Consider the following 144179-nt stretch of genomic DNA (forward strand, 5'->3'; position numbering starts at 1 on the left):
ATTTATACTGACTTTTTGATAACCCGGTATATCTACTTAATGCAACTGATGTCAAGATATACGCAATTAGGGAATAAATTGTGTAATTTCTTTTTCCTGTTGGGTTAGATAATACTACAACTTCAGTTATCTATTATTAATTATAAATTGGACGTGGTGTTTGAAGTTAAGTCCGTATTTTTCGGTTATAGTTGTAACTGGCTCAGAGAAGTGTCTAAATATGGACTGTATTACGTTATATGAACTGGGAAGTTCGAAAGTGGACTCTAGATATTTAAAATCCCTTATTTGTTCGGTACTGTCGGGCCTTCTTGGCCTGTTCGGCCGGAGTTTAGTTTTTTACATAAGAGTTTTGCTTTGTATATGTTCCAATCCTTCAAGTGCCCTAAATGAAATTTTTCTTCAGGGTTCTCCTATTATAAGCTGATCACTAGGACATGAAAGGGAAGCAGTGGTTGGGAAGGGGTGAGACAGGGTTGTAGCCTCTCACCGATGCTATTCAATCTGTATATTGAGCAAGCAGTAAAGGAAACAAAAGAAAAGTTTGGAGTAGGAATTAAAATCCATGGAGAAGAAATATAAACTTTGAGGTTCGCCGATGACGTTGTAATCCTGTTAGAGACAGCAAAGGACTTGGAAGAGTAGTTGAACGGAATGGACAGTGTTTTGAAAGGAGGGTATAAGATGAACATCAACAAAAGCAAAACGAGGATAATCGAGTGTAGTCGAATTAAGTCGGGTGATGCTGAAGGAATTAGATTAGGAAATGAGACACTTAAAGTAGTAAAGGAGTTTTGCTATTTGGAGAGCACAATAACTGATGATGGTCGAAGAAGAGAGCATATAAAATGTAGACTGGCAATGGCAAGGAAAGCGTTTCTGAAGAAGATAAATTTGTTATCATCGAGTATAGATTTAAGTGTCAGGAAGTCGTTTCTGAAAGTATTTGTATGGAGTGAAGCCATGTATGGAAGTGAAACATGGACGATAACTAGTATGGACAAGAAGAGAATAGAAGCTTTCGAAATGTGGTGCTACAGAAGAATGCTGAAGATAAGGTGGGTAGATCACGTAACTAATGAGGAGGTATTGAATAGGATTGGGGAGAAGAGGAGTTGGTGGCACAACTTGACTAGAAGAAGGGATCGGTTGGTAGGACATGTTTTGATGCATCAAGTGATCACCAATTTAATACTGGAGGGCAGCGTGGAGGGTAAAAATCGTGGAGGGAGACCAAGAGATGCATACACTAAGGAGACTTAGAAGGATGTAGGCTGCAGTAAGTACTGGGAGATGAAGAAGCTTGCACAGGATGGAGTAGCATGGGGAGCTGCATCAAACCACTCTCAGCACTGAAGACCACAACAACAACAACACCAGGGAATTGCAGGGTCTTGAAATCAACGTATCACTTCTCACTGCATTTCATGAGCCATTCGTCAACGATTTCGTCAAAATAAATGTTGAAAAGGGTTGCAACGACGGCATGCTTTGCCTAGGAGCTGAGATGCCACGCCGGCGCAGACCAGCCGGCGGGGGCGGAGGCCGCGGCGCGGACGCCGGCGCGGGGGCGGCGGGGGCGGCTGCGGCGGCGGCGGCGCTGGCGGACGACGAGTCCGGCTGCTGCGCGCGGCCCGAGCAGCGGCACGCGGCTAACGCGCGCGAGCGTGCGCGCATGCGCGTGCTGGCGCGCGCCTTCTGCCGGCTGAAGACGACGCTGCCGTGGGTGCCGGCCGACACGAAGCTCAGCAAGCTGGACACGCTGCGGCTGGCCGCCTCCTACATCGCGCACCTGCGCGCCATCCTCACCGACGAACCGGCGCCGCCCTCCGCCCAGCACCCGCTCAACCTCGTGAGTACTCACTGCTCGCTCCCCACACACGCGGCCCGCTGCGTCTCACGGAACGCGGCGTGCGCCTCTTCGCGGTTCTTGATCCCACCATTTGCAGCGGCAGTTGTCGGCTGCACCTGCCGCAGTAATCGCACAGTTTGTTAACGAAAACACGGGTGATCAAAAAGTCAGTATAAATTTGAAAACTGAATAGATCACGGGATAATGTAAATAGAGAGGTACAAATTGACACACATGCTTGGAGTGAGGTGGGGTTTTATTAGGGCCAAAAAAATACAAAAGTTCAAAAAATGTCCGACAGATGCCGCTTCATCTGAATAGCAATAATTAGCATAACAAACTGAGACAAAGCAAAGATGATGTTCTTTACAGGAAGTGCTCAATATGTCCACCATCGTTCCTCAACAATAGCTGTAGTCGAGGAATAATGTTGTGAACAACACTGTAAAGCACGTCCGGAGTTATGGTGAGGCATTGGTGTCGGATGTTGTCTTTCAGCATCCCTAGAGATGTCGGTCGATCACGATACACTTGTGACTTCAGGTAACCCCAAAGCCAATAATCGCACGGACTGAGGTCTGGGGACCTGGGAGGACAAGCATGACGAAAGTGGCGGCTGAGCACACGATCACCACCAAACGACGCGCGCAAGAGATCTTTCATGCGTCTAGCAATATGGGGTGGAGCGCCATCCTGCATAAACATCGTACGTTCCAGCAGGTGTTTATCAGCCAGGCTGCGGATGATGCGATTCTGTAACATATCGGCGTACCTCCCACCCGTCACGGTAGCAGTTACAAAACCAGAATCACCCATTTCCTCGAAGAAAAAAGGCCCGATAACGGTAGATGTGGTAAATCCAACCCATACCGTGACTTTCTCGTCGTGCAGTGGAGTTTCCACGACAGTTCTAGGATTTTCGGTACCCCAAATTCTGCAGTTGTGGGCGTTGACAGACCCTCGGAGCGTGAAATAAGCTTCGTCGGTCCACAACACGTTACTCAACCAATCGTTATCTTCCGCCTTCTTTTGAAACGCGCACACCGCAAAAACCCTCCGCTTCTCTAAATTGCGAGGTAACAGTTCATGATGCCGATGGATTTTGTACGGATAGCATCGGAGGGTACGCCTAAGTGCCAACCAAACAGTAGTGTATGGAATGCCGGTGCGACGTGCGACTGCACGAGCGCTGACTTTCCCGTGCATAGACCAACCCGCTACAGTCTCCATTTCATCCTGAACTGTCTCAGCACCATTACGCCTTGTGCTCGGTCGGCCACTACGGGGTCTATCGTCTGAACAACCCGTGGCTTCGAACTTCGAAATCATTCTCGCCACAGCTGCATTTGTCAACGGACCTTTACCCGTTCGAATCCCCTTCCTATGGCGATAGGAACTAGCACATTCCCCATTATGATAATAAAGCTTCACTAAAAGCGCCTTTTCAGGTAACGTCATCATGCTGCGACTGCTGGCGCATCTGATTCTCTCTCTCATTACAGCTCTATTTACACACGATTGTCATGCGTTGTCACTGACGTTTTGCTGCCCAGCGCCATCTGTCGGACATTTTGTAAAGTTTCCTTTTTTTGTTTTAATAAAACTCCATGTCATTCCAAGCATGTGTGTCAATTTTTACCTCTCTATCTACATTATTCCGTGGTTTATTAAGTTTGAAAATTTATACTTTTTGATCACCTGGTAGTCGCATTAACACTGTCAGCGATCGTCCAAGATAGATGTATGAAATCGCCGAGCAGATTCTTAATTCGTCGATGAATTTACCAGGGATTTGCTGGTAGAAGAACACTACGTATGGTGCACAACAATGTTAGAGATGTACTATAGCCCGCGCCACGTGGGACGTCGCTTCCGCTTATACAGGCGGAGCGATAGGGAAGCGTGGAGGGGATGAGGTCAGCCCATGCGTGGCGGCAGAATGTGGGCAAACAGAAGTCCGTGTTGCCGAACTGTGTTGCTACGGACAACAGTCAGATTCGTTTGCTGCCAGTACATCGTATTCTGCTTTCAAATCTACGAGTGAATAATATTTAAAACAGATTTCTACCAGTCGTCTACATGAGAGAAACCTCGCTTCGCGTGTTGACGTCGTCTCCAGTGCTCCGCAGCGACTATCCTTTCTTTCTACATCGGAATGCGAGAACAGCTGAAGCGGCTTTGTGAAGACGTCTAGTAAAAATTTTCTCAAAATGACTATTGACTAACGACATGGTAATCGAAAATTGTTGCAATTATTGCCACTTATTGCGATTTGGACAATGTACACTACTGGCCATTAAAATTGCTACACCACAAAGATGACGTGCTACACGCCAAATTTAACCGACAGGAAGAAGATGCTGTGATATGCGAAAGATTAGCTTTTCAGAGCATGCACACAAGGCTGGCGGAAGTGCCGACACCTACAACGTTCTGACATGAGGAAAGTTTCCAACCGATTTCTCATACACAAACAGCAGTTGACCGGCGTTGCCTGGTGAAACGTTGTTGTGGTGCCTCGTGTAAGGAGGAGAAATGGATACCATCACGTTTCCGACTTTGATAAAGGTCGGATTGTAGCCTATCGCGATTGCGGTTTATCGTATCGCGGCACTGCTGCTCGCGTTGGTCGAGATCCAATGACTGTTACCAGAATATGGAATCAGTGGGTTCAGGAGGGTAATACGGAACGCCGTGCTGAATCCCAACGGGCTCGTATCACTAGCAGTCGAGATGACAGGCATCTTATGTGCATGGCTGTAACGGATCGTGCAGCCATGTCTCGATCCCTGAGTCAACAGATGGGGACGCTTGCAGGACAACAACCATCTGCACGAACAGTTCGACGACGTTTGCAGCAGCATGGACTATCAGCTCGGAGACCATGGTTGCGGTTACCCTTGACGCTGCATCACAGACAGGAGCGCCTGCGATGGTGTACTCAACGACGAACCTGGGTGCACGACTGGCAAAACGTCATTTTCTCGGATGAATCCAGGTTATGTTTACAGCATCATGATGGTCGCATCCGTGTTTGGCGACATCGCGGTGAACGCACATTGGAAGCGTGTATTCGTCATCGCCATACTGGCGTATCACCCGTCGTGATGGTACGAGGTGCCATTGGTTACACGTCTCGGTCACCTCTTGTTCGCATTGACGGCACTTTGAACAGTGGACGTTAAATTTCAGATGTGTTACGACCCGTGGCTCTATCCTTCATTCGATCCCTGCGAAACCCTACATTTCAGCAGGATAATGCACGACCGCACGTTGCAGGTCCTGTACGGGCTTTTCTGGATACAGAAAATGTTCGATTGCTGCCCTGGCCAGCACATTCTCCAGATCTCTCACCAAATGAAAACGTCTGGTCAATGGTGGCCGAGCAACTGGTTCGTCACAATACGCCAGTCACTACTCTTGATCAACTGCGGTATCGTGTTGAAGCTGCATGGGCAGCTGTACCTGTACGCTCCATCCAAGCTCTGATTGACTCAATGCCCAGGCGTATCAAGGCCGTTATTACGGCCAGAGGTGGTTCTTCTGGGTACTGATTTGTCACGATCTATGTACCCAAATTGCGTGAAAATGTAATCACATGTCAGTTCTAGTAAAATATATTTGTCCAACGAATACCCGTTTATCACCTGCATTTCTTCTTGGTGTAGCAATTTTAATGGCCAGTAGTGTAAGTAAAAATGTAATACACAACAAAATAAACTTAAAACTAAAACCGAAATTATATTTGTATGACAACTGTTTCCACTCCATACAATTTTTTAAAATGTGTATAATACGCTTATGAGCGGGTGTTTCACTGTAGTTCAATGTAAATTAGTACGCGTAAAAAAGAATTACTGGGAAGAAAGACTAACTGAAAATACTATCGTAAAAATTGTCAGTGTGTCATATTTTTCGGGGTCAACAGGCATTATGAGTTTAAACTAATTCGTGCGACATTAAAGTGGGAAAACCCATTTATGATCCAATAAACAAGCAAGCCATTATGCATCACCTGTGAATAACTCGGCGGAATGCTGACTGATAATGTCGAAAACCACCGATATCTTGACAGGTAACCCTCCCTTTTATTTTACGGCATTTTCCAATTCGTGCCTTGAAAACGACAAGGGTTTACTTGTCGAAATATTGGAGTTTTTGACGAATTTATCCGGCCGTATTCTCGCGAGTAATTACAGCATAAAACACTCTGGAAAAAGCTTAACTTCTCCTTGGGCGAAGTGTTGAATATCATTGTCTGAATACTTCATAGGCATTATATTCCTAATCAATAAAAGCTACGAAGTATGTTGGCAAAAGCATTTTTGAACCGTGCGTCTTTAAAACCAACAAAGATTATTACTTTCTTTCAACGTCTACACCGTAATAACATCTGCTATCTGAGTCCATATCTGAACCATCTCATTGTAAATTTAGGACGATGGGTTCACTTCCCTGTCAGAGTCTTGTTTCTGAAACTTCTCAGCGAGCCCACGCTGAAGGAGGATGCTGCCTATTGTTCCGTGCACAACCGTTTAAGTGCCTGTTTTTTTAATTCCATCGCAAAACTGTGTGATCACATTCACATGCAAGAAAGTCAAGTTTTATACATTCTGTCGCCTGACCTATAAATTAACGAGCTATAGGAGTTCAGCATGAGTCTGGCACACATTGTCCGGGATATTTTTATTTTTGAGCCAAAGCACAATATCCCCTTTCCTGGTCTCGTACTTGGTCTTTTCTCTGTAACAGCTGAATGGTAAGCGACGCGGTAATTACAATGGCCGACTTTGAAGCAAGGTATGGCAAGAATTGTTCAGTGAACCACTTCATGAAAGTGACAACTTCCATTTCCGAATGATAGGCACTACCGTTTACCTCACACCTAAACACAACTTTACTCTCATGAAACAACTCAGAAGAAGAGACAGCATGCAGAATAAGCATTCGAGAACCTTTTCCTATGGGAACTTTATCGTTGTCAAAACCATCTATTTGTGATACAATTTTCTTTCGATTTTGGTACTTTTCAGGCGACACGAAAACAAATTTTCTGGAAGTTTCTACAGCTCCGACACTTTTGTTTACTATTCTCTGTAGAGTTCTCTTGCCGATACGTGCTTCTGCAGTTCGTTCTTGAGTCTTCAAAACGTCAAAAATAGAAGTCTCGCTTTCAGATTCTCCTTTGAAAAGCTATAAATGCGGGACATAAACCGCCTCGACTACTTGTGAAGCATCTACATCTACGTGATTACTCTGAAATGCACAATTAGGTGGCTGGCGGAGGGTGCATCGAACCACCTTCAAGCTTTTTCTCTACTATTCCACTCTCGAACAGCGCGCGGGAAACGCGAACACTTCAATCTTTCCGCGCGAACTCAGATTTCCCTTATTTTATTATGATGATCACTCTTCCCTATGTAGGCTGGCGCCAACAAAGTATTTTCACACTCTGACGGGATAATTGGCGACTGAAAGTTCATGAGAAGATCCTGCCACAATGAAAAACTCCTTCGTTGTGATGATTACCACAACAAATCGCGTATCATATACGTGGCAGTCTCTCCCCTATTTCACGATAATAAAAAAACGGACTGCCCTTCTTTGAACTTTTTAAATGAATCCTATATGCTGTGGATCCCATACTGGACAGCAATACTCCGGAAGAGGGCGGGAAATGTGATGTAGTATCTTTAGTAGATCTGTTGCACTTTCTAAGTGTTATCCACGTGAGTGTCGCAATTTAAGTTATTCGTAATTGTTATTCATAAGTATTTAGTCGAATGTACAGCTTTAGATTTGTGTGTTTTGTCTTGTAAACCGAAATTTAGCAGATTTCTTTTCGTTATCATGTGGTAGACGTCAGACTTTTCATTATTTAGAGTCAATTGACACTTTCCTCACGACACAGATAGCTTGTGTAAATCGTTTTGTTATTTGTGTTAACCATCTGATGTCTTTGTAAGACGGTGAACGACAACATCATCTGCGAACAATCTAAGAGGGCTGCTGAGACTGTCTCCCAAATCGTTTATTAGGTCAGGAACGGCAGAAGGCCTACAACACGTCCTTGCAAGCGCCAGACATCAGTTCTGCTTTACTCGATGATTTTTCCTTGATTACTGTGACCTTTCTGACAGAAATCACGAATCCAGTCACACAACTAAAACTTTACTCTACAGATACGCAATTTAATTAAAGTGGCTTGTGAGGAAATTCACGTTTCTTGCTGTCACCTGACATTCATTTGGAAATCAGACCAAAACGTTTACAGAAAAACGTTCACAGCTCAACTGCTACAAGAAACTAACATCGACATCTAAATGAATAATTCGGTCGCTCTGTGAATGAAACTGCGTTGTCCCGAAATTGGCAACTCGCAGTCTAGTTTGTAATTCACCACTAGGCGCAAGGAGAGAGTGAATATTTTTGACTACTAGTAGTTAATGGTGGGGGATGCACAGAACGCCTTCCTACATGACGCGAAGTTCAATAGAGGTTATTCGTCAACTAAGCTGAATGTCCATCACATTTTTGGTTTTAAATTGAATAAAGTTAAAATATCCCCCCATCAACCATGGACCTTGCCGTTGGTGGGGAGGCTTGCGTGCCTCAACGATATCGATAGGCGTACCGTAGGTGCAACCACAACGGAGGGGTATCTGTTGAGAGGCCAGACAAACGTGTGGTTCTTGAAGAGGGGCAGCAGCCTTTTTAGTAGTTGCAGGGCAACAGTCTTGTAACACTAACCAAAACGGCCTTGCTGTGCTGGTACTGCGAACGGCTGAAAGCAAGGGGAAACTACAGCCGTAATTTTTCCCGTGGGCATGCAGCTTTACTGTATGATTAAATGATGATGGCGTCCTCTTCGGTAAAATTTCCGGAGGTAAAATAGTCCCCCATTCGGATCTCCGGGCGGGGACTACTCAAGAGGACGTCGTTATCAGGAGAAAGAAAACTGGCGTTCTACGGATCGGAGAGTGGAATGTCAGATCCCTTAATCGGGCAGGTAGGTTAGAAAATTTAAAAAGGTAATAGATAGGTTAAAGTTAGATACAGTGGGAATTAGTGAAGTTCGGTGGCAGGAGGAACATGACTTTTGGCCAGGTGAATGCAGGGTTATAAATACAAAATCAAATAGGGGTTATGCAGGAGTGGGTTTAATCATGAATAAACAAATAGGAGTGCGGGTAAGCTACTACAAACAGCATAGTGAACGCATTATTGTGGCCAAGATAGACACGAAACTACAGTAGTACAAGTTTATATGCCAACTAGCTCTGCAGATGATGAAGAAATTGATGAAATGTATGATGAGATAAAAGAAATTATTCAGGTAGTGAAGGGAGACGAAAATTTAATAGTCACGGGTGACTGGAACTCGAGAGTAGGAAAAGGAAGAGAAGGAAACGTAGTAGGGGAATATGGATTAGGGCTAAGAAATGAAAGAGGAAGCAGCCTGGGACAATTTTGCACAGAGCATAGCTAACACTTGGTTCAAGAATCACGAAAGAAGGTTGTATACATGGAAGAACCCTGGAGATACTAGAAGGTTTCAGATAGATTATGTAATGGTAAGACAGAGATTTAGGAACCAGGTTTTAAATTGTAAGATATCTCCAGGGGCAGATGTGGACTCCGACCACAATCTATTGGTTATGAAATGTAGATTAAAACTAAAGACACTGCAAAAAGATGGGAATTGCGGGAGATGGAACCTGGATAAACTGAAAGAACCAGAGGTTGTACAGAGTTTCAGGGAGAGCATAAGGGAACAATTGACAGCTATGGGGGAAAGATATACAGTAGAAGAAGAATGGGTAGCTTTGAGGGATGAAATAGTGAAGGCAGCATAGGATCAAGTAGGTAAAAAGACGAGGGCTAGTAGAAATTCTTGGGTAACAGAAGAGATATTGAATTTAATTGATGAAAGGAGAAAATACAAAAATGCAGTAAATGAAGCAGGCAAAAAGGAATACAAACGTCTCAAAAATGAGATCAACAGGAAGTGCAAAATGGCTAAGCAGGGATGGCTAGAGGACAAATGTAAGGATGTAGAGGCTTGTCTCACTAGGGGTAAGATAGATACTGCCTACAGGAAAATTAAAGAGACCTTTGGAGAAAAGAGAGCCACTTGTATGAATATCAAGAGCTCAGATGGAAACCCAGTTCTAAGCAAAGAAGGAAAAGCAGAAGGGTGGAAGGAGTATATAGAGGGTCTATACAAGGGCGATGTACTTGAAGACAATATTATGGAAATGGAAGAGGATGTAGATGAAGATGAAATGGGAGATACAATACTGCGTGAAGAGTTTGACAGAGCAGTGAAAGACCTGAGTCGAAACAAGGCCCCGGGAGTAGACAACATTCCATTAGAACTACTGACGGCCTTGGGAGAGCCAGTCCTGACAAAACTCTACCATCTGGTGAGCAAGATGTATGAAACAGGCGAAATACCCTCAGACTTCAAGAAGAATATAATAATTCCAATCGCAAAGAAAGCAGGCGTTGACAGATGTGAGAATTACCGAACAATCAGTTTAATAAGCCACAGCTGCAAAATACTAACACGAATTCTTTACAGACGAATGGAAAAACTAGTAGAAGCCGACCTTGGGGAAGATCAGTTTGGATTCCGTAGAAATACTGGAACACGTGAGGCAATACTGACCCTATGACTTATCTTAGAAGAAAGATTAAGGAAAGGCAAACCTACGTTTCTAGCATTTGTAGACTTAGAGAAAGCTTTTGACAATGTTGACTGGAATACTCTCTTTCAAATTCTAAAGGTGGCAGGGGTAAAATACAGGGAGCGAAAGGCTATTTACAATTTGTACAGAAACCAGATGGCAGTTATAAGAGTCGAGGGACATGAAAGGGAAGCAGTGGTTGGGAAGGGAGTAAGACAGGGTTGTAGCCTCTCCCCGATGTTATTCAATCTGTATATTGAGCAAGCAGTAAAGGAAACAAAAGAAAAATTCGGAGTAGGTATTAAAATCCATAGTGAAGAAATAAAAACATTGAGGTTCGCTGATGACATTGTAATTCTGTCAGAGACAGCAAAGGACTTGGAAGAGCAGTTGAACGGAATGGACAGTGTCTTGAAGGGAGGATATAAGATGCACATCAACAAAAGCAAAACGAGGATAATGGAATGTAGTCGAATTAAGTCGGGTGATGTTGAGGGTATTGGATTAGGAAATGAGACACTTAAAGTAGTAAAGGAGTTTTGCTATTTGGGGAGCAAAATAACTGATGATGGTCGAAGTAGGGAGGATATAAAATGTAGACTGGCAATGGCAAGGAAAGCGTTTCTGAAGAAGAGAAATTTTTTAACATCGAGTATAGATTTAAGTGTCAGGAAGTCGTTTCTGAAAGTATTTGTATGGAGTGTAGCCATGTATGGATGTGAAACGTGGACGATAAATAGTCTGGACAAGAAGAGAATAGAAGCTTTCGAAATGTGATGCTACAGAAGAATGCTGAAAATTAGATGGGTAGATCACATAACTAATGAGGAGGTACTGAACAGAATTGGGGAGAAGAGGAGTTTGTGGCACAACTTGACTAGAAGAAGGGATCGGTTGGTAGGACATGTTCTGAGGCATCAAGGATCACCAATTTAGTATTGGAGGGCAGCGTGGAGGGTAAAAATCGTAGAGGGAGACCAAGAGATGAATTCACTAAACAGATTCAGAAGGATGTAGGCTGCAGTAGATACTAGGAGATGAAGAAGCTTGCACAGGATAGAGTAGCATGGAAAGCCGCATCAAACCAGTCTCAGGACTGAAGACCACAACAACAACAACAACAACAACAACAACAACAGTTAAAATATAGTGTCTGACGTCAGTTTATGCGTGCATAATACGCCTCTTTTCGATGGTATATTAACTACCATCAGTCTTTACTTTTTTCCATTTATTGGATTCCGGGAAGTGCCAAACAGTCATCTCGACAGTGTAATGTCATTTCTGAGGATACGAACGTAGCAACAGGACAACAGCAGCCGTCAGAGAAGAAAATCTCCGACCTGGCCAGGGATCGAACACGGACCCCTTTGGTTTGCAACGTGCCACGGCGATCCTGCAGCTACCGAGGCGGACGGACTGACGCACTTTATCACGTAAATTTCGAGATCGAGACCCGTTTCGTAATTCCGTACGAATGGAGCGGGAGGTTTGTTCTAAGCTACTTACCATCACGGAAAAAGGTATTAACCGGCAGATGCAAACATGACGCAGTCCGTCAAACTGAGAGATAGGTATATATTTTGCACACAAAGGTTCATAATATCAAAAACTTCCAGTGTGTAATTTGTGTTTACTTCCTGACAGACTGGCAGTAACGCTAAAATTTCTGGTCACTGAAGCAACGTTTCAGTTGTTGGCCTATGCTACAAGAATTGCAGCGGACGCATTATAAGTAACATCGAGTGTTCTATTAAATTAATAATTAAATTCCAGAATCTAATAAAAAGGTAGGTTGAAAAAATGCAGCCGCGAGGTCTGAGGCACCTTGCCACAGTTCTCGCAGCTCCCCCTGTCGGAGGTTAGAGTCCTACCTCGGGCATGTATGTGTGTGTGTGTGTGTGTGTGTGTGTGTGTGTGTGTTGTCCTTAGCGTAAGTTAGTTTAAGTAATTTGTAAGTCTAGGGACCGATGACCTCAGCAGTTTGGTCCCATAGGAACTTACGACAAATATTTGTGAAAAAATGTAAGTAGTCAGGGGCGAACCTGCTACTTTCTCTTTCAGAGCTGTCTCGACGCTGTCGAGAATGCTATGGTTTTAATATGACGCAACTATATTACATGCTATACAGTTTGTAATAATGTCTAAGGGCTGTAACTACAGATGACATTATTTGATATTTAACCACAACTGTGCAAAAAAGAGATGCGCTTTTGATTGATCGTTACTGAAATGATAAACTTCTACACCACACAAGTTATGGCACTAAGAGCATCACATATGAAGAGTCTTTAACTACCGACAGGTAGTTTCGCGTTATTTTATTACAACTAATCGTCTTCGAGACATCCTCGATGTGCCGATGCTTTGAAACAGCGTATATTTGTATATTTTGCCAAGCAAGATCGTCAGAGATGGAAAAGAGCCACCGTTGTACAACAACCGAGTTAGAAAACTGCTGCGGAAGCAAAGGGAACTTCACAGCAAACATAAATATAGCCAAAGCCTTGCAGACAAACAAAAATTACGCGTAGCGAAATGTAGTGTGAGGAGGGCTATTCGAGACGCGTTCAATGAATTCGAAAGTAAAGTTCTATGTACTGACTTGGCATAAAATCCTAAGAAATTTTGGTCTTATGTCAAAGCGGTAGGTGGATCAAAACAAAATGTCCAGACACACTGTGACCAAAATGGTACTGAAACAGTGGATGGTAGACTAAAGGCCGAAATACTAAATGTCTTTTTCCAAAGCTGTCTCACAGAGAAAGGCTGCATTGTAGTTCCTTCTATAGATTGTTGCACAGATGACGAAATGGTAAATATCGAAATAGACGACGGAGGGATAGAGAAACAATTAAAATCGCTCAAAAGAGGAAAGGCCGCTGGACCTGATGGGATACCAGTTCGATTTTACACAGAGTACACGAAGGAACTTGCCCCCCTTCTTGCAGCGGTGTGCCGTAGGTCTCTAGAAGAACGTAGCGTTCCAAAGGATTGGAAAAGGGCACAGGTCATCCCAGTTTTCAAGAAGGGACGTCGAACAGATGTGCGGACCTACAGACCTATATCTCTAACGTCGATCAGTTGTAGAATTTTGGAACACGTATTATGTTCGAGTATAATGACTTTCCTGGAGACTAGAAATCTACTCTGTAGGAATCAGCATGGGTTTCGAAAAAGACGGTCGTGTGAAACCCAGCTCGCGCTATTCGTCCACGAGACTCAGAGGGCCATAGACACGGGTTCCCAAGTAGATGCCGTGTTTCTTGACTTCCGCAAGGCGTTCGATACAGTTCCCCACAGTCGTTTAATGAACAAAGTAAGAGCATATGGACTATCAGACCAAATGTGTGATTGGATTGAAGAGTTCCTAGATAACAGAACGCAGCATGTCATTCTGAGTGGAGAGAAGTCTTCCTAAGTAAGAGTGATTTCAGGTGTGCCGCAGGGGAGTGTCGTAGGACAGTTGCTATTCACAATATACATAAATGACCTTGTAGATAACAACGGAGGTTCACTGAGGCTTTTTGCGGATGATGCTGTGGTATGTCGAGAGGTTGTAACAATGGAAAATTATACTCAAATTCAGGAGAATCTGCAGCGAATTGACGCATGGTGCAGTGAATGGCAGTTGAATCTCAATGTAGACAAGTGTAATGTACTGTGAATACATAGAAAGAAAGATCCCCTATCATTTAGCTACAATATAGCAGGTCAGCAACTGGAAGCAGTTAATTCCATAAATTATCTGGGAGTACGCGTTAGGAGCGATTTAAAATGGAATGATCATATAAAGTTGGTCGTCGGTAAAGCAGATGCCAGACTGAGATTCATTGGAAGAATCCTAAGGAAATGCAATCCGAAAACAAAGGAAGTAGGTTACAGTACGCTTGGTCGCCCGCTGCTTGAATACTGCTCAGCAGTGTGGGATCCGTGCCAGATAGGGTTGATAGAGGGGATAGAGAGGATCCAACGGAGATCAGCGCGCTTCGTTACGGGATCATTTAGTAATCGCGAAAGCGTTACGGAGATGATAGATAAACTCCAGTGGAAGACTCTACAGGAGAGACGCTCAGTAGCTCGGTACGGGCTTTTGTTGAAGTTTCGAGAACATACCTTCACCGAAGAGTCAAGCTGTATATTGCTCCCTCCTACGTATATCTCGCGAAGATACCATGAGGATAAAATCAGAGAGATTAGAGCCCACCCAGGAGCATACCGACAATCCTTCTTTCCACGAACAATACGAGACTGGAATAGAAGGGAGAACCGATAGAGGTACCCAAGGTACCCTCCGCCGCACACCGTCAGGTGGCTTGGGGAGTATGGATGTAGATGTACTCCGTAAAAAAAAAAAAAAAAAAAAAAAAAAAAACACACAAAATACCGAGTTTAACACGTACAGTACGGTGTGTACGTAAACCTGACACCACGTCTCAGTGACCACTTCCGTCTCTACGAGGCATACGTGTGCCACGTCAGTCTCTCCCTTTAACACTTCGCACTGTGGTGAGCTACGGAATTTCGCGCTGTGACGTCACTGGCTCCTCGTTCACGAACGTTTTCGCGTCCGCCGAGAGGACGCCTTGACGCCGCACTGTCAGGAGCACAAGAACGAGCGTCGAGCTGCATCCGTCCACCCCTACACAGCCGAGAAGGGCACTTCTTCTGAGCAGCTAGTACTACCGCCGTGCCGTGAAAAATCACAGCAGCTTGTACGCAGGCTTGCAGCCGTCGATGATACAGCCTCAGTTGCCAATATTGCCCAACTTACGACACCAGAGGTGGGTTTACGGACGGGTAACTTTCCGTGCGCCACTTGGTGGATGTTGCTGCTGCTCGAAGAGGTAGGAGGGAGCACGCGAGCTACCTGTCCGTGTATCTGAGACTCGTGCAACAGTCGTGCCGTGTCCGCGGTTCTGTTCGTTTTGAGCGTCTCATTTTTTCGCATGCACTCGAACTTACCTTTGCTTTAGCACTTTGGACGAGTGGTCTGCAGGGCTCGTTACACGAGATGATGAGAAGTAGTTAACTCAATTAACTGTCTGCTGTGATACCAGTTCTGAATTAGCTGCTAAAAGCATTCTTATCTGGTGATCTTCTCTCCGTTGACTGTCGAGGAGTCGGAATTCTAACTTACGACAGGTATTTCTGTTATTAAATAATTTATGTAATTAGGGATAGCGGGAAGGCTAGAAACAAGTCACAGACAAGCAGCAAATTAATGGAATAAATATGTATTGACCACTGAGAAATAAGATTAAGTGCAAGATAGCACTGACACAGGACGGGGTCATATCAGTCGACAATGCACGGATCGCGATCCACCTCCGTCCCCTATTTTTCACGAAGAATGCTATAAAGTTTCTGTATTCAGCCATTCCGAGACGACTGGAAGATGTTACGAATGCCAACGGTTTTCCTACAGTGGATAGGCAAAATAATGTGAACACCTGCACCTACTTGGGAATGGTTTATTAATAGCGGGTTGGACCCACTCTTTGATCAGGACGTCCTCTAACTCCTGTAGTGACGACGGAGGCGGAAACGTGCTCCAGAGTCTGCCCTCCAATACCGCCCCCACAAGGGTTCGACAGTCTTCAAGTCCGGGGAATGTGCTGACCAGAGAAGACGCTGCAGTTCAGTTGCATGCTCCCCATACCACGATTGTACTGTACTGGCTGTGTGAATGGGTACATTGTCGTCCTGAAATATGGTATCGGTATTAGGGAACTATATTGGAATAATGGGGTGCACCTGATGACCTAAAATGTTCACATAATCATTGGCTGTAACACGGCCAGCGGGAGTAAACATGACACCAGCAGAATAGCACGATGTGGCTCTCCACACCATGAAACTTGCGCGCCCATGCTTAGCCATTGGAATCAAGCAGTCACTATTGTAGGCTTATTCTAGCACTCTCGAGACGTAAACCCGGCCCGATGTTGGAAATAAAGAAAATGTTGACTCGTCGGACCATATGACGTGTTTCCACTGATCTGCCGTCCAGGATTTATGCTTCTGACACCATGTTCTAATGGTTTCAGTGCAGTTGTTCGTGCACGAATATTCCCTTTGTGCAGTTGCTGGCCGACAGTGTGGATAGATACGGGGTCTCGAAGATGGCTATTGACCTCTGCAGTCACTTTAGCAGCCGTAGTTTTGTATTGTTTTGACACAATTCGTGTCAGCATACGACGATCTTTGTCATTTAGTTTTGATTTGCGCCCACTATTACGTTCACACGATGAGGTCTTCCCATGTTTTGTGTAGGTTGTCATAACTGTTGAAACACTTAATCTTGAAACATTCAATAAATTGGCTGTCTCGATTACTGATGCTCCAGCAAATCGGGCGCCCACAATGTGCCCTCTTTGGAAATCTGTTGGGTCTTTCATTGCACGTCTACCTCAGCCTGTGAATGCAAATACGAAGCGTGCGCTACTCGTAAACATTTGGACGGATGCCAAGACCGTACTCGAGACGCACAGTCCTGCGCCACACGTGCCTCACGTGCGTTGTTGACCGTCAAACACAACCATCCCATTACTACCACTGTTCGCATTATTTTGCGTGTGCCGTGTACGTCGTGGAGGGCACGGTAATTTGCTATGTTTGTGGTATTCTCATATTGTTGTCCACGTCCTGTGTCTGCATGACGGAAGTAGATGCGGTTCTGTATCCCGAGTCCATCTTAACCTAGTGCACTGTGTCTGCAGTGGCGAGTGCGGCAGTGCCGCTCATGTACAGTGTTCGGCCCGTCACGTGCTCTGGAGGGTCACTTGACGCGTGCGAGGTGCACACGTTGTCACTTTACAGCCAGAAGCGTCGTCAGCAGGGAAGTTTCGTGCAGATTTATCGCACACCACGTGACGACATTTGAGCATTCGAACGATACTGTGAGACGCGGAACGTCGAAGATGTGCGTCGCGGCGACGTGCCCTTAGCGCTAGGATTTCACCCGGAACAAGTCCCGCCCATTCACCCCCCCCCCCCCCCCTCCACGCCTCGCCATAGTGTAAGGCCCTCCCCTAAACAGCCGCCAGCTCCCAGTTCCGCAAACTGGAAGCTAAGCTACAACAAAGTTGTTATCGTCACAGTCCAACACATGTTACACTGTGATGAAATTCAGTAATGATAAGAAATTTAAGTTGTTCTGGATGGTAATATAACATGAATTTGCATTATTAAAGAAATAACAATATTTATAGAGAATTGATAGCATCGCCAGCAATAGAAAACAAAACAAATAACGTGATGTTATTTAAGGGCAATAAGGACAAATTTTCATTAACTAATTCACTTATTAATAATACGTTTATTTGAGGGTAACAGCAGAGCAAACATACAATGCGAAAACAATGGTCTTGAATCTGTTATGTAGCTAGTAAAGCCACGGATGCAGTCGACTAACTCTGTTGTCTAAAATCAACATTATATAGAAATAAGTGAAAGTCGTTTTGTTTATGTAGGCCCTCATAGTAACTCACGAAAATTAAAGAATATAAGAATGGCATAAAGTAGAAATCCCTAATGAAGGCAGTACGATATTTCCTTATATGACATATTTCGTTAGTATCTGCATGGGTAATGGGTGAATTTTAACTTGTAAATTCTTCCAATGCCATACCTACGCATTATAAACGAGGTTATAAAGAAGTGTGGCTGTTTCTGTGTGATTAATGTACTATATGCTGTTGCAAACGTCTCAGGGAAATAATCTGTCGTTATTCTTTGTCTTGTCTATTTTTAACCAAAAGATTCATTAATTTTGTAAATTTCATTCAAACCATTTTTAAAAAATAATAATGATGATGTGTATGTTTGTCACAGAACAGTTATGGAGGAAATAAATGCTGCAGTGTTTCACGGCTGTAAAACGTCCTTCATGCTGTGCTAGCTCTTCTTCCACCCCTAAAACGTTTCAGCAAAACTATTCAGTGAATAACACGCGAAAATAGCGTGCAGGAACAAAGTAATTTTGATGCCCTCTGGAATCATAGTGAACACTGATGCCTGTTTCGCGTATACTGTCTGAGTTCTGAAACTCAAGTGTCAAGTATACCGTGGTTCATATTTCTCCGAGCAAATTATTATTTGAGGGTAGGTTTATCCTGTTTTAGTTTTGGGTGCTTTTTCTCACACAGAAGTATGTTTCTTCATAGGCTATTCATCTAAATACTGAGTTCTCGTATTTAAAGAATTCAGTGCTAAATTGTTTTCTCTTATGTTTGCTGTGGAAGTACCTGGCAGAGCTGAGGCCAACTGTGCACGTTTTTTGTAACGTATTTTTTGAACTATCTGGCGAAATTTAAGACCTGGCAACATATTAATATAACATTCACTCCGAGCGAGTGCAGCCGAACGCGGTAAACCACGTGGGTCAACTGAAACGATGCCCAGGCGCCGAACAAAGACGGGGAAGACCGGCGGTGAGTGGGCGGGTGAAATCCTGGCGCTAACGATTCCTGTGGCGGCGGCCTCTCCGGCCGACGGCAGCAGCTGACTGACGATCGGCCGCGGGCGCGATCGGCGGAGCGCAGCCGCAGTGCAGCCGCAGTGCGCACCGCCGTCCCTCGGCCACCAAGTTACGCCACCGACCGCCTCCTCGCCGTCTGTTCGCTGTCTGGGCGTCCGTTCCGACAAACTGCCGGTACTGCGGTGCGCGGAGAACGTTGGGCGAGGGTACGCCTGGAATACAGGGCGTGAAACGTGGTACTTAGGGAAAGGCAGGATTTGGTGTCGATGGAGTTGCTCAGTTTTTTTTTTTTAAATCATGTATGCATCATTTGGAACCAATTGCATATAAGGTTTACGATAAGCAACAATTGTGAGATTTGACTGTTAAGACAATATCTAATTAAAAATTCCTTAGACAAATTGCATTCACAGCTGAAAGCCTTAGTTTTTTTTTTATTTCAACAACAATAATAATTATACAGCTGAACCCACTTCCTTTAAATATCAATTGCAGCTAATTGTAATTTAATTGATTGTGAGCTACAGCTATAACTAATTACAATGGGCAGCTAAATTCTTACAAGTATTAGTACTTAGTATTAGAGCACGTCAAAACGCTGCTCAGTCTCGCTCGCTTCTCGCTGAGTCCGCGGCTCATTACCGCTGGCACAGGCGCTGAGGTGGGGATGACTGACGTCACGCTACGAAACTGAGCTGAGACGAGGGTTGTCGAATGGGACACGTGCCGCCCCGAGACTGCGAGAGCGCGAGCTGGCCGAGAGACTCGCATTATCGTAACGTAGCGGTAGGCTATAAACTGTCACGGGACTAAACATCTCCTGCAGAATGGACATTCTCACCTTCACCTTTGAATCCCCAGAAGAAAAATCTTAGCAACCCCTGTTGTTGTTGTTGTTGTTGTTGTTGTTGTTGTCTTCAGTCCTGAGACTGGTTTGATGCAGCTCTCCATGCTACTCTATCCTGTGCAAGCTTCTTCCTCTCCCAGTACGTACTGCAGCCTACATCCTTCTGAATCTGCTTAGTGTGTTCATCTCTTGGTCTCCCTCTAAGATTTTTACCCTCCACGCTGCCCTCCAATGCTAAATTTGTGATCCCTTGATGCCTCAGAATATGTCCTACCAACCGATCCCTTCTTCTAGTCAAGTTGTGCCACAATTTCTCTTCTCCCCAATCCTATTCAATACCTCCTCATTAGTTACGTGATCTACCCACCTTATCTTCAGCATTCTTCTGTAGCACCACACTTCGAAAGCTTCTATTCTCTTCTTGTCCACACTAGTTATCGTCCATGTTTCACTTCCATACATGGCTACACTCCATACAAATACTTTCAGAAACGACTTCCTGACACTTAAATCTATACTCGATGTTAACAAATTTCTCTTCTTCAGAAATGATTTCCTTGCCATTGCCAGTCTACATTTTATATCCTCTCTACATCGACCATCATCAGTTACTTTACTCCCTAAATAGCAAAACTCCTTTACTACTTTAAGTGTCTCATTTCCTAATCTAATTCCCTCAGCGTCACCCGATTTAATTTGACTACATTCAATTATCCTCGTTTTGCTTTTGTTGATGTTCATCTTATATCCTCCTTTCAAGACACTGTCCATTCCGTTCAACTGCTCTTCCAAGTCTTTTGTTGTCTCTGACAGAATTACAATGTCATCGGCGAACCTCAAAGTTTTTACTTCTTCTCCATGAATTTTAATGCCTACTCCGAAATTTCTTTTGTTTCCTTTACTGCTTGCTCAATATACAGATTGAATAACATCGGGGAGAGGCTACAACCCTGTCTCACTCCTTTCCCAACCACTGCTTCCATTTCATGCCCCTCGACTCTTACAACTGCCATCTGGTTTCTGTACAAATTGTAAATAGCCTTTCGCTTCCTGTATTTTACCCCTGCCACCTTCAGAATTTGAAAGAGAGTATTCCAGTTAACATTGTCAAAAGCTTTCTCTAAGTCTACAAATGCTAGAAACGTAGGTTTGCCTTTTCCTAATCTTTCTTCTAAGATAAGTCGTAAGGTTAGTATTGCCTCACGTGTTCCAACATTTCTACGGAATCCAAACTGATCTTACCCGAGGTCCGCTTCTACCAGTTTTTCCATTCGTCTGTAAAGAATTCGCGTTAGTATTTTGCAACTGTGACTTATTAAACTGATAGTTCGGTAATTTTCACATCTGTCAACACCTGCTTTCTTTGGGATTGGAATTATTATATTCTTCTTGAAGTCTGAGGGTATTTCGCCTGTCTCATACATCTTGCTCACCAGATGGTAGAGTTTTGTCACGACGGGCTCTCCCAAGGCCATCAGTAGATCTAATGGAATGTTGTCTACTCCCGGGGCCTTGTTTCGACTCAGGTCTTTCAGTGCTCTGTCAAACTCTTCACGCAGTATCTTATCTCCCATTTCGTCTTCATCTACATCCTCTTCCATTTCCATAATATTGTCCTCAAGTACATCGCCCTTGTATAAACCCTCTATATACTCCTTCCACCTTTCTGCCTTCCCTTCTTTGCTTAGAACTGGGTTGCCATCTGAGCTCTTGATATTCATACAAGTGATTCTCTTCTCTCCAAAGGTCTCTTTAATTTTCCTGTAGGCAGTATCTATCTTACCCCTAGCGAGATAAGCCTCTACATCGTTACATTTGTCCTCTAGCCATCCCTGCTTAGCCATTTTGCACTTCCTGTCGATCTCATTTTTGAGACGTTTGTATTCCTTTTTGCCTGCTTCATTTACTGCATTTTTATATTTTCTCCTTTCATCAATTAAATTCAATATTTCTTCTGTTACCCAAGGATTTCTATTAGCCCTCGTCTTTTTACCTACTTGATCCTCTGCTGCCTTCACTACTTCATCCCTCAGAGCTACCCATTCTTCTTCTACTGTATTTCTTTCCCCCATTCCTGTCAATTGTTCCCTTATGCTCTCCCTGTAACTCTGTACAACCTCTGGTTTAGTTAGTTTATCCAGGTCCCATCTCCTTAAATTCCCATCTTTTTGCAGTTTCTTCAGTTTCAATCTGCAGTTCATAACCAATAGATTGTGGTCAGAATCCACATCTGCCCCTGGAAATGTCTTACAATTTAAAACCTGGTTCCCAAATCTCTGTCTTACCATTATATAATCTATCTGATACCTTTTAGTATCTCCAGGATTCTTCCAGGTATACAACCTTCTTTTATGATTCTTGAACCAAGTGTTAGCTATGATTAAGTTATGCTCTGTGCAAAATTCTACAAGGCGGCTTCCTCTTTCATTTCTTCCCCCCAATCCATATTCACATACTATGTTTCCTTCTCTCCCTTTTCCTACTGACGAATTCCAGTCACCCATGACTATTAAATTTTCGCCTCCCTTCACTACCTGAATAATTTCTTTTAACTCGTCATACATTTCATCAATTTCTTCATCATCTGCAGAGCTAGTTGGCATATAAACTTGTACTACTGTAGTAGGCATGGGCTTTGTGTCTATCTTGGCCACAATAATGCGTTCACTATGCTGTTTGTAGTAGCTAACCCGCACTCCTATTTTTTTTATTCATTATTAAACCTACTCCTGCATTACCCCTATTTGATTTTGTATTTATAAATCTGTAATCACCTGACCAAAAGTCTTGTTCCTCCTGCCACCGAACTTCACCAATTCCCACTATATCTAACTTTAACTATATCTAACTTTAACCCTATCCATCTCCCTTTTTAAATTTTCTAACCTACCTGCCCGATTAAGGGATCTGACATTCCACGCTCCGATCCGTAGAATGCCAGTTTTCTTTCTCCTGATAACGACGTCCTCTTGAGTAGTCGCCGCCCGGAGATTCGAATGGGGGACTATTTTACCTCCGGAATATTTTACCCAAGAGGACGCCATCATCATTTAATCATACAGTAAAGCTGCATGTCCTGGTGAACGTATCATTACGGAAATATATGAACAAATGGCAGAGTTGCAGATAACGTCTTCGGAACTAAGACAGGTTACTTTCGTTACAGATCAAGGAACTAACATCAAGAAAGCACTAGAAGTACACAAACGACTCCCATGTGTGATGCACTGTATTAATACGGCACTGAGGCACACATTCAATGAAGGTTTCTTAATGGATGAGATTCCTGCAGTGTATGACTCCATCCTGACTGTACGTAAACTAGTAGGCTTTATGAAGCGATCTGGCTTAGTCACGAGATTAGATAAAACCTTACACCATGATGTAGAAACCAGGTGGAACAGTGGGTACACGATGTTAGACTCATTTCATTCACAGAGAGACCAAATAGAGACGGTTTTGCGCGATTCAAACAAACACCAGATGATGACGTCGTATCAGAATGCGACTGTGGAAAGCGTTATTCAATTTCTGAAGGTTTTCAAAGAGGCCACGGACGATTTGGAAGGAGACAATGAGCCAGCACTACCATTTGTAGTGCCGTGGATTTTGGAACTGATAGGTCTCTGCGAAACTGGAACCGATGATGTGACAACGTGTAAGCTAAAGAAAAGGGCAGAACTGTTTATAAAACATAAAGTTCTAAATGAACTACATGACATTCATTACGTGGCAACGTTCTTGCATCCCTGTTTCCAGGAACTATTAGTTTTTCCCGAAGAAAGAAGAGAAAAAATTCATCAAGATGTGCAAAAAATGTTAAATAACGTTGTTGATACGAACGTAACCAAAGAAGTCATGCCTTCTCCCACAAAAAAATTTCAAAATTGGCGAACATTCACCTCAAAATCGAAAGATGAGATTGAGAAATATATGAACATGGAGAGTCCAAAAGATGAGTTCACAGACCTTCTTTCATGGTGGAAAACAAATTCGTGTACCCTGTCGAAACTCAGCAAAGAGGTTTTCTGTATACCTGCCAGTAGTGCCTCAAGTGAAAGAAATTTTAGTAAGGCAGGGTTGGTACTGACTCAGAAAAGAAGTTGTCTAGATTCCGATCGCGTTAATGATATTCTCATCATCCATAAGAATAAGAGAACCAAATAACCCAAATATGAATCACAGAAGCAAAGGCAACTGACAACTGGTCTTCTGAGATGTGTGCGTAATCAAATACACTCCTGGAAATTGAAATAAGAACACCGTGAATTCATTGTCCCAGGAAGGGGAAACTTTATTGACACATTCCTGGGGTCAGATACATCACATGATCACACTGACAGAATCACAGGCACATAGACACAGGCAACAGAGCATGCACAATGTCGGCACTAGTACAGTGTATATCCACCTTTCGCAGCAATGCAGGCTGCTGTTCTCCCATGGAGACGATCGTAGAGATGCTGGATGTAGTCCTGTGGAACGGCTTGCCATGCCATTTCCACCTGGCGCCTCAGTTGGACCAGCGTTCGTGCTGGACGTGCAGACCGCGTGAGACGACGCTTCATCCAGTCCCAAACATGCTCAATGGGGGACAGATCCGGAGATCTTGCTGGCCAGGGTAGTTGACTTACACCTTCTAGAGCACGTTGGGTGGCACGGGATACATGCGGACGTGCAGTGTCCTGTTGGAACAGCAAGTTCCCTTGCCGGTCTAGGAATGGTAGAACGATGGGTTCGATGACGGTTTGGATGTACCGTGCACTATTCAGTGTCCCCTCGACGATCACCAGTGGTGTACGGCCAGTGTAGGAGATCGCTCCCCACACCATGATGCCGGGTGTTGGCCCTGTGTGCCTCGGTCGTATGCAGTCCTGATTGTGGCGCTCACCTGCACGGCGCCAAACACGCATACGACCATCATTGGCACCAAGGCAGAAGCGACTCTCATCGCTGAAGACGACACGTCTCCATTCGTCCCTCCATTCACGCCTGTCGCGACACCACTGGAGGCGGGCTGCACGATGTTGGGGCGTGAGCGGAAGACGGCCTAACGGTGTGCGGGACCGTAGCCCAGCTTCATGGAGACGGTTGCGAATGGTCCTCGCCGATACCCCAGGAGCAACAGTGTCCCTAATTTGCTGGGAAGTGGCGGTGCGGTCCCCTACGGCACTGCGTAGGATCCTACGGTCTTGGCGTGCATCCGTGCGTCGCTGCGGTCCGGTCCCAGGTCGACGGGCACGTGCACCTTCCGCCGACCACTGGCGACAACATCGATGTACTGTGGAGACCTCACGCCCCACGTGTTGAGCAATTCGGCGGTACGTCCACCCGGCCTCCCGCATGCCCACTATACGCCCTCGCTCAAAGTCCGTCAACTGCACATACGGTTCACGTCCACGCTGTCGCGGCATGCTACCAGTGTTAAAGACTGCGATGGAGCTCCGTATGCCACGGCAAACTGGCTGACACTGACGGCGGCGGTGCACAAATGCTGCGCAGCTAGCGCCATTCGACGGCCAACACCGCGGTTCCTGGTGTGTCCGCTGTGCCGTGCGTGTGATCATTGCTTGTACAGCCCTCTCGCAGTGTCCGGAGCAAGTATGGTGGGTCTGACACACCGGTGTCAATGTGTTCTTTTTTCCATTTCCAGGAGTGTATAATACTGAGAAGTGATAAGTAATGACTGCACAATTACGCAGTGAATATTACATACTTCATACTAAGTAAAGTAAACTGTTGTATAACTAGGGGTACTAACAGGAGAACAGACTCAACTGCAGTGCAATATCTCCAGAAATGGGACAGCTGAATTAAGGTTTCAGATTAATTTGCGAAACTATATTCTACATTATTCGTTTTGAATATGTACACTTTCTTTTAATAAAATGAATTTATTATTGTGTACTACGGTCGTTTACATCGCTTGAGTAGAAGAAAATTGGTTGTGTATAAGACGCTACTTCCTCACTAAATAATAGATTTATTCCAACGTACTGTTTAGCAGGTGGATCGGTTCCTCAGCTGCTGCTTTAAATCGTTTTTATTTTGGGTGCTATTGTACGACTGCCGGTACAACAGTTTTTGGTTGGTCAGTTAGTTAAATTTTCGATAGATCATTTGAATGATTGTTTTATGGAAATGATGTGGAATGAGCGTCTTTTTTTCTCTGGCTACCACCTTTTCAATAGACATTCTTCAATGGAACAGAAGCAGTTGTCCAGGAGAAGTAATTTTTAAGTTCGATTTAAAACTCACTTTGCTACCTGCCAGACATTTTAATTTTTAACTTAGATTTGAACTTACTTTGCTACCTGCCAGACATTTTATGTTATTGGGCAAGTAATCAGAGATATTTGTTATTGGATATTGAACTCCTTTCTGAGCCACTGACAGCTTTAACAATGGGTAAGATCTTTTTTCCCTATGGACAACACTGTTCTTCTCAAACTGTGATGGGCTGTTTATAACGAATGTCAGTAGCAAATATATGTATCTTGACGGCGCAGTTAAAATTCCAACCTCCTTGAAGATTATTGTGCCTACATGATTTCCGTGAGTGAACATCGCATATTATTTTTACTGCTCTCTATTGTGCAATCAGTATTTTCTTTCTAAGTGATGAGTTACCTCAGAACATCATTCCGTAACGCATTTCTCTTTGTTGAGTTCAAGCATCGTAATCTTAAGGTTCTTTCAGCTTTAGTAACAGGTGGATCCGGCTTATTGTAGTTTTTCTTATGTCTGTTGCTGTGGTTTGTAATTTTTTCAGTCAGCTTTATTTTTGTAATTACGTGGACTGGATTTGTTCGAATGTCTCAGTTTTGATTCGTTCGACCGAAATGTGTCTTAAATCTCCCAAAATGCATTCATACACAACTGTGACATGTCACACGTGCATGTTCCTTACTAGTATACTTGTAACTCGGGTAGCCGCACACAGTACGATCCGCGTTCGGAACGGCCCCATGCGACGGGCGGCGCTGCGGGGTGGCCAGCCGAGAGTGTCGGGTCGCCTCGTTATCGAGACCGCGCTCTCGGAACACGATAATCTCGCAGGCAGCATTCTCGCTGCTCAGTCTCGCTTGCGAGAACGAGCGGGAATACGGCGACAGTTGACGGCCTCTACTTAGTATATAAGATCTTAACTAACTCTACTGCCTGCAGCGTCACAGTTGTGTCAGAGATCTAAATAAACCTACTTTATTGCCTTGCCCATCGAGCTAATCCCGATGGGCGTGCCCCTGACACTGGGCAGGCCAAGATGTTATTCGCTGCAGGTTCCTAATACTAATTTCCTAATCTAAGCCCTACTAACTAGTTCTAACCTACTTCAATTCCGGTGCTTTGTCTTGTCCGTGATATTGTTCCCCACTCCCCCTAGTCCCGCACGTGGCGGATTCCAGACTACTAGAAACTCGGCCTATCCACACGCAGGCAGTATAGGAGTAGTGCGCGTGCTTGGTATTTAGTATATCTCCAGTTTTACTTTAATTTATGTTAATTTATTTCCCTCAGGTATTCCTTTAACACTTTTCGTGATACCTCATCTGCTAGTTTATTAAGAGTTTCAAAAGTGTCATGTGTCATGGTCAGGTAATTGGTCACGTAGTGTGGAAGCAACATCATTGAAAAGGGGGCACTCATAGATCACATGATCTGGGGTACCCTCTGGTTCACCACATTCACACGCGGATGTGGCCCTTTGCCCGAACCGACATATGTATGTCGGGTATGGCCCATGTCCAGTGAGAAAATGGATTAGTCCTCTAGTGGGTTCAAAGTATGTCATTTTTAATTGTTCTCTAATGTTTGAAATCAGTTCATATGTCCTACGCCCTGTTTCATCCGCCTCCCATAGTTCTCTCCATAGTTGTTCACCCCTTTGCCGAATCTCACCCTTGTCCCTAGCCCCAGTGCCTAAAATCTCTTCTGCCTTCATAACATTTCCTTTCTTAACCCAGAACCAAGCAGCCTGCTCTCTAATTTTGATGCCCAAGGGGCAGAGCCCCGTTATGACTAATAGGGCTCCCCCTGGTGATGTTCTGTAGGGCCTTACAGATCTGAGTATCATGTTCCTTTGAACCCTTCTCACTGTCATGGCGGGAACAACCCTCGTCAGCCTGTGTGCCCAGACTCCCGAGCCGTAACCCGCTACTGATGTTAAGATACTATTATGGTATAGTTTTATGAGATGAGGGGGGAAATGAAATCTTTTGTGTACGATGAAAATGAGATTGTTTAGCGTTTGAAGGGCTTTCTGAGTTACGGTGTCAATGTGTTTCCCGAAGTTCCACTTTTCATCAATGATGATTCCCAGGCGTAGTGCGTCACGTCGCCGAAGAACCGGCGAGCGCTCGATACGTACAGTCGGGTTTCTGATCGATTGTCCCTTTAATAATAGGTAGGTAGACTTACTTGGTGATATTGTCATTTTAGTGTTTTGGCACCATAGTTGCAGTTTGTTTAGGGCACTTTCTATCTCGGGTTCTATGTCTTCGCGGCTACGGCCGCCGACCAACAGGAGGAGGTCATCTGCATAGGCAATCACCTCTAGCACCTCTTCACTTTGTTGTAAGGTGTCTAATAGTGGCTCCATGTGGATGTCCCAAAACAAGGGCCCTAACACGGAACCCTGGGGACAACCCTTAGTTATAGATTTACCAATTCTCCCGCTAGGGGATGATAGCCAGACCTCCCGCTCCTCACAATAGATCCTCTGACAGCCATATAGCGGCCCTGGACATTCCTTCTCCCAAGCAGGAGAAGAGCGAAGGCCACCACAGGCTGTCGAAGGCGCCACTGATGTCAACCATGATGCCCACCACGTACTTGTGCGGGATAGAGCCACAGACCTCGTCCGCCAGGGCGATTGCATCAGATGCCGATTGCCCAGGCCTGAAATCGAACTGCCCGTCGCTCAACCCACACAGCACTCGGTGTGCGGCCAGTCTGTCAACTAGTAGTTTTTCTAGTATTTTCCCGAGTATATTCAGCAAGCAAGACCTTATTGACAATCACCACAATCTGATCAAATCAAGAGAGAAGGGGGCGTCAGACAGTATCTAGATATCAATAATGCTACTGCTGCCACTCGCGGATAGATAAGGCTAGCAAATGTAGTGGCCCCAGTAACCACAAGAAGAAATCGAGACGCCACTATCCCTGTTACACGATGCCAACCTACCAACGGCTCAACCTCCGCCCCTTAAACACCGAACCGGGGGAGGGGAGGAACCCAACAAGTGACCTAACCAAACTTAATTTGACTAAGATGGACCCCGTATTGCTTAGCCGTGCGTTTGTCCGTAAGGGGGGGTAGGACGTCAAACGGGCCGACTTGGAGCAGGAGAGGCATCACAGGACATTTTGCTTTACACTGTCTATAATTTTACAAATACATCCATAAAACTTTGCCAGAATGACCAGGAATGATTCAGGATTCACACTCATAACAGTGGAAGTTCAAATACATAACAAAATAATTTTTTCACATGTGAAATTTCATCATTTTTTCACTTACTATTAGCTGCATTTATTGCTATAGGTACACTTTCCTTCATAAGTAAGAGAGATTCTTTGGTGAATTTTGCACAGCATACAAACCATACTTACAGATGTACGAAACTCTAGAATTTATCTAATTTATGAAAAAATGATTGACCTGTTACATTTTAACCTTCATGTTTAGAAAAAACTCAAATTTTATATTTAATTAACTCAGTTTTACCACAGTTTTTAATTGATTTGGAAAATTCTAAAGTTCCACACACCTGTAACTATGTTTTGTATGCTATGCAAAATTCATCGAAGAATCTCTGTTACTTACAAAGAAAAGTGTACATATAACAACAAATGCAGTCAGTAATAAGTGAAAAAATGATGTAATTTCACATTAAAAAAATATTTGTATGTTTTTGAACTTCCACTGCTTTGAATATGAATCCTGAATCCTTCTTGGTCGTGCTGACAAAGTATTATGAATTTATTTGTAAAAGTTTAGACAGTGGAAATTAAAATCTGTGGTGTCTCTTCTGCTCCAAGTCGGCCCGTTTCACGTTCTACCTCCCTTAAACAGAAGATTAACTGGGCCTAAAATACGCATAATAGTACAGGGACTCAGGAAACGGGGAGTGAACTTACCGAGGTTTCCAACACGGACCTCCCTCTCGGGTTTACCCCTAAAGACTCGTCGATTACGGTTGTAACGGTCAGCTTGTTTGTTGAGGGCCGTGAGAATATTGCGCCTGGCACGATTCCAGTTTTCTCTGGCGATCTGAGGGTTAATATCCGCAAGGATTAGATCTTGAATTCCCCATAAGTTCGAAAGGGGGGAATTAACAGCCTAAGCGAAGATCAAGGAAACCGGAGTAACCTTCAAAGCGGCACTGAAGGAAAAACTAAGCCAAGGGAGACTAGAATCCCACTTACTGGGCGTCTTCTGATGGAAGATAATCAGTGCGGATTTGTGATTACGATTGACCCTCTCCGCGAAACAGCCCTGCGGGTTATATGGTTGTCACCTGCTTGACACCGCTTCGAAAACAGGCCTTGAAGGGAGCCGAAAGGAAGGCCGGTGCATTATCACTAACGATTTGCTTATGGGGTCCAAAGACACTAAATACGTTAGTTAAATGCGCAATAGTAGTACCAGCAGTCACGTTACGTCTCAGAAGAAGCCAGGTAAACCCCGAAAACGCGTCAATAATAAGCAATACGTACCGATGGTCTCTTTTGGTGCGAGGTAAGGGGCCCACATAATCGATATAGAGTTTGTCCATGGGGCAGGATTCGCGCTCAGAACTCAAGAAGCCCTGTTGAAGAGCGTTATTCGGTTTGGCCACACGACTCAGCCGACACCGAGAAACCGCCTCTCTAACGTCTCAGTCCATAGACGGCCAAGTTAATTGCTCCTTAATTTTCTGCAAGGTCCTATAGGCTCCTAAATGCCCACCAATCACCGAGTTGTGAAAGTAATGGAAAACGGGGCGTACCAGGGTGGCTGGTAGACAGATCTTCAACTCCTTGGCACGTCCCACCCTTTTACACAAAACGCCTTTCCTGATTACATATCCATCCAAAGGTTCTCCCGCCGACAGCCGTTCCTTAACCGGTTACCAAGTGGGGTCCTGATCCTGATGGTCGTCAACGTCACTACACAAATGAGGAAAACCGCCTAACACGACACAACTGATTGCCTTCCTTCGTTTCTTGGGCGCGCTTGCTAGATGGATGTTCAGTGAACATACGGCTGACGACGTCCGCGAGCACATTCTCAGTCCTCTCAATGTGTTTAAATTCGAATTGAGACGCTTACTGCACACCTGGCGATACGGTCAATTTTACGCGGCCTGGCTAGCACCCAGCTTAATGCTTGATTGTCGGTTTCTAGCTGAACTACTCTATGCTCGAGATACAACCGATACTTTTCCAGCGCGAACAAGACGGCCAATGCCTCATATTCGTAAACGTAATATTTAAGTTCGGTACTGGTTAACCGACCAGACGCGTACGCTAATGGCTACCTTTGACCCTCGAACTCCTCTCGGAGGACGGCCGAAATTCCCGCATTAGATGCGTCGGTTTGTACAATAAATTTTTTATTATAATCAGGCACTCCGAGAACCGGAGGGTTGGCTGTACCTGCCTTAATGTGCTCAAACGCGGACTCTTGGGCAGGTCCCTATTCAAAACGCACCCCTTTTCGACGCAGTTCATTTAGAGAAGCCGCCAATTGAGCAAAATTAGGAACAAAACGCCTAAAATAATTCGCCATTCCTATGAACTTGGCAATCCCTCGCTTATCAGTGGGCGACGGAAGGGCTCTCGAGCCCTTGGTCCGCTTCTGATCGATGCGAATGCTCTTGCCTGATACTAGGTGGCCTAAGAAGGATACCTGCTGCCTGGCTAATGTCACCTTATTGGGTTTAGCAGTTAAACCGGCCCACTGCAACCTAACAAAAACTTGCTGGGTATGCTCCAAATGCTCTTGAAACGAACGACTGTAAATTACCAGATCGTCCAGGTAATTATAAACACAGACTAATATTATCCAGCAAACGAGTAAGGACGGCTGTGCCAGCAGCCAAAACGAAGGGGACCCTATTAAATTCAAACAGATTTTAATAGTACAAAATGCTGTAAGGTGTTTACATTCTTTGGCTAAGGGCATCTGATAATAGGCTTAATTCAGGTCGAGCACAGTAAACCAGAAAGCCGCGGAAAACCAAGTAAAGGAGTTATGAAGATCAGGTAAAGGAACTGATTGAAGGACAACCTTCTCATTTAGGCGACGGTAGTCAACAACAGGCCGAAAGTCCCGCCCCTGATCCTTATGAACGAGGAATATAGGGGAGGCATAAGCAGATGTAGGAGGCCTAATAACTCCCTGCTCAAGCATTTTTGAGATCTTTCCCCTTAGTATCTTCGTCTTAGGCGGTGAGAGGCGATATGGGGACTGCCTGGTGGGAATATGGTCAGACAGACGATTATGGTAGTCAAGAACATTAGTAGCCAGAGAAGCTCTGGAAGCCACTCCAACAAATCCTCTAGTTACCTGCTGGGAAGGAAGATGGGTGAGATCAAACTCACTAACCTTGGCATCAACAGCCAGCATCCCCGCATTTCGATGGACCTTCCGTTCAGTTCACTCACAGAACCCAAATTTCTGACCAGAAGAAGGTGTGCCGCGCGGGATTAGCCGAGCGGTCTCAGGCGCTGCAGTCACGGACTGTGCGGCTGATCCCGGCGGAGGTTCGAGTCATCCACCGGGCATGGGTGTGTATGTTTGTCCTTAGGATAATTTATGTTAAGTAGTGTGTAAGCTTAGGGACTGTTGACCTTAGCAGTTAGGTCCCATAAGATTTAAAAATAAAGAAAAGGTGTACCCTGAATATTCCAAGACAAGACTAGTTTTACTGATAAAATCACATCCCAGTATCAAATCAACCGGCAGCTTCTTAACCAAGGACAAACACGAGGGCCAGGAGAAATCACCAACCGAGGTACTCCCTCGGACCCAACCATGTAGAGGCAACACCTGCCCATTGGCAACCCGACATCTCTGCACCGTAGCAGGGACCGGCCTAAGTCTCGCAAGATGACCAAATTCAAGAAACCATTCCAAGCTCAGCAATGAGAAGGAGCTACCAGAATCCAAAATGGCACACACATGTTCGCCACCTACTCGAGAACAAATATAAGGCAGTAGGGGTGACGATGGAGCAGCGAGACGGGTACACCAGGGTTTAAAGGCTCGATCCTGGGGTCGTTGCCCGGCCGGCGGTGATTTCAAATGGTTCAAATGGCTCTGAGCACTATGGGACTTAACATCTGAGGTCATCAGTACCCTTGACTTAGAATTACTTAAACCTAACTAACCTAAGGACATCACACACATCCATGGCCGAGGCAGGATTCGAACCTGCGACCGTAGAGGTCGCGCGGTTCCAGACTGCAGCGCCTAGAACCGCTCGGCCACACTGGCCGGCGGCTGTGATTTATTAACTCTAGTTGGCCGAGGCTGAACGCAAGTACGAATTAAATGGCCAGTTCGACTGCAGCTAAAACAACGCCGCGATTCGTCTTTAGCAGACTCAGCTGACGTTGGTAATCCGGAGTTCCGCTCGGTGACCCCCACGGGCTGAACCTTAACCTCACGGTGTCCATTGTCCGAGAGCGGCAACGCGGACATCGCTACAACGGCGGCACGAAGTTCTTCCCAAGTGGAGGGACGACCACGAAAAACAAGGTGCGACTTACCCGCCGCTCGCATTCCCCTCAGGACAATAAAAACTAACTCCCGTTCTGGCAAGTCGACTAACAAAGCCAAGCAGGCCGTCTTAACACTTTCCACGTACTGATGTAACTCTTCCCTATCTTGCTGCAGCTGCCAAACATAGCGATACTCGAGCTGCTTACCAACTGCTGTGGTCAATCTTCCGCCGGTCACAAGCTCCCTCAACCGCTGCAGTGAATACCCTTCTGGCATAGCGCTGGATACCAGAGTCCTTAATTCGCCTCTGGTTAAAGGATACAATAGGGACAAAATTACCTGATGCGAAACACCAAACGCATCAGCATGTTGCTCAAAGCGAACCAACAACCATAACAACTGTTGTGAACTGTCAAGAGCAGCCAGTCCACAATAAGGTAGCCGATAGGGCACGCGTAACTCACGCCGTCTTGCGTTAAATCTGAAACAGGATATGTGGTAAAAGCTATAAAGAAAAGAACTGAGCTTCTCATATACTTAACTTTAATTTGTTCTTGTACATCGCTATGGTGAATACAATTGAGACTCTATCCAGATATGGATAACTGCGCCTTGCTAGGTCGTCCGTACAACTGGGGCTGAGTTCACGTCAGTCTCTCGAGACCTGCCATGTGGTGGCGCTCGGTCTGCGATAACAGTGGCGACACGCGGGTCCGACTTGTACTACAGGACCGCGGCCGATTTAAGCTACCACCTAGCAAGTGTGGTGTCTGGCTGTGACACCACAACAACCATTCAATTTGCTCAAGTCGGTCTACAGCTAATTTAGTGACATCTCGAAAGAGATTCACCAGGGGATTAGGCAGTTTAGGATACGCTGCGTCTAACTTCTCAGAAGACATAAGTACATCATTCCCGGGCTGGCTCGCGCGCCACCCCGAAGACAGCAAGCCCTGCTCCCCAGTGCTCTTCCCATCAAGCTCTAAACATGTAATGTTAATCTGCAACTCATTAATCAAGGATCCCAATTCATAGCTTGATTCCTTATAACGATGCTCTAACCTTAATGTCCTTAAATCCGCTATCCGGTTGGTTAAATGTATTAACTGTGCTCACACCGCGTCTAACTGACTGCCACTAGGTTGAGTGCCCTCCAACAAGCCGATGGTGTCCTGAAAACCTCTAACAGCCTTACACAAAAACTCAATTGCTGCTTCTGTCTCATCCACAACATCCGACGTCAGGTCAACCGGCTGAAGCACGGTAGCACGCAAACGGGTGGCTAAGTCCGGGACACTACCGTCAATAGGCTGGAACCTTATCGCCAGCTCATAAATGAGGTGGTCCTTCTTCAACAGGCCGATCCCGGGGCACTGCCTGACCGCCATTAGAACTGGTCACCTGAAACAACCAAATAGCAGAGGCAAATATCGTGTAACACTGACAGAATTACAATTTGAACCAATGGTAACTGTAATGGCAACATTAAAATCGCAACCATGCTCTGCTACCACTGAAACATGGTACTTAGGGAAAGGGCCTTACTCAGTTACCGTTGGCTGCTCAGTTTTTTTCTTTTTAAATCACGTACATTTTATTTGGAACCAATTACATATTAGGTCGACAATAAGGAAAATTATGAAATTTGACTGTTAAGACAATATCTAATTAAAAATTCTTTAGGCAAATTGCATTCATAGCTCAAGGCCTTATTGACCATAAGTTCAAATTATTTGTCGGCTGAAGGCCCCAATAGTAAAAACTCAAAAAACAATTTGACAGCTGAAGGCCTAGATAGCAAATTCTTACTAAAATATTATAAAAAAGGACAATCATATTAAGAGACATTATCTAATTAAAAGCCGGCCGGAGTGGCCGAGCGGTTCTAGACTCTACAGTCTGGAACCGCGCGACTTCTGCGGTCGCAGGGTCGAATCCTACCTCGGGCATGGATGTGTGTGATGTCCTTAGGTTAGGTTAGGTTAGGTTTAATTAGTTCTAAGTTCTAGGGGACTGATGACCTCAGAAGTGCCGTAGTGCTCAGAGCCATTTGAACCATCTAATTAAAAATTCTTAAGACAAAATGCACTCACGGCTGAAGTCCTTATTGACAATCATCAAATCAAGAGAGAAGCGGGCCTCTGACAGTGCTCGAAGGATCGACCTTGGAAAGTCGCTCAACTTTATAAAAGATGAGACAGGCAGCCAAGAGTTGTATTCACGTAACCGGATGGCAACTCAAACCAGCGACAGTTTAAACGCAGACCAACAATCTTGGAAAATCTACCTAACGTCAGGTAACGGTGGAATAACCCAGATTAGATTAGATTAGATTAGATTAATACTAGTTCCATGGATCTTGAATACGATATTTCGTAATGATGTGGAACGAGTCGAATTTTCCAATACATGACATAATTAGGTTAATTTAACAACATACTTAAGTTAATATAACAACTTTATTTTATTGTGTTTTTTTGTTTTTCTTTATTTTTTATTTTTATTTTTTTTATTTTTTATTTTTTAATTTTTTTATATTTTTTGTTTTTTTTTCTTAATTTATATCTAAAAATTCCTCTATGGAGTAGAAGGAGTTGTCATTCAGAAATTCTTTTAATTTCTTCTTAAATACTTGTTGGTTATCTGTCAGACTTTTGATACTATTTGGTAAGTGACCAAAGACTTTAGTGCCAGTATAATTCACCCCTTTCTGTGCCAAAGTTAGTTTTAATCTTGAATAGTGAAGATCATCCTTTCTCCTAGTATTGTAGTTATGCACACTGCTATTACTTTTGAATTGGGTTTGGTTGTTAATAACAAATTTCATAAGAGAGTATATATACTGAGAAGCTACTGTGAATATCCCTAGATCCTTAAATAAATGTCTGCAGGATGATCTTGGGTGGACTCCAGCTATTATTCTGATTACACGCTTTTGTGCAATAAATACTTTATTCCTCAGTGATGAATTACCCCAAAATATGATGCCATATGAAAGCAATGAGTGAAAATAGGCGTAGTAAGCTAATTTACTAAGATGTTTATCACCAAAATTTGCAATGACCCTTATTGCATAAGTAGCTGAACTCAAACGTTTCAGCAGATCATCAATGTGTTTCTTCCAATTTAATCTCTCATCAATGGACACACCTAAAAATTTGCAATATTCTACCTTAGCTATATGCTTCTGATTAAGGTCTATATTTATTAATGGCGTCATACCATTCACTGTATGGAACTGTATGTACTGTGTCTTATCAAAATTCAGTGAGAGTCCGTTTACAAGGAACCACTTAGTAATTTTCTGAAAGACAGTATTGACAATTTCATCAGTTAATTCTTGTTTGTCAGGTGTGATTACTATACTTGTATCATCAGCAAAGAGAACTAACTTTGCCTCTTCATGAATATAGAATGGCAAGTCATTAATATATAATAAGAACAACAAAGGACCCAAGACTGACCCTTGTGGAACCCCATTCTTGATAGTTCCCCAGTTTGAGGAATGTGCTGATCTTTGCATGTTACGAGAACTACTTATTTCTACTTTCTGCACTCTTCCAGTTAGGTACGAATTAAACCATTTGTGCACTGTCCCACTCATGCCACAATACTTGAGCTTGTCTAGCAGAATTTCATGATTTACACAATCAAAAGCCTTTGAGAGATCACAAAAAATCCCAATGGGTGGTGTTCGGTTATTCAGATCATTCAAAATTTGACTGGTGCAAGCATATATGGCATTTTCTGTTGAAAAACCTTTCTGGAAACGAAACTGACATTTTGTTAGTACTTCATTTTTACAGATATGTGAAGCTACTACTCTTGAATACATTACTTTCTCAAAAATTTTGGATAAAGCTGTTAGAAGGGAGATTGGACGGTAATTGTTGACATCAGATCTATCCTCCTTTTTATGCAAAGGTGTAACAATAGCATATTTCAGTCTATCAGGGAAAATGCCCTGTTCCAGAGAGCTATTGCACAGGTGGCTGAGAATCTTACTTATCTGTTGAGAACAAGCTTTTAGTATTTTGCTGGAAATGCCATCAATTCCATGTGAGTTTTTGCTTTTAAGCAAGTTTATTATTTTCCTAATTTCAGAGGGAGAAGTGGGTGAGATTTCAATTGTATCAAATTGCATAGGTATGGCCTCTTCCATTAACAGCCTAGCATCTTCTAATGAACACCTGGATCCTACTATATCCACAACATTTAGAAAATGATTATTAAAAATATTTTCAACTTCTGACTTTTTGTTCGTAAAGTTTTCATTCAATTTGATGGTAATACTGTCTTCCTCTGCTCTTGGTTGACCTGTTTCTCTTTTAATAATATTCCAAATTGTTTTAATTTTATTATCAGAGTTGCTGATTTCAGACATGATACACATACTCCTGGATTTTTTAATAACTTTTCTTAATATAACACAGTAGTTTTTATAATTTTTGATAGTTTCTGGGTCACTACTCTTTCTTGCTGTTAGATACATTTCCATTTTCCGGTTACAAGATATTTTTATACCCTTAGTAAGCCATGGTTTGTTACAAGGTTTCTTACGAGTATATTTAACTATTTTCTTGGGGAAGCAGTTTTCAAATGCATTTACAAAAATGTCATGAAATAAATTATATTTTAAATTGGCATCAGGTTCACGGTACACCTCATCCCAGTCTAACTGCTGTAGGCTTTCCCTGAAATTTGCAATTGTTAAATCGTTGACTGAACGTACTACTTTGGAGGACTGTTTAGTATTGCTGAATGGAGCTATGTCATATATTGTAACTAGCTGTGCACCATGATCAGAAAGACCATTCTCAACAGGCTGAGCATTTATCTGGTTAAACTTATCTTGGTCTATAAAGAAGTTATCTATCAGTGAGCTGCTATCCTTTACCACCCGAGTAGGAAACTCAATAACGGGTGTCAAATTGAAAGAACCGAGTAATACTTCAAGGTCATTTTTCCTATTACCCTCTTTCAGAGAATCTACATTGAAGTCCCCACAAATAATAATTTGCTTCCCCCTGTCTGACAGATAGCACAACAAGGAGTCCAAATTTTTCAGAAATAGGTGAAAATTTCCTGATGGGGACCTATATACAGTTAGAATTATAAATGTGCCAATATTTAATTTAAGCTCACAGGCACATGCTTCTATATGTTTCTCTACACAAAACTTTTTTGTTTCTATACTTTTTGCACAATGATAACTTTTGACATATATGGCAACTCCTCCTTTCTCCATATTTTCTCTCATTACCTGTGCAGAGAGCTTATATCCACTTACATTTACCTTATCCATATCAGTAACAATGTGATGCTCAGACAGGCATAGTATATCTATTTCATTCTCAGCTTCTAAATCTTCTAAACAAACCAGAAGATCATTTACTTTATTCTTTAAACTCCCAATATTTTGATGAAATATACTTACATTATTTTTAATTATACTTTTATGAGAACCTTTCCTTATTCTAACATTTGCAGTACTCTCCTGTCTGAGTTTCTCATTGTGCTTAGGCCTAGTTCCTATACCAGTGGTCACACGGCGTTCAGAGAGGCAGATTATGTCAACGGGGTTGGGTGACTTTAATTCATCAATGCAATTACCTAGGACTGAGATACAACTTGGTGGAGATAAAATTTCTGGTGATTGGTGAAAATTTATAATTGATAGCTGTGATTGGTGATCCAATGTGCTAGAATTGTGCTGTTTAATTTCTTTCCTAAACTGAAGATTTGTTTCAATCCTGACCTCTCGTAGAACTTGACATCTTTCTGTCTTACCTATCCTAAAAAAGGTGCTGCTCCAACACCTGTAACCACTGGTATTTTACCATTCATGGCAGTGCCTCCCCTCCCTTAAATTTCCTGCTATTACCCCAGCCAGTTTCCCCTTCCCTTTCCTGTTGAGATGTAGGCCGTGCCTGGTATAGTCCCACCTACTGAGATAATCAACAGGAACAACACCAATATGCCGGCCGAAGTGGCCGTGCGGTTAAAGGCGCTGCAGTCTGGAACCGCAAGACCACTACGGTCGCAGGTTCGAATCCTGCCTCGGGCATGGATGTTTGTGATGTCCTTAGGTTAGTTAGGTTTAACTAGTTCTACGTTCTAGGGGACTAATGACCTCAGCAGTTGAGTCCCATGGTACTCAGAGCCATTTGAACCATTTTTGAACACCAATATGAGCCCCCGCACCCGACCCAAGCAGCCGTTCCAACTCCAAATTAACTCTCCCAACAGAAGAGTTCAAATGAGGCCGGTCATGGCGTCTCAGGACAGATACAAATTCAACCTTGGTGTGTCTCGATGCCGACGCAATCTTTACCAGGTCACACTCTATACTGTACCCAGGATCTCTGTCGATGCTGTTCCCTGGCCCTCCCACAACAACCACGGTGTCTTCCCTGGTAAATCCTTTACAGAGTGAACCTAAATCCTCTGTCACCTGATCCAGACTAGCACTTGGTTTGAAAAAATTTGTGACCTGGTATTCTGGTCCTAATTCCTCCTGCAGAAGTTGGCCTACACCTCTGGCATGAGAACTGCCCAACAACAAAACTTTCTTCCTTTTCGATGACTTTCCTACATTCTTTTTCAATTTCCTATTGAAAGTTTGTTGTGTCCTGTCTACACCTACCTCTGCTTAAGGCTCATCAGTTTCTAACTGAAGCAACAGGTCAAACTTATTTTTGACATTCTCCACAAAACTGTCAGACTTAGTTCTAGGCCTGTTCCTTCTGCTACCTGTTGCCACTTCCCACCTCTCTTTGCCCTTCTCCCTCCTTAACCTGTCCAGATCTTCCCTAGCCTGATCTAGCTCAGCCTGAAGGGCAGCAATTTTCCCCTCCTGTTCCAATATCTTCCTATCTCTGCTGCAAAGCCAACATAACCACTGATGAGCCTGGTCCACTTTCCCAACACCCACGCCACTGCCATCCCCCCAGTGAAAAAAACTACTACATCCATCACACCAAACCCCGGAACTAACAATTCTACGGCAAGTCAGGCACTTCTCACTCATGGCAAAAATAATACTTTAGCTAGAATAAATCAATTAAATTACGGAAAATCAAAAAAGATGTTACAAGAATTAAGCCTATTCACAAATGTATATAAGCAAGTTTCTGATTTAAAATTCCGCTGTTTTTCTGAGATCTGTATTAAAACAATGAAGGTATACGCTATTTATTATATATTTCACTCGATTGAATGAAAAAAAGGACAATTAAACGAGGTACTTTAACTTTGATTCTCCAAAAACGTTACGAGAATTAGGCCTATAAACAAATGTATATAGGCAAGTTTCTGATATAACGTTACGCTGTTTTTCTGAAATCTGTATTAAAACAATGAAGTTACACGCTATTTACGGTAGTTTACTTATTTGTTACCGAGAAACTAGTTAAATTACCGTGAAACAATAAACAAACACGTTTACAAAATTTAAGCCTAAGCGCGACTTCGCGGTTACGATCTTTTCGTGTTTTCTGAAAAAATACGCAAAGAAAAGTCAAACCTTTAATGGCAAGACTAAACGAGACACTAATGCACGTATTTAATTTGTTGTCGGCGTTAAACTAAATTATATTCCTGTCTAAATCACTTAATTTTCTGGAAATGGTTTCTGGCGTCACTTACTCGGCGGCCATCTTGGTCCTGAAGCGGAACTGGCGGACAGCACTGCGTCTTCAGAATCCGGTGTTTAGAACATACAGAAGCAGAAGGAACCACTACGACCAAGGTAATCCAAAAGAACAATATATCTGAACCACAATCAAGGAGGCTGTCAAACTGCACGCCCTACTGGGCAGCAGCGGCAAGGCGGGGTAAAGTACAGTGCCGCGAAAGTACGCTAACCTCCAGGGCAGGTAACTGGGGCGTTGGTGGCCACTAAGCAGAAAAATACCGCTGGTTGAACTTTATCAGTAGACACAAGGAATTCAGTGGTTAATAATAAAAGGTGGAGGATAGCCTATTAACTTCGCCAACTCCAAGCCCTCCACTCGTTGCTCTTCGTCTGAGCGACCCTGCGAGCAGCAACGCACAAACAAACGGCGTGTTCTCAAAATAGTGGAGGTTTCACTACTAGGTAAATGTTCACTCAGCTCAGACGTCCTGGGTCCGGTAGACAACGATGTTGTGGCCCTCGCAACCACAACCCCTCAATCCGGCAGTGGCCGCATGCTGCAAGCTGCTCCGGCATGTCCTCACACTGCTGGACCTCACTGCTGCTCAGTCCCAACCGAATTACCGACACACCCAAACCGGACAACACTTTGCGTCCTTCCAAAGATAGTACCACGGTACTAGATATCGATAACGCTGCTGCTGCTGCCACTCACGGACAGACAACGCTAGCAAACACAGTGGCCCCAGTAAACGCAAGAAGAAAATGAGACGCCACTATCCCTATTACACGATGCCAACCTACCAACGGCACCAACGCGAGCCGCACGCGGTCAACACCGACTGAAAGGAAGGCCTCGGCGCTTGTTCGTGACGTCGCGTCAGCTAGGCACGGCGAACGCCAGGTCTGTTGCAGGCATACTCATAATGGTGGTGTATCCCTCTCTGACACAAGAAAATGTGAAACTATTGGCGGTAGTTGACCAACACACATTGTTCTGAGAGATTTCTGCAAACAATTAATTGTGCAGTTCATTACACTTCTTAACAAATAGTGCACTCCTGAACTTAAATTTCCACCTGTTTTAAGGATTGACATACAAAAACAACTTCGTGGTCTAGCAGCAACAGAATTCGTGCTTCTGTACCTTATTTGCAAATCTGAGGAAGTTATGTTTGTACTAGGTTGCTTTTATAAGAAACTGTGAAGATATTGGTGCTCTTCTTTAGGTATCTTGGTTGACTATGGGGTGAGGAGCACTGAATGTTAATGAAATATCTTGCGATTGTACACGTTGGGGGAGGGGTGGGGGACAGAAGAAGAGGCAAAAGAGAGATTCTTGTTTTATCAAATAACATTTTTTAACTTATAAAGTTTCTCCTTGCAGTTGCAAGAGGGGAATATTTATATTTTCTAATGTGCATGTTTAAAAAAGTTTAAGCTCAGCAGTATTTTCGATGTATGAAGCTATTTTGTTTCCTGTTTAGAATTCCTTTCGTTGAAAGCGACTGTATTCTAATGGCTGGCAACAGTTGGACATTTACACATGTCAATTTGTTCACATTTCCAGTGACGATGTCAAACGGAAATAAATAAATAAAAGAAACGAGTTAATTGTAGGGGGGTTGGGGTAAGTTTCGATAACAAAATGGATCAAGTAAATATAGTTACTTGAATGTAAAATTTCCGAAGCTTGCAATGGGGCAAAGCATCTTCTCATATTGATCTACGTTTGTTTCGACAGGATTCAGTAATACAGAACTATGATCTTCATTTGTAGCTTTACGATAGTAAGAAAATCTTTCATCTAAATAAAAGTGCAGAGTCCAAAACAATACCAAACATTTTGTCCAAAAACAAGAGATTTATAGTGATAAGCACGTCCAGGCGTTTCTGCCTGAAACAGACCTGGCGTTCGCCGTGCCTAGCTGGCGTGACGTCACCAACAAACGCCGAGGCCTTCCTTTGAGTCGGTGTTGACGCGGTTCAGGGCGTAGCAAAAAGGGGTGGCCAAACTCGCTGTAAACATTCGTCATAGATAATTGTAATGTGTTGTATGAAAATGGGTCCCCAAATGCTTCATTTTCAAGTTGGATCTCATTTTCTACTTCTCATAATCGCAGTAACAACGGAAGTAAACTGAACTCCGCCTGAACAGGCCACAAAGGCCCAACGGTAGCGACTAGCCGCCGGCCCACAGGCGTCAGTGGATGCGGTTATGGTGGGGCGCGCAGTCAGCACACCGCTCTCCCGACCGTGTGTCAGTTTACGAGACCGCAGTAACAACAGAAAACAGACAGAATCGGAATGTACCAACATTGCATAAGCGTTTTCTGATCTGAAATGTTCTGCACTCAACGTTCGACTCGCAGAGAAATGAAGGAAGGAAAGCAGAAAGCAAGACTAGTGTTTAACGTCCCATCGACTGCGATGCCATTACAGATGTAGTACAAGCTCGAATTTGAAAATGATGGGGAAAAGAATCGCCCATGCTGTTTTAAATGATGGTCAAGCTGTTTTCAAAGGAACCATCCCGGCATTCACCCAGAGCGATGCAGAGAAATCGCAGTAAACCTAAATTTGGATGGCAGAATGGGGATTTGACTTGTCGTCGTCGACACTCTCCGGATCCAAACCATTTTATCTTCTGGTGGGCATTTGAAACCTCTTGTCTCCTGAACCCCAGACGGTATGTACACGGTCTTCGTGCCCGTATTGTGGAAGGTTGTGAAAACGTGACAGTTGGTTGACGCAAGTAGCCTCGTTAACGGAGGGAATTTGGAACATTTCATTTAGGCCAGCCGGAGTGGCCGAACGGTTCTAGGCGCTACAGTCTGGAACCGCGAGACCGCTACGGTCGCAGGTTCAAATCCTGCCTCGGGCATGGATGTGTGTGATGTCCTTAGGTTAGTTAGGGGACTGATGACCTCAGAAGTTAAGTCCCATAGTGCTCAGAGCCATTTGAACCATTTCATTTAGGAAAGTGTTTCATACTGAGCTGTGTGTTTCCCACGATTAATCTGTTGTTGGAATATAGAAACTGAGCACTAACATGGAAGTAAAGCGGTCCTCGGGGCATGTCGGTAAAACGATCCATCAGCCCACGGATATCTGCACACGAAAAATATATCCGACTAAGACAACACACCAAGACAGCAGTGGCAGAACACCAGGATGAGCGCGGGAAACAGACTCATTTCGGTCAAGCTCGCGTACTGGCGAAACAATCTCCTACTTTCAGAAGGAAGATTAGAGAGGCAATAGAAATAGCCAAACGACCCGCCACCATGGACAGAGAAGACGGGCACCGACTTCCGACGTGTTGGCTGCCAGCAATAGCAGCGTTACGGCACGGCAGGTCACATGAAGCAAAACACGTGGTCGCGCGGAAGACCGCAGCGGCCGCAGGTACACAGAACACTGACGCCGTCGCTAGAAAGTAGGAAAACAACGCCACGTCACAACTGCCGCCTAGTGTTCCATTTGCCGATTGCCACCAGTCACAAACAGTAATGCAAACACCAATCAAAACGTCGGGTTACCACCAATGAAAATAAATAATAAAAACACCAATAAAGATTTCTAACATCCCTCCCCTTCATCCTTAACAACCTGTCAGAATTAGATAACAGCTAGGTCTGCAGGTAATAAGAAACAAAGGTTTCTCTTTCAGCAGTAAACAAAAACGCGCCGAAGAACGTCACTTGCAACAGGGATCGAAACGTCGGTAGTTTTAAATATTGACAGTACGGTCATAACCCCAGAGACATTATACTGAATGTGACATTGGTCGCGGAAGCCTACGTTTATACATTTTTTCTTCGTTTACGTGTGAGGAATGTCTCCTGAAAGAATGGCCGTAAGTTTTTGTTACAGCCTGTACAATATGGAACGACGACGTCGGGATCTCTTGACCGACTTGCCTGATGCTTCGTGATCGTCGTAGGAGACAGCGGGGCGGGGTCTGTTTGGTACGAACTCACACCTGAGGCCTGCTCGCCCACGGTTCAGCAGACAGGCTGCTCTGTTTGATCGTCGCCGTGCAGAGCAGCATGAGTGCTGTGGAGAACTGGGACGCGGTCGTTCTATTCTCTAGCCGCGCAATCGACAGGTCTGTTTTTCAAGGCGGTAGCACTTAGCACACCGTTCCCACCTCGTCACGGTCTTGTTTCTGCAGTCAGGAGCCAAACAAACGGAATGACCTGTCGCACTCTTCTTCGTGACGAGGCATTCTGGAGGTCCGTTGAAAGTCGCATTGCATCATCGTAGAAACCCATCCCACACACTGGGTGACGTCAGCAGAGTTGAGGGGACAGGGGCAATGGATCCAGTTTACATTACAGTACACACGATGGAGTAACGCGGTACTGAATTTTACGTAGCAGTACGTTTAGATTCCATTTGTTCGAAAGATGTGTACCTTTCAGAAGATTGACTATATTTTAATTATTAGTTTGCTTTCGTTTCACACTAAAGTATCCTCTTTTTTTAGATTTATAAGGCTTATTATGTCATCCGTGCTCGTCTTGAAACTAACCACGCACACGTTTTGCAAATAGGCAGGGGATGTAAACCAAATTTTGTGCAGTTTGGCTCTGAGCACTACGGGAGTTAACTTCTGAGGTCATCAGTCCCCTAGAACTTAGAACTACTTAAACCTAACTAACCTAAGGACATCACACACATCCACGCCCGAGGCAGGATTCGAACCTGCTACCGTAGCGGTGGCGCGGTTCCAGACTGTAGCGCCTAGAACCGCTCGACCACTCCGGCCGGCTTTGTGCAGTTTAGATGCTGTGCAATGTGTCATATAAAATTTTGTTTAATATTTCGATCAAAATAGAAATCTGTCAACAATGTGAGGTACTTTTATGTTGCTTCATTTTGTCGGTATTTGGCATATACAAAACATTTAATAGTGTGCTGATCTGACAACATAGCAGCGATTCCGCCTGCCACAGATTTAGCGAGTCCTGTGTCTGTGCACGGGTTATTCAGTTCCCGTGCCGGCCGGGGTGGCCGAGCGGTTCTAAGCGCTACAGTCTGGAACCGCGCGACCGCTACGGCCCCAGGTTCGAAACCTGCTTCGGGCATGGATGTGCGTCATGTGGTTAGTTAGGTTTAAGTAGTTCTAAGTTCTAGGGGACTGATGACCTCAGAAGTTAACTCCCGTAGTGCTCAGAGCCATTTATTCAGTTCTCGTAAATTACACGGTGGTCGTTTACGGGTGAAAAGGTGGAGCGTGATGGCACTCAGGCGTGATCCACTGGATTCAGGTCGGGAGAATTTGGTGGCACACACGTCGATGTGAGTTCACTAGGACGATCCTGAAATGACTGTAACACGGTTCTGGCATGGAGCACAAATAAATGGAGCGACAGTAATATTGACTTAGTCCACTGGTGTCATGACGGGTTTGATAACTATCACAGGTCGGACGCATGTCCGAGTGAATGTTCCTGTAGCGTAACAGGACGCTGCTGCTCCCACCAGCCAGCATTCAGAGCGCATGCTTCCAGCAGCCGTTCGCTTGTACGATGTCGTATGCTGACGCGGATGTCGACCTCAGCTCTCGAGAAACGTGATCCACCCAGCCGGGCGACACGTTTCGACTGATCAGCGATGCAGTCTCGACGATACAACGTCCACTGCAATCGTAATTTCCCATGTCGTTAGGTCTACATTGGAGCACGTACGGGTCGTCTACTGCAGAGAGCCCTGTGTTCACTGCTGCGCACTGAAACACTTTTGCCTGCATCGGTGTTGAACTCTGCCTTCAAATCTGCTACAGATCGCTGTTTATCGTGCTTCAGTGAACGGGCAAGCCTCTCATGTGCACGTTCCGTGACGAAACATGCATGTCGCACACATCGTTATCTTCTCACGCTTTCACCGTCCTTAAACCACTTCCTATAGTGGCTCAGTCCAGCAGTGGACCAGCTGCGCCGTTTCCGAAATACTGCTCCCCGGGTTCCAGCCTGTAGCACTCTGCCTATTGTCAGTCAGCGGACTTCCGCATTTGCAACCTGTATCGTCGACAGAATGATTCTCCATTCGACTCTGCTCCCCTTATATTCTCTCTCTACCGCGTCACATTCCTACAATGATACAAGTCGGCGCTGAGTCTTGCAGTGGGCAGTGGTCATAACGTTTTGCATCATTAGTGTTTGCGTATTACGATGCAATATCCAGGGATGCAATACGCGAACAAGACAAGTTAAAATATACTCCAGGAAGTGTAACAGAGTTTCGAATATTTCTCCGTTTCAATTCATCTTTCATCATTAGCTGTGTGGTGACATTACGATTAAGCTGCCTTACTACCGAGCTGTAGCCCTGATGAAGGAACTCTGCTCAAAAATGAACTTCGACGAGATAAAATAATAAAAAATGTCACCATTTCGAAGGCTATCGAGAAGAATTAGTGTGTGAAATATCCTTTCTTTGTGTTGTTTAACACCATAGAAACAGACCCAGCGCTTCTGGGAATGGGCACCAGAAACTTTCTCAAATTTTGCCGTTCGGTGTCTCTCGGCAGGAAATGCTTCTACAAAGCACGGGGTATCAAGAATTCAGAGCGGAGCATTTAGAAGGGAACAGGGATCTATTAAAAGCCGAGTTAGTGCTCCTCGGCTCGCTAGTCGCGCGCGCTCCGTAAACAAAGATGGCGGCGACTGGACAAGACGCACCTGGGCAAGATGGCGGCGGGCCAGCCGCCGCGCCGTGCAGCGGCCCCGAAAATAAACAGCGCCATTAAAAGTGGCGGCGGCGCGCGGATCGCGCGCAGCTGGCGCCCCCGGCCGCTGTTTACCCGCCCCGGCTATTGTGGAAGGCCACGCCGCGCATCCGGCCCGGGGCGTCCGGGGTCGCGTGCCGCTGCCCTGTGTCTCCACAAGGTGTCAGCCTCCACGAGATTTAGAACGCATTTTTCTACTGTCTTTAAATACGAAATATTAATAAATAGCCAACACGCAAACCAAACATCTTCACATCCGATAAAACCGAGTTTTCGATACTAAACGCCGAATTTGGCCAGTAACTTCATTGCAAGCCCCAAATAACAAACATGATTTCAAAATGGCGATCATGACATCAGCCGATCCCATGCCGCGAAAATGAAAAGTCATCAGGTACGGAAATGAACGAATTCTTAATAGTAAATATTGAAGCTAACAGCGAAACTGGGTGTTTTTCGCGGCGACAAACAAAAATCTCAAGCAAGAGCGAAAAAAATAAAAAATAAATACTAAAATACCGAAAAAGCAGAACGCGATACAATGGCCGATGTCAAAGATGTAAAGAAATACAAAATTTGTGAAAGAATCCCCCAAGACGTGCGACTAAGGCCTCCCGTCGGGTAGACCGTTTGCTGGGTGCAAGTATTTCGATTTGACGCCACTTCGGCGACAAGATAGTCGACGGGGATGAAATGATGGTGATTAGGACAACACAACCCAGTCCCTGAGCGGATAAAATCTCCGACCCAGCCGGGAATCCAACCCGGGCCATTAGGATTGAAATTCTCTCGCGCTGACCACTCAGCTACCGAGGGGGTACTGTGAAACAGTTATAAATGGTATTAAAAACAACACTTGACCAATATAGCTCAACTGAAAAGAAAGTCAAAAACCGATACTAATGCATTATGCCAAAAAAATGATAAATTACCATACAGTTACCATTTACCCAGAAGCACAGCGTGGCAACAGGAGGAAATAAAAGAATGAAACAAAGGAATAAAAATTTATTTGTAAGTAATTCCAAGTTGGAGTGAGCTGTAACCACTGTTTACGTTTGTTACTATGACAACCGAATGTAATGTTTGATTCTGACTTTATCTATTAGTATCAGAAGCGAACAATGACAAAGATTCAAATTGCTTTACATGATGGTACTTAATGAGAAAGCATATCAAATACTGTCTCTCGAGAGTTTTGCCAAATCGCCAGAGTTAGGTGTCACATCTCGAATGGCACTTGGTGTTCCTGACGAAGTAGGCTGTCGTCTGATTTTCGTCACACTCGTAGAGCCTAGATGGGCCATGGATGTTGCCACTTTGACGTATTCATTCTTGCTCCTCCGACACCAATACGAAGTCCGTTTAACGATTTTCCGGCAAACCAGTGTTCCTCTGATGGGAGCAGATGTTCGATTGCTATCATCCATCCAGCAAGGTGTGTTGTGTGGTGTCACCGCCAGACACCACACTTGCTAGGTGGTAGCCTTTAAATCGGCCGCGGTCCGTTAGTATGCGTCGGACCCGCGTGTCGCCACTGTCAGTGATTGCAGACCGAGCGCCGCCACACGGCAGGTCTAGTCTAGAGAGACTCCCTAGCACTCGCCCCAGTTGTACAGCCGACTGTGCTAGCGATGGTTCACTGTCTACAGACGCTCTCAATTGCAGAGACGACAGTTTAGCATAGCCTTCAGCTACGTCATTTGCTACGACCTAGCAAGGCGCCATATTCAGTTACTATGTCTTCTGAACAGATAATATTTTGACTCATGTACCGTCAAGAGCGACGTTCATCATTAAATGGATTAAAGTTAAGTATCAAACTAGCTACGTCCGATTTCTGAATTCTAATTCCTTGTCATGTTCCAGACCTCACGTCAGTATAGTTCTTCCCTCCTCACGCCAGCCTGCGTGAGCTAAAATGCGTGCATTTCGGCCTCCTCTAGTAACACGGTGTTGCCTCTTTGCCAACACTACATGTTGCATTTCTTCCATAGTCTTAACTTCGCAGTCTCAGAAGATTGGTTTAGATTTACGATTGTGAGCAGGAAACCCCTCCTAAGTCTCAGTCAATGGTGGACAGATTGATAGCCGTACAGTCAGTGCATGTGTGAAGCAAGTGTTTCAGGTCTCTCGTTCATGGACTCAACTTTTCTTGCAATATCCGATGGAGTGATTCCTGCCACACTTTGTTACGTTGTTTTCGTCTCACGCAACCAGTGATGAATATACATGTTTCATTCAGAACAATGTCAGCTTGTTAAGCATCAAGCGATGTCTACCAAACAGGGCAGGCACAATCTGCGACAGAGTAGCACCGAGTTAGGACAGTAATGCTGAACGTCTGTGGTTGCCTACCCCAATTGTTGCCAGTCAGTTTGCAAAGGATATTATTTGTAGCTGACACTTACTGTTTGGTGCTTTTTGTAAGTGGAGGTGCGATCCATTGTTACACCTGAATACTCGCGTGTTAAGCATTTGTCTAACCGAACGTCGTCCCAAGCTTGCAGTTTCCTCCAAATCCGCTTGTTCTTTAGATTGAAGGCACGAACCTGGATTTTTGACAGCCTTCAGTTGGTGTTCTCTGTAACAGTCGGTTATTTCCGATAGGACTTCTGATAACTTACCTTCTATAGCCTCAAACTCGATTGCCAGAAATGTTATAGCTCAATCGCCCGCGTACATGAAGCTCCTGATGCAATCTGAGGTTCTCGTTGTACGTATAAATATTGAAGAGAATTGGGGCAACAACACTGCCTTATGGTAAGCAGTTTTTTTTTTTCTCCATCGACTACCCTAACTTTGGATTTCGACAAGGGACTTGCGATTTTGAAGAAGATAGCTTAGGACTTGAGGAATCTTACAATGCTGTGTCTTGTTATATAGTTTATGTAACAATATCCTATGGTTAGCCGTGTCATATGCAACAGATAAATCGATAAAGTCTACTCTGTGAATTTATGATTTCCATATCCACCTTCAATGTACTGCCTCAGGTGTAGGGCCTATGAAGTTCAACTTTTTTCATTTCGAAAGCCAGTGCTGAGTATTAGGAGCTTAAGCTCGTATCTTCTATACGTTTGTCTCAGTGGCCATCTTCCGCAACAGCTGTTAACATGTGTTACTATAGGTTATCCGTCTTGAGCTGACTGCAATCGAATTAAAAATACTTCCCAAAAACAATAGGAAAAACTGATCTGTATCTGAAATAGGGAATATACTAATCGAAATGCAATAAATGTGAAGGAAGATTCATAGTTTAAACCAGGAGGACTTCGACACCAGATACAAAGAACACGGAAGAGCATGGAAGTATAGTACAAATCAATCAACTTTTGCAGAATACTTACACCAGCAGCAACATAAAATACAACCAGAGACAGTGATATGGAAATCATAATGATAAATAACAACAAGAAACACCTCCTCACCTTACAAAAAAAAACTACCACACCCAAAAAACCATAACAGAAAAGAAGCAACTCATAAATGATCAGACCACCTTGGCAAACCACACACTCTTTGAACTTAACATTAAATGTACACATATAATCACAGGCTCAATTTACCGCTACCATCTCCTCCCAGATTATGTCCTATAAACACTGTCCAGGCCCATCTCTGTCTTCCCCTCCCCCCTCCCCTGCAAAAAAAGCAAAACAAAAAAATAATTAAATAAAAATCGTTACACAGGTCGGCACCACTACGTTACCGAAAACAAACGAATATACATAAATACTGTGGCTGTGCAGAGTGAGAAATAGTTTAAGAAAATAAACTGTAAATAGTGCAGTGCGAGAAATACTGCAGAATACCAAAAACTGCCAAATGCATATGTGAAACTAAGCCTTTCGACGCCAACCGCTGCTAGCAAGGAGGAAGGGACCAGAATATGTAAAGAAACATCGTAAGTAACTTGCAGACCAACTTTATACAGAAAACGCTGTTTTTAACGTAAAACAATCAAAAATGTACAAACGATGTATCCGATTTACAGAATAACCACGGAAGATGCTTTGTAAATAAAAGCGAAAGCGTGTTGTGTAATTCTTTTTAATTCGATTGCAATTAGCTCAAGACGGATAACCTATAGTAATAGTCGTTATCTTCTGTTCAGGCAGTTTAACTGGTAAGTTCAATAACTCGGCCACACCATCACAATTCACAACGCCCTCTGCAAACCCAATACAAACACAGCAACAACTGAAACTACAAGCGCCCCCAACCAACAAGAACCACATGAATAATGTCACGCACCATAACACTACTACTACGTGAAAGTTCAAAGCCATCTGACGATATCGAAGGCTCAAGTTGCCCCTCTACATCCACATCCTGATCTACACGCGTATCCCGTAAGCCAAATTTTGGTGTGTGGCGGAGCGTACTCTATGCTCCACCATGACTCCCCCCTTCCCTATTCCAGCTGCGAATGGTGCGCGGAAGGAACGGCTCTTGGTAAGCCCCCCTAATTTTACCTTCATGGTGTTTCCTGAGAAATACGCCGGGGGGAGCAACACAATGGTCTGCTGTTCTAGGAATAACTCTCTCAGAATTTAATCTGTGATGGACGTTGCCTTTTTTGTAGCACCTGCTATTGGAGTTCTATGATCTTTTCTGTGTCGCTTAAGCGCTTACCAAAATAATCTACACTCCTGGAAATAGAAAAAAGAACACATTGACACCGGTGTGTCAGACCCACCATACTTGCTCCGGACACTGCGAGAGGGCTGTACAAGCAATGATCACACGCACGGCACAGCGGACACACCAGGAACCGCGGTGTTGGCCGTCGAATGGCGCTAGCTGCGTAGCATTTGTGCACCGCCGCCGTCAGTGTCAGCCAGTTTGCCGTGGCATACGGAGCTCCATCGCAGTCTTTAACACTGGTAGCATGCCGCGACAGCGTGGACGTGAACCGTATGTGCAGTTGACGGACTTTGAGCGAGGGCGTATAGTGGGCATGCGGGAGGCCGGGTGGACGTACCGCCGAATTGCTCAACACGTGGGGCGTGAGGTCTCCACAGTACATCGATGTTGTCGCCAGTGGTCGGCGGAAGGTGCACGTGCCCGTCGACCTGGGACCGGACCGCAGCGACGCACGGATGCACGCCAAGACCGTAGGATCCTACGCAGTGCCGTAGGGGACCGCACCGCCACTTCCCAGCAAATTAGGGACACTGTTGCTCCTGGGGTATCGGCGAGGACCATTCGCAACCGTCTCCATGAAGCTGGGCTACGGTCCCGCACACCGTTAGGCCGTCTTCCGCTCACGCCCCAACATCGTGCAGCCCGCCTCCAGTGGTGTCGCGACAGGCGTGAATGGAGGGACGAATGGAGACGTGTCGTCTTCAGCGATGAGAGTCGCTTCTGCCTTGGTGCCAATGATGGTCGTATGCGTGTTTGGCGCCGTGCAGGTGAGCGCCACAATCAGGCTGCATACGACCGAGGCACACAGGGCCAACACCCGGCATCATGGTGTGGGGAGCGATCTCCTACACTGGCCGTACACCACTGGTGATCGTCGAGGGGACACTGAATAGTGCACGGTACATCCAAACCGTCATCGAACCCATCGTTCTACCATTCCTAGACCGGCAAGGGAACTTGCTGTTCCAACAGGACAATGCACGTCCGCATGTATCCCGTGCCACCCAACGTGCTCTAGAAGGTGTAAGTCAACTACCCTGGCCAGCAAGATCTCCGGATCTGTCTCCCATTGAGCATGTTTGGGACTGGATGAAGCGTCGTCTCACGCGGTCTGCACGTCCAGCACGAACGCTGGTCCAACTGAGGCGCCAGGTGGAAATGGCATGGCAAGCCGTTCCACAGGACTACATCCAGCATCTCTACGATCGTCTCCATGGGAGAATAGCAGCCTGCATTGCTGCGAAAGGTGGATATACACTGTACTAGTGCCGACATTGTGCATGCTCTGTTGCCTGTGTCTATGTGCCTGTGGTTCTGTCAGTGTGATCATGTGATGTATCTGACCCCAGGAATGTGTCAATAAAGTTTCCCCTTCCTGGGACAATGAATTCACGGTGTTCTTATTTCAATTTCCAGGAGTGTATTATCACTGCTCTTGTTGTACGAACCCTATCTGCCAAGGGACCCAGACTGATGAACAACGCACAAGCATCTGTCGAATGAGGGTTTTCTAAGCCCCTCCCTGGGTGGGTCACAGTTCCTGAGAATTATTCCAATGAATCTTAGTCTGGGACCTGCCTTTTCGGCAATTATTTTCGTGTGGTCGTTCCGTCTTATATCAGTCTGCACGCAGATATTTGATGGATGTCACTGTTTCCAGTTACAGTTTCCGAATAGTGTAATCACGAAATAAAAAGCCTTTCCTCCTGCGGTCGGGGTGGCCAAGCGGTTCGAGGGGCTACAGTCTGGAACCGCGAGACCATTACGGTCGCAGGTTCTAATCCTGCCTCGGGCATGGGTGTGTGTGATGTCCTTAGGTTCTAAGTTCTAGGGGACTGATGACCTCAGAAGTTAAGTCCCATAGTGCTCAGAGCCATTTGAGCCATTTGAACCTTTCCTCCTGTTTATCCGCAATATTTTTGAAGGGTTCTCGATTGTCCAACTGGATTCGGTCGCCGATGCATTGCATCAGTAGCACCTGATGATGGCGGAACGGTTGTTCGCCGAAATATCGTGGGCATTCGACGATCGCATCCGGCTGGACACCCGAAAACCCGTAAATCAGTGCAAACGCGGGGAAAGCCTCAGATCACATATCCGCAATATGTTACATTCGTTTGCGTTTAAGTTTTGTGAAGAAACTGAAGAATTATAATTAACACTTGTTTTTGAACGTGTCATTTCCGATATCTTCGCCAGACGTTATTCAATCTGTACACTGAGCAAGCAGCAAAGGTAACCAAAGAGAATTGGAATTAAAGTTCCGGGAGAAGAAATAAAAACTTTGAATTTTGCCGATGACATTTTAAGTGTATGAGAGACGACAACAAAGGACTTGGGGTAGTTGAAAGGAATGAATAGTTTCTCGAAAACAGGTTATAAGGTGATCAGCAAGACTAAAAGCAGAGGTACTGGAGCGTAACAAAATTAAATCATGTGATGATGGAATTAGGTTAGGAAACGAGATATTAGAACTTGGTAGAAGAGGTTTGCTGTTTGGGACCTGCGACGGCGCTTCTCAAAAGAAAAAAAAATTCTTAACATCGATTACGAATTTGAATGTTAGGAAGTTAATTTCGGGCGATAAAAAGTTGACACAAAAGTGATAGAAGCTCTTGAAATGTGGTGCTACAGAAGAATGCTGAAGATTGGAAGGAGGAACTGAATTTAGTCGGCGAGTAAGGAAATTTGTGGACAATTTGACTAAAAGAAGTGATCGCTTAATTGGACACATCTTTAGTCATCAAGGAAGCGTCAGTAGAAGGTGAAGTTGTACAAGGATACCAATGCTGGACTATTGCTAGCAGGTTTAAGTGGTTGTAGCTTGTGATACTTATTCACAAATGAAGAGGCTTGCACAGGATACAGTAGGGTAGAAAGGTGCATGAAATCAAATCAGTTTTCGGACTTACACCTATTTTACTGAGAATTTTGAGCGTCTTGCACCATTTTACTTTATAGAAAACTTTGTAGAGGTCACCAAATCGTATGAATGTGTCTTTCTTAGTTATGAAGTGCGACTTCAGAACTGCCTCTCTGGTGCCTTTACCTTTCCTAAGCCAAAATCGTCTTTCCATTTGTATGTATCGTCCCTACACAGGGTGTGAATTTATCTCGGTCACTACAAATACCTTTCAGCCCAGAAGCAAAACAAAAAATGTATCGAGTAAGTGCTGTTTAGCTACCACGGGGCCATTAACCAGCAAGAACACCTTTCTTGTAACTTGGTTTAGTTACGAGGATACGAACGGCAGTATGGGCCTTTTAACTGGCATACTATATTTTTTTATTCGGTATTCGACTTCCTCTCCGCACGACCTATTCAGAAACTAATCGCGGTGAACAAACCACGTAAACCTGACGCAGTTAGCAACGTAACTGTCCTGTGCTAGCAGCAGAGTACTCACACAGTCGTTCACGCGACAGGTGCGCATTTCCTGTGTGTACCGTCAGTTCCAGCGAGTGGACTGGTTAAGTTACCCTGGGTGCGTGCACAGTGAACTCGTGCGGAAGAGTCAAAGTAAATTTTGTGTTAAGTTTTTAGCAACGTCATGTTTACGTGAGTGCTACGCTGTGATACGATTTTGAACAAGTCTTGAGGAGAGAAAAAAAAATATAGGGTGCTATTTAAAATAGACTTACTGCATTTCATATCTTCGTAGCCACCAAAGTTACAAGACAGAGAATGGTGTTGCTAAATGAACTTAGTTGGACAATTTTTTGTTTTGTTTCTGGACAAAAAAGTTATTTGGGGTGGTCAGGATACATGGCACGCAATGCATTTCACTCTTATCGAGGGTGTTTCACAGTTTCTATTAAAGGCTTGTAGTGGCTCTAGGGGGGACTTCGTAGGTAAAGTTTTAATAGGAAACCCATCTCCGGAAATGTACCGTTTGGATGTAAAATAAATCTGAGGATTGAATCACTTCCAAATCTCATGCCACGGCCAGTGTTTCGGGTGTTCGTCGTCGTTGCGAACGAGCCAGTTTCTCGCAGCCCTTGTTGCAGCTGGACGAAGGTGTTATGTGCAGGATTCTCGAACATATTCTCAGTTCGAATATAATGAATTTCCTTGAGACAGAGAAGTTGCTGTCCCTGCATCAGCACGGCTTTAGAAAGCATCGCTGCTGCGAAACGCAACTCGCCCTTTTTTCACATGATATCTTGCGAACCATGGATGAAGGGTATCAGACGGATGCCATATTCCTTGACTTCCGGAAAGCGTTTGACTCGGTGCCCCACTGCAGACTCCTAACTAAGGTACGAGCATATGGGATTGGTTCCCAAATATGTGAGTGGCTCGAAGACTTCATAAGTAATAGAACCCAGTACGTTGTCCTCGATGGTGAGTGTTGATCGGAGGTGAGCGTATCATCTGGAGTGCCCCAGGGAAGTGTGGTAGGTCCGCTGTTGTTTTCTATCTACATAAATGATCTTTTGGATAGGGTGGACAGCAATGCGCGGCTGTTTGCTGATGATGCTGTGGTGTACGGGAAGGTGTCATCGTTGAGTGACTGTAGGAGGATACAAGATGACTTGGATCGGATTTGTGGTTGGTGTAAAGAATGGCAGCTAACTGTAAATATAGACAAATGTAAATTAATGCGGATGAATAGGAAAAAGAATCCCGTAATTTTTGAATACTCCATTAGTAGTGTAGCGATTGACACAGTCACGTCGATTAAATATTTGGGCGTAACATTGCAGAGCGATATGAAGTGGGACAAGCATGTAATGGCAGTTGTGGGGAAGGCGGATAGTCGTCTTTGGTTCATCCGTAGAATTTTGGGAAGATGTGGTTCATCTGTAAAGGAGACCGCTTATAAAACACTAATACGACCTATTCTTGACTACAGCTCGAGCGTTTGGGATCCCTATCAGGTCGGATTGAGGGAGCACATAGAAGCAATTCAGAGCCGGGCTGCTAGATTTGTTAGTGGTAGGTTTGATCATCATGCGAATGTTACGGAAATGCTTCAGGAACTAGGGTGGGAGGCTCTGGAGGAAAGGAGGCGTTCTTTTCGTGAATCGCTACTGAGGAAATTTAGAGAACCAGCATTTGAGGCTGACTGCAGTACAATTTTACTGCCACCAACTTATATTTCGCGGAAAGACCACAAAGATAAGATAAGAGAGATTAGGGCTCGTACAGAGGCATATAGGCAGTAATTTTCCCCCGTTCTGTTTGGGAGTGGGACAGGGAGAGAAGATGCTAGTTGTGGTACGAGGTACCCTCCGCCACGCACCGTAAGGTGGATTGCGGAGTATGTATGTAGATGTAGGTGTAGATGACGTCATAACTACAACAGGGTCTGGCGACCTCACTCTCTTTTCAGCTGGCATGCGTTCCGGGAAGCTGGAAATTTGGAATTGACCCATGTTCAAACTTATTTTACGCTCAATTGGCACAAATCCGGAACGAGTTCCTTATTGAAACTTTATCTACCAAGTCTCCTCTAAAACACCTAGAAGCTCGAAATAGAAATTGTGAAACGAGCTGTATATCGCTGTCATAACGGTGTAAATAACTAAGGAATAAGTCAGGAAGTAAATACAAGTTTTCATTCCGTAGCGATATAAGCAAGTAAAGAAGAGAAATAACGCGACAGGGGAAGAAGTGGCAGACCGGCCTGTGGAGATGGTCTGTTGACCGCGGTGCAGTGCGCTGTGCTGCGGTCTGCTGCGGCGGGGAGGTGGGCGCGTTTTTTGGTGAGACGGCGGCGCAGCGGGCGAAGCGATCAACGTTCTCGGGTTTGTTTGTGGGCCGCGGCTGATACAGGCTCGCGGGTGGCCCCGCTCTCACCCCGACCAGCGATCCGCTGCACCGTCCCAGCCGGCCGCCCGCTGCCCGCCAACCCTTGCAGCACGGCTCCCCAATCTGCCTCAGCCCCATCCACTGTTGTTGTTGTTGTGGTCTTCAGTCCTGAGACTGGTTTGATGCAGCTCTCCATGCTACTCCATCCTGTGCAAGCTTCATCTCCCAGTACCTACTGCAGCCTACATCCTTATGAATCTGCTTAGTGTATTCATCTCTTGGTCTCCCTCTACGATTTTTACCCTCCACGCTACCCTCCAGTACTAAATTGGTGATCCCTTGATGCCTCAGAACATGTCCTACCAACCGGTCCCTTCTTCTGGTCAAGTTGTGCCACAAACTCCTCTTCTCCCCAATTCTATTCAATACCTCCTCATTAGTTATGTGATCTACCCATCTAATCTTCAGCATTCTTCTGTAGCACCACATTTCGAAAGCTTCTATTCTCTTCTTGTCTAAACTATTTATTGTCCATGTTTCACTTCCATACATGGCTATACACCACACAAATACTTTCAAAAACGACTTCCTGACACTTAAATCAATACTCTATGTTAACAAATTTCTCTTCTTCAGAAACGCTTTCCTGGCCATTGCCACTCTACATTTTGTATCCTCTCTACTTCGACCACCATCAGTTATTTTGCTCCCCAAATAGCAAAACTCCTTTACTACTTTAAGTGTCTCATTTCCCAATCTAATTCCCTCAGCATCACCCGACTTAATTCGACTACATTCCATTATCCTTGTTTTGCTTTTGTTGATGTTCATTTTATACCCTCCTTACAAGACACCGTCCATTCAGTTCAACTCCTCTTCCAAATCCTTTGCTGTCTCTGACAGAATTACAATGTCATCGGCAAACCTCAAAGTTTGTATTTCTTTTCCATGGATTTTAATTCCTATGCCGAATTTTTCTTTCGTTTGCTTCACTGCTTGCTCAATCTATGGCTCAAATGGCTCTGAGCACTATGGGACTCAACTGCGGAGGTCATAAGTCCCCTAGAAGTTAGAACTACTTAAACCTAACTAACCTAAGGACAACACACACATCCATGCCCGAGGCAGGATTCGAACCTGCGACCGTAGCGGTCGCGCGGTTCCAGACTGTAGCGCCAGAACCGCTCGGCCACCAGCGGCCGGCTGCTCAATATACAGATTGAATAACGTCGGGGATAGGCTACAACCCTGTCTCACTCTCTTCCCAACCACTGCTTCCCTTTCATGTCCCTCGACCCTTATAACTACCATCTGGTTTCTATACGAATTCTAAATTGCCTTTCGCTCCCTGTATTTTACTCCTGCCACCTTTAGAATTTGAAAGTGATTATTCCAGTCAACATTGTCAAAAGCTTTATCTAAGTCTACAAATGCTAGAAACGTAGATTTGCCTTTCGTTAATGTTCCTTCTAAGATAAGTCGTAGGGTCACTGACAAGTATTTTTCGACCTTCCATTGCCACGTTCTTTTTCTATCCTCGTCATCTTCTGAGGGTGCCAACGTACACCGGCGTGTCGCAGCATTACCACCACCGTGGCGCCGCCGTCGACCGACGAGGTAAGGAAAATACACGAACGGAGGAGAGACGAATGAGGAATCATTCCAATGAAAGTGCAGTCCCAAAATGGGAAGAATAAATATCGTCTTTGACAAAGGCCTGGTTGTTACGGTCTGGCGCTCGGTAACCGGTATCTAGAAAACGGCGAACCTTGTCGGCTGTTTACCTGCCAACCGGACTGCGGATCCGTGGAAACGTGTTGTCTGCTCAAATGAATCACTCTTTTGTCACACCACGTCGATGGTTGCGTACGGATACTGCGTCATCCAATCGAATAACCTCTCGAAACATTTCGTCCTCCACGAACGCATGCCGTCGGGGGCAGTAATATGGTATGCGGGGCGGGACGTTCACTCGGGCTTCCCTAGGTTCTGTTCCAGTAATCGAAACCATCGTGACAGCTGTGGACTACGTCAACATTACTGCCGGCCAACTACATCCATTCTACATCTACATCTACATAAATACTCCGCAATCCACCATACGGTGCGTGGCGGAGGGTCCCCTAGAACTTAGAACTACTTAAACCTAACTAACCTAAGGACATCACACACATCCATGCCCGAGGCAGGATTCTAACCCGCGACAGAAGCGGTCGCGCTGTTCCAGACTGTAGCGCCTAGAACCGCTCGGCCAATCCGGCCGGCTGTACTGCAGTCAGCCTCAAATGCTGGTTCTCTAAATTTCCTCAGTAGCGATTCACGAAAAGAACGCCTCCTTTCCTCCAGAGCCTCCCACCCTAGTTCCTGAAGCATTTCCGTAACATTCGCATGATGATCAAACCTACCACTAACAAGTCTAGCAGCCCGGCTCTGAATTGCTTCTATGTGCTCCCTCAATCCGACCTGATAGGGATCCCAAACGCTCGAGCAGTAGTCAAGAATAGGTCGTATTGGTGTTTTATAAGCGGTCTCCGTTACAGATGAACCACATTTTTCCAAAAGTTTACCAACGAACCGAAGACGACTATCCGCCTTCCCCACAACTGCCATTACATGCTTGTCCCACTTCATATCGCTCTGCAATGTTACGCCTAAATATTTAATCGACGTGACTGTGTCAAGCGCTACACTACTAATGGAGTATTCAAACATTACGGGATTCTTTTTCCTATTCATCCGCATTAATTTACATTTATCTATATTTAGAGTTAGCTGCCATTCTTTACGCCAATCACAAATCGTGTCCAAGTCATTTTGTATCCTCCTACAGTCACTCAACGACGACACCTTCCCGTACACCACAACATCATCAGCAAACAGCCGCACATTGCTATCCACCCTATCCAAAAGATCGTTTATGTAGATAGAAAAGAACAGCGGGCCTACCACACTTCCCTGGGGCACTCCAGATGATACCATCACCTCCGATGAACACTCACCATCGAGGACAACGTACTGGGTTCTATTACTTAAGAAGTCTTTGAGCCACTCACATATTTGGGAACCAATCCCATATGCTCGTACCTTAGTTAGGAGTCTGCAGTGGGGCATTCGTGCTCGGTGTCTTCCCTGACGTTGATGAGATCTTGCAGCAGGTCAACTATCGGTGTCACAAGGTCATAATAGTGTTACAACGGTATGAGGTGCGTAATAGCGAAGGTACGTCGATGTACTGGCCGCCGAATTCGCCTGAACCCGATGAAACACACCTGGGAAGTTAATGGGCGCCAGCTCTGTGCCCACAAACCACCGACTCGTAGTTTAGGGCAACTGCGTAACCTGCGCCGAGACACGTGGTGCCACGTACTTCGGGAAGCCCAACTACGACCTTCTGAGTCCATGCTACGAAAAGTCGCTGTGTCGTTGTTGTTGTGCTCTTCAGTCCAAAGACTGGTTCGATGCAGCTCTCCATGCTACTCTATCCTGTGCAAGCATCTCCATCTCCGAGTAACTACGGCAACCTACATCATCCTAAAACTGATTAGTGTATTCACCTCTTGGTCTCTTCTACGATTTTACCCTCCACATTTGAATCAAAACTAAGTTCGTGATCCTCCATGTCTCAGAACGTGTCCTACCAACCGATTCGTTCTTCTAATCTAGATGTGCCACAAATTCCTCTTCTCCCCAATTCTACTCACTATCTCCTCATTAGTTACGTTGAGAGGCTCCATACCCTCTTTTGCATGTCTCCTCTCATTTTCATCAATTTTATTAATGTTATATGTCGTTGCACGGTAGTAACAGACCGAATAAGGTTTTTGTAATGAGGGTATTTGTACTGAGAGCTCAAAAAATATTTTTCATTTGATTCCTATACATGTTGGGTCTACGCCCGAGGATTTGTTTCGACTTAGGTCTTGAAGTGCTGTCAAATTTTTCGCGCAGTACCATGTCTCCCTTATCATCTTCATCTACGTCCTCTTCCGTTTCCTTAGACCCTCTACATACTCGTTCCACCTTTCTGCTTCCCTTCTTTCCTTCGGACTGGTTTTCCATCTACGCTCATGACATTTCTACAATGGTACTCTTTTCTCGAAAGGTATCTTTAGCTTTCCTGTAGGCGGCATATATATTAACCCTAGTGATATATGCTTCTACATCCATACATGTCTCTTCTGTCCATTCCTGCTCAGCCATTTTGCACTTCCTGTCGATCTCTTTCTGAGCCGTAAGTATTCCTTTTCGACTGATTCATTTACTGTGTTTTTATATTTTCTCATTTCATCAATTCTTCTGTTACCCAAGGATTCCTACTTACTTGATCCTCTGCACGTTTCACTACTTCATCTCTCAAAGCTACCCATTCTTCTTCTACTATATACCCTTCTCCTGTTTTTGTAAATCATTCCTTCATGCTCCCTCTGGAACTCTCATTCAGTTTATACATGTCCCATCTCCTTAAATTTCTACCTTGTTGCACTTTCTTCAGTTTTAATCTACAGTTCATAACCATAACTGGTAAGAGTCCACATCTGCCCCTGGAAATGTCTTACAATTTAAAACCTGGCTCCTAAATCTCTGTTTTACCATTATATAATCAATTTGAAAACTTCTGGAGTGTCCAGGCCTCTTCGCGTACACAACCTTCTTTCACGTTTCTGAAATCAAGTGTTGGATATGATTAAGTTATGCTCTGTGAAAAATTCTACCCACAGTCCATATTCATCAACTACTTTTCCTTCTCTTCCTTTTCCTATCGAATTCCAGTCAATTAACTATCTGAACAATTTCTTTTATAGCATCATAAATTTCTTCTATCTGTTCATCATCTGCGGAGCTAGTTGTGATATAAAATTTTACTACTGTGATAGGCCTGGGCTTCGTGTCTAACTTGGTTACAATGATGCGTTCACTATACTGTGCGCCGTAGGTTATCCGCGTTCCGATTTTTTATTCGTTATTAGATCTACTCTTGCACTACCCCTATTTGATTTTGTATTTATAAACCTGTATTTATCTCACCAGAAGTCCTGTTCTATCTGTCACCGAACTTCACTAATTCCCACTATATCTAACTTTAACCTATCTGCCCGGTTAATGGATCTGACATTCCACGCTCCGATCCGTAGCGTTTCTCCTGATAACGATGACCTCCTAGTAATAACCTCCGCCCAGAAAGCCGAATGGGGGACTATTTTAGCTCCGGTATATTTTAACCAAGAAGACGCCATTATCATTTAACCATACACTAAAGCTGCATGCCACTGGGAATAATTACGGGTGTAGTTTCCCCTGGCTTTCAGCCGTTCGCAGTACCAGCGCAGCGTGCTACTTCGCTTGATGTTACCAGGCCAGTTGAATCAGTCATCCAGACTGTTGCCCCTGCAACAACTGAAAAGGCTGCTGTCCCTCTTCAGGAACCGCACGTTTGTCTGGCCTCTCAACAGATAACCCTCTATCGTGGTACAGCTACCTGCGTCGCTGAGGCACACAAGCCTACCAACCAACGGCAAGGTCCAAGGTTGGGGGAGGGGGGGGGGCAGAATCGCTGTATTGCCTTCAAAAGGCGGGCCAACACAGTACTGAGCAGGTGGTCATAGTGTTTTGGCTCATCGGTGCATTTTGGCAACCAACTGATTTCGCCCCTGAGACTTCTTACGTCTATTAGCTCTCAACAGCTATTTTGAATAGCACGCATTCATGAAGCAATATGACCAGTTTACTTGTACGTCTTCCTCTTCTCTTATCGAGTGAGGTGTCACAGTGGTTAGGCCGCCTGTGGTTTCCATTCAGTCCACTGGATGCATGATTCCGCTGAGAATGGACACAGGCATGCTCCTTCCCACTCTTGTACGGTGGAGGCAGTACAGTTTCGCTATCGACCACATCATCGATGAAACATTAAACCTTACTCTCACTTCCGCTGCCATCAGCAGGCTAAGCGATTAGGAGGGAGTTCTGGTAGCAAGATCGTGTTTTCGAATAGCACTCTGAAGTTAACTGTTTGCAAATGAGATCAGGATATCGGACACTGTGGTGCTGAAAATATGCCTCCAGGAGGACGAGTGTAGTTGCCTAGTAGGACGGAATTATGTCCTGTTGTGCTCGCATAAGGGCGCTCGTAAACATTAACGGTGTAGTGCAACATACATGTAAGATTACAATTCCACTAAAGAAGTATCATCCCAACTTGGAGTGCCCAGTGAGGGGAAGGGGAAGGCGTGTAAAAAGAATTAGCTTTGCAAATCGAATTCACATCTTGCCATAGAGACAAATGTACAAATTCAGTATCACTTTGAAGAATTTCAAAAAATGGTTCAAATGGCTCTGAGCACTATGGGACTTTAACATCTGCAGTCATCAGTCCCCTAGAACTTAGAACTACTTAAACCTAACTAACCTAAGTACATCACACAAATCCATGCACGAGGCAGGATTCGAACCTGCGACCGTAGCGGTCGCGGGGTTTCAGATTGGAGCGCCTAGAACCGCTCGGCCACATTGGCCGGAATGGGAACTGAATAACCCGTGCATAGACACAGGACTTCCTTAATCCGTGGCAAGCAGAATCGCTGCTATGTTGTCAGCTCAGCACACTAATAAATGTTTTGTATATGCAATATGTCCGACAACTTTGGCTGCTCAGTTTAATACAGCCTACATAAATCCCGTGTAAACTACAATGTGTTTCAAAGTAAATAGCAAAAGCTTTACCGTCACTGGAGTCTACTACTACTTTTATTATCACCAGTTGAACTATTTCCTACTATAAATAATTTGCAAGACAACAACCATCTACACGAACAGTTCGACAACGTTCGCAGCAGCATGGACTATCAGCTCGGAGACCGTGGCTCCGGTTACCTTTGACGCTGCATCACGGACAGGAGCGCCTGCGATGGTGTGCTCAACGACGAACCTGGGTGCACCAATGGCAAAACGCCATTTTTCGGATGAATCCAGGTTCTGTTTCCAGCATCATGATGGTCGCATCCGTGTTTGGCGACATCGCGGTGAACGCACATTGGAAGCGTTTATTCGTCATCGCCACACTGGCATATCACCCGGCGTGATTACATGGGGCGCCATTGGTTACACGACTCGGTCACCTCTTGCTCGCATTCACGGCACTTTGAACAGTGAACGTTACTTTTCAGATGTGTTACAACCCGTCGCTCTACCCTTCATTCGATCCCAGCGAAACCCTACATTTCAGCAGGATAATGCACGACCGCATGTTGCAGGTCCTGTACGGGCCTTTCTGGATACAGAAAATGTTCGACTGCTGCCCTGGCCAGCACATTCTCCAGATCTTTCACCAATTTGAAACGTTTGTTCAATGGTGGCCGAGCAACTGGCTCGTCACAATTCGCCAGTCACTACTCTTGATGAACTGCGGTATCGTGTTGAATCTGCATGGGCAGCTGTACCTGTACGCGCCATCCAAGCTCTGTTTGACTCAATGCCCAGGCGTATCAAGGCCGTTATTACGGCGGGTGTTGGTTGTTCTGGGTACTGATTTCTCGGGATCTAAGCACCCAAATTGCGTGAAAATGTAATCACATGTCAGTTCTAGTATAATATATTTGTCCAATGAATACCCGTTTATCATCTGCATTTCTCCTTGGTGTAGCAATTTTAATGGCCAGGAGTGTATTACGAAATATGCGAGACAAAATGCATCCTTGTCGTAAGATTAAATTAATTAGATTAAATCAATTAGTTTATCATTCTCTCCTCCAGCAACGGTAATTTTGGAGTCTCGATAGATTTGCTGCGCTACTCTAAGTAAATAGCACGGTATGACTCTCCTGTCTAATATTCTCTCAATAACATTCTCCTCTCTACATTATCAACGACTTTCGCCTATTCAGCAAATAGTAGATGTATTCCACTATTGACTACCACATGCTTTTCAATTATTTTTCTGGAGAAATATCTGTTGTCTTCACAGGACACACTAACGCTCATGTTTACGAAAGGAGATGGGAAACACTGACAGAAAAGTAGGGATTTTTTTTAAGAAACAGTGAATATTAAATGGTTCCGAATATAACATCACTAAGACTCATAGCAATTTTAGAAAATATCCGGTTGCAAGAGCAAACTGATCTCAGGATGATTAGGTCTTGTTCAAACAACATATTTGAAATTCAGAATGAATTTTCACTCTGGAGCGCAATGAGCGGCTGTATAAAACTTCCTGGCACACTAAAACTGTGTGCCGGACCGAGAATCGCACCTGGGACCTTTCACTTTTGCGGGCATTTGCTGTACCGACTGAGCTATTCGAGTACCACTCACGACGTATCCTCACAGCTTTACTTCCGCTAGAGCCTCGTCTCTTATGTTACAGGCTGGACAGATGCTCTTGCACATACTACGAGGGACTAGCACTTCCGGAAGATACGATTGTGTGGAAATGTGGGTTAGGGAGAGTCTGGTATGCAGGAGAGCTTGTGTGGCGTTTGGGAGGTACGACACGAGGTGCTGCCCGAAGTAGAGCCGTGACGACGGCGCGTTAATCGTGCTTGGAAAGTCGGCACAGCACTGGCCTGTAAAAGGCACGAGTACCAGGTTCGAGTCTCGGTGCGGCATACAGTTTTAACGTGTCAGGTAGTTTCTACACATATGCATTTTTCGCAAAAGATAATGATTTTTGACAGAGAGCTGTCTTCAACCCACAGACCACCTTTCCACATGTCATTACACATTTCGTGCAGAATCTCAACACCCAACTTATCTGTTGCTTTGAGCGTTCCAGCACTGATTACACGACGCGCACGTACTTTACAGTTCGTTGAGTTTCATCATGGCTTTCCGAAATTCCTCTTCCATTAAGTCAAAATTTTTCTCGTATGACGTGTTGACAGAAGCACTTCACAAAGGTACGATGAAACTAATTACTCGATACGACGTCCTAACTGCAGAGATGCTTCATGCATATCGTGATGACCAATGCCCACCGCCTAGTGCTGTTGCAGGCCCGAGTCGCGGTAAGGAAAATGTGTAAATGCAGGCCGTGCGGTTCTAGGCGCTTCAGTCTGGAACCGCGTGACCGCTACGGTCGCAGGTTCGGATCCTGCCTCGGGCATGGATGTGTGTGATGTCCTTAGGTTAGTTAGGTTTAAGTTGTTCTAAGTTCTAGGGGACTGATGACCATAGATGTTAAGTCCCATAGTGCTCAGAGCCATTTGAACCATTTTTGCAAATGCAGCACACGGGACTGGAAAATCACTCGAGCGACGATACGGACCGGAAACGGGGAAAGCCATAGACGTAAGCTCCTCTGACAAAGAGCATACTGTCATGACCCGGCACCTGGGAAAAAGTGTTCTTCGCAAGGTACCATGTGTGGGAGGGAGAAAGAGGTGTGAATTTTATTTAGATTCTATAAATGAAATGCAAGGAGTGCTATTCGACATGTAAGTGGTTTATTCAGTAAAACTGCATTAAACTGCATAAGCAATGATTATTGGAATTTTATGAAATTCATTAAACATTCACTCACAAATTTTTGAAATAATGACAAACAAAAATAAAAACTTTGGGTCGCCAGATACTGTAGAAAGTATCAAATAAAAAACAACAAATAGAATTGAATTGGTACCAAGAGCTCACAACAAGTAAATTATATAAGGTGCCTGCCCTGGTATTTGCCTTTTAACATGAGCATTGTATGACTTCATTCTAATTTAACATATAAATAAATTACACGAGACGGGTTCATCTGGTGTAATAAATGAGGAAGGAATAAAAAAAACAGTTAAACATATGACTCTTTAAAGGGCAAACGGTGAATACTGTGGCCGGCCAAAGTGGCCGTGCGGTTAAAGGCGCTGCAGTCTGGAACCGCAAGACCGCTACGGTCGCAGGTTCGAATCCTGCCTCGGGCATGGATGTTTGTGATGTCCTTAGGTTAGTTAGGTTTAACTAGTTCTAAGTTCTAGGGGACTAATGACCTCAGAAGTTGAGTCCCATAGTGCTCAGAGCCATTTGAATACTGTGCCTTGTGTCTTTATGAGCATCTAACACATTGCAAAGAAATTGAAGAAAGCGAAAGAGGAATGCGCAGCTAGGAAAGCGGGCGTTTTCTGTATTTCGATATTCATAGCGCGGTCGGCGTGGCGGTGGAGTCGGCTGATTGCGTGGGGCTGCATCGAGACTCAGCCGGCGACGTAGTTGATAGCGTCTAACATGCCCTACGCTAAAAATAGTGACCGAAACCTGCTACTGGAAGTTATCATTACTGGACGACGGTATGCGTCTATCTTCAAGTGCAAACTTACGTGAAACTGCATTGAACAAAGGTCAAAACTGTTAGAACAGTACTACCGTTATCGGAAATGAAGTAAACTAAAACGTGATCCTGAGTGAAGCTCTTGATAACGCGCACAGTGAGTGAAGCTCGCCTACTTGAATCTAACAAACTTTGTTCTCTACGCTCTTTGCGACTAATGCAAAGTGCATTTTCTCACGACAAGCGATAAGAGAATCCTTGCGACTTATCGGCAGCAGTCATGAGAGAACTCCTGCCTCCTCAGAAGCAATATTCGGAATCCTTAATACTAGTGCGCTCCTCACACCTGGAGACAGAGAGCCGCTCCCCTCCAGCGTCTTGTCTCCGCCCTTCCGCACATTACGTAGCTCGTACTATTTTTCAAAGCGAACATGAGATTCTTGCCAATGAAGAGGTCCCTTTCAAAATTTCCTCCCTCCTTGCCGTCGCATTCTGCGAGGAAAAGAGAGCGATACCCTGTGTGAGACAGAGTATACAAATAAACCAAGACTTCTCCCTTTGAGTATTGCCGCTACGTTCCCAGGAGTTCTGCTCGCGGGAAACGGCCAAAATTCCCCGGGCCATTTGAGATTCTTGGACACCCAAGTCGTGTTGTTGCTATTCAACTCGCCGCTCTGTCCGCGTTACCTAGAATCGTGACAAAACTGTTTTTTACTCTACGTTTTTAGTTTCCGCTGCCTCGGGCACACGTGCGAATGTCCACGGCTTCCCTCGGCAGCGTGTTGATGTACGCAGCGTCTTCGCCTGCCGCTAATCCTCTGGGGGCCTGCCCTCTGTGAAGCGTGCCGACATATGCGCGCGACCGCCGTTCGCCCGTGGGCGCACTACCTGTGTCCACCTGGCCGCCGGGCTTCCCAGCTAGGAACCCATCAGAAGAATTCCTTTCATGCACAAAGTGTACCAAGTTTGCAAAGACATGAATCATAGCCCTTTACCGATGCTTAATGACACAATAATTCACCTCCCTCACACTTCATATATTGCAATAAACTAATGACTGATTTTAAAAGCAATTATCTTCTTTAATTAAAAACATGAAAAGCTTTGACGCTTTTCACAAACGCAGAAGACGACCTCCGGGTGTTCACGTTCCCATTTTGACACAACTACATGGCCGCTGACGATAGCAGACGGCACAGGATGCTCGGAATTAGACCGAGGACCAACAGAGACGCGTCGCCTGCCCGTGCGAACCACGTTTCCTGTCACACCTGGTCGACAATCGTGTCCGGATACGCCGTCGTCCAAGCGAACAGGTGCTGCAAAGCTGCACCGCGCGACGGCGCAAGCCGGCGGGGCCGTGTGGAAACAGTGGTGGTGACCGAAGGCGCCGCCACAGCTGTCTACGACTTGGACATTACTGAGAACTACCTTCATCCCTTTGTCCGTGACGTCTTCCACGACGCTGATGGCGTCTTCCAGCTGAATAAGTATCCGTGTCACAAGTCTAGAACACTGCTACAACGGTTCTAAGAACTGACAATGTTTTGGCTACCAAATTCACCTTATCTGAACTCAAAGGAACACAAGTGGCGCCAGCTCTGTCCCCACAAACAAGCGGCCCACAATTTACGGGAACTGCGTGACCTGATCGTAGGCATACTTCCGGAAACCTACCGAGGTCTTGCCGAATCCACGCCATGCAGAATCTCTGCAGTATCGCTTTCCAGAAATGGACCAACACGCCATTGGACAGGCAGTCACCATGTTTTGACTCGTCGGTGTATTTTAAGCGCAGTACGAAAGGGTACCGTAGTGACTGGGCGAATGTTGAGTGTTTGATGGATTGAACTGTAGGTAGCAGTACTCTCTGAAGTCATCGACGGACCGATCGAGCGCATTCCTCCCACATCTGACTGTGGTACAGCAGTGGGCACTTTGTTGTTCCGACGCAAAAACGGTTTTGAAGCAGTACCGTGGTCCGATTTTACTGTTGCGAGAACGGAGCACTACTTTTGGTCGATGAGAGCAGTTGCTGTCTATGACAACACGAACACAGGTATTTGCGAAAACGCTTTAAACAACATGCTGATTGCCACCATATTACAGTAGTTGGCAAAAGGTCTTTGTGCGAGGGAGCGAGAAAGAGATGGGTTCAAATGGCTCTGAGCACTATGGGACTTAACTTCTGATGTCATCAGTCCCCTAGAACTGAGAACTACTTAAACCTAACTAGCCTAAGGACATCACACACATCCATGCCCGAGGCACGATTCGAACCTGCAACCGTAGCGTTCGCGCGGTTCCAAACTGAAGCGCCTAGAACCGCTCGGCCACTGCGGCCGGCTGAGAAAGAGATCTCTTGAAACTTCCTGGCAGATTAAAACTCTGTGCCGGACCGAGACTGAACTCGGGACTTTTGCCTTTCGCAGGTAAGTACCCTACCGAATGCGCTGCCTGTGCACGGGTTTAAGTCTCGGTCCGACACACAGTTTTAATCTGCCAGGAAGTTTCATAACAGCGCAAACTCCGCTGCGGAGTGAAAATTTCATACTGCGAAGATATCCTTTCTGCCAATCGAGGGCAATGCGGTACCGTTCCAGGAAAATCTGGTAAATTTACAGGCGTGGTCTCCTCAGACCGCCGAATGTACACTTATAGAACATCTTTCCCGCTTTTACCTCAGTCCAAGCTAAATTTCATAAAAGAAAAAACAGTCGAAGAGTTTGAGTTGTCGCTTTAGAAATGGACGTTGAAATCTAAGTCCTTTGAAGAGATCAGAATAGGCTAGTGAAGGAGTACTTGGAAACACACACTAGAAGAACGGGCGGGGTGTTCGTGTAACACTCCTCCTTGGTCGCTATACTCTATACCTGACCGTGATTAAATGTACGAGGGCTGCCCAGAAAGGAAACCACTGCATTTTTCTTCAACAATTCTTTATTGAACATAATGAGAATTACACACATGAAACAATATGGTGTTTTATCTACACATCCTATTTTACCACGTAATTTACATCCCATTCTATGGCCTTCCTCCAGCGTGAAACAAGGGCGTGAAACAAACGGTGTCGGTACCAACCCTTATGCAGGTAACGGAGCCCGTGCTTCACTGTGTGAATAACCTGATCGTCGTCCTCAAAATGTCTTCCACGAATGACGTTCTTTCATGGCCTACACAAGTGGAAGTCCGAGGCCGTACGGTGGACGGGGTGACACCGTCCCGCCCTGTTTTACGATGTGTTCAGCAGTCCTCAGACTCGGAGGGGCCGAGCGTCATCTTGTTGCAGCAAAACGTCTCCTGGGTTGCTGTAGCGCCCAAGTCACCGGAAGCGCGTTTTGAGTTTTCTCAGTGGATTGACATATGCTTCTAAATTAATGGTAACGCCTCTTGGCATGACATCAATGAGAACCACACCTTCGCAGTTCCAGAACACGGTGATCATGACCTTACGCGCGGAAACAGTTGCTTCGAATTTTTTTCTTCTGTGGGGAGCAGGAATGGCGCCGTTTCATCGACTGTTGTTCTGTTTCGGACTCAAAATGGTGAACCCAGGTTTCATCACCTGCCACAGTGCGGGACAAGACGACTTCCCCTCAGCTTCAAAACGTTGCAACAAATCGAGACAGATGTTTCTTCTGTGCCATTTGTGATCCACCGTTAGACACCGCGGGACCCATCTTGTAGACACTTTTGAATCTCCGAGAGTGCGGGTAATCGCATCCACACTTCCTTTGCTGATTGACACACGCAGCACCAACTTCCGAGTCGTAATGCGTCTGTCTTCGTGAATGACAACGTCAGCTCGCTGGAACACGTCGCTACAAATCGTGGAGCTCCGCCGAAACGCCTTCTGATTAACTCACCCCCCGTGCCCAATGACCAACTGTACCTCTGTCGACAGCAGATGCTCCACAGACTTTGCACGAGCGTTTGTGAATATTCCACACAGTTTCTTTCTGTGCAGTGAGAAATTCAATGACGGCACGTTGATTGTAACGTACATCACCTACAGACGCCATTTTGAAACTGTCCTGCAGCTACGCTAACTGTCGAAAGTGACGGAAACTTGGCGCGCTGACTCAGGAGACTTCAAATAAAACGTACGTAACGTTTCGCATTCGTAGCATTGTTTTCGGCTGAGGAAAAAAGAAACACGGTGCATTACTTTCTGAGCAACCCTCGTCCCTAATTTGCAAGAAAGAATCGATCCCGAAATAATTTGACCTAAACGATGTGGAAACGGTTACAATTAATTATAAAAGTGAGCGCTGAATACACTGTCTTAATCTTCCTGCCATAACGAGGACTATCGGGCACGTGCGACAAGGACGTCTCGTAGACGACACATGCTAAAAAACTGTTTTCCCCGATATAAATCAGGTTCATTTAGTTTACATACATAAATACAAGTTAAAGAATGCATATATAAATACAAAACGTGCAAAATTTTGTTTAATTAGGAGCAAACTATTTGTATTATTAACAGAATTACAATTTTATTTATTCGGAACAAGCATTTTATTTTTTAAGAAAGAATGTTTTTATTTGTACACTCCTGGAAATGGAAAAAAGAACACATTGACACCGGTGTGTCAGACCCACCATACTTGCTCCGGACACTGCGAGAGGGCTGTACAAGCAATGATCACACGCACGGCACAGCGGACACACCAGGAACCGCGGTGTTGGCCGTCGAATGGCGCTAGCTGCGCAGCATTTGTGCACCGCCGCCGTCAGTGTCAGCCAGTTTGCCGTGGCATACGGAGCTCCGTCGCAGTCTTTAACACTGGTAGCATGCCGCGACAGCGTGGACGTGAACCGTATGTGCAGTTGACGGACTTTGAGCGAGGGCGTATAGTGGGCATGCGGGAGGCCGGGTGGACGTACCGCCGAATTGCTCAACACGTGGGGCGTGAGGTCTCCACAGTACATCGATGTTGTCGCCAGTGGTCGGCGGAAGGTGCACGTGCCCGTCGACCTGGGACCGGACCGCAGCGACGCACGGATGCACGCCAAGACCGTAGGATCCTACGCAGTGCCGTAGGGGACCGCACCGCCACTTCCCAGCAAATTAGGGACACTGTTGCTCCTGGGGTATCGGCGAGGACCATTCGCAACCGTCTCCATGAAGCTGGGCTACGGTCCCGCACACCGTTAGGCCGTCTTCCGCTCACGCCCCAACATCGTGCAGCCCGCCTCCAGTGGTGTCGCGACAGGCGTGAATGGAGGGACGAATGGAGACGTGTCGTCTTCAGCGATGAGAGTCGCTTCTGCCTTGGTGCCAATGATGGTCTTATGCGTGTTTGGCGCCGTGCAGGTGAGCGACACAATCAGGACTGCATACGACCGAGGCACACAGGGCCAACACCCGGCATCATGGTGTGGGGAGCGATCTCCTACACTGGCCGTACACCACTGGTGATCGTCGAGGGTACACTGAATAGTGCACGGTACATCCAAACCGTCATCGAACCCATCGTTCTACCATTCCTAGACCGGCAAGGGAACTTGCTGTTCCAACAGGACAATGCACGTCCGCATGTATCCCGTGCCACCCAACGTGCTCTAGAAGGTGTAAGTCAACTACCCTGGCCAGCAAGATCTCCGGATCTGTCCCCCATTGAGCATGTTTGGGACTGGATGAAGCGTCGTCTCACGCGGTCTGCACGTCCAGCACGAACGCTGGTCCAACTGAGGCGCCAGGTGGAAATGGCATGGCAAGCCGTTCCACAGGACTACATCCAGCATCTCTACGATCGTCTCCATGGGAGAATAGCAGCCTGCATTGCTGCGAAAGGTGGATATACACTGTACTAGTGCCGACATTGTGCATGCTCTGTTGCCTGTGTCTATGTGCCTGTGGTTCTGTCAGTGTGATCATGTGATGTATCTGACCCCAGGAATGTGTCAATAAAGTTTCCCCTTCCTGGGACAATGAATTCACGGTGTTGTTATTTCAATTTCCAGGAGTGTATTTATTTGAACATAATGCACAACGGACAAATCACTTCCTTGTGTACCCCACAAACACTTTTGCATTTGTTGCATAGGTGATTCCCTCTTCGATTCTTTTTCCAACCGCGAAAGGAATATTTTCCTGGCCTTGCCGATGTTGAAGGAATAAGTTATGTGCGTCTTCGGACATTTCTGTTCATAGGATGTTGCCTATTTCTTCTCTCAATATATTAATAAAGTGAGGATCCATCATCCTGTTCTTCATGCGTGGTGTAACAGAAAATTTCTTCAAAAACTCGGTGCTACAAGTGTTGTTTTTATTTCCTTGTGTGATACTTAGCTTGTGGATTACATCGGAATTTACTGCCATTGCATTAAAAATGCCATGGAAGTATCCCATAGACCAGCGATTTGCCATTATTTGGCGAGATTTTGCCTGACATAACTTATCAAAATCGTCCACGCCCCATTTAGTCAAATTATAGAATTTAACTACGGCAGTGGCTGAAGTGGTAAATTTCGCTAGTGGAATACATAGATGATATGAGGACTACAGTTTTATTTTCTTCGGACAAAAAGAAACAACCATCTTCAGATCATTACACAGAAATTTTTAAGGATTCTCATTACGACCTTTGGGATTTACCATGGCTGGAGAAAGTTATTCTTTTGTTCTTCCGGAAAGTACCGACTACAGAGATTTTTCTTTTATTTAATTCCTCGAATTATTCGCAATAGGAGAACCAGTTGTCGGTCGTCACTTTTCTGTTGGTTTCTTTCAGTGGCTCAGTAAGATTTAGTACATAGTATGTTGGCAGCAGTAAGGTATTTTCGGGTCTATCCTCTCTGCCAACCTAAGGAGTCCAATCACAAAAATAAAACGTTCTGGTATCACACATTGCAATGATTTTGATACCATATGTATCTGGTCTTTGGGGTATGGACCTACGTAAAGGACAGCTCAAAAAGTCTCATCAACAGTGACGTATTCTGAAGGCGTCTAGTGTCCCGAAAAATACTGAGTGAACAAATTCCAAAATTCGCAGAAGACAGAAGATTTATCGCTTTCTTTTCTAAGATCCATTGTAATTTTTGTATCAAAACGTACTGCACCCGGTAGAAATTCAAATGTGTTTTTTGTCATGTGTTGAAATAAAGGTGGACCGTAAATGTGAGAAAACATATGCGTTACGGTCAGTCCAAAACTTTTAACGACTGCCGGTATGAACACCAGGCATATAGTAGCTTTAATCTCTGTTGAATCAGTTCTACCGATGGCCGGCTGGAGTGACCGGGCGGTTCTAGGCGCTACGGTCTGGAACCGCGCGATCGCTACGGTCCCAGGTTCGAATCCTGCCTCGGGCATGGATGTGTGTGATGTCTTTAGGTAAGTTAGGTTTAAGTAGTTCTAAGTTCTGGGGGACTGATGACCTCAGAAGTTAAGTCCCATAGTGCTCAGAGCCATCTGAAACATTTTGAAGTTCCATCGATGTAACACTGTGTTGACTTGTACTTCTCTGTTTTACGGTCAGTTTTTTCGTTTGGTGTATTGCACCAGTAGTAAATGATTCCATAAGTCACAAATATTTAAAATGTGTAAGTCTCTTTGACAGGGCCTACCCTGACAGCCGGCCGAAGTGGCCGTCAGTTAAAGGCGCTGCAGTCTGGAACCGCAAGACCGCTACGGTCGCAGGTTCGAATCCTGCCTCGGGCATGGATGTTTGTGATGTCCTTAGGTTAGGTTTAACTAGTTCTAAGTTCTAGGGGACTAATGACCTCAGCAGTTGAGTCCCATAGTGCTCAGAGCCATTTGAACCATTTTGAACCTACCTTTACATGCTGATCTCGCTGCGAGGTGGGTTATTATGTTTTTTCGTGGAACACGTGAAAACATACAACAGGTTTATCTGACCAGATAGTTTAGAATTCTTGCCCAAATTCTATAATGCCTCATGTCACTCGTGGAAAATGCTTTATATGTAGAAAAATCTAACGTAACGTGATTAGAGAGTGAAACGCTGTCTTCCAGATCATCATCATTTTGGAAGAGTACACCGTTCGTTGTACTACTCGAGTCGCTGATATTTTCGCATTCGTCATGTGACTCTTCAGCCTGCTGCTGTAGCTGTTTCGTCTTCCGATGAAAAATGACGACGTGGACCACACGAGGGTGCGGTAACCGACACCGGGGCAGACCGCGCCCTACTATTACCTTAAATTACGGAAAAACTGAAGGTCAACGACTTAACTTTCCACGCCGATGTCTTCTGAAGTAGTACCTGACAGGATACTTGAAAGTCGCAGCCGTCGTGACACTAGCACTGTTTCATGTGCAAACGAAAGGAAACACGACGTGTCGAATCTGAGAGTGACAGGTAAACTCGGGTTTACGCCAAACCGAGTTAACCGTGTTGAAAGTTTGAGAAAACCGAGTTCAAACCGTGTTATCCGAGTTGGGACGAAAAGAAAACTGAGATGAAATTCAACGACATCTCTCTTTCGCATCTGAGCAGATTACTGTTCAATGCAGTTAAACAACCCGAAATTCGCGGTTTTCCAATCGATTATTATGTATGTGTATTAGTCACGAGCGTGATGATTACTGCACAGGGCGCAATTTTTGGTCTTTAGGCTTGAAATTTTGAAGATAGATATGTGATAACGTTCAGTTCGCGCCCGTTAATGAAGGTGTAGACATGTGACCCGGATAAATTCAGATTCGGTAGGTGCGAAAGCGGCGGTGAGCTCAGAAACAGCGCGAAACAAGCCTCAACTCAGCGCCGCCGCCTCGAAGCGCGTTCAGCTCGAGTTATAATAATCGAATCCAAGTTAGCCCGTTTCCCAAACTGAGTTCAAACCGACGTCGTTTGCCACGTTCACGTCTGCTGCGGTTGCAACTTCTCTTAACATACGGTAACTAAATCAAATTGGTATAAATATTCTTCTAGCGTTCATTTCTCTCGGTAGCGTCCGCGCAGTTTGTATACCCTTTGGATTACAAATTTGTTTCTTATATGAAATCGGCGTTCAAACTGAGAACACGTTTTTTATTGCCTGACATCCAAATATCTGATGTCAAAGCAATACGTTCCATCCACTGCAGTTTATTTCTTGTAAGGTATACACTCAATATTATTACAAATCTTTTAACATATTAGCCACTTTTTTCCTTGAGAGCAGTTCATAACCGGCGATTTTGCAGCCAAGTGGGCCGCCACAAGCACGAACAGCAACTGCGCTTCAAACCAAAAATTTAACTCTTAATAGTGATGTCCCTTTCCATAACGAATGTAATGTCTATTTATAAAAGGAAATGTCTCGACTGAGTCACCATCGCCGAGCCCAAACAACTAACGATAAAAACTTGAAATTTGCAGATGGTGTTGATCTTATACCGTAGGCGTCGTTTAGAAAGAGTTCATTTCAAATTAGACCTGTAAGGGGGCTAAATATTGGAGGAAAGGTCTTTTGAAAACATGTTGCTATTAAGGGAATTCAGAAGCTACACCAACGAAAATCGGTGTTTAGTTTCTCTGTCAGAAATAAAGAAATACACGTTTCGACATTTTTTGAAATTTAGCAGCTATGGGAGTAAAACAGTAGGTGAAAGTTTTTTTGAAAATAAATGATGATTAAAGGACTGTTAAAGTATTTTTAAGGTTTGATCTATGAAAACTGGTATTTCACTTCTCGGCTGGATATAAAAAATACTTGTTTCAGTGTTTGTGCAGATTCAACCGCTAAGGGGGAGGATTTTGAAATATATTATTACCAAAGCATTTTTAAATCTAAATCTATGAACATTTGAATTTCACTACTCCTATGGGGTTGAAACAGGGGATGCAAGTTTATTATGGAAATATTTAACTATGCAATCACTTTTGATGGTATATGTGTGAAGACTTGTACTTGCTTCTCTGTTAGATATTAAAAAAAATACCGTTTCACTGTTTTTGAATACTCAACCCCTAAGGGGATGGAATAGGGCCAGGTTGGTTCACTGACTCACAATCAGACAGCCCAAACCTCTAAGATTAATAACCTGAAATTTGTAGATGGTGTGGATCTTATACCGTAGGCATCGTTCGAAAGTACTCTCCTAAGGTGGTGATACAGGGAATGAAAGGCTTTTCGTAAACATCATGCTATTCAGGCAATTTTGAAGCTAGGACTACCGAAGTTGGTATATGGTTTCTCACTCAGAAATTTGATTTTTGGAAGTTCAATCACTAAGGGGGTAAAGTAAGGGATGAAAATTTCTAGAAAATATTTCGTTATATTAAAATTTTTTAAAGATAAGTTTGTGAAAGTTGGTATTTCACTTCTCTGTTAGATGTAAAGAAACATGTGTTAGGGGATGATGTTTCTATGGATATATCACCACAAGAAAATAAACGGCATGATTAACAAAAACTTTGGACTCTAGCTACCAAAATAACTTTGCCGAAGCAAATCGCATGTGTCTACGACCTTGTTTACTGTGAAAAGTTTAGAAGGTGTAGCAATATGTGAACAACCTAAATATTCGATTAAAGAAACAAAAATCTGTGCGGGTCACACAGTCTACACGAGCGAAGCAATGGGCGCTAAGCTACTGTTCAATATTTTCAGTTTGAGCATTTTACTTTCATATCAATGACTTTTTAAAATGTATGTTGTTAATATAAGTCAACAAAAATTAACGAATTTTTTAACTTTTTAAGATGGACATAAAGTACTACATCCTCTGGTAATGGGATCTGCGGAAAATACTTTTGTATTGCTTAGGTTAACGAATGCCACAGTACAGACTGGCATCTGAATACACTCATGAGCCACTTTGAATTTCTTGTAAGATTTGGACTGCGATCAAACGATCTTAACCTCACTTATCAAACGCTTCACGAATTTCTACCAAATAAATCATAATACGATACCACACTTTTAAAGACCGCAGTGAGTGACATCCCGTTCTGTAGGCATAGACCCTACCCGGTCCAACTCGGATTCGGTCGGCGTGACGCAGGGAAACTCCAGCGTCGCAGCTGAACCGTTACTGGCAGGGAAGGGCGTGGGGGGCGCGGTGTGGAGTAAAGTGGGGGGGAGGGAGGGGGGGGGGGCGCCGCGCCAACACAACTCGAGTTGAAACTTCCTGGCAGATTAAAACTGTGTGCCCGACCGAGACTCGAACTCGGGACCTTTGCCTTCCGCGGGCAAGTGCTCTACCATCTTTTTTGTAGTCTCATTTTGTTCGTTATAGTTCGTTGCAATTGTTCGTGGCGGACGTCACCTGACGCCCATTGAAGTTCGTCGTTGATCCATTCACTCAGTTTCTTTTTATTACAGGGGGCAGCTAACCCTGAGCTACCGTGCCGGCGTCCATCTGAGCTACCGAAGCTCGACTCACGCCCGGTCCTCACAGCTTTACTTCTGCCAGTATCTCGTCTCCTGTGAGGACCGGGCGTGAGTTGTGCTTCGGTAGCTCAGATGGTAGAGCACTTGCCCGCTTAGGCATAGGTCCCGAGTTCGAGTCTCGGTCGGGCACAAAGTTTTAATCTGCCAGGAAGTTTCATATCAGCGCACACTCCGCTGCAGAGTGAAAATCTCATTCTGACAACTCGAGTTGTAAGTAACGGTGTAACTCGGGCTGACTTGAAATCTGCCCATCCCGAGTCAACCCGGTTTTGTAACTCGAATTGACCCATCTCTGTCTGACACCATCTTGTGGTGAGAAGGCTAATAAAGACTTGGCGAAATCACAATGAAATAATTCTGTCGCTACTCTTAAAGCGGACTATTTATTACTGCAAGCAATTCGTTGTAATTAAATGTAAGTTGACGTAACACGTGTGATGATGACGTCAGTCGTAACTTGCACACGAGTAAAATGGCATATTCGAGGGTTCACAAAATGTTTACTTAAGTCATATCCCTTAGTCAGATCTTTAGAATCGTTTAAGATAATGATAAACAAAATGAATATCGAATGTGTGACATTGGTACGCGATAGAACAAAGATGAAGTAAACTAACCTTATTGTAATCCTTACTGTTACGAATTTTGATATACAGACTTTGTAAATACTTCAAATTCACTTGCAATGTTGATTCATTCATACGTTAATCTCTGATAAGCAACGTAGCAATACGACGGCCAAGAAACCGATACACAAAAAAGTGAAAATCACAGGAAACTAATTAAAATACTTCAATAAGAAGTGAAAGTCACTGCGATTTGCCAGCTTGAGTGGTTTCCAGAATTATTTTAAATGTTAACATCAAAAGTTAATCATATTTGTTGTTTCTCAAACTTCTGTTAATGACATTAATTAATTAGCAAGAGTTGGATTTTCAACCTAAAAAAATTGTTTTACTTTCTGGGAAAGTTATTGTCCTCCACATTGTTGAATTTGTGGCGCTTGGATTATAAAAGGGCAGAAAATTTCAAGCAATGACTCGAATTAATATTCATTACGAAATTACACAGCCTGACAAAAAAGCAAAGCGTCCAGAAGGGAGGAGGGAACAAAATGAACTTTCACGGTTTCCGAGGGTACGTTATTTTGTTTCAGTGAAGACAAATTGCAGTCAGTTTCACCCAGAACTTGGCGGTATGAGCCCGTTATCGGTATGGCGTTGCATTCCCTCTGGCCTGAATGCGTGCCTCGATTCAGTTGAGACGGGTGTCATAAAGTCGTTGCATCCTCTCCCGAGGCAAGATGACCCACTGCCGATGTAACATCGATGTCTGGGCTACAGCCACACGGAGTTGACTTGCGAGCTGGCCCCATACACACGCCATTGGTGACACATCTCGGTAACTTGTTGGCCACTGCAGTACCTCAACGTCACGTAGAGACAGTTCACAGACACAAATGCCCACTGTGGACAAAGAAATTGCTGTTGAAAAATAGCACCACAGTACACCCAGGATGTCCGTGAAGTACCGTCGTGCCTTCAGAGTTAGCACAGTTACTACCGACCGTGACCTGAAGTAATACTGTGGTGTGCGTACTGTAAGACCTTCGGTACACACACCATCAGATTATTTGACTTGTCGCTCTAACGAAGTAGGCGAGTGTCAGCAATATGTCTCGTGGTCTTATCGTGGCGTGTTTATCTTCTGCCGTTAGGTCAGACGATAGAAATGCCACTTGCACGCTTAGAGTAGCAGATTGACGGTGACCAACTTTAAACAGACCTTGATTAATTTTCACACACATTTATTAAAATAATAAAAAGCATAGATATTATGTTACTTGATTCTGGATGCTGTTTACAATTGACAATCTGAAGTTCCTTTGGTCTTGGTACGTTAATCTTATTCTCAAATATCTCTGATACTTGACAGTGTCTATTCATTTCTCTTCATGGCTATGCACAGGAATATGATAATCTTATTAGGTGCAAGCTGAAACTTGACTATAGACTAATGCAGACTAAGTGGAGGTCTGTACACTCGTTATAATACCTCGAGCGTTCAGGTATCAGTGCGCGAGTGTGATCCGCGAGGAGAAAAGGTTCTACGTTAGCAGCAATCTCATTGGCTGCGTTACATATTAATACGCGGATCGGCGGAAGCAGAATTTTGACCGTCTCTAAGACAGCGCCATCTCGTAGTGCGGAGACGGACGAGCGCTGCACCTGCGCTGTTGTTCTTAGCGGGGCGCGCTCTAGTGGGAAAGTTGTGTACGCGCTGACTACGCGGAACTAAGTACACCACAAATACCGTCTGACTCCCCATGCTATCACTAACAACGCCGTACCTCTCCGAAATATCGTAAGAAAGTTATCTCTTCCTGGGTCATCCGGGGCAGTGCAGAACCGTGGTTCATCGCTGAACGTGATGAGACACCATTCGTCAGCAGTCCGTACTTCCCGGTCACCGCACCACAACAAACGCGGCGATCTGTGCGGTGGTGTTGACGGCAGGCTTGGCATGGGACGGTAATTTCCCAGTCACTCTTCGACCAACGGTGCGGGATGACAGTACTGTGGAGGGTCCACCACTTGCTGTCGGGCTGCAGGCGCGGGTGGGGAGGGGCTGGTGCGCCTGCCTTCTCGTGGTCGAGGCAGTCCTTGACGGCGAGTGCGCCTGCTGTCACGTGCCCTGCAGTTTAACACGGAGCCACTGTTGCATCCGAATGTTCCACAAATCTGCATGCTGCACAGTCACACCGGCCGGCCAAACGGAGACCCACAATGAGGCCCTTTCCGTACTGCGTCAGATGCCGCAAACACTGTCTCACACGAATACGCGGCATCTCAGTGTCCATCACAGTCTTCACTAAACACCGGACGTAGTTCAAATGGTTCAAATGGCTCTGAGCACTATGGGACTTAACTTCTAACGTCATCAGTCCCCTAGAACTTAAAACTACTTAAACCTAACTAACCTAAAGACATCAAACACATCCATGCCCGAGGCAGGATTCGATCCTGCGACCGTAGTGGTCGCGCGGTTCCAGACTGTAGCGCCTTTAACCGCTTGGCCACCCCGGCCGGCTCGGACGTAGTTCGCGAGCCTCATATACGCCATCGGGCCTGGTAAAAACACTAAATACGAAAACACTATTGTACGTTGGTGCCCGTTCTGTCTGTCACAGAGAATTGCAACTCTATAATCATTTGCTTACCCGCCGATGGTGCGCATGTGTACGAAGCTACACTGACGTCCCACCATCTCGTATGGGTCCTTAACGTCTTTTGTCAGGCAATATATACAGCCCCCGAAAAATAAAATAGTACGCCTGGAAAGACGACGTCGATTTTGATCCGATAACAGCGTATGCCACCGACAGCACAGTACATGTACTGATAATGGTTTCACTGTCGTCCGCCAACAGATACCGTAGTGACAAAGCAACCAGAGCGGCATCTGTGTCTACCCTTTAATACGGAATGGTCAGAGCCAGAAGGGCCAGTGCGGCGAAAACGTGTGAAGCAATCGGGTAACCGTTGACACGGAGACACACTGATGTTTCCTACTTCCAACTCTGCGAGTTTGAAAGGGGTCAACTTATAGCCTTTCGATTGGCGGGATGGTCCTTTCGGAGAATTGTCACACAAGCTGGACGTGCTGCGTCAGTTATACAATGAGGCTGGTAGCAGTGGTCACGTGGTCATTCCCACACCTCCAGACGAGGTTCTGGACGTCCACGCAGCACAGACATCCGGCAGGATAGTCGTCTTGTAAGGGCAGCAGTGGCAGATCGTACAGCTACCACTGCACAGATAAGAGGGCTTGTGAATTGCTGTGAACCGGTTATTACTAACGTCTCTACAGGCACCCACACCTTTAGCCCATCGTCCACTCAAGTGAAGGGGTTGTCGACTGTTGCCGTCAGAGGATCATGTGGAAGATGCAATGGATTCACTGACGCAAGGAGATTCTGCGTGCACGCAAGTGACGGATACGACACAGACCAGCTGAACGGTGTCCAGCAGAGTGCATTCGTCCGAGACACACTAGCCCCCATGCCAGGCCTTACGGTCAGGGGTGCGATAAGCTACAACTCTGGTTCACCTCTGCTGTTTCTGCTGGGACGCTAAGCAGCGCTCGTTACATGCAGAATGTTGTTAGACCCATTTTTTGCCGTACTTGCAACAGGGAGGTGATCTGCGTTTCCAACACAATAATGCTCACCAACGCTCTGCTCATCAAACTCAATGTGCTCTGCCAGAAACGCAGCCACTTTCCTGGCCAGCACAATCTCCAGACTCATCTCCAGTCGAGCATGTGTGGGATACATCTACATCCATACTCCGCAAGCCACCTGACGGTGTGTGGCGGAGGGTACCCTGAGTACCTCTATCGGTTCTCCCTTCTATTCCAGTCTCGTATTGTTCGTGGAAAGAAGGATTGTCGGTATGCTTCTGTGTGGGCTCTAATCTCTCTGATTTTATCCTCATGGTCTCTTCGTGAGATATACGTAGGAGGGAGCAATATACTGCTTGACTCTTCGGTGAAGGTATGTTCTCGAAACTTTAACAAAATCCCGTACCGAGCTACTGAGCGTCTCTCCTGCAGAGTCTTCCACTGGAGTTTATCATCTCCGTAACGCTTTCGCGATTACTAAATGATCCCGTAACGAAGCGCGCTGATCTCCGTTGGATCCTCTCTATCCCCTCTATCAACCCTATCTGGCACAGATCCCACACTGCTGAGCAGTATTCAAGCAGCGGGCGACCAAGCGTACTGTAACCTACTTCCTTTGTTTTCGGATTGCATTTCCTTAGGATTCTTCCAATGACTCTGTCTGGCATCTGCTTTACCGACGATCAACTTTATATGATCATTCCATTTTAAATCACTCCTAATGCGTACTCCCAGATAATTTATGGAATTAACTGCTTCCAGTTGCTGACCTGCTATTTTGTAGCTAAATGATAAGCGATCTATCTTTCTATGTATTCGCAGCACATTACACTTGTCTACATTGAGATTCAATTACCATTCCCTGCACCATGCGTCAATTCGCTGCGGATCCTCCTGCATTTGAGTACAATTTTCCATTGTTACAACCTCTCGATACACCACAGCATCATCTGCAAAAAGCCTCAGTCAACTTCCGATGTCATCCACCAGGTCATTTATGTATATTGTGAATAGCAACGGTCCTATCACATTCCCCTGCGGCACACCTGAAATCAGTCTTACTTCGGAAGACGTCTCTACACTGAGAATGACATGCTGCGTTCTGTTATCTAGGAACTCCTCAATCCAATCACACAATTGGTCTGATAGTCCGTATGCTCTTACTTTGTTCATTAAACGACTGTGGGAAACTGTATCGAACGCCTTGCGGAAGTCAAGAGACACGGCATCTACTTGGGAACCCGTGTCTATGGCCCTCTGAGTCTCGTGGACGAATAGCGCGAGCTCGGTTTCACACGACCGTCTTTTTCGAAACCCATGCTGATTCCTACAGAGTAGATTTCTAGTCTCCAGAAAAGTCATTATACTCGAACATAATACGTGTTCCAAAATTCTACAACTGATCGACGTTAGAGATATAGGTCTTTAGTTCTGCACATCTATCCGACGTCCCTTCTTGAAAACTGGGATGACCTGTGCCCTTTTCCAATCCTTTGGAACGCTACGCTCTTCTAGAGACCTACGGCACACCGCTGCAAGAAGGGGGGCAAGTTCCTTCGTGTACTCTGTGTAAAATCGAACTGGTATCCCATCAGGTCCAGCGGCCTTTCCTCTTTTGAGCGATTTTAATTGTTTCTCCATCAAATGGCTCTGAGCACTATGGGACGCAACATCTGTGGTCATAAGTCCCCTAGAACTTACAACTACTTAAACCTAACTAACCTAAGGACATCACACACATCCATGCCCGAGGCAGGATTCGAACCTGCGACCGTAGCAGTCGCGCGGTTCCTGACTGAGCGCCTAGAACCGCTAGACCACTCTATCCCTCTGTCGTCTATTTCGATATCTTCCATTTTGTCATCTGTGCGATAATCTAGAGAAGGAACTACAGTGCAGTCTTCCTCTGTGAAACAGCTTTGGAAAAAGTCATTTAGTATTTCGGCCTCTAGTCTATCATCCTCTGTTTCAGTACCATTTTGGTCACAGAGTGTCTGGACATTTTGTTTTGATCCACCTACCGCTTTGACATAAGACCAAAATTTCTTAGTATTTTCTGCCAAGTCAGTACATAGAACTTTACTTTCGAATTCATTGAACGCCTCTCGCATAGCCATCCTCACACTACATTTCGCTTCGCGTAATTTTTGTTCGTCTGCAAGGCTTTGGCTATGTTTATGTTTGCTGTGAAGTTCCCTTTGCTTCAGCAGCAGTTTTCTAACTCGGTTGTTGTACCACGGTGGCTCTTTTCCATCTCTTACGATCTTGCTAGGCACATACTCATCTAGCGCATATTGTACGATGGTTTTGAACTTTGTCCACTGATCCTCAACACTATCTGTACTTGAGACAAAACTTTTGTGTTGAGCCGTCAGGTACTCTGTAATCTGCTTTTTGTCACTTTTGCAAAACAGAAAAATCTTCCTACCTTTTTTAATATTTCTACTTACGGCTGAAATCATCGATGCAGTAACCGCTTTACGATCGCTGATTCCCTGTTCTGCGTTAACTGTTTCAAATACGTAGTTCGGGTCTGTTTGTCACCAGAAGGTCTAATATATTATCGCGACGAGTCGGTTCTCTGTTTAACTGCTCAAGGTAGTTTTCAGATAAAGCACTTAAAAAAATTTCACTGGATTCTTTGTCCCTGCCACCCGTTATGAACGTTTGAGTCTCCCAGTCTCTATCCGGCAAATTAAAATCTCCACCCAGAACTATAACATGGTGGGGAAATCGACTCGAAATATTTTTCAAATTATCCTTCAGGTGCTCAGCCACAACAGCTGCTGAGCCAGGGGGCCTATAGAGACATCCAATTACCATGCCTGAGCCTGCTTTAACCGTGGCCTTCACCGAAATCATTTCACATTTCGGATCTCCGTCAATTTCCTTCGATACTATTGCACTTCTTATCGCTATAAACACGCCTCCCCCTTCACTGTCCAGCCTATCTCTGCGGTATACATTCCAATCTGAGTTTAGGATTTCACTACTGTTTACGTCTGGTTTCAGCCAACTTTCTGTCCCGAGTACTATATGGGCGTTGTGACCGCGTGTGACGATGTAACGAGAAGTGACTCGTGCTACTCGTCACCTGACAAGTCTTACAGTATTGCGTGGACGGGTCTACTAGGCGTGGCGTAACCTATCCCGGGACAGTATTCGCCACCTGCAGGACGGACTGGCTAGTCAGTGGCTGCACTGCCGCACGCGCGGGCTACGCGCCTTCCTAATATGGCTGTTTCTGCGTGAGTCGATACCTCCTACGTCAGAACCACATGTACTATTGATCCGTAAATGTGATAATTTCATGTACTTCATGTGCATTGTTGCGACAGTTGAAACGTCCCCTTAGAAAAATTAATGAATTACTGTGCTGGTAAGCCCCTTACGTTATTTGATTTTCAAACAGCTGAGCAAAACTGAACATACTCAGACATTTCTCTCTTTACTTATTCCGGTCATCACTAAATTGACACACAATATTTTTAGCGCAACGCAATATGACTTTCAATAATCCCTACAAAAGAATGGCCCTGACTAACAATAACCTATACCTTTCATGAATCACTTACCTCACAAAAATCTTCGTTACTCGAATTACTGCAATAAAGCGAGCGCCATTACTTTCAACTAAATAAAGGATTCTATCTACTGAAGGCACTAAGTACTGATAGTTAGCAAATGAAAGATTTTGATAGAGAACAATCAATGTATTTACGTTAATAGTATTCAAGAGTCATAATATATATATCAGTTCATGACATCCAGTCTTAAAATTTACTCTCTCTGATGAACACACGTCCAGATAATCCGCTCTCAAAACTCCGCCATCTCTCTCCCCACATCCACCACTGCTGGCTGCTCACCTCCAAATGCGCAACGCTACGCGCTGTTCACATCCAACTGCCCAACACTACAATAGCGTCTTGCCAACCAGCCAGACACTGCACACAGCACAGCCAGTGATTTTCATATAGAGCGCTACGTGGCGTTATCAACATAAAAACCTAAACAGCCTACTTATACAGTCAATCTTGAATGAACTGGAAACCTTTAAACGGCTGTACTAATTTTTTACGGCAGTGTGTATATAGTGGGTGTGTGTATGTTGTGTGTTTGTTGTGTTGATATGTTCCACATCGTATTATTTACCGTGAGTATGGGTTATGGGACACATAGATAACTAGCTGAATGGTTCAAATGGCTCTGAGCACTATGGGACTTAACATCTATGGTCATCAGTCCCCTGGAACTTAGAACTACTTAAACCTAACTAACCTAAGGACATCACACAACACCCAGCCATCACGAGGCGGAGAAAATCCCTGACCCCGCCGGGAATCGAACCCGGGAATTCGGGCGTGGGAAGCGAGAACGCTACCACACGACCACGAAATGCAGGCAACTAGCTGACCATCGGGGGAAAATAACGTTATGATTGATATACCGGTAGTACGGTATCCACGTATGAACGCTGGTACCGTGCAGTCAGTATGCCGACGTGTCGCTAGCACGACTGGTGAGTGACGGTGTGTGTGTGTTGCAGACGTGGCCGTTCAGCTTCCAGCAGCAGACGGCGTCCGCCCCCGCGGCGCCGGCGCCGGCGCAGCCGCAGCCCGCCCCCGCGCTGCCGCCTCCGGCTGGGGGCGGCGCCGAGCTGCAGTGCGCCGCTGCCGCGGGCTGGCCGCCGGCCGCCTGCCGCCCCCACTTGCCGCCCTCGCCCTCCTCCTCCTGCAGCGCCGACGGCGACGGCGACGGCGACGCCGACCTCGACGAGGACGACTGCCCACTCTTCCACCGCCAGCACCAGCTACAGCACCACCACCACCACCACTTCCAGCAGCAGCAGCCGCATCACCACCACCACCAACAACAACAACAGAACCATCCTCAGCTGCAGTCTCACGTTGCGCACCTGCCCTACTCCGACGCGATGATGCACCTCGGGTGAAGGGCCACTGACCTGTCAGCACGCAGCTCCCACTGACAGCATTCACCGAGAGAGTGTGAACATCCATTGAATACAGGGTGATTCAAAAGAACATGTACGAACTGATACGGCCCATCGAGCATACAACATCTGTAATCACGTAGGAACAGCGGGCCGAAAAGGCCATCTGGGGCTACTAAAAGACGTTCCAACTATTTCATCACACGCTAAAAACGGATGCCACTAGAGGAGATGCTCAAAGTTTCATACCGAGGCATCGAGACACGCGTGACATCGACGCTGCATTGGAACGCTGTACCCTCTCGAAGGTAGCTGGTGTATCTCGACGACAACGTGCTGCCGCATCTATGCTACACGCTAGGTGCTGTGGCGATGTAACAGTTGTTTCATACACGAGGACCTCCAGATGCCTCCCACAGGAAAAGATCGACTGTGGGCTGATAAGGACATCGTGGTGGGCGTACAACTGGCCCACCGCGAACAATCCAGCGGCCCGGAAAGGCTGCCTGCAGACGTGCCCTCACCTGTGTGCTGACGTGCGCTGGGGCAGACGAGTAGGCGCGGGAACATCACTCAGCATGTCCGCCAGCACCTTTCGCAAGTATGCGAGACACGTGCGATCGTAAAGTAGGTCCGTGAGAATGTACGGTCCAATTAAACAGCCCCCGACCACGCCAGACCGCACGTTCAGGACAAATTTGCGTTACGAGTGATGCGTCCGTGCGACATGTGGGTGCACACCCACCCACGTACGCAGTTTGCTGAAGCTCTTCGCGCCCTCGAGAGAGAACGCAGACTCATCGGCGAAGAGACACTTCGTTCTCGTGACAGTAGCGTCCTCTATGGGGTTTGCGACCGCCGGTTCCTCTGTGGTTACTGATCTATGTTGTATCCCTGATGTGCCATATCAATTTGTAAACTTTTTTTTAATCGCCATGTACTTGGACATGCTGTTGGAACGATGCTTTGTTTGAACTAAACACTAGTTACAAGTTGTGTACAGGTTGAGACCTTGTTGCGTGGCACAAACATCTGGCTGACTGCAGCGATGTTAAGAAATCCGTGAAGCACTTCATCTCCGTGAGTAAAGGCCAAGTCCAGTGTATTACTGTGACAAGTCCGGCAAGGGACAGGCAGAAGACACAGTTCAAGCTCGCAGCGTGGGTCGTCAGTAAGGCGGTAGCTGTCGCGTGCGTTGTAGCCGTGCAGACTACAAATGACGCTGGTTCGTTGTCGCTGTGAGGACAGCCCCACACCGCCCCGTGGACCGTAGGATCGCGCCTCGTGGCGTGACTTAGCGGAGGACGGCGTATCTCCGTGCCGCTGTAGGCTCACTGACTGCTCCGCGTTGAGTGGGGGCGAGTAAGTAGGCTCGGGCCGTTGCATAGAGCTAACAGTCTGATAGTGACTCACGGCGAAGAAAATATTCTGAGCAACATAGTAAGAGTTGCGAATCCTGGAAAATGGAAAGGAACAGCGATCTGAGGAATGTTGATTTTAATTCTCTTTAGCCCCAGTGTTTTATCGCACGCGTACATCAGTTGTTGTCAACACTAGAAATCAATATCAGCCTATGTACGTTTGTGATCAAGCACTGGACTTAAAGAGAATCAAAAGAAAACATTCCCTGGTCGCTTCCAGGCCGTAAGAATACAAGATGAGCTATTAAACCCCAATACTGTCCTACTGCATAGTCGGCTAACAGCGTAGGCAGCCCTTCCTAAGTGTCTCGTTCGCTCTTCCAACTTAAGAGTTTTTTCTCCTGAGTGCAATGTCAACAGCGACTGATTCCTTCCCTCCTTCTCGAGCACTCAGTAATCCCCTCTGACGCTCGAAGTAAAATGCATAAATGCGTGCTACACTTCTTTTGCAATATGTAATGAAGATTGTGAGGTAACATATTTCCCTGTTCAAACGACCTAAGGTTCTGCTGCTACGAAATAGCCATTTGTTTTCTTCGGTATTTTTTTTCTTCTTCATAAATTAGCGAAGTCACAGAGAGCATGTTTCGCAGCAAGACATAGCTTCTGTAAAGTGCCTCGTCTAAGCATTATATGAACATTAGTCATGCCCCATGGTCGCCCTAGCATTCTAATAAATCGTCATGACAATCATGTCAACGTTTTAAGAAAAGAGTTCTCGTTGACTGACACGTCAGTAAATTTGTATTCAGTCGAGTGTGAGCGCATTTTATTATGCCGCCCCTGCCCATCGGCACGTCCTCTCCGCACTTGAACAGTATCGTCTGATTTCGTCCCTCTGAATAGCGGAGGTTTTTAGTACTTACCGACTTGAGAAAGAAATTGAAAATGTTCACAGCACGCAAGATATTCTGCGAAAGACAAGGAGACAGCAGTGGAGCTATTGCAGTAAGAATATAAGTATGCACGGGCCAAATTATACTTCATCTGTAGCTCACTGCAGGAGAAAAAAGTAGAAGAGAAGGGCCGACATATAGAAAGAACAGAACAGAAACCAAAGGCTGGGCGAAAGCCATCAGAGATTTGACAAAGTTCTCCCATTTACGAAGTGGTTTCTGTTGTAGCTGAAAGTGATGATCGCTTCGGGATATCACCCATCTTCCTAATGTCGCCGATAAGATTTCTTAAATACCTCTTCTGAGACGTCTGGAAAACAAACAATCCTGACTGAACCTGGGAATTCTTCCGAACATATATTAATTCATGAAACTTTGAACATAGCTGCTAAGGTTCAGTGACCGAGTCAGAATTATATTAGAACAAATAAGCCCTCAGTCACAAATATTAAGTCAAAATTGACAAGGTTTCGACGCTGCTGTGAGCGACTTCAGAATGAAACTAACTGTTCTAAAACATAATAGGTATATAAGACATCAGTAAACTAAAGTGTGTGCTGACTGGAAAGAGATGCAGTACTTACAAGTCACATTCTAAAACAATCTAAGCGGGAAAGGCGACGTCATGAAAAGTTGTAAATAAGATACGATGGCGAGTGAACAAGGGTTGCAAAAAAACTGAGGTGCCCACGTTAGAAAGTGTGGGCAAGTAAACATGGTGTTGCTACGAGCGCCATCTAGTAGCCGCAGAAACAATTAGGCTATTGTACAATCAAAATTAGACTCATGAAATTGTAGTGAAGCTGATTCAGGCATAACATAAGCACTAATAATAATAAGATGAAGTTACACATTTATCTGCTTTAAACAGAGATACATTTTGTAACGTAAAAAAAAACGTCAGTTATGACATACAAGTAAACAGGAAAATAATATTTCGGCAAACTGCATGAGGAAATCTGAATCAAAGATCAAGCAACGGCTTTATACAGTCGAAAAAGTTTTATTTCGCAGCTGCAACTGTTCGTTGAGAATGAGGCCATCATGACGAGATAGATGTTTGAAAATCTCCAATTCCTCTAAAACATCTAACCTACGCCCCTTCTTTTCGGTATGCACAATATTGCTATTGCCAAGCGCGTGAGGTGTTGAGCGTAGTAGTTCTTACAGTTTTCTTTTTGAGGATATCGTCCACTATGCTGAAGTTAACCCAAAAAACGTGTTTCTATTCCTTTCGTAGGACCAATTTCCTATCAGATTCAGCGCATGCTTCGCAACAAATACAACTGCAATGTTGCCTTCTCTACTAATAATAATCTGAAGAGAAACTTCATTCATAATTTGAAATCCATTCGCTCCCCTACAGAACGTTCTGGCGTTTGTAAGATCTGTAATACCTGCTCCTCCTACTATATAGGGCAAACTGGGCGTGCTTTCACCATCAGATATAAAGAACATCTTTTGCGAAAAAACGGCACCAGTCCCCTAAATTCATCCTTTGCCGATCATCTCTTAATTACTGGACACGTGCCTAAAGCCATTGGCGACAGCAATATTCAGCAATATTCATGACGTCGTCTTTCCGGCTTAGATTTTTTTAGAATGTGACTTGTAAGTACTGCATCTCTTTCCAGTCAGTACACACTTTAGTTTATTAATGTCTTATATACCTATTATGTTTTAGAACAGTTAGTTTCATTCTGAAGACGACGCTCATAGTAGCGTCGAAACCTGGTCAATTTTGACTTAATATTTGTGACTGAGGGCTTATTTGTTCTAATATATATTAAATCGTCCTTAATTCTCTTTTGATCTGATTAAAGCTATCCTCTAATCCTCTGCGAAACTGAATGATGCGGCCAAACGGTTTACACCTTAGACTCTCATTCATCAATCAGTTATAGGTTTGCGTGATTTAGCTAAGTCATTTTATGAGAATGCTGAGTTGGTTGCTTTGAAAAAGGACACGACCAGTTTGCTAACCCATCATTCTACAACCTAAGCTCATTTTATGTCTCTAATGACCTAATATTCCCCCATACTCTTCGCATGACCCCACAGCGCTCTTTTACTTTCTTTTCCAGCCTCTTCATCTACTAATTCATCTGTTTACTTACGTCTAACGTTTTCCTATAATACCTGTGATGCCTGTTTTTGTTCCCTACTTTTCTCAAGATTCACGTTCATTTCCAGACTACATTTCGAGTCAGTACTCTTTTGCTATAGAATTATGTCTTCTCTGCATCATTAAAATTATAATAGCTCCGCTCCTTTAACGATGCTTGATGTTCGTGCCTCCTAGATGGGCTATTCCTTTCACTTACTCTAATTCCGATGATAATGAGGTTGCCAATCACTTTTTCTGTTACTGATAACTCCTTCCATCTTATTTTCGCTTGTCCTTAACACACGTTATGTGATATCTCATTCACCAGGTACTGCTTACTTTGAGCCACGTGATTTAGTGTAAGTCAGACTTTCGGCAGTTCACACATGGACGGCGCCTACACGTCGAAACGACACAAACGATTAGCACAGATAATGGCAGGCGTCGGGTCTTTTCTAGACGACAACATAATCTTTAAACATAGAAACGGAAGCATAATCTTTAACATACGTAGAAAGAGTTTTAGTTCACGTATTCATTTACATTTCAGTGCAATGTTACTTGAAAGTGATATAACTACCGTGGATTGTCTCTGGATATTCGGTGGGTAGGTACACAATATAATGTGGAATGCGTATAGTTAAAAGTATCTACGTGAACTTGGGGCTGGCACCTGTCCCATTCACAAATCTTTTTTTTTTTTTTTATTTTGTCATAGTTGTATCTAGACAGTAGCTAATACCATATAGACTTGCACATGTTAAAAAGTCCCTTGCGATTATTTTTCCTCTTCGAAATTTTGTTTCATTGCTATTACTTCGACCACACATTACTGAAATTATAACGTCTACAAGCCTATCTTATACTCTTCTGAGCACGAAACGTCATTGTTGACCTTCCATTCGTATTATTGCCAGGTGTCCTTAGATTTAAACGGTTTTTTCGTTTTATAGTTATATTTAAACATTTAGTGGCTGGCACATACTTTTTAATTTGTGATTACTACTGATCAGATATGGACATCGTGCTACATATGGTGTTACGATATTAGCGACCATACTCCAATCCTCATTTACTTGGTAAAAACTATCTCGATGCACAAGGGATTACGTCGCCACCTCTTAAGTTTAGACTAGGCGACTCTCCCCAGCTACCCACGGGTGGCACTAACAAATAATGTACGACCGGATCGCTTCTCTGGCGTAGCGGTAACAATTACACACAATTTTCTCGCGAATCTGTCTGCATATTAGTGAGAACCGCATCTAAACTCCTACAGTAGTTCCTGGGATTAGTCTTCGCATGCAAACGCAAAAAGCGGCACGGAACATTACTAATACGTATGCATGTTTCACTTCTGTGTGATTCACTAGTCGCACTAAACAACCTGTATAACGCTAAAACCGTGAAATTTCACTCAGCAGAACGTGGGATCAGTTTAACGCTTTGCTGTCTTATGATGACCAAGTCTGTTTTCTCCTGTAACTTTGATAGGTTTATAAAATGGGACTATACTTGCTGTACATTTCTAATTACTTTCTTTCAAACATACCCTAGTTGTTTTTGGTTACAGCGACAAGCACTCGTCGATCGAAGGCAAAGCGTTCCGCGCTGGTAGTTCAGAAAGCACGGGAGGATGCAGTCCTGGTCGTTCTGGGGAGCGACACGAAAGACCCGCAACGAAATTAAACGAAGTCTGTGCTTCTTGCACATGCTATTATTTGCTTGAGAATCTGGTTAGCGGAGTTGAGTAGGTACATTTCTCATATCGTTAACGACGTTAAGGATTATAGGAGAAAGACAGTGCTCAACGATGTGATTTTTAAATTGATTTTGAATTTCCAGGAGAAATGTAAAAATACGTAGTCTTGTTTACGATTGAAAAGAGTGGTAGAGATAACGACATGTAGTTGACAGAGAAATAAAAGCGCCTAGAAATAAGCTCGCAGATAATTAATTCCGTCTAAAGTTTTATATGGTTTCTTGGTGAAACAAGAATTTACCCAAAATGTCGAGATCACATTACGCTGATATAAGTATCATGCGGCGGTGTAGTTAAGTATAATAAGAGATGTTTCTATAATATGATTTTGTATATGAGATTTTATTTTAATTTATACTTTCTTCTGTGTGTAGAAATTAAGAAAATGTAACTGGAATCTGTGATATATGTAAACCGTGTTTATTGCTTGTGCCACATTTTTAATGTGAATATGAGACTAACTGCAACAGAATCCTCCAAGGCTACTTACTGAAATATTCCAAGATTGTCGACAAAAGAGAATTAAGCAATAGCAACACTGCTAACTTTCGTGCTAATAAAATGGAAATAAATAAATCTTTATGTTGTTAATAAGACTGTGACAAAAACATACCCCACTAACAAAAGAGGTATCACACCTCGAATGGCTAAAACCGAATAAAAATGATTTTAAAATACGACGATGTGACTGTTCTGTCACTCGTGAATGTCATTTATGTATGAAACTCTGAATCTGTATAATCTATGTTTGAAGGTTAAAGAAACTGAGGAGAACATAAACACAAGACGCTACAGGAGCAGTACCGTGCAACAGACATTTATGGCCGGCAGATTCGCAAGAGTCATAAACGAGCCGTTATTGTCTAGATCTTCGGCACGAGCTGTTTCGTTCCGATGTGTAAGTGCTACATATATCGCTTCAATCAAATGTTTAGGTTTTTTTGCCAAATGTGATGACTGTTACCTTTGGTATTGGACCACTGTAGTGTAGATACACAGAAAATAGCGTAATAGGTCCACATATTGTGTTTGCCGAGTGTATATGCCTCTCCAGTCCCTTGTATTTTAATCAATTCGTTCAAAACCCACACTTACACTTGAATGACGAATACCGGAAAAAGTGCAATAAAAATACAATTTATATTTTGGGAAATAACCACTAGTATTTACCACTTGGGAAGGTGACACAGTGTACCAGCAAGCTGCACCACAGGAATATGTGGCATGGGAAGCTGTTGGTATTGGAGAAGCAGGTGAGTAGTTAAGTGATTTGGCAATGGCAATGGAGTTCCGAAAGGTTTTCTTATGATTCTGGACTCATGTCGAGAAAACGTGAACTGTTTTAATAATACCAAAACAACGAACACCGCTATCGAGTAAAACTGTAGACAATCATTAATTCTTGCTCATATGAGGGGACAGTCAAAATGATTTAATTATCGACTCTAAAGTCACCCTTCAGTTGTATGACTCTGTGGAGATCTTGGTTACACAAGTCTGCATATTTGGAGTTCAGGAAGGTTCCACCTCGAAACTCACCTCGTGTGCCACGCCAGGAGAATGTAGGAGTCAGACGAAATACGATGGCCCAAAGGAGCAGCATTTGTAACTGTGTCTTGTGCAGAATGAGCTGGGGAGTTATCGATAATCAAAAAAAGACCCAGGGACAGATTCCCGCAGCGCTACATCTTCACAGCCTCCGTACCTGTGTCAGAAGATTTCAGTAGTGTGCTCCTGTGACGGTTTGGCATCTACGAGCACTGTCTGTTACCACACCACCGTGGAAGTCCCATCATCACTTCGCCCGACGATGGCCACGCCCGTCGACGGTCACCCTCTTTGGCGGTGGCGAATCTGTGTGTTCCAACTGCTTGTTTCGGTCTCGTTTCGGGATCGTAGGGAGGAAGACACGCAGCCCTCGTTCGCGGGCATTAGACGGCTTATGAAGTCATCTCTGTTGGTGACACACAGCTGTGACATGTCCTCTCCTGTCTCAGAACGGCCGGATTTGTTAATGGATGTGAGCAGCGGCAGAACCTAGCGGCTAGAGACCTTTGTCATGTCCGACATGTCTTGAAAGGTGTCTCAAACTATCCCGACACTCATTTTTAACTTTTTCCGCTATATACTCAATTTTGAGATGCCGATTTTCAAGCACCAGATTACCATTCATCTTGTGATTGCCGATTTTTCACAGATTTCACAGAGGCAGCGTCTGAAACTTCATTTGTCATCGTTCAGGTTTTTCCGAACACAATGGCAGAAACTGTGCCACCTAACTACTGTGTCATACGGTGGTGCACTGCTGACATACACGTACTTCCATTCAGCACGGATTGCCACAGCGTTGTTCTTCAAATGTAAAACAACGAAACATCGCACTACACTACACTTACCCAATGGGATGTCTCATTCTTCTTTTGCCTCCCCTGGTACTTTTCGACAGTACTGTCGAAAGAAAAATTTCAATGTGTTCCAGGATTACACATATTTACCCGCAAATAAATAAGTAACTTTATTTTTTACCACATTTTTATTAGGTCGCAGTCTTGTCTGTCTGTCTGTTCGGTACAGATTCTGCAGTTGATTTTAAACTAACTTCCCAATGAGCTAGAGGCTTGAAATTTTAAACATAAATCAGAACTGCATGACAATGCATTACTGACTCACTTTCCTGTCGGTCTGTTCGCTAGCAGTGAGGTGGACGACGCTGGTAACACCCTAAACGCCTGACATCTAGGCTACCCTACACAAATGGTGTGTCGTGCGAGGAAGCATCGCAATGCATTCTGGGTGGTATGTGAGTGGTCGGACACAGCTATCTGCCTGTTGGGTACAAATATCGCAACTGATTTTAGACTAACTTCCGGATGAGAGCGAGAGCTGAAAAGTTACACACAGCTAATGAAAATGCAATATTAGCTCGCTTTCTTATCTGGTGTATATCAGAGGGACTGTGTTTTACTGTACCAGTCACGAATAGCCTACAGGAAGAATCATTGCACATAAGCCTCTAGGTGACCTCGATCTCTCTCAAAGTCTATAGACAGAAATAAGCGATACATTGAATAAGTCAGGTGAAGAGAAACTGAAATAAACCTGAAATTTACAACAGTCTCACCATAATGCCTGAAATAAGTTTAAAAATTTCACGCACACAAGAATAAAAAGCAGAAAATAATTATTTAAATAAAATAAATTTTTAAATGACCATATTCTTAAACTGAAGTAAGAAGTGTAAAATAAATTCTCTGAGCCCTGCTCAGATTCCTAGCTCCGTACAGATAATCCAGAAAATTTATGATTCTGAATTTTTAATAGGTGAGGAAATACTTGTAAGTTTTAAAATTCAAAAGTGGCACATATACACTGAAGCACCAAAGAAACCGGTATAGGCAAGCGTATTCAAATACAGAGATATGTAAACAGCCATAATATGACGCTGCGATCGGCAACGCCTACATAAGACTACAAGTGTCTGGCGCAGTTGTTAGATCGGTTACTGCTGCTACAATGGCGGGTTATCAAGATTTATGTGAGTTTGAACTTGGTGTTATAGTCGGTGCACGGGCGATGGGACACAGCATCTCCGAGATAGCGATGAAGTGGGGATTGTCCCTACAATCATTTCAAGAGTGTACTTTGAATATCAGGAATCCGGTAAAACATCAAATCTCCGCCATTGCTGCGACCGAAAAAAGATCCTGCAAGAACGGGACCAACGACGATTGAAGAGAATCGTTCAAAGTGACAGAAGTGCAACCGTTCCGCAAATTGCTGCAGATTTCAATTCTGGGCCATCAACAAGTGTCAGCGTGCGAACCATTCAACGAAACATCATCGATATGGGCTTTCGGAGCGGAAGGACCATTCGTGTACCCTCGATAACTGCACGCCAAAAGTTTTAGGCCTCACCTGTGCCTTTCAACACCGACATTGGACTTTTGATGACTGGAAACAAGTTGCTCGGTCGGACGAGTCTCGTTTCAGATTGTATTGAGAGGATGGACGTGTATGAAGACACCATTATGAATCCATGGACCCTATATGTCAGCAAGGGACTGTTCAAGCTGGTGGAGACTCTGTAATGGTGTGGTGTATGTGCTGTTGGAGTGATATGGGACTCTGGCAGGTGACACGCATGTAAACATCCTGTCTGACCACCTGCATCCATTCATGTTCATTGTGCATTCCGACGGACCTGGGCGATTCTAGCAGGACAATGCGACACCTCCAAATTGCTACAGACTGCTGCCAGCAACACACTTCTGAATTTAAACACTTCCGCTTGCGACCAAATTCCGGAGTCATGAACATTATTTAGCATATTTGGGATACCTTGCAACGTGCTCTTCAGAAGATATCTCCAACCCCTCGTACTCCTATGGATTTATGGTCAACCCTGCAGGGTTCATGCGGTCAGATCTCTTGAGCACTACTTGAGACATTAGCTGAGCGCATGCCACGTCGTGTTGCGGCACCTGTGCGCGCTCGCTTCGGCCCTACAGTTATCAGGTAGGTTTACCAGTTTCTTTGGCTCTTCAGTGCATAACAGATAATTTATATATAAACAGTTCATCTCCTCACTATTACACTACTATCTATTTGATGAATGAATACTGTTATGTTACATGTGCCCCACATTTTTCGTTTTAAATGTTACAAGTACTTTCACAGCTACTAAAAATGCACTATCACAAATTTCAGGACTAGCCGTATGGGGTAAGATCTTTACACGGCTAAGAGAAATTATTTTTTGCTTCCAGTCCGATTCAAAAATGGTGTAAATTAAAAATTAATTTTTATTGGAAGAATTATTTCGAGGTTGTAATGAGAACTCTATGAGGTCCGCTCCTAGCCGTAAAAATAGTTGTCACATCGCAGCAGCTGTAGCGTTCGTGAGAACAGCAACGGGACGCAGAAAATCGATACCAACTCCCTGCTGTCGCCTTTTCCATGAAGCACACGGCAGTGTGGTGCGTAAGAAGAGTTCTGCATCTACATCTACGTGATTACTCTGCTATTCACAATAAAGTGCCTCGCAGAGGGTTCAATGAATCACCTTCAAGCTGTCTCTCTCTACCTTTCCACTTTAGAATGGCACGCGGGAAAAACGAGCACTTAAATTTTTCTGTGTGAACCCTGATTTCTCTTATTTCATCGTTATGATCGTTTCTCCGTATGTAGGTGGGTGCCAACAGAATGTTTCGCAATCGGAGGAGAAAAGTGGTGATTGAAATTTCGTGAGAAGATCCTGTCGCAACGAAAAACGCCTTTGTTTTAATAACTGCCACTCCAATTCACGTATCACGTCTGTGACACTATCTCCCCTATTTCGCGATAATACAAAACGAGCTGCCCTTCTTTGTACTTTTTCGATGTCATCCGTCAGTCCCACCTTATGCGGATCCCACACCGTACAGCAATACTCCAGAACAGGGCGGACAAGCGTGGTGTGAGCAATCTCTTTAGTAGACCTGTTGCACCTTCTAAGTGTTCTGCCAATGAATCGCAGTCTTTGGTTTGCTCTACGCACAATATTATCTATGCGATTGTTCCAATTAGGTTATTTGTAATTGTAATCCCTAAGTATTTAGTTGAATTTACAGCCTTTAGATTTGTGTGACTTGTAGCGTAATCGAAATTTAACTGATTTCCTTTAGTACTCATGTGAATAACTTCACACTTTTCCTTATTCAGGGTCAATTGCCAATTTTCGCAATATACAGATATATTATCTGTGGTGTCACCGCCAGACACCACACTTGCTAGGTGGTAGCTTAAATCGGCCGCGGTCCAGTAGTACATGTCGGACCCGCGTGTCGCCACTGTGTGATCGCAGACCGAGCGCCACCACAAGGCAGGTCTCGAGAGACGTACTAGCACTCGCCCAGTTGTACGGACGACGTTGATAGCGACTACACGTACGAAGCCTTTTCTCTCATTTGCCGAGAGACAGTTAGAATAGCCTTCAGCTAAGTCCATGGCTACGACCTAGCAAGGCGCAGTTATCCATATCTGGAGAGAGTCTCACTTGTATTAACCATAGAGATGTACCACAAGAGGGAATAAAGTTAAGTATACGAGAAGCTCCGTTCTTTTCTTTATAGCATTCATAAAGTATACTGTTTCAGACTTAACGCAAGACGGCGTGAGTTGACGCGTGCCCTTTCGGCTACCTCAGTGTGGCGTAGCTAGCTTGTTACGCCACAACATTATCTAAATCATTTTGATCATTTTATTACTTTACAATACGATAAATGACAGCATCATCTGCAAACAATCCAAGACGGCTACTCAGCTTGTCTCCATGTCCTTCATATAGATCAGGAACTACAGAGGGCCTATAAGACTTCCTTGGAGAACGCCAGATACTACTTCTGTTTTACTGGATGACTTTCACTCTATTACTACGAACTGTGACCTTTCTGACAGGAAATCACGAATCCAGTCGCAAGACTGAGGCGATACTCGGTAGGCACGCAGTTTGGTTGGAAATCGAAAGATATGGAATCAATTTGACATCCCCTGCACTTATTACTTCATGAGTATCAAGAGCTGGTTGTGTTTCACAAGAACGATATTTTCTGGAACCGTGAAATCGTTTTCTTCGAGGTACTTCATAATGTTCGGAAACAGTTTATGTTCCAAAACCCTACTGCAAATCGACGTTAGTGATATAGGCCTGTAATTCAGCGGATTATACTTCCCTTTTTGGGTATTGGTGTGACTTGAGCAATTTTCCAGTCTTTAGGTACGGATCTTTCTGAGAGCGAGTAGTTGTATATAACTGCTAAATATGGAGCTATTTTATCAGAATATTCTGAGAGGAACCTGACTGTTATACAATCTGGACCGGAGGCCTTGCCTTTATTAAGTGATTTAAGCTGCTTCGTTACTCCGAGGATATCTACTTCTATGTTTCTCATCTTGGCTGTTGTTCTTGATTGGAATTCAGGAATATTTACTTCGTCTTCTTTGGTGAAGGAGTATAGGAAAACTTTGTTTAATAACTCTGCTTTAGTGGCACTGTCATCAGTGACTTTACCGTTGTTATCGTGCAGTGAAATATTGATTGCGTCTTGCCACTGGTGAGCTTTATGTATGACCAGAATCTCCTTGGGTTTTCTGCCAGATTTCGAGACAGAATTTCGTTGTGGAAATTATTAAAAGCATCTCGCATTGAAGTGCGCGCCATATTTCGAACTTCTATAAAACTTTACCAATCTTGGGGATTTTGCGTTCTTTTAAATTTGGCATGCTTTCTTCGTTGCTTCTGCAACAACGATCTGACCCGTTTTGTGTACCATGGGGGATCAGTACCATCACTTATTAATCTATGTGGTATATATCTCTCAATTGCTGTCGATACTATCTCTTTGAAAACATTCCACAAGTTTTCTACACTTACATGATCAGATCGAAAGGAGTGAAGACTGTGTCTTAAAAAGGCATTAAGACCATTTTCATCAGCTTTTTTTAAACAGATATACTTTGCGTTTCTTTTTTATGGTTATAGGTGTTACGGTATTCAGCCTAGCAGCAACTGTATTCGTCACAATACTCACTATTTGTCCAGGATTATTTGTTGCTAAAAGGTCAAGTATGCTTTCGCAACCATTTCCGCTTCGAGTGGGCTAGTGAACTAATTGTTCAAAATAATTTTCTGAGAAAGCATTCGGTAAAATTTCGGATGACGTTTTATGCCTGCCGCCTGCTTTAAACGAATAATTTTTCCAGCATATCGAGCCTAGATTAATGTCACCACCGACTATAATTGTATGAGCGAGGTACTTATTTGAAATCAGACTCAAGTTTTCTTTGAACTGTTCAGCAACTATATCTTCTGAGTCGAGGGGGTCGGTAAAACGATCAAATTAATAGTTTAGTCAAATTGTCGTGTATAACCTCTACCAATATTATTTCACACGAACTATCTACCTCAATTTAGCTACAAGTCAAACTAACTCTGACAGCAATACATACTCCACCATCAACTGTATTTAATATATCCTTTCTGAACACTGTTAGATCGTTTGAAAAAATTTAGGCTGAACTTATTTCCGGCTTTAGCCAGCTCTCTGTACCTACAACTATTTGAGCTTCAGTGCTTTCTATTAAGGCTTGGACTTCTGGTTCTTTCCCAACACAGCTAAGACAATTTACAACTACAATACCAATCGTTTCTACAACTACCTTACTGTGTTTTACATGCCCACTTTTAGACGGACGTCCCTTCTGTGGTTCCCTGAGTCCCTCGAACCTAAAAAACCGCCCAGTCGCTTCCACACAGCCCCCACTACCCGTGTAGCCGCCTCCCGTTTGTAGTGGACTCCTGACCTATTAAGCGGAACGCGGAAACCCACCGCCCGATGGCGCAAGTCAAGGAATCTGCAGCCTCCACGGTCACAGAACCGCCTGAGCCTCTGATTCAGACCCTCTACTCGGCTCTGCACCAAAGGGCCACAGTCGGTTCTATCGACGATGCTGCAGATGGTGAGCTACGCCTTAATCTCGGAAGCAAGACTGGCAGTATTTACCATTTCCGCTAGCCGCCCGAAACCAGACAGAATCTGCTCTGATCCAAAGCGACACACGTCATTGGTACCGACATGAGCCACCACCTGCAGTTGGCTGCACCCTGTACTCTTCATGGCATCCGGAAGCACCGTTTCCAGATCCGGAATGACTCACCCTGGAATGCAATGAACACGGAGTGCACACTGGTTTCCTTCCCCTCCTTGACAGCCATGTTCCTACGGGGCCCCATTACATGCCTAACGTTTGAGCTCCCAACCACCAGCAAACCCACCCTCTGTGAATGCCAAGATCTTGCGGGCCGAGAAGCTTCCTCTGGAATAGGGTGGACGACTGCATCCGGCTCAGACATCGTCAGCCACAGATAACGCCCGATACCTGTTCGTCAAACGAACCGGGGAGGCCCTACGATTGGCCCCTCGGAAAGTTTTTCATTGCCTGCCAAACCCGAGGCGGCCACAGCAGTGGACCGATCGGGGGACAGATGGGACGTGCTCGACGTCCCTCATATCCCCGCGTCCGATCCCCCGCTGTGACGCTCCTTGACAGCAGCCTCAAGCTGTGTGACGGAAGCCAAAGCAGCCTGGAGCTGTGAGCGAAGGGTCGCCAACTCAGCTCGCATGTGTACACAACAATCACAGTTCATTACTGCAGTCGCTCCTGTTTGAAGCTAGTAAAAATATGTAACAAGCGAACAGTGTACAGGCCTTATTAGTAGCAGGAACTAGCGGTGCTGCTCTCGCTGATGGTCTAACCGACACTCACGTGTAGGAACGCTGTGGGAAACGTTGGACTCCTTTTTGTGTGGCTGTATTAAAGACAAACCATTGCTGAAGTGAAAACAGCCATTCAGGGGGTCATCGACATCTTGATGTTCCGACACTTAAGGGGTCACGCAGAATTCCGCTATTCCTCTACGCCACATCATCGCCTATGATGGCAGGCATATCGAAGATATTGTAACGTAAATCCGAATATCTGTAGCGACGTTTATATTTTGAATAAAGTGTGCATGCCGTAGTTTTTAACTAATTTATGTTTTTTTTTTTCATATAGTTCGATAACTGTCACGCTGTATATACAGTGTGGGCCTACAGCACAGATAAACCTGACCCACCCTACTGTCAACAGATGTCAGAAGCATGAATAAATGCTACAATCTCACAATCGACGATGACGTACTTTATGGTTCTCAGCGCCTCAAATGGATTACTGGGTGATAAAATCCAAAACTTAACGTAATATATCTCATTCACAATGCCAAAAAATAGGTTTTTCTGTCAGTATAACTGGAACATGTATTCATGTCCAATCTAATTTTACTATATAATTTGTGAATTGGCATATCTGCAGACTGTGCTACTGTCTAGCGGGATTTATGCGAAGCGAACTCTGATAAAAGTCTGCTGCAGTGTAATGCCACCTGGTCGTATTAACGTAAAATTTTAGGTGAGTGATAAGGGCTAGCAGTGCACGCGGTGAACTGTGCACGTTGTTTGTCGAATCCGTGCGTATCTGGCCTTTAAGGCAATTACGTCACGCCAGTAGTGCATGTGTAGAAGCTTCCTAAAAAGTGCACAACCGAAAGTGTGCTCGTGACCCTGAGGCCAAGTTTCACAGAGTATAGAGGAGTAGCAATGAAGTACAGGGCGGTAGATTTAGCGGTGTATTTCATTTGACAGCATCTACATTACGTTTAATAGCATTCGAAGAAAAATAACCATAACTCCGAAAGGTGTCAAATGTTGGGGTATTGACGTGCTTTTGTACTCTTACACAACGCCCCTGGTTATGAATAACATCCATACTCATTGACTGTACCTTAGTCATCATAGACAAAGAACAGGTGAAATATTTAGACGGCCCTACTCTTCAGTAGTCTCGCATTTTTTTAATGTCAAACTCAGAAATTCGTTCGACAGGTGGGAGTCACTTCTTTTTATTTCCCAGAAAGACCCGTGTTTCTTCTATAAACGTTATGAGGAGATTGCACTTTTTATTCTTTTGATTACTATGAACTTAAAAACAATTTCTCTTAACAATATCTTCATTGTCATGGTCTAATGTTTCATATCAAGAAAGCGAAGTGGACTCAAAGACTCTCAAATAAATGGATCCGGCGAGTGTCTGCAGAGCAAATCCGTTTCCCTACTCTGCTAACACGATGGGAGAAGCAGCTGTCACTAGTAGAAGTAAAAAGGAACATGAAACGCTGACAGTGTTGTCTGAAATATGACGTCATTGCGCGAAACTGCCGTTCAGTCTGTAATATCTACATCTACATCTACGTGCATACTCTGCAAATCACACTTAAGAGCCTGGCAGAGGGTTCATCGAACCACCTTCACCATTCTCTATTATTCCCAACTCGCACAGCGCGCGGAAAGAACGGACATCTATATCTTTTCGTGCGAACCCTGATTTCCCTTATTTTATCATGGCGGTCGTTTCTCCCTATGTAGGTCGGCGTCAGCAAAATGTTTTCGCATTCGGAGGAGAAATCTGGTGATGGGAAGTTCGTGAGAAGATTCCTCCGCAACGAAAAACATCTTTGTTTTAATGATGTCCATCCCAAATACTGATCATTACAGTGACACTCTTTTCCCTATTTCCCTGCCCATCTTTGAACTTTTTTTATGTACTCCATCAGTGCTATCTGGTAAGGATCCCACACCACGCAGCAGTATTCTAAAAGAGGACGGACAAGCGTAGTGTAGACAGTCTCTTTAGTAGATCTGTTACATTTCTTAAGTGTCCTGCCAATAAAACGCAGTCTTTGCTTAGCCTTTCCGACAACTTTTTCTATGTGTTCCTTCCAATTTAAGTAATTGGTAACTGTAATTTCCTAGGTATTTAGTTTAATTTACGGCCTCTAGATTTGACTGATTGAACGTGTAACCGAAGTTTAACTGGTTCGTTTCAGCACTCATGTGGATGACCTCAGGCTTTTCGTTTTTTAGGTCAATTGCCAATTTTCGCACCATACAGATATATTTTCTAAATCTTTTTGCAATATGTTTTGATCTTCTGAGAGTTTACTAGTCAAAAAACGACAGCGTCATCTGCAAACAACCGAAGACGGCTGTTCAGATTGGCTCCCAAATCACGTATATAGATAAGGAACAGCAAAGGGCCTATAACTCTACCTTGATGACCGCCAGGAATCCTTCTGTTTTACTCGATGACCTTCCGTCAAGCAAAGTAACGGATAGTACGTTATACTTTTAGTGATTACAATATAGTCCCTGATACAGCTTTGTCAATGAAAGCGAAATGCGTCTGATGAATGACCGTGTCAGCATGCAATGCACTTGAAATTGGGAGGAACAAAAATATCAGTAAGAGGTCCATCAAACTGAGTGTGGGACGAAATTTCTACGCAGTGCTTCGCAATTGGCAATGTTTGCTTTAAAATTAGTTCCTCATTTTTCATGCTAGCGAATCCTTTAGGGTATCATAAATTTCACATGAGAATTAACTTAGTATAATTTTTAAAACAGACTACTACGTTCAATAGTACTCTAGTTCTGGCTGAATATGACGCAATCGGTGATCCTCATTTTAATTTCATTACATGTTCTAATTACATGCTCTGAAAGTGGTGTTGCCTGTCTTGTGAAAACTAGAAGACAGTGCTGTACCATCTGACACTCTTAACTGGTTGGAGACATGTGCGAAACTCTTTAACTGTTGCACGGCATTGTCTCTCGTTAGCGATTTGTTGTTCACTACCTTATATCGTTGCTTGCTACAGCAATTGTTAATTTCCGAGGCCGAATCGAGAAGATTTTCCCACACAACCGACTTTCCATTTGCTCCTCCCACCCCACCTTTGCACCTTTTCCTTGTACATTCTCATCCGCGTCAATTTTTGCTACTAATTGCGATACAAGCAGTACACAAACCTTGCACCTGAGTGCTGTAGGTGGCAGCTGCCGGTTGTGACACGCTCTGCCTACAAATCTTTCACTTACTCCTCTGGCACCGCTCTCAGATGCACCTGTTATTCCGTAGATAATATGCATACCAAATCTTATCGTCTGGTACACATGCAAAATGATGGGATGGCCACTGCACATATTCTACATGTTACAATTTGATAAGTAATCAGTTCAGTGCCTCCTATCTTTCAATATCCAGAATTTTACTGAAAGTTAGCATGTTCTGCATGAAAGTTCCCAATAGTACAATACATTTTTGCAGACTTATTTCCGTCTTCACCTCACTTTCGATGCATTACTTCGACTTCACAAGTTAGCGTCCCTCTACAAAAGCTCAAAACAACTGTCGAAAGCCGATATACTGTTCCTCAATGTTTTATTATGCTAGACGAAAGCCAAATATATTCTGAGTACTCACTTTAAAACTTTTACAAAAGAACTTCGACCCTCGACAATTTTTGGACACAATTCCATTTTAATATGAAATCCGGAAAAAAAGAAAATCAGCTGAGGTGTGGTTTTGCAGAAGAATGACGAAAATTGTCTGATAAGATAAGAAGTGAGATGCTTTGCTGAAGAAAAGACGAAAGGAATACGTGAAAAATCTTAAATAGAACAGAGTGATAGGATACGTGTTAAGACAGTAGAAGAAAACATCCATGGTACTACACAGAGGCATAGAGCGCAAAAGCAGTAGGAGAAGATAGATATGGAAATAGAAGCATTATATAACTGAAGAAGTTTGGTGCAAATGGAGAGGTTGTCACAGGAGGGGAAGTCTTGCTGAGCTGCCTCAGAGGAAAAAAAAACTTTATTAGAAACTTATGTACGTGAAAGAAATGTATTCGGAATTGTTAATACCATTAGCCCTTAGCTGTACAATTTGTTATACTATTTGCGGTGTCTTTGTTTGACGGTGTACAGTGCAAGGTCCTGCAGACTTGCATTCATGTCTCAAAGACACTGCATAGTACACCGTCAAACGCAGACATCGCAAATAGTGGAATTATGTATATGTTACTGCAGGTGTGGTCTTCAGTTTGAAGACCGGTATGATACAATTCTCTACACTAATTCAACAAGTCCATTATCTGTGCATAGCTACTGCAACCTGCTGCCACTTGGACGTTCTTACCACATTCAAACCTTGGTCTTTCTTAACTGTTTTTCCTCCCGCCCCCCTAACAAACCCCTCCATTCAATACCAAATGACGATTTCTTCAGGCCTCAAGTTCTGTCCCGTTAAACAATCCGTACTTTGAGTTAAGTTGTAAAAGAAATATATTCCCTTTGCAGATCGATTCAGTATCCAATGTACCGAGCGAGGTGGCCCAGTGGTTAGCACACTGGACTCGCATTCGGGAGGACGACGGTTCAATCCCGTCTCCGGCCATCCTGATTTAGGTTTTCCGTGATTTCCCTAAATCGTTTCAGGCAAATGCCGGGATGGTTCCTTTGAAAGGGCACGGCCGATTTCCTTCCCAATCCTTCCCTAACCCGAGCTTGCGCTCCGTCTCTAATGACCTCGTTGTCGACGGGACGTTAAACACTAACCACCACCACCACCTCCAATGTACACTTCTAATCCTTGGCATTCTTCTGAAGCACCACATTTGAAAAGCTTCTACTTCCTTCTTTTCTGAACAGTTTAAAGCCAACATTTCAATGTTGTTCAGAGTCACAACCCAGATAAATAGCTTGCAAAAATACTTCCCAACATTTCAATTTACGCTGAAGAGCCAGGGAAACTGGTACATCTGCCTAATATCGTGTAGGACTTCCGTGAGCACGTAGAAGTGGCACAACACGACGAGGCACGAACTCGACTAATATCTGAAGAGTGTTGGAGGGAACTGACACCATGAATGCTAGAAGGTTGTCCATAAATCCGTAAGAGTACGTGTGGGAGAAGATCTTTTCTGAACAGCACGTTGCAAGGCATCCAGGATATTCTCAATGATGTTCATGTCTGGGGAGTTTGGTGGCCAGCGGAAGTGTTGCTGGAACAGCTCTTTAGCAATTATAGACGTGTGGGGTGTTGCACTGTCCTGCTGGAATTGCCCGACTCCGTCGGAATGCACAGTGGACATCAGTGGATGGAGATGATCAGACAGGATGCTTACGTACGTGTCACCTGGCAGAGTCGTTTATAGACGTATCAGGGCCTCATATCACTCCACTGCACACGCCGCACACAATTACAGAGCCTCCACCAGCTTGAACAGTCCACTGCTGACATGCAGGTCCATGGATTCATGAGGTAGCCTCCATACCCGTAAACGTCCATCGGCTCGATACAATTTGAAACGAGACTCGTCCGACCAGGCAACATGTTTCCAGTCATCAACAGTCCAATGGCGGTTTTGATAGGCCCAGGCGAGGCCTAAAGCTTTTCTCATGCAGTTATCAAGGGTACACGAGTTGACCTTCCGCTCCGAAAGCCCATATCGATGATGGTTCATTGAATGGTTCGCACGCTGACATTTGTTGATGACCCAGCAATTGAAATCTGCAGCAATTTGCGGAAGGGTTGCGCTTTTGTCATGCTGAACAATTTTCTTCAGTCGTCGTTGGTATCATCCTTGCAGGATCTTTTTCCGGCAGCAGCGATGTAGAAGATTTGATGTTTTTCCGGATGCCTGATATTCACGGTATTCTCGTGAAATGGCCGTACGTTAAAATCCCCGCTTCATCGCTAACTCAGAGATGCTGTGTCCCATCGCTCGTGCGCCGATTATAACACTTCGTTCAAACTCACTTAAATCTTGAAAACCTGTCACTGTAGCAGCAGTAACCGATCTAGCAACTGCGCTAGACACTTGTAGTCTTATATAGCCGTTGCCGATCGCAGCGCCGTGTTCTGCCTGTTTACATACCTCTGTATTTGAATACGCATGCCTATACCAGTTTCTTTGGCCCTTCAGTATATAAAGCTGTAAACTAATTTCTCATCTTTAGAAATGTTCTTGTTATTGCACGCTTCTTCTATTCTCTCTAAATCTGTCTAATAATCTTCACTTATTTTGGTGCCTAAATAACAAAGCTCATCTGCTACTTTTAGTGTCCTATTTACTTATTTAATTCCTCCATCATAACATGTTTTAATTCCACTACATGTCATTATCCTTATTTTATTTTTGTTGATGTATATCACATCACCTCTTTTTCAGGACGCTACTCATACCATTTAACTGCTCCTCCAACTCTTTTGCCATTACCAACATAGTTACTAAAACTCTTAACTTTTTTTTTTATTTTTCTGAACTTTAACTTCCCTTAAAAATTTCTCCCTGATATCCTTGAGTAATTGCTCAACGCACATATTGAATAACATCAGGAATAGAGTACAACATTCCCTTACTGCCTTCTCAACAACTACTTCTCTTTTTGTCCTACAACCACAGTCCGGTTTTTATACAAATTGCAAATAACCTTTTTCTCCCTGTATTTGATCCCTGCTGTCTTCATAATTTCTTTTCTCAAAATCGATGAATGCCGGGAACATATGTTAGCCATTATTCAACGTACTTTCTAAGATAGTATTGCCTCACGTTTTCCTGAATTTCACTAGAATCCGAATTCATCTCCCCTGAGCACGGCTTCCACTAGTTTTTTTTTCTTCAATATGTCAGTAAATTATTTGTGCCAGTATTTTGCAACCATTATTTAATAGACCAGTGCTTCGGTAATAGCCTGATCTGTCAGTAACTGTCATCTTTCCTCCTGGAATTCTTGATGTCTGAGGGTATTTTCCCTGTATCATGTATCTTGCATACCCGCTGGAATGGTTTTGTCACGGTATTTTCTCCCGATGATCGCAACAGTTATGAGGGAATATCGTCTACCTTATTTAGATTTTTGTGGTTCAGTATTCTGTCAGTTCAGTTCAGTGTCTTACGTGCTATCTAAGGTCCGTGTTTATCTGTCAGTATTAAGCCTTGCTGCAACAATTCTTAACCCAAGGGATTTAGTTCCAACAGGAATTTACATTGAGATAAACAAACAATAGACAGTGCAAATAATTTATTTACTAACCAGGATATGGCACGTTTGTAGTGTGTGGGGACGTGGGGTGTCGATGCAGTTAAGATATCATTTATCAGCTTTTTCCTTGTCAAAGATTAAATATATGTTACAGCGCCGCTACAAACAGCTGCTGTTGAATTGTGTACGGCAAATCCACTTTTCAGTTTGCAGTGAAAATAAGACCGAAAAAATAACTGTAACAGCTATTGGGAATTAGGCCATTCATACAATTTTCCGTATGTTAATTTATGGTGCTTAGGCTGTAGTCAGTGATTCTCAAAATTATTCGTAAGTATTATTAAGCATCGAGTCCTAGTTACATAAATGCAAATAAAATTCATCTGCCTATTCATTTGGTACTATATATGTCTTTCAAAATCAAGTAGGAGATGCGCGATATACAGCTTACCTGTGAAAACATTTTTCCGGCTACTAGGTAGAGATATAACAACATCCCATAATGTATTTGTAACACTGTGACTTTCGACTTACTTCCTGAAATGGCACAGACTTACTCTTTTATACTGACTTGACATTTTCCTGTCATTTTCATTAAATGTCGCTTAAGAGATGACATACAAAATTTATGATTTTGAACGCAGGAAGCTCATCCCATGCTGATACAAGAACCGTTCTCGGTTTTTACATTGCGAACTCTCCTTCTTGGCCACCACTGGGGCAAAGGAAGAGCACCACGAGACAGTTGTCCGCTACCTCAGCGGTAAAGTGTTCACCTTCAGAGGGAAGTTGTCAGTTGAAATCTAGCTGGAGATAAGATTTTTACCTCTTCTGTGACAAAGTTAGAGATCGGCAATCAGTAGATAAATCTTTAAAAAACTTCTCCATCATAAGCTTTTTTTTGCTGGTTTGATTCACTAGCCTGTACATCTACAAGAGAAAAAGTTACACTTTTGCGCACTTATTATTGCTGCTTTTTCTGTTCCTGCAGAGACACTTTTTAATTTTTTTATGAAATAAGAATTGTGGTGACTTAATTGGGGCACTTAATAGTTCGTTAATTGTATTTCGTTATATGTCCTCCCACATTGCTACGTTTTCTCACTTTTATGGTAGTTCTGTAACGCTACTTCAGTGTGACCGTCATAGACGGTTTTTATGCGGAAAGTGTAAAATATCTTGCTAATTCGTGAGGATTCAAGGACGTTTGTCATGAGTATTTTGTTGTAATGTTGCCAAGGTAAATTACAGTTCACCTGTATTTATACACCGTTTTTGTTAGTTTATTGAACACAGTAGAGAAAGATATGAAATAATTTATAATTAACAATTAGTGTCCCACATTATCTACCATTACAGAATATGCAAAGGACTCATTCACTTGTTTATTTTTCTTCACTGCTCTTTGAGTGCTGTTTTTTGGACATTACGAAATATTTCCTTACACTATTTGGTTTTATAATCTGACGCTGTGTGTTATTCACAGCTTACGAAATACCTTTTCAGATGTTGTTCTTTTGCAATCAGTGTTATATTGTCTTTTCATTCGTGTTGCAATATCTTAGAGGTGATGCCACTGGTAGCATTCTTAAGGAAAACTGATTTATTAGATTAAAATCATAGTTTAAAAAATGCGGATTAAAGTCATTGGGATATTTCTGATGCCAGTGACCTGTGACCTGTCCGAAAGAACAGACACCACGCCTTCGTATAACTGATTCGCCTCCATCGGCTACGAATCCAGCACCTGTAGTGCGAATGCACAATCAAGTTGGATCTCCTGCGAGAATCTGAAAGTAGCGAGCAAGGGTGACATGGATGGGAACTGCGCACAGGTGGCACTAGGTGGGCATGTGAGTCAGCTGGGGGGGGGGGGGGGGGGGGGTTGTAGCGAAACAGTGCGCGCAGTTGCGATAAATAACGTTTCTGGTTGACGCAACTGCCTAGTAAGCAGATCTTGGGTTCGAATCCCGGTCCGGCACACACTTTCTGTCGTCGCTGCATACTCTGCATAAAGCCTCGATGTAGTTGACACCATGAATTCCTGTCCTTTCCTTTCATTTCTCCTCCTGCCCCTTCAGTATATATAATATACTGAAGCACCAAAGAAACTGGTATAGGAATGCGTATTCAAATCAGAGATATGTGAACAGTTGGAAGAGGGCGCTCCGGTCGGCAACGCCTATGTAAGACAACAAATGTCTGACGCAGTTGTTACATCGAGAAGCAAGCTAGCAAGATTTAAGTGAGTTTGGACGTGGTGTTATAGTCGGCGCACGAGCGATGGGACACCACCAAACTCCACAGACATGAACATTATTGAGCATATCTGGGATGCCTTGCTACGTGGTGTACAGAAAAGATCTTCACCTACTCGTGCTCTTACGGATTTATGGACAGCCCTGCAGGATTCGTGGTGTCAATTTCCTCCAGCATTGCTTCAGACATTAGTCGAGTCCAAGCTACGTGGTGCTGAGGCACTTGTGCAAGCTCGTGGGAGCCTACGCGATATTCGGCAGGTGTGCCAATTTTTATGGCTTTTCAGTGTAGTACCATGAAGAAAGAATTTAAACTTTTGGATGACGATGAAAGAGCAAAAAATTATAACGATTGACAGATGGGATTCAATGTTCTACACAATAAAAAGCTCCCCGTGCTAAATTTGCAGCCATGGAGCACTTGATGAAATTGGTGGAATGAGTAATAAAATTTCTGAAATCACACCTATTATTCCATTTTCAATTGCAACACTTTTCAACTAAAATGAACGAAGGTATGGAGACTTAATACATGACTGCAGACTACATTGGTTAAGTCGAGGGGCATCCGCGGAACGATAATTCGATTTAAAACTCACTATTATTGAATTTATGAAGGAAGAAGGAGTGCAGGAATGGAAACTAGAGCATCCAGAATGGACTGCAGACGTCGCTTTGTAAGTGGGCTTTATTGCACTTTGCCAAGTAACTTCCGATGGGGATGCATTTAAACAGAAAATCGCGTTGTAGAAGGGATGCATTCGGACAAAGGCAATCCAATTCCTTAAGCTCACTGACGTTAAAGGAAGTGCAAGGTTTGTAAAACTATCGTCGTAGTTCTCCCACAATGAATTCTTCAAAGGTTTTGAGGATGCTGTCAATTTCACATCTGTTTTCGAACTCTTTTTCGAGATCGTTCGCCGTTTCAGTTGAAAGCTCTCCTACGCATGTGCAGATACAACTGACTGACCTGCAAGGTAAGTTCAGTTTTAATTACAAATATTTTTGCGTTAAAACGTCTTGGACGTCTACATTGCTTTTCTCAGACAGATTTTCCAAGACTACGCTATGAGGTTGCAAAAGTGCTGCACTGTTTCGATCGAAATATTTGTGTGAAAGGCCTTTCTTTGGAGTAAGGAAATAAGTCATGAGTACATGTAAACTTGAGTGCGAAACTCTGTGAAATTGTCTGCCTTTGTCTATATACGTACAGTTTGTCTCCAGAGCGCCGAAAATGATTAATTAATACTGAAAACATATCTCGTTTGTGATCTATGTTGTTGAGAATGTCAAATATAAAACGCGTCATATGCAGTGCGACTGTACTTGGGTGGTCTGATTTCTACATTGTCGCCACGCTCTAAATTGGAACTTCTGTGATCCTGCCAATTTTGATTCGTCCCCTCATCATAACTGTTTTGGTTATCATAATTGTTATGACCATAATTATCATGTGGGCTGGATGCTCTGTATTCTGCATGAGCACCGCGTTACGAATTGTAATTTGCGTGTCCGCGCCAATTTCGGTTGTCTCTGCCGCGACCATTCCTTCTAAAATAATTTTCATTTCCATAACGCCTTTGGTCTCGCGGTCCTTTGCCAGCCGGTGTGGCCGTGCGGTTCTAGGCGCTTCAGTCTGGAACCGCGTGATCGCTACGGTCGCAGCTTCGAATCCTGCTTCGGGCATGGATGTGTGTGATGTCCTTAGGTTAGTTCTAAGTTCTAGGCGACTGATGCCCTCAGAAGTTAAGTCGCATTGTCCTCAGAGCCATTTGAACCATTTGCCACTCTCGCGGTCCGCGATCTCTGTTACTGTACTGAGAGTTGCTATGATCATAAAAATCATTTCTCTGGCGTCTATGATCTGTCTTATACGGTTGATGCCGCATATCGCGCCTATCTTCTCCCGCCCTGTACGCGTGAGGTTCGTCCGAGTTCCATACGCGTTTACGGTCACGCCGCGGATTATTATTTTCCCAATACTGATTACTATTATCTCTTTGTGTGTTTTCATAGTTGTCAAATTCCAATTCTTGCAAAAGAGCTTGGAATGCCTCCAAGTGATCTTTGCACCTATCTGCCAAAATTATGTGGCGTAATCTGATCGGCAGTTTTGTCAAACAGATACGAATTAATTCCGACTGACTGTACGGATTCTTTAAATATCTGTTCATGCGCATCATGTTTTCAAAATATTGCACTGGAGTTGAAAATTTCGACTGCTCATAACTTTACAGGATAATGATGTAATGTTTTACACGATCTTGTGTAGTCTCTGACCAGTAAGAAGATACGAATACGTGATAAAAATCTCCGTATGTGTGACATTCACGTACTATTGAGCGCATTCTTGTTGCAGGCTCTCCATCAAGATAACTGCAAATGAATTCGTTTGTGGCCAATTGGCCATGTTGGTGGTAAAGAATAGTCAAATTGTTGTAACCACTCTCGAGGGTGGATTTCGTGACTAGCATTCCGAAAAATTTTTAATTTCCTAACTGAGAGAAAATGCTTATAGTCAAACACGTCATTTTTCGTAGCGGATTAGTTTTCTTTTACAGCATGACTCACGTTTCCTTCATTACGTCCCGCAAACGTGCCATATTCACGAGAAAAGTGGTGAGCATTTCCATAATTAACGCGCTCATTGTCGTTACCAATTTGGTAATTATCGGATCTACCAGTGTCATTGGTGCGATCGATCTTTTCTTCGTTGCTGGCAAGTTGTTCTTGTATATTTTTCAAGTCACGTTTGTTTTGGTGATTAATTGTCATCTGCCCTTGTTTAAAACGTTGCAGAGACTGAAATTCTTCGGTATCCGCAATCGGTACCGGCTGAGTGTTATCTGGCCTCTTATCTAACCCACTACTCAGTTCCGTCACTTTCATGGATAGTTCATCTACCTGTTTAGCTACTGTCGTTAATTTAGTTTGTATCTTTGAAACTTCATTGGTGGTCTGTAATTGCAATGACTCGACATTTTTCGCTAATTCCTCTACTTGCAGTTCTTGTTGTGACGTCTGTCGTTTCACTTCAACAATATCAACATTTTGTACGTTATCAAGTCGGGATACAAGATTATTAATATCTTATTTGAATTCTTCACGTACCTGACTTTTCAACTGACTGGTAATTTCTTCAAATTTACGATTTAAATTGTCATTCACCTCACCCCAAAACAATGTGAGATTCTTGATAATTTCGTTCTGAAGCGATTTGAAATTCTTTGCATTATTGTTGTTAAATTCAGTGAGTTTATTCAGTAATAATTGTAAAGCATCATTACTGGGGGCAGGGAGTACAACATTACTCTTCTCTGTTAAGGCAGAAGCAGTACCTGCATTTCCACTAACAGAAAGAAAGGCAAAATTACTCCACTCTATCGGAGTGGCAACGAGATCTGAATTTCCACCGAAAGTGGGGAAAACAAAATTACTCTGCACTTTTGAGGCGGAAGCAACGCTGGAATTTCTCATAATGAGTTCAGTTTGCGTCACTGTATTATCATGTCCTAAGTCGCGTGTAGCACACAGTTGTTCATCACGCACTGTTGGCAAATGATCGTCTACATTCTGATTCTCAACAGTATTGTTCGAAAATTCCCGGATCTCAATATTCTCAAACGAATTTTCTACTATCTGTTCCGAATTTCCGGAATCTGCGTTTGAAACCGCTTCTACATTCATGTTCAGAACCGTATCTATGTTCGCATTTGCAGTAGCATCTGCATTCTTTTCCATTTTCTTTTGTGCGCGCATCATCATTGTCGCAATACGAAAGAAAATACGTCACTAAAATACACTGCTGTCCTAAAAATACCACTGTTCAATTAACTATTAGACAATGCACCAAAAAATTCAAAGACAAAACTGCTGAAATAAAATTTTGTGTTAATACAAAGCAGTGCGCAAGTGATCAAAATGCTGTGCCACCACTAATGATTACTGTTGCGTAACCTTGCAGTTGGCAGTAAAAAGCCGAAGCATATCTAACTACGACTCATCAAAAAAAAAAGTATCCTGGCAGGGTCGCCAGGTGAGTGTTGCGAGCTCTATCTTCTTATCTCGTGTTTTCTACTGAAAATCTCGTGCTTGTACTCTTGTTAACGTTACTGTTACAGAGGTAGCCTAAACTTTATTTTTTTAAATTGGTCCTGTGCGTAACAAATAACTTACTTGGTCTTTCTGCTGCCACTGCTTGATCTGCTGCATTCCATTATTTAACAAAAACATAAAAAAAATTGTTAGTCATGCTGAGTGCAATTCATGATCTGTATGGCGGCTCCTGCTGTTGCTGTGGCTGCTGCTGCTTACTACAACTACATATAATTCAAGAGAAAGCGTTTGGTCAAATCTAAACTCGATAAATGATAACCCAAACAAGTAATTCTTTTTTTCAAAAACTATGTTCTGAAAGCGATTCTTTCTCATTCAATTAACAAAACGCTAGATGCTCTTTGAACAATCACTTCGTATGTAAATCTGCCTCCAGTGGCATTAAAGCAATATTACAAATTAATCAAACTTTAGAGACAGACTGAAATACTTCTCAATTAAATACATTGTGAAACAATTCCCTGACAATTACAAAAGAAATCAATGACAAAAATCAATACTTAATCTATTCGCCTAACAATGGTTTCCCTTAAGAATTCAACTCCTATCATTATCAAAATTACCGTCTGCTGCTACGCACATACACAAACTCTTTTCTTTAGATTAATAAGCGGGCTACAAATTGTAAAAAATATCAACTCACTACCAAATCCTGTGTCGCTGCTGGCAGACACGGCAGTACGGCAGCTCGGCGACGACCCCTCGCCCAACACACGTGCGCACCACAGCAGGCGGGCTCCTACACTGGCCTCCAAACTGTCACTAATTAATCCATGCGCTGCGAAGCGCGACATCATCATCTTAGATTCCAGAGCTTGTGTATGCGCGTTGTAGCCAACCTTTAAATCCTATTGCCAACTCTCAATGTGTGGCACTGAATAATTTGTTAACTGGGTTTCTGTTTGGATCTATTCTCAAAGCGTCGTTTGTATATTTTCGAGGAAATTCCGAAATGTTTCTTGGGCAGGACACAGGAGGTCACTAGATACACACCAGATCAGGCACAAAAGCGCATAACGTCCTGGTAAGGCGTGAGTTTCTGGGCAGGCTCATATTGAACATAGTGTTGGTCGTTTTTCGTATATTGCGATCTCAAGGCGCAACAGTTGCTGAGACAGCCGCAAACTGCGATGGACACACCTACGGGATGCACTTTTTAACACAGAACATCATCTTTATGACACTACATGCATTACATTATACTTCGAAGACTCACACTGGCCTACGATTCTGTTTTTCTTTTGTTAGCGCCAACCATTATTTATTATTATTATTGCTCATTTTTGCGGCTATGACAGTGATGGAACATGAATTTTACATGATTATTAAATTTTTCCCTTTCTTCATATATTCTTCTTCTTTTTCTCTTCCCAAAACCTCTCCATTCTTTGACTGTGTTCGTGTTGCCTTTGATCTGTCCATATTTTCCCTCGTCTCTTCTTTTAGTTCAGATTTCGTGTTCATAATTTTGTATCTGAATTTGTCTCTTTCATCTATCATTTCTTCACTGATTTTTGTTTGTTTTAGGTCTTCTTCTATTTCATGAAACCAGTTGGGTGATTTTTGAGTGAGCTGTTGCCTACATCAAGAAAACCTCTTTTTGAGTCTGGTTTTGTTCATTCTGTGTATGTGCCCAAAGAATATTAATCGACGTTTTCTGATTTTGTCTGTGAATCGGTCTGTGTGTATTATTTGGTGGTTTCGGAGTTCATATGCAGTGGTTCGAATCCCCGTCCGACCATCCTGATCTAGGTTTTACGTTATTTCCTAAAATTGATTTTTTTTTGTCATTTGTTGTTCGTCTGTCTGTCCGTTCTCTAGAATGGCTATACTATGGTATACGACCCCTTTGCGATGTAAATAATTTAAGGTTCTAAGTCAATGCAGTCAAAAGATACGGACATATACGTCACATATTTCGTTACTTGCAAACTCACTCATCAAATCCTATCGATGAAATCGGAGCTCGGTCCTAGGGCTTGGCGCTGTACAGGTATAACGTAGAAACCGAGATGTCGTCGTATCGTTTCTCGATCGGACCACCACTTTCTCATTCTTCGTTTTAACCTACTCTTTACATCTCAGCGATGTGAGGAATCGTGAGAAACAACACGCGGTTCAGATTCCGCCTTAACCCGGTTCGATAACGGGAGCAGGTTAGGGACACGCAAGTCGCTCTTGTGGCCTTCAGTACGAAGGCTTGCACCACGCCACTGAGCCAAACTAAATTATTATTATTATTATCTATAAAAATAAGTAATTTGTACAGAACCCTCAGAGCGCGGTCTTCCTCCCACTTGTACGGTCATTTTTGGTAAATTTTGCCCAGGTGGATTACATATGTCAGTACTCCTCAAATAATGTGCTGCATGACGAAAGGTCACAACGCCCTTACCTACTCAATTTTATGACACGAAATTTGGTTTAAAAACATAAGATGAGAATGTACTTGAGATCTGGGTTTTGCGTTTACACTCTACCATATTTTTGAATAGGCCATAAACACATACATCAGCACAGAATCACAGACGGAAAGCAACACTTCCAGCAAAAATTTCCGTATCCTACCGTGTTGGCAGTATGTGCAACTGATAGTTACGTGATTTCATTTCAAAGATTATAGAATCAAGTCAAATGCAAATTTTGGTTGTCAGTGCAAATGCAAATGTGCTCTAAGCACTATAGGAGTTAACATCTGAGGTCATCAGTCTTCTAGAACTACTTAAACCTAACTAACGCAAAGACATGACACACGTCCATGCCCGAGACAGGATTCGAACCTGCGACCGCAGCACCAGCGCGGTTCCGGACTGAAGCGCCTAGAACCGCTCGGCCACTGCGGCCGGCGGTTGTCAGTGCATATAATGAATATCGATGTGGACGAACAAGGCAATGAATGTATCGAACAAATTGCAATAAAACTACAGGGAATCAGAATTCTCTTTCAGCGTGGAGCACCCTGACTTACGACGCAAACGGGAACAAATGATTCGTGCAGGTTGATGTTTTGTATGAACATTCTCTGTATTCTTAAGGTCTCCGTGGGATTCACATATCAGGCAACCATTTTTAACAATCACAAACATACCCCCTTCACCTGTGGTAAGGCCGGCTGAGCAGTGCAGTGTTGCACCGTGCTTCCATATCCACATTAAACGTGACGACCGGTCGCTACATACTGGTGGAGTTGGATTGGGTTGTTTCGGGGAGGAGACCAAACAGCAAGGTCACCGGTCTCATCGGATTAGGGAAGGATGGGGAAGGAAGTCAGCCGTGCCCTTTCAAAGGAACCGTCCCAGCATTTGCTTGGAGCGATTTTGGAAAATCACGGAAAATTAAATCAGGATGGCCAGACGCAGGACTGAACCGTCGTCCTCCCGAAAGCGAATCCAGTTTGCTGACCACTGCGCCACCTCGCTCTGTCTGCTGGTGGAGAGTCAGTAATTGTTGGAGACGTAACAGAGGCTAAAGTCACGCCAGGTAGCGATTCTGCTATCAGTAAGCTTCCTTATACGAGAGTTATTTTTATTAATGAACGAATCGTAATGTAAGATCACAGGGCACTTATTTCTTAAACGATGTTTGAACCTGAGATGTTGAAAATATTGGTCCTAGACTGGGATTAGAACTCACATCCCTCCCTTCGCCAGGCTTCACGCCTTTGAGATGATAAAGTTCCAACGTTCAATGTTTCCCCTAGATTTCGAAGTCCTCAAAGTCTCTCCGAAAGGCGCATGTCTGGCTTCGACACCTGATCTGGCAAAAAAGTTTCCATCACGACGTTTCAAGCTGCAGTACGCGCACACCAGCCAGCAGGTAGCAATCATAACTCTCAACGTCTCTCCGTGCCTTTCAACATTATCGATTGGTGCCTGTTTCGACTCGCATTCAGACTCAGACCGATTCGTCATATTAATTTCACATACAAACATGCCTCGCTTAGTTTGGTGAAAAAGTATTTCATAGTCAATGCCTCTTCGTGTGTAGTCGAAACGAAGATATTTGCAGGGCTCGACTTCCAATCCCCCCCCCCATGAACTATGGACCTTGCCGTTGGTGGGGAGGCTAGCGTGCCTCAATGATACAGATAGCCGTACAGTAGGTGCAATCACAATGGAGGGGTATCTGTTGAGAGGCCAGACAAACGCGTGGTTCCTGAAGAGGGGCAGCAGCCTTTTTAGTAGTTGCAGGGGCAACAGTCTGGATGATTGACTGATCTGGCCTTGTAACACTAACCAAAACGGCCTTGCTGTTCTGGTACTGCGAACGGCTGAAAGCAAGGGGAAACTACAGCCGTAATTTTTCTCGAAGGCATGCAGCTTTACTGTATGATTCAATGATGATGGTGTCCTCTTGGGTAAAATATTCAAGAGGTAAAATAGTCCCCCATTCGGATTTCCGGGCGGCGACTACTCATGAGGACGTCGTTATCAGGAGAAAGAAAACTGGCGTTCTACGGATCGGAGGGTGGAATGTCAGATCCATTAATCGGGCAGGTAGGTTAGAAAATTTTAAAAGGGAAATGGACAGGTTAAAGTTAGATGTAGTGGAATTAGCGAAGTTCGGCGGCAGGAGGAACAAGACTTTTGGGCAGGTGATTACAGGGTTATAAATACAAAATCAAATAGGGGTAATGCATGAGTAGGTTTAATAATGAATAAAATAATAGGAGTGCGGGTAAGCTACTACAAACAGCATAGTGAACGCATTATTATGGCCAAGATAGACACAAAAATGGCTCTGAGCACTATGCGACTTAACTCCTGAGGTCATCAGTCGCCTAGAACTTAGAACTAATGAAACCTAACTAAACTAAGGATATCACACACATCCATGCCCGAGGCAGGATTCGAAACTGCGACCATAGTGGTCACGCGGTTCCAGACTGAAGCGCCTAGAACCTCTCGGACACACCGGCCGGCCGATAGACGGCCCACGCCTACTACAGTGATGCAAGTTTATATGCCAACTAGCTGCGCAGATGACGAAGAGATTGATGAAATGTATGATGAGATAAAAGAAATTATTCAGATAGTGAAGGGAGACGTAATTTAATAGTCATGGCCGACTGCAATTCGGTAGTAGGAAAAGGGCGAGAAGGAAACGTAGTAGGTGAATATGGACTGGGAATAAGAAATGAAAGATGAAGCCGCCTGGTAGAATTTTGGATAGAGCATAACTTAATCATAGCTAACAGTTTGAGAATCATGAAAGAAGGTTGTATACATGGAAGAACCCTGGAGATATTAAAAGGTATCAGATAGATTATATAATAGTTAGACAGAGATTTAGGAACCAAGTTTTAAATTGTAAGACATTTGCAGGAGCAGATGTGGACTCTGACCACAATCTATTGGTTATGAACTGTAGATTAAAACTAAAGAAACTGCAAAAAGGTGGGGATTTAAGGAGATGGGACTTGGATAAACTGAAAGAACCAGAGGTTGTACAGAATTTCAGGGAGAGCATTAGGGAACAACTGACAGGAATGGAGGAAAGAAATACAGTAGAAGAAGAATGGGTAGCTTTGAGGGATGAAATAGTGAAGGCAGCAGAGGATCAAGTAGGTAAAAAGACGAGGGCTAGTAGAAATCCTTGGGTAACAGAAAAGATAATGAATTTAATTGATGAAAGGAGAAAATACAAAAATGCAGTTAATGAAGAAGGCAAAAAAGAATACAAACGTCTCAAAAATGAGATCGCCAGGAAGTGCAAAATGGCTAAGCAGGGATGGCTAGAGGAAAAATGTAAGGATGTAGAGGCTTGTCTCACTAGGGGTAAGATAGATACTGCCTACAGGAAAATTAAAGAGACCTTTGGGGAGAAGAGAACCACTTGTATGAATATCAAGAGCTCAGATGGCAACCCAGTTCTAAGCAAAGAAGGGAAGGCAGAAAGGTGGAAGGAGTATATAGAGGGTTTATACAAGGGCGATGTACTTGAGGACAATATTATGGAAATGGAAGAGGATGTAGATGAAGATGAAATGGGAGATAAGATACTGCGTGAAGAGTTTGACAGAGCACTGAAAGACCTGAGTCGAAACAAGGCCCCGGGAGTAGACAACATTCCATTAGAACTACTGATGGCCTTGGGAGAGCCAGTCATGACAAAACTCTACCATCTGGTGAGCAAGATGTATGAGACAGGCGAAATACCCACAGACTTCCAGAAGAATATAATAATTCCAATCCCAAAGAAAGCAGGTGTTGACAGATGTGAAAATTACCGAACTATCAGTTTAAAAAGTCACAGCTGCAAAATACTAATGCGAATTATTTACAGACGAATGGAAAAACTGGTAAAAACCGACCTCGGGGAAGGTCAGTTTGGATTCCGTAGAAATGTTGGAACACGTGCGGCAATACTGACCCTATGACTTATCTTAGAAGACAGATAAAGGAAAGGCAAACCTACGTTTGTAGCATTTGTAGAGAAAGCTATTGACAATGTTGACTGGAATACTCTCTTTCAAATTCTGAAGGTGGCAGGAGTAAAATACAGGGAGCGAAAGGCTATTTACAATTTGTACAGGAACCAGATGGCAGTTATAAGGGTCGAGGGACATGAAAGGGAAGCAGTGGTTGGGAAGAGATTGAGACAGGGTTGTAGCATCTCCCCGATGTTATTCAATCTGTATATTGAGCAGGTAGTAAAGGAAATAAAAGAAAAGTTCGGAGTAGGTATTAAAATCCATGGAGAAGAAATAAAAGCTTTGACAGAATTACAATGTCATCGGCGAACCTCAGAGACAGCAAAGGACTTGGAAGAGCAGTTGAACGGAATGGACAGTGTTTTGAAAGGAGGGTATAAGATGAACATCAACAAAAGCAAAACGAGGATGATGGAATGCAGTCGGGTGATGCTGAGGGAATTAGATTAGGAAATGAGACACTTAAAGTAGTAAAGGAGTTTTGCTATTTGGGGAGCAAAATAACTGATGGTGGTCGAAGTAGAGAGGATATAAAATGTAGACTGTCAATGGTAAGAAAAGCGTTTCTGAAGAAGAAAAATTTGTTAACATCGAGTATAGATTTAAATGTCACGAAGTCGTTTCTGAAAGTATTTGTATGGAGTGTAGCCATGTATGGAAGTGAAACATGGACGATAAACAGTTTGGACAATAAGAGAATAGAAGCTTTCGAAATGTGGTGCTACAGAAGAATGCTGAAGATTAGATGGGTAGATCACATAACTAATGAGGATGTATTGAATAGAATTGGGGAGAAGAGGAGTTTGTGGTACAACTTGACCAGAAGAAGGGATCAGTTGGAAGGAAATATTCTGAGGCATCGAGGTATCACCAATTTAGTATTGGAGGGCAGTGTGGAGGGTAAAAATCGTAGAGGGAGACCAAGAGATGAATACACTAAGCAGATTCATAAGGATGTAGGCTGCATTAGGTACTGGGAGATGAAGAAGCTTGCGCAGGATAGAGTAGCATCGAGAGCTGCATCAAACCAGTCTCAGGACTGAAGACCACAGCAACAACAACAACAACAACAACGACGACTTCCAATCAGCACACGACTTTACATCATGTCATTTCGAGTTCAGACACCTGTACATCACACAACTGGTGAAATAAAATGATTTTTAACGTGTGTTCATGACTCTATAACAACTAAAATGGGTACTGGTTTCGAATCCCAGTAAGGCAAATGCTTTTCAACTCGGTATTTCAGTTTTAGTCACCTTGATACTGTTGAAAAGATTTCAGATCTAATATTTGATTGTGCTCTATTAACAATACATTATCAACTGGGTTAGAATCCCAATACACCACAAAACTTTATTCCCTGTCATTTCAAATTCAAACCTGCACACACTTGTTAGTTTTGACGTGAACCATATTTAAAAATTTTCGTTGTTACTTAACAGGCAGAATAATTGCTGGATTGGAGACTTCAGTCCCATTCCAGTACAAAAATGTTCGTAATGTAATTTCAAGTTGAATATTGCTTTTTGAAATGTTATTTACTGTAATAAATTTGAGTTTACAAGCGTAATGGCTGTGTTATCTCAAATAACGTGTTTTCTGGTACTTGCGTTACAGTAATATTAATTTGTATGTGGATTGATACCCATGCAGAGCAGTTATTTTTAGAGGCCTCTTGTAGTAACCATTTTGTTTACTCAAACAACTGTAGCTAAAAGACTACAGAGGATATGCAAGACAGTTCCTTTATGGGGATTGCATATAAATCAGGAGAAACGCGATTCATGTCGTTCGGGTACTTTTGAGCATGACAGTACCCCTCTCATTAATAAGGCACTTGAATATGTTTGAAAACATATATAATGTTTCTGATATTTATGTCTTGATACAGTCAGATATTAAGCTCTTTAAACTATTTTGGACCTCTTCTGGCATAATGTCTACTGCGTTTCATACATGGCATGGCTAATTTTCGTGCATGCACATTCGCAGAGTCGCTTCGCGTTAGAATAACTTACTATACAGACTGATAGGTTAGGTCACGGTATTTATTTTACCATTAATCTGAAAATTCTGTTGTGGGTATTTCCCTCGCAGATAAATGTAGCACTTTCTTGTACGAACAACGTTCACCCACACGGTTTCCCATCGTCAGGGAACTATGAAATAAGATTTCCAGGGCAGAGTTACTTGTTATATGGCACAAATTTGTAAGACGTTTGTTGCTATACATTCCCATATTTTTCTCACTGCAAGATTTAGTATCAATTTCTCAGTTCAGATAAGTTTTGACTTCCAGTTCTCTTACTGAATTTCTACTGCTCAAAGGGAAAAACAAATCTCATTGCATAATTACTTGTTTACTATATATAGATCCCCCACTGGGATATTTTGAATTGTTTATGAGGAATTTGGATTCCTTATTATGCTATCTAGCAGACAGCAGAAAGCCGTTAACGGTCTGCGGTGACTTCAGCGTGGACTTACTAAAGGGTTCTGATAAGAGATATGATGTGGAAACCAGATTTTGGTCTTACAGTGTGATCTCAGTGACTAACTTTCCAACATGGATGGATAAAGGCAGTAGCACCCCAACTAATGATATTTTCTTTGATGAAGCTGAAAGCAAGAAAATAACTGTACACTCACTAACAATACTGTCTCTGATCATGGTGCACAGTTAGTTAGAACAAATACGACAGTGCCTCAGAATAATTAATGATTACAGAACAAATGTTTTTAAGAATGCTTTACGAGAAAAGACATGGGATGAAATTTATAATGAACGAAATGCTAACACAAACTTTAATTTATTCTATGATAAATTCATATAATTGTTTGAAAATAGTTTAAGAAGACAGAGGGATTCATATTGACAATGTTTCCTTTGATGAAGCTCAAAGCAAGGTAATAGTTGCATAACTAGTAATAAATTCTCTCTCAGTTCATGATGCACAGTTACTCAGGATAAATAAGACACTGCCTTACTGTATAAGACGTCTAAGTCGATACCAATTAGAGTAATTAATGACTCTAGGAAAAACATTTTTAAGAATGGTTAACAAGCAATGACATGGGGTGAAATTTATAATGAACCAAATGTTGACTTAAAATTTAATTTATAGAATTATAAATTCATATCAGAATTTGAAAATAGGTTTCCACATAAGCAAATCAGAAAGGACATTAAACAACCGTATAAAAACATGGATCACTAGAGGAATTTAAGCATTTTGTGAAAGGAGAACGGAAATTTATCTGTTGGGAAGAACAAGTAGAGATCCTGCAGTAATTGAACATTGCAAAAACTTCTCAAAATAATCACGTAGGGAGTCTCCCAATGCTCAGTCTTAGGTCTGCTATGGTTCCACATATATATGGTAACGATTTTTTGTCTAATATACGCCAAGTGGAATTGGTTATTTTTGTGGATGACAAAAGATATGTATGCTTGGAAAGATTACAATACTAAACAAATGAGATGGTAAACAAGATTCTTAAAAGCATCATTGACTGGTTTCCTGCCGATAGACTCCCCTCTATTATAAAAAGACACACACTCAGTTCTGAACATCTAGGGATACTACACCAATGAGGAGAGTAAGGCACATGGTGGGGAAATAGTAAGTAGGGTGGAAACTTCAATATTCTTAGGTGTCCATACTGATGATAATTTAAACAGCAAAAGCACATTTCGTTGCTCCTGAAAAAACTTAGTCTATGTAAACGCACTTAGAATCATCGTAAATCTTAGGGAGAAACCAAACAGTAAGTTGACATTTACACGTATTTTCATTCAATAACCTCTATGGAATAATGTTCTGGTATAACTCATCATTAAGGAAGAAAGTCTTCATTGCTCAAAAATGTCCTGCAAGAATAATTCATAGTGCTCACCCATAATCGTCTTGTTGACATCTGTTCAAGGAGCGTTCTGACTACTTCTTCACAGTATATTTATTACCTCATGAAGTTGGTTATAAATAATCCAATGCAGTTCAAAAGGAACAAATTACAATACCAGAAGAAAAATGACATTCATTATTCCACATTAAAGTTGCATTAGCACCTAAAAAGGGTGCACAACATTGCAACTAAAATCCTTAATAACTTACCCAGTGATTTAAAATTTTACTTAGTTGTCTATCTGAGATTTTATTACAAACTGAAAAAGTTTCTAGAACGAAAGTTTCTCCTTGACAACTCCTCTTATTCCTAGGAAGAATTTCTATTACTGTACAGTGTAAAATGTGGTGGGTAGAAATAACAAACTTACATTTAATAATAATGATGATAATAATAATACAAACTGATAAATGTTGAGCATGTAGCTATATTAACGGATTAATCTGTGATGTGAATGAAAAATGACTCGTTCCACATGGGTACGGTTTGTCATGCAAAAGATCCATGGAACTTGAAACTAACTAACTGACTGAAGTGTTTCAAGAAACTAACAAACAGCTTAGGGAATAAACTGTTTTAAAAACGAACAAGGGCGGAGGTAACGTGTTATAACCAGCAAAATAGAAATTAAGACAGTGGGGCACAAAGACAGCAAGAGAAGCGAAGAATTCGTGTTTTTAGAACGGGAATGTGATATTCATTATTCCACATAAAAGTTGTGTTAGCACAAAAAAGGATGCACAACATTGCAATTAAAATTTTTGGTAATTTACCCAGTGATTTCAAATTTTTCTTAGTTGTCTAAGATTTTATTACAAAAGTTTCTAGAACGATAGTTTCTCTCCTCAATTATTGAGGCCAATTGAGTCAATGACGAAGAGCTGGCAAATATTGTTCACGAAAGTGTCCATTAGCAACAGCAAATTATTCATGCCACATAACATGATTTGGTGGTAAATTATGTCTTGCAGCAATATATCGTTGTTTGAAAGTGGAACGTGGACAATGGAAATTCTTCACGTGGTGAGGATGGAAGCATGAAGGAGAGTGGTAAAACATGATGGAACCACAAAATGCAGATGATGATGTATTAGAGTAACTAAGAAGAAGTTCGAAGGGCTGCCATAGGATGACCAGAATTAGAGGGCGGAGGTGTAAAGAGTATATACGAAAACGGACTCTTTACAGCAGTAATTCAAGATGGTGTGTGAAATAATCACCCGCATTAGAAAAGGAAGATATGTAAAAGATAACCAAATCAGTTGCTGGACAGTTGTCAGTTGAATGAAACAGACAAGATAACGTATTCTCAGGAGCACCTCACACTAAAAATTTCGCTTTCCGTAATTTTCTATACTTGTTTGCTAACTTCATTTTCATAGAAACAAACGCAAGAGATCAAGTATAAATTGATTGTAAAATTAGGTTGAAGAGAATCTTTGGAAATTCCTAATAATGGGAAAAAACTCACGGGTAAGTATTTTTTTTGTTAAACGAATAATGACCTTGACCAGCTGGTGGGCAAATTTCTTATCCTGAACATTGTCAGCTAACAAATTTTCGCACATAGCCCGCTCAATGGAATAGTTATGCATCATACGTACATTGGCATCTAACATTCTTGCTTATGTAGGTTCTATGTCTATCTGTAAACGTTTATAGCTTCTATGAAATTTGGAAGGTATCAGTTTATGAAAAAACTGATGAACAATCAAAGATTATTTTCAAACGAAACAAGTGAAATAGCAGAAGACCTTGTAAAATAATGGTTTAGAGACATATCGGACCTAGCTAGGTGACGCAATGGTTAGCACAATGGATTCCCTTTCGGGAGGACGACGGTTCAAATCCTGATTTAGGTTTTCCGTGATTTCCCTAAATGGCTTCAGGCAAATGCTGGTGTGGTTCCTTTGAAAGGGCACGGCCGGCTTCCTTCCCCGTCCTTCCCTAAGCCGACGGGACCGGTGACTTCGCTGTCTGGTCCCCCTCCCAGATCAACCAACCAAGAGACATATCGGAAGAATGACAAAAAAATGGTTCAAATGGCTCTGAGCACTATGGGACTCAACTGCTGTGGTCATAAGTCCCCTAGAACTTAGAACTACTTAAACCTAACTAACCTAAGGACAGCACACACATCCATGCCCGAAGCAGGATTCGAACCTGCGACCGTAGCGGTCGTGCGGTTCCAGACTGTAGCGCCTTTAACCGCTCGGCCACTCCGGCCGGCGAATGACATTGGAATACAGTTTTGTTATCGATTTGTAAACATATTAGATTTATTCTCTCTATGACTCCTTTCCCCTCTCTTTTTTATCTTCCTGGATGCATATTTATTTTTTCCTCGACACTTGGACGATAGTTAACATACGAACGGCAGCTTTCGTCAACGAATTAGACTATCACACGTGGCGATAAAATTGGGAAGTCGTAAGACTGCAAGCAAATGTCTTGATGGGATTGTTAAAAAAGAAAAGTACGAGGCAGAACTCGCTTTGTACTTCGTACCTTATATTTTAGACCGATAACCTCTGTCTATGGAATAAATAAATTACTATAGTTATTGAGTCTGTCTAGTCTTGCTGTTCGTTGAGTGCAATAATGATTTCTTCAGATTTACTTACCTCATTAGTAACCTCAACATGCTTATGTCAGTTTTATTTAGTATCCTCCATACTAAAACATATAGCGTGACATAATACGGTATGTATTTTTAAATAATACGAGTACAATACTCAAGTGCTACAAATCGGTTCAGGTCTTTGTTTATTTTTACGCAACAACGTGAACTAATCACATACTATCACGTCAGTTGACCAGCATAAAGTTTGCCTCCTCTCGCTGTCAGAGAAAACGATATGGCCTACAAATTATTGCGAGATTACGTAGCTAAGGTCGTAAGCTTTAAAATCATCTAAGAATATTGTGTGCATCATTTATAGTTTACTAGTTACTGTCGATCATGGACAATATAACGTTTATAACCCAAACTTTCTCGAACATGCATGCCTTGAAGTGATGGAACGTACGGAAGAAGAACATCCAAAGAAAAGGTGTGAACTGCTTAAACATGACACTATTCATTTTGTAGAACTTATCGCCAGTTGGAAAAGAGATATTAGTAGCCTAAGGGTCTCGAACACGTGTAGCCACTCGCTAAGCAAGCCTTCTGCATGTTTGTGTGCTTTCTTAACTGCGCCCTCAGACCTTCGGCGCAAAATAAATTCGGAGCTGCATTTTGTGGAGGGCCGCTGCTTTCCCAGAAGTGACCTCCCGCCGCGAGACTAGGGGTAGCGACTGCTCGGCCTTTGTTTGTTTGACGCCATATAAGGCGTCACTCAGCGGTAGGGTGGGGTGGAAGAGGGGGAGGGCGACGACATTAGCAATCTGCAAACAAACATGACACTTTGTGGAGGCACAAGGACGACGTCGGGACAAACATTCCCTGGCCGCGGTTGTGTGTTTCGGACAACATCAACAAGAGGTTCAGTGACCGAAGTAAAGGAACGACACTATGTTAACTGCTTCCTGGAGTGAAAACTTTACAGTTCTCTGTTAATACACCGAAAACGGACTCATGTGGCCTCTTGTAAAATTGCTGAAGGGAATGAAAACTGAAACGTCAATAAAGTTTATCTTTGTTTTGAGGACGTTGGTGTAAGAGAAATGGTTACCCCTGTTCATAGATTTCAATCCACGTCTGTCATTTACGAACCCACGGATATCTAATGCGGTGAAGCGCTCTATTGGTGATTAAGTAGTTACACCAATGGAATAGAGTCTCAGTTGGACAATGATAGGAATCTTTATTAAAGTTATTTTGGGATGATAGTAGATTATTATTTCAGCACTGTCAGAGATATTTCGAATCTTCAAATAAATTTTTACTTTGTTATTTACATTTCTAGTGGTGATCACGTCATCTGTTTGCATTACGCATCCCTGTTATCGAATAATACACTTGCGTTATTCATTTGGGTGAAATGCACATGTGAACATTCTTCGTTTTGTTCTATACACGCAGAGTCGTGTAGCTTGCACATATCTCAGAAATTTTGTGATGACTAACAGACGAGTTCATTTGGATAATATTTAGTTTTATATGTTGTTACATCGGATCGATATAAGATTTTAACACAATGGCATGGTCGATGTAGTTTTAATAGTAGGACTGACTGTATAAAAGCGGTGTCCAAAGCTCTTTTTGTTTAAAATCTTTCTGTTTGAATATGTTTGTCAAACATGAAACAGTTCCACGTATAACATAACAAAGAAATCAAATCATTACGCAAGTCGTATACTGATCTTACTCAAAGGGCGTAAACAGCCCATCACCCATGAAAACATAGAACCCAAAATTTATTTTACTATTATTAGGTGGCATTAAAGTTAGTTGCCTACATGCATACAGCACAAGTACGGATCGATAATATGATTTAATGGGTACTAGCTTACGAGAAAATACCGATTATGTAAACGTAAACACCCCGCATAATGTCAAAAAAAAAAAAAAAGAGCTGTCCACTGGCTGCTCAAATGAACGTAGCACGTGGTGCAGTTCTAAAGCTACAAGAACACATGACAGGTAATGGAGAGTTAGCGCGCATCACTTATAATGGCGGGCACCAAGCTTACTCAGTTAAAAGTGGGAGTATGTCATGTGTGTCGTCAGTCTCTCTTTCATTAACCATTATTTTCGCGCTGGTATTTTATTAAAATGCTCTGTCTTAATGTGTAATCATAGACGCGGACACTGTTTTATATATTTTTTGTAGTTGTTTAAATATTCCGATACAAAAGTGGCTATGTAAAGCAGAAACTATTAAACAGTCCATTTCCTTCCGTTTTCAGGTTATATCATCTACACAAGCACTCAACTTGTCAACTAATTTTTTTCGCCTCAGTTATGGATGCAGTTTTGGTTCAACTACGTCTTCTGCCATTCATGTACTGCACCCTCCCGAGACAATTTAACAAAATTTTATTTGTCAACAATTAATTTTGAACTCAAACGACTAACAAACCACCTTACTGGTAACAATTGTTCAGTATACAGACGCTTTGTTAAGCAGACAGTTGCATTTACAAATCAAACTCTTATACAACGCCTTCATCACACAACTTACGTAACCCGAGGATAACACAAAATTAAATGGGTAGCAATTGTTCAGTATACAGACGCTTTGTTGAGCAGACAGTTCCTTTTACAAATCAAACTCTTATACAACGCCTTCATCACACAACTTACGTAACCCGAGGATAACACAAAATTAAATGGGTGGTTCAAGTCGAGTGACGCGAATTATCAAATAAATCATTTACTCAGTCTCAGCTGCGAGAAAAACCGTTAAATTAAAACACAATAGTGACGGTCTACAATCTTGTGTTTAAACTGTCTTTTTTGTTGTACTGTTAACACTCCACGTCATCTAGTTAATATTTATTGTAAGCCCTCAGTAAGCTCTTCAATAATTAATGATAACTCGGTGTATGGCTTCTACGTATCTGTTCTTTGTTTTTCACACGGTGGGTGCTACAGTTTTGTTTAGACAACGAAAAGAACGACTTACTTTCTCAGGTGGACTTCTTCCTCGCTGATATCTCAAGTGAAAGCCTTCCTCGCTGAGTAGCTGTCTGTTTATAATGATCTTTGACAGACGATGCGCTAAATTCGGCACCATTAACTGCAATAGGCGAAAAATACTAGTTGTTATATCAGTTTATATGCCGTGTGCAAACCTTCTCCATAAAATTTTGCTGTTCTGAAAAATGAAATATAGTCTGTCAGATTCAGAGCTCGGGATGTTAGCCCTAATTTTTGTGTATAAAATAGATTCACATATTGACGTCTCTGGTACGTGCACAGATACTGAAATTTTATAATGTGTATTTGTACATTTGTTCTAGAAAAGAAAGCTAAACTTGTGAAACGCCCTCGCAATAATTTCACGAGTACAGATCCCGTCTTTCTCGCAGCCAATTACAATGATCTTTTAATTCGCTGAACGAAAGTTGTATTTTCAACTCTGCACTGATTGTTTAGACAACGAAAAGAACAACGACTTACTTTCTCAGGTGGACTTCTTCCTCCAGTTCTATAAAGAACACTTGGCTTTGTTCTTCTCTAACAGGTTTCTTGATTAATTACAACTGTTCTGCTTTTACAAACTCCGCTAAAGAAAGCATGAAACACCATTGCAGCTGCTGTATCCTTTTGAAACAAATCTCTTCCACTCTTTCGTTGTCTCCCAAATTTCAATTGTTTCTTGCTTCCGGATTCATCACAGATATTAGATATAACAAATTAATTTACTTTGGGTGTGGCTGATTAACGCATCTGCAAGTTACTTTTACACTTTACACATAACAGAAACTAAAAAGTGCAATTCACATAAACAGTAATACATTGGAGACCTACACGAATTCCGTTAAAAATATCTATTACATACATAATTGTAACATGGCAGTTTTGTTATCCGCACTAAATACTACTTCACGTGTATGTATACTGCTACAAAATTGCCAGAAAAATGGTACCGTAGGAATGAATTTTGAGAAAAGGATTAAGTTTGTGGTGCGTTGTGTTAGTGCAGTTTGACGCCGGCGCCGTGGTTGTTGCGTCGTGCGCTGTGGACGAGCACCGGTGTCCGCTGCTCGCCGCATTTTTTGCGCACCTCGCGGCTCTGCTCTGTCCTGCTTTCACACTCGTAGTGCTGTCGCAATGATTGGACTTTATACTATATATTTATTAGGGAAGATATTTATACAAATCAAACGTAAGTGTTCCATATTCATCGTCAGATTCGGACGATGATTCCCTTTCATCTTCAAAGTCACTACCCAGTACGAGAGAAAGTGTTTCATCCACAGTATGTTGCTTACCTGCCATATCACTTCTAGTATAAACTGAGGTTAACAGCACGTCACTTCAGATTAGAAACAAGACGGGAAATGAGCGAAACAAACGCTTTGAAACTGAATGGAACTGCATCTAGTGACTGTTGTTAACTACAGACTTTGAACACAGCCGCTAGATGGTGCATAGGTGAAGCTTCCACACAAGTCGAACGTAGTGAAGCGGAGAAGTATGACGCGAAGCGCAACTGCTACAGCAGTCCATCGGCTGGGCGGCACATTCGCTCCCGACTTCTACAGAAGTTCACCGTAGCGAAAGGGTTAATGGCTGGGATTGGATCCGGTTTATAAGTATCAGTTTGGCACCTAATTGCAGCACTCTCTCATATCCTAGCCAATCGACACAGCCAGAGTTCGAATGCTGAGACAGTTCCCAACTCACGTCATGGGCGGCACTTTGAAGTTTGTATTGTCTCATCATCTGATATCCATCAACCTCACTCTGTGTATCGATTACTGTTATGACTTTACTGACGACAGCACTGCAGTTATTAACAGTCTAACAACATTCAGGTCATCGCCGATTATCAATAACCATATTTGATAATTAATACAGCATCACCGGTCTATTGCGGTCTAACTGTGTTGGTGAGGCAGTAAATTTCCACAGGGCAGTGACTGCGTCACTGCAATTCACTTTGGAGGCGTGGCGGTGGGACTTTCAGTCCCGTACCACCCTCTGACGGTGACAGTACTACATGAGTCAGGCAGAAAAATTTAGCCTAACGTGGGCAGGTATGATTGGAAAGTATTGGACGTAGAATGGGGGCTAGTCCCGCCAAAGGATGCGTCCGTGGTGGGCGTGCCAGACCTATCGTTAGCCATGGTCGGAATCCGATTCCTCTAGGATGGCTAGCGGAACCGGATGTCGATGCCAGCGGCGTGGAAGTGTGGTCCCAATGTGGCGTAACCAATGGACAGTGTCCCGCAAGGCATCCACTTTCTCACAGAGCCGCCGCGCGTTGTTACGTATGGTCGTCTTTAGGGGAACGATATCCGCTTCCTCGTGGAGAGTGACAATTCTCGTGAGTGGCTGGGCGTGCAGGCTCCACCTGAGCACCTTGTTCTGCTGGCGCTGCAATGTCCGCATCCTGGTGACACTAATCGTGGCCCATGCAGCAGATCCATTCGTGAGGGCAGGCAGGATAACTGTTCGGTAAATGCGGAGCTTGGTATGCAGGTTAAGTTCCCTACTGCGAAAGAGCGGGTACAAAGCCCTGGTTAGCTTTTGCTCCTTGTTGGTGACATACTCCGCATGACAGTGGAAGAGCAACTTGTGGTCCATCTGGACCCCGAGATAGGTGGTTGTCGGGGACCAGGGCACCTGCATACCTGCAATCGAGATATTGCGGCGGAGGACTGGGCGCCGTTTCGTGAAGTAAACTGCCGTAGATTTGGCGGCATTGAGAGCTACTTTGTTTGTCCGGCACCAGGTGATAGTAGCGTCCACCTGTCGCTGGAGGCGGGCGACGACGGCGTCAGTAATGCGGCCATTGGTGTATAGTGCTATGTCGTCAGCGTATTGTGCAAGGTGGCACTCGGGGATGACCGGCATATCATTGACATAGATATTAAAAAGGAGGGGAGATAGCACCGATCCTTCCGGAGTGCCTGCCGACAATTGGCGAATGCCAGAACGCATTCCCCTTTGAGCCACGGCCGGCCGTGGTGGCCGAGCGGTTCTAGCGCGTGAGTCCGGAACCGCGCGACTGGTACGGTCGCAGGTTCGAATCCTGCCTCGGGCATGGATGTTTGTGATGTCCTTAGGTTAGTTAGGTTTAAGTAGTTCTAAGTTCTAGGCGACTGATGACCTCAGAAGTTAAGTCGCATAGTGCTCAGAGCCATTTGAACCATTTGAATTTTGAGCCACTAGGAAAGTCCTACCACGGAGGAAGTCATCCACGATCTTGACATAAATATCCGGTATAGGGGTCTGTGTCAGCATCTTGTGTATGAGGTTGTCTTGCCAGATCTTATCGTAGGCGTTTTGCAAATCCAGAAAAACGGCAGCTGTCGACTTGGCAGTGTTGAAGCCTTTGCTGATGTGTTCCGTGATCCGTAGGACCTGAAGTTCAGCAGAGAGGTGCGAAGTGAATCCAAACTGCACAGGACGGATCGTCTCTTGGGGATCGCAATCAGCTTGGCTTGTTTCCACTGAGGGGGGAAAAGGCCAGATGTGAGACAACAGTTTAAATTCTTGGTGAACAAGATGAATGGTGTGCGGGGAAGGTGGCAAAGATGTTCATTTAAAATTCCGTCCAATCCAGGGGCCGACCGGCCACGTTTCCGTCGAAGGATGCGCTGAATTTCTGCCATGGACGTAAGAAGTGGAGCAGACTGGGGTGGGCGGTTGCGGAAAGCAGCAACAGCTGTCAGGACTTCATGTTCTTCCTGTAGTTCGTTCGGAGAAAGGTCCTGGACCAGAGAGCGGTTTTGGGCCTCGAACGCATCTGCCAGAGTTTCCACAATTTGCAGGGTATCATATGACAAGCCCGCTGCTGTGCGAATAGGATGGGCAGTCGCTGGCTTAGAACGCCGCAGGGTGCGAATGACAGCCCAGTCAGATTTTTGGTGGAGTAGGAAAGTGGACACCCTGTCCTCCCACTGTTCAGACCTTCATTCGGCGAGCCGGTGGCTGAATTCTCGTTGGAGGCGTCTCATTTGGCGTTTGTCCTGAGGGTCACGAAACTGCTTCCACCTCCGGCGGTAGCGGTTCTTTTGCACCTTCAGCTCTCGTAACGGGGCAAGTCGTCCAGGGGTGTTAAATTTAGAGGTGCAGTGGAGGTGGAGAGTTTTACTGCTTTCTGTATTTTGGCGGTAAGGTAATCCACAGCCCGGACTATATTGGCCAGTGTTGTCAAATCGAGGTCGTGTCGAGTGGTGTTATTAAGTACCCTGGCAAACTTGTCCCAATTGGTGATGGTCCAAGTGGAACGAGCATCAAATGAAAGGGCAGCATTGGTGAGGTGCAAGAGTACTGGCTCATGGTCAGAGGCCAGTTCTTGGAGAACTTCCAGTGAAAACTGAGCGGTGATGTTTTTGAAGATGGCCACATCCAGAACGTCTGGCTGGCAGTTAGTACGGACTGGGATATGGGTAGGTCCGTGGGGACCATAGACTGATAGTGCTAAAGTATTCTCCAGGTCAAGGAGGAGCCGGCCTTTGGGGTTAGACACGCGAGAATGCCAAGCTGGGTGCTTGGCGCTGAGATCTGCCCCAATAATGAGCCTGTCGAAGGATGACAATGTGCGGAGTTCTGATTCCAGCAGTGGCTTGTTTGGGCTCAAATACGCTGCTGCAAAGGTAATGGCACTAAGGCGTGTGGAGATGGTAACTGCTGTGGCCTCTATGTGTTCCATTGGCTGGAGAGTCTCTTGGGTATGGACAAGAGCTTTGTTGAGGAATACAGCTGTGCCTCCACCACGGCGGTCGAAGCGGTCAGAGCGGTAACACACCATGTTGCGAAGGCGGAAATCGTCTGCCAGTTTGAGGTGTGTTTCTGTGACCAGTGAAACATCCACACGATCGTCATGGAGGAAGGTGTTCAATTCCGTCTTCATACGTTTTATGCCATTGGCATTAAAAATGCAAGTGACAAGGTCCCGAGGGGGCTGGTGGTGGTGCGGAGGTCCATTTGCCATTACAACAGTATTTGACTAAGCCCTTCCACTAGGGCGATGACCTTGGAGAGCCTGTCCTCTGACTGACGGATTTTTTGTGCAGTGGCACGAATAACAGCCCGGATGTGGGGTTTCGTGAAAAAGGAGATGACCTGGAGGATTTCGTGCATGTCCGCCCGAAAGGACGCATCAGTCTCCACCACTGGGGGAGGGTCTCAGGTGGTCTGCTTGCCCCTACGGCGCGCAGGTGAAGGTGTAGTAGTAGGCAGAGTGGAGGTAGGGGCAGAGGGCTGAGACAGAGCCACAGATGGACTGGAGGGAGCTGCAGCTGGCTCCTGTAGTTGGTGAGCAGTGGGAGCCGTCACAGAAGACAGACAATGAGGAGGAGACCGTGCTGTAGCAGCAAAGGATGTCGTGGAAGTCTGGGCAGGAAGGGGCACAGGAGCCACCAAACCATCTGGTGGATGAGTGTCTGGTATCAGAGTGGCTGCTGAGGACATTGCACCAGGCTGACCCCACAAAACAGGATAGTTGGTCATGTCCCAAAGCGGTGGGGGAGGTCGATTTGTTCTTGGTTTCTTTTTGGGCGGACGAGAAGACTTCAGTGCCTTCTAGTAAACAGGGCACCCCCTCCAGGATGCCATGTGATGGGGATAGTGCGTCGTTCCCAAACATCTGGCACAGGTAGGTTTCTCCAAAGCAGGGAGTGTGCAGTTCTCCACTAAATGTGGGGCAGCACACTTAACACACCGCAATGGCAGGGAGCAGTAATTCCCAGTATGTCGTAAATGTTGGCATTTGCGACAGATGGCTGGCCCATTGCGGCCCTCGTACGATTCAATCCGGACTTTCGTGTACAGAAGATACCGGATTTGGTAAATCCGCTCTATGTCCTCCCTCCGGGAAAGGGGCACGACGTGGGTAGGGCAGGGGATCAATGCCCTGGTCTCAGGATTCCTCTTGCTATACTGGTGGACCAAAGGATCTTCGAAATCGAGTCGAAGCAGTTCCTCCTTGACCTCCTCTGCCGTAACCTCTGGTGGCAAGTCCTTGATGACTATTTTGGTGCGGCGATTACCCGACGTCTGGTGGGTAAAGTAAGGCATCGCCTTTGATTTTACGATATCGAGAATGGTAAGATAGTCGTCCCTACTGTCAAGGAGGTATTTCACATGATCTTTTTGGTAAACAGTTCTCAATTGGCCGACAATGAGCCGCTGGAGCTCAGTGTTCTGTTTCGTATAATTAGTGACGTTATATACCACAATGGGGGGTATCTTCTCTTTCTTCAGAGGGCTTGACGGGATCTCTTGAGAAGGAGGGTCGGGAGCATGAGCCATTTCCTCATCCACAGGGCCATCCGGTGCGGCGTCCCCCGGCAGGGGGGTATCGGAACACGATCCGCTGCCATCACAGCCCGCGTGGGCGGAGGGGCGTCTGGAGCGACGGCCAGACTACTATCCGACTGGGTCAGGTTGTCCAGAAGACTCGCCACGGTGGCGGGACGGCGTAGAAAGAGGTGCAGGTACAGCCGGGTGGTAGTCAGACAGAGCCGATGTGTTCGCCGCCTCACTACGAGAAAGATCAATTACTAGGCGGTCAGGTGAATCGTCGGACGACGACGACGACGCGGATGAACGGACCCGGACACGCGACGGTGGACTGTCTTCATGATGATCGGTTTCAGTGCCGGTGGTGTCCACCGGCGATTTGTGGCGGTTGGCGCGATCCTTCGCCCGTTGCGAGGTGGGCGGAGCATTGTGCGCGGCGGGAGGCCGGGACGAGCGGCGTTTCCGACGCGGTTCTCCCCGAAGAGAGGCGGTGTAAGAGTCGGAGGTCGCGAAGGCTGCTCCGGGAGCTTCTCCATAGTGGACACGGTCCGCCTGACATGGCCAGGGGCCCGGCACGAGAGGACTACGCACACCAAAAACTTCCCAGCTATCCTGGGGTAATAACTACTAAGGCACCAGCGCCGAAATAGCACATATACCAACGCTGTTAAGCGGTGCAAAAGCTATAACGATACGACACGGAAACGCACACGTTAGATAACACTTTCAGCATCACCGGTCTATTGCGGTCTAACTGTGTTGGTGAGGCAGTAAATTTCCACAGGGCAGTGACTGCGTCACTGCAATTCACTTTGGAGGCGTGGCGGTGGGACTTTCAGTCCCGTACCACCCTCTGACGGTGACAGTACTACATGAGTCAGGCAGAAAAATTTAGCCTAACGTGGGCAGGTATGATTGGAAAGTATTGGACGTAGAATGGGGGCTAGTCCCGCCAAAGGATGCGTCCGTGGTGGGCGTGCCAGACCTATCGTTAGCCATGGTCGGAATCCGATTCCTCTAGGATGGTTAGGGGAACCGGATGTCGATGCCAGCGGCGTGGAAGTGTGGTCCCAATGTGGCGTAACCCATGGACAGTGTCCCGCAAGGCATCCACTTTCTCATAGAGCCGCCACTGTTTTTGCGTATGTTCGTCTTTAGGGGGACGATATCCGCTTCCTCGCTTGGTATGCAGGTTAAGTTCCCTACTGCGAAAGATCGGGTACAAAGCCCTGGTTAGCTTTTGCCCCTTCTTGGTGACATACTCCGCATGACAGTGGAAGAGCAACTTGTGGCCCATCTGGACCCCGAGATAGGTGGTTGTCGGGGACCAGGGCACCTGCACATCTGCAATCGAGATATTGCGGCGGAGGACTGGGTGCCGTTTCGTGAAGTAAACTGCCGTAGTTTTGGCGGCATTGAGAGCTATTTTGTTTGTCCGGCACCAGGTGATAGTGGCGTCTACCTGTCGCTGGAGGCGGGCGACGACGGCGTCAGTAATGCGGCCAGTGGTGTATAGCGCTGTGTCGTCAGCGTATTGTGCAAGGTGGCACTCGGGGATGACCGGCATATCATTGACATAGATATTAAAAAGGATGGGAGATCGCACCGATCCTTGCGGAGTGCCTGCCGACAATTGGCGAATGCCAGAACGCATTCCCCGTTGAGCCACTAGGAAAGTCCTACCACGGAGGTAGTCATCCACGATCTTGACATAAATATCCGGTATAGGGATCTGTGTCAGCATCTTGTGTACGAGGTTGTCTTGCCAGATCTTGTCGTAGGCGTTTTGCAAGTCCAGAAAAACGGCAGCTGTTGACTTGGCAGTGTTGAAGCCTTTGCTGATGTGTTCAGTGATCCGTAGGACCTGAAGTTCAGTAGAGAGGTGCGAAGTGAATCCAAACTGTTCAGGACGGATCGTCCCAGCTGCTGCAAGAGGTTGGGAAAGTCGGTGAAGGATCACAGATTCAAGGACCTTCGCCATAGTGTTTAGGAGGCTGATGGGCCTGTTGTTGGTGGGGACTGTAGGGTCTTTGAACCTCTTGGGGATCGCAATCAGCTTGGCTTGTTTCCACTGAGGGGGGAAAAGGCCAGATGTGAGACAACAGTTTAAAATCTTGGTGGACAAGATGAGTGGTGTGCGGGGAAGGTGGCAAAAATGTTCATTTAAAATTCCGTCCAATCCAGGGGCCGACCGGCCACGTTTCCGTCGAAGGATGCGCTGAATTTCTGCCATGGACGTAAGAAGGGGAGCAGACTGGGGTGGGCGGTTGCGGAAAGCAGCAACAGCTGTCAGGACTTCATGTTCTTCCTGTAGTTCGTTCGGAGAAAGGTCCTGGACCAGAGGGCGGTTTTGGGCCTCGAACGCATCTGCCCGAGTTTCCACAATTTGCAGGGTATCATATGACAAGCCCGCTGCTGTGCGAATAGGATGGGCAGTCGCTGGCTTAGAACGCCGCAGGGTGCGAATGACAGCCCAGTCAGATTTTTGGTGGAGTAGGAAAGTGGACATCCTGACCTCCCACTGTTCAGACCTCCATTCGGCGAGCCGGTGGCTGAATTCTCGTTGGAGGCGTCTCATTTGGCGTTTGTCCTGAGGGTCACGAAACTGCTTCCACCTCCGGCGGTAGCGGTTCTTTTGCACCTTCAGCTCTCGTAACAGAGGGGGCAAGTCGTCCAGGGGTGTTAAATTTAGAGGTGCAGTGGAGGTGGAGAGTTTCACTGCTTTCTGTATTTTGGCGGTAAGGTAATCCACAGCACGGACTATATTGGCCGGTGTTGTCAAATCGAGGTCGTGTCGAGTGGTGTTATTAAGTACCCTGGAAAACTGGTCCCAATTGGTGAGGGTCGCTATGGAACGAGCATCAAATGAAAATGCAGCATTGGTGAGGTGCATGAGTACTGGCTCATGGTCAGAGGCCAGTTCGTGGAGAACTTCCAGTGAAAACTGAGCGGTGATGTTTTTGAAGATGGCCACATCCAGAACGTCTGGCTGGCAGTTAATACGGACTGGGATATGGGTAGGTTCGTGGGGGCCATAGACTGATAGTGCTAAAGTATCCTCCAGGTCAAGGAGGAGCCGGCCTTTGGGGTTAGACACGCGAGAATGCCAAGCTGGGTGCTTGGCGCTGAGATCTGCCCCAATAATGAGCCTGTCGAAGGATGACAATGTGCGGAGTTCTGATTCCAGCAGTGGCTTGTTTGGGCTCAAATACGCTGCTGCAAAGGTAATGGCACCAAGGCGTGTGGAGATGGTAACTGCTGTGGCCTCTGTGTGTTCCATTGGCTGGAGAATCTCTTGGGTATGGACAAGAGCTTTGTTGAGGAATACAGCTGTGCCTCCACCACGGCGGTCGAAGCGGTAACACACCATGTTGCAAAGGCGGAAATCGGCTGCCAGTTTGGGATATGTTTCTGTAATCAGTGAAACATCTACACGATCGTCATGGAGGTGCGTAGTAGCCGCGAAACCGACCTAACGTATTTACGAGGGCAGTTCAATAAGTAATGCAACACATTTTTTTTCTCGGCCAATTTTGGTTGAAAAAACCGGAAATTTCTTGTGGAATATTTTCAAACATTCCCGCTTCGTCTCGTATAGTTTCATTGACTTCCGACAGGTGGCAGCGCTGTACGGAGCTGTTAAAATGGCGTCTGTAACGGATGTGCGTTGCAAACAACGGGCAGTGATCGAGTTTCTTTTGGCGGAAAACCAGGGCATCTCAGATATTCATAGGCGCTTGCAGAATGTCTATGGTGATCTGGCAGTGCACAAAAGCACGGTGAGTTGTTGGGCAAAGCGTGTGTCATCATCGCCGCAAGGTCAAGCAAGACTGTCTGATCTCCCGCGTG

The 144179-nt window shown here is 44.2% G+C and overlaps 1 protein-coding gene across 1 annotated transcript; it reads left to right on the forward strand.

The window, feature by feature from the left end:
* The first annotated feature begins 1675 nt into the window (after positions 1–1675).
* Positions 1676–89631, forward strand: LOC126251416 (mesoderm posterior protein 2-like). Its single transcript, XM_049951829.1, has 3 exons — positions 1676–1852; positions 88692–88960; positions 89478–89631. The coding sequence occupies exons 1-3, from the start codon at positions 1676–1678 to the stop codon at positions 89629–89631; spliced, it is 600 nt and encodes a 199-aa protein (XP_049807786.1).
* The last annotated feature ends 54548 nt before the right edge of the window (positions 89632–144179 follow it).

The sequence above is a fragment of the Schistocerca nitens genome, chromosome 4 (genome assembly GCF_023898315.1).
Source record: "Schistocerca nitens isolate TAMUIC-IGC-003100 chromosome 4, iqSchNite1.1, whole genome shotgun sequence".
NCBI classification, from domain to species: Eukaryota; Metazoa; Arthropoda; class Insecta; order Orthoptera; family Acrididae; genus Schistocerca; species Schistocerca nitens.

Coding starts and splice junctions, on each gene's coding strand:
- LOC126251416 (XM_049951829.1), top strand. CDS start 1,676: ATGCGCGTGCTGGCGCGCGCCTTCTGCCGGCTGAAGACGACGCTGCCG. Junction 1,853..88,691: donor CCCAGCACCCGCTCAACCTC/GTGAGTACTCAC, acceptor TGTGTGTTGCAG/ACGTGGCCGTTCAGCTTCCA. Junction 88,961..89,477: donor CACCGCCAGCACCAGCTACA/GCACCACCACCA, acceptor GCGATGTAACAG/TTGTTTCATACACGAGGACC.